The sequence below is a fragment of the Catharus ustulatus genome, chromosome 15 (assembly GCF_009819885.2).
Source record: "Catharus ustulatus isolate bCatUst1 chromosome 15, bCatUst1.pri.v2, whole genome shotgun sequence".
Taxonomy (NCBI): domain Eukaryota; kingdom Metazoa; phylum Chordata; class Aves; order Passeriformes; family Turdidae; genus Catharus; species Catharus ustulatus.
The window spans coordinates 9,522,553-9,663,393 of NC_046235.1; the positions used below are offsets into that span (position 1 = coordinate 9,522,553).

General features: G+C 46.0%; 4 protein-coding genes across 9 annotated transcripts in view; 3 read left to right on the forward strand and 1 right to left on the reverse strand.

The window, feature by feature from the left end:
* The first annotated feature begins 3,510 nt into the window (after window positions 1–3,510).
* Window positions 3,511–75,722, forward strand: JADE2 (jade family PHD finger 2). 2 transcript variants are annotated; one of them, XM_033072895.1, is made up of 12 exons: window positions 3,511–3,886; window positions 10,217–10,274; window positions 12,667–12,752; window positions 23,643–23,800; window positions 39,474–39,643; window positions 49,117–49,328; window positions 53,716–53,883; window positions 54,428–54,544; window positions 60,058–60,519; window positions 64,925–65,042; window positions 68,947–69,075; window positions 71,265–75,722. In XM_033072895.1, exons 2-12 carry the CDS (start codon window positions 10,217–10,219, stop codon window positions 72,116–72,118), a joined length of 2,532 nt encoding a protein of 843 aa, XP_032928786.1. In that variant the 5' UTR covers window positions 3,511–3,886; the 3' UTR covers window positions 72,119–75,722. The 2 variants fall into 2 exon arrangements, with proteins under 2 accessions (XP_032928786.1, XP_032928788.1); XM_033072897.2 differs by lacking the exon at window positions 68,947–69,075.
* A 19,044-nt stretch (window positions 75,723–94,766) lies between these two features.
* SAR1B (secretion associated Ras related GTPase 1B) lies at window positions 94,767–109,219 on the reverse strand. 2 transcript variants are annotated; one of them, XM_033073217.1, is made up of 7 exons: window positions 108,967–109,219; window positions 104,563–104,633; window positions 101,610–101,729; window positions 100,760–100,825; window positions 100,117–100,220; window positions 99,835–99,966; window positions 94,767–98,485 (listed from the first exon to the last, which is right to left on the reverse strand). In XM_033073217.1, the coding sequence occupies exons 2-7, from the start codon at window positions 104,615–104,617 to the stop codon at window positions 98,369–98,371; spliced, it is 594 nt and encodes a 197-aa protein (XP_032929108.1). In that variant the 5' UTR covers window positions 104,618–104,633; window positions 108,967–109,219; the 3' UTR covers window positions 94,767–98,368. The 2 variants fall into 2 exon arrangements, with proteins under 2 accessions (XP_032929108.1, XP_032929107.1); XM_033073216.1 differs by having other exon boundaries at window positions 108,905–109,219.
* A 137-nt stretch (window positions 109,220–109,356) lies between these two features.
* SEC24A (SEC24 homolog A, COPII coat complex component) lies at window positions 109,357–132,632 on the forward strand. Of its 3 annotated transcripts, none has more exons than XM_033073159.2 (23): window positions 109,357–109,444; window positions 114,130–114,648; window positions 116,050–116,208; window positions 117,880–117,957; window positions 118,276–118,442; window positions 119,558–119,730; window positions 120,666–120,768; window positions 121,478–121,604; window positions 122,633–122,742; window positions 123,125–123,237; window positions 123,894–124,012; window positions 125,370–125,425; window positions 125,697–125,903; window positions 126,195–126,315; window positions 127,490–127,648; window positions 128,153–128,326; window positions 128,415–128,525; window positions 128,912–129,087; window positions 130,028–130,165; window positions 130,828–130,932; window positions 131,069–131,161; window positions 131,671–131,774; window positions 132,170–132,632. In XM_033073159.2, exons 1-23 carry the CDS (start codon window positions 109,396–109,398, stop codon window positions 132,282–132,284), a joined length of 3,276 nt encoding a protein of 1,091 aa, XP_032929050.1. In that variant the 5' UTR covers window positions 109,357–109,395; the 3' UTR covers window positions 132,285–132,632. The 3 variants fall into 3 exon arrangements, with proteins under 3 accessions (XP_032929050.1, XP_032929051.1, XP_032929052.1); XM_033073160.2 differs by having other exon boundaries at window positions 118,279–118,442; XM_033073161.2 differs by having other exon boundaries at window positions 118,300–118,442.
* Window positions 132,633–136,387: 3,755 nt separating this feature from the next.
* Window positions 136,388–140,841, forward strand: part of CAMLG (calcium modulating ligand) — a 6,502-nt gene continuing 2,048 nt past the window's right edge. The window contains exons 1-3 of one of the 2 annotated variants that reach the window (XM_033073447.1): window positions 136,388–136,580; window positions 137,679–138,133; window positions 139,046–139,111. In XM_033073447.1, coding sequence (XP_032929338.1) covers window positions 136,418–136,580; window positions 137,679–138,133; window positions 139,046–139,111 — 684 coding nt within the window. In that variant the 5' untranslated portion in view covers window positions 136,388–136,417. Of the gene's footprint in view, window positions 136,581–136,710; window positions 136,797–137,678; window positions 138,134–139,045; window positions 139,112–140,841 lie in introns of those variants that run through there. The other variant, XM_033073448.1, reaches the window with a different exon arrangement.

Consider the following 140,841-nt stretch of genomic DNA (forward strand, 5'->3'; position numbering starts at 1 on the left):
TGAGCCAATTCACCCCTCTAAAATCCAGATATTCACACCTAATCACTCCAGCAGGATGCTCCTCCAAGGTGGGAAAGCAGCCCTGAGGTGATAGCTCTGCATTTTGAGGGACTCAGCGTAAATGATGGGATTTAACTCTGCAGAGCTCATACAAAACTCACAGAAGACTGTCCTTCACGTCAAAACATCTGTTAATTCTAGCTGCATGCCCATCATGGAAAGGCTGTCTATATTTTTCCTTTCAGGTTTGCAATAATAAGCACCAGTGAATGAAGATAAAAGAGAAATGTTGCTGGTTTCTTCCCTGGAGATCGTATTTCTTACTTGTTGCATAACTGCTTATTTTAGCATCAATCAGCCAAGCCTTTGTTGTGCAGACAATTCTGTCCTTTTAAAGGATTTGTGCAGTATTGTTTCTTCCAAAATGCTTTTTTTTGGTTTTTATTATTAGATTTATTTCCTCTCTTAGTAAATGCCAACTGACAACACCCTGCAACACCCTGTCAGAGCTCTTCATAAGTGTTACATAAATATCATACTATGTAAACTGAGTGTTGTATATAACATATAGATGACCTTTCTGGAGAACCATCCATCAGGTGCTGTCTCTGTGTGTCATGCTTATGCATTTGAACACAAGATGTTTTTAAGTGTGCATATATGGTAGCAAAAATCTATTAAGGGGAGTACTTAAAAAGCAGAAATGTCCGAACTCTTGTCAGTGCAACTTCATCAACACCCTTTTTTTTGAAGCAGAGCAAGACTTCAGTTGCATGTTCAGATACTCTTTTTCCTTCTGCATCGCTGTGTGTGCAGTGAGATGGTCAGCAAGGGGCTCAGCAATGCCTATTGTTCAGCACATGAGCCTAGGCAGAGCACATTATTCAGCGCATTATTCACACGTCTGACCACTTTTGGATTTCACAGCAATAGAAAATACAGCTCCAATATTTCTCTGTGCAGTTTTCAAAGCAGAGCAAGGTGCTCACGTTCTGGATAGTAAAAACGTACTGAGGTTGGATCTAGGCGCAATGTGGACCTGCCATGCTGTGTTGTGACCTTCTTTAGAGTGTACACCAGAAATCCTGGAGAAACAGCCCAGAGAGGGGTAAGGCTGTAGCAAGTTGTACAGGACCAGAGAGAGACCTGCAGGTTCCTCAAAAGACAGAATTATTAATTTCCTCACAGCTTTTTCTATAGCACTTTCCACTACACTGCCTCAGTGCTTCAGCACCTTCATTAATCCTCTCCAAACACTCATTCTGAAGATGGGTCAGAGTGACACATGGATGGATTAAGGTCAGTTTTGACTAATTCAGGGTACTCCATCTGAAAAGCTTAACGTCTGCGTTTTCAGAGCATTTAACATGATACAGCACTTCATACATGCAAGCACAGCACCCACTGCTTCCAGCTGCACAAAGATGGAAGTCAGCAATTTAGGCTAAAGGTTTACAGCCATGCACTCGCAGTGTGGGCAATACAGCCATCAGCAGCAAAAGTTTGGGTTAATGACTTGTAGTGTTACACACCCTGTGGCAAGGGCATGGAAAGAATCTGCTTCTTTCGGAGAGTTTTATCCTTTTGTCACAATCTGTGCCTTGCAGCCCTTGCACTGCTCCTTGGGCAGACTTTGGTTACACAGATAAGATGAGGATCTGGCAAAATTTGTTTCTTTTTTGGCTTACAGAGCAGATCCGTGCTGTGCAGGTGTCACAGAGAAATCAGATTGTGACAGTGTTAACTAAGAACTGCATTAGGGTATGTGCACAAGAAAATCTCCAGAATTTGGTACGGAATGCCTCGTTTTGGATACTTCCGACATCCAGACCAGGTAACACACTGACCTTCACAGCATCCCTTAAGGCAGACTGTGCTGTGGATGAGGTGGGATCTGTAGGTGAAGTCCTGTCAGGGACTTAAAGACAGGGGATGTGCTCATGAATCCCATTGCTCTGGTAATCCTAGGAAACGCTTTTTAGCCTGTTCGCTGGGGGCTGCTCAGAGGACGCTGAGCGCCTGAAGCAGCAGGTGCCCCAAGAGCAGCATTTTGAGAGATTTCAGCTGCTAGAACTAGGCATGTTTATTGCTGTGTAGTGAACTGCTCTTCAAAACCCAGTAATGTGACAAATTTGGGTGGATTTATCTAAAAGACCAAAAAAGGCTGCTTCATGCCAAATTTCAAGACCCTGTTTCCAGTGTTAGTCCTAAGAACCACAGCAAGCCCAAGAAAGACCAAAGTGATGCTTTTCTCCTACTCTGCTTTCATCCTTGGAAGTGCCAAAGGACTCGGAACATTCGGAAAACATCCAGCACAGGCTGCCAAGGCAGAAAGTTACAGCCTAATTCACTAAAGTTTGGTAATTTATAAGGAGCCACAACAGGGATCCATCCTAACTGTTTACTACTGGTAATTCACAGTTTTAGGGCTGACCAGCTTAACGAATTCTAAGAGATGAAGGCAGATTGTCACTAAAAGAGATTCTTTAACTTGAATTTTAATCTTCTGCAGCAATGATTTAAAACAGTGCAAGCCAACTTCTGTAGGGCCCTTGGGAGTTGGGAAATATGTATGCTATACATCCAGTTGTTGTTGTTGTTATTATTATTTTAAGAAGCCGTTTCTATCCCTAAACCACTGCTGTCGTTCTTTTTAATCCTCCGCAAAACAGCTGGCAACAGGCAGCCCTGAACCACCCAGAGTGCAGAACACTCGTTTGGGGAGTGCACAGCAGGGTCATCCCGCGCGGAGCTGGGCGGCAGCCGCGCCGCTCCGCGCCTCTCCGCGCAAACTCTGCCAAGTTTTTTGGGGGGAACACACACATACACACACACGCACGGGTCGGGGGGGCTCTTCTGTTACAGTCGCATCCCCAGCCCCACCGTTCTTCGCCCCTCCAGAGCGGCCACGGTGCCGGCGAGGAGGCTCCGCGTTGTCCCCGCACCGCGGCTGTTCCCACAGCCCCGCGGAACTTTGCTACGCGGGTGCGGAAGGGAGGGAGCAGCTCCGCACCGCGGCCCCCGCCCGCCCCGCGATGGGCAAGAGCCGTCTTTTTGACGCAGGAGAAATGGCAAATTTTAAGTACGTCATTAATATGGCGCCAAAAGCTGCTTTTTTTTTTTTTTTTTTTTTTAAGTGTAACCTTATTATTTTTTTTTTAAGGTTGGCGAAGCCGCCCCGTATACGCGTGTGCACAGCGCGAAGAGGGGGAGCGGAGGGGGGGCGGGGAGCGTGAGTGTGTGTGAGTGTGAGTGCGTGTGCAGGGCCGGGCTGCGGGGCGCCGGGGCTGCGGGCGAGCGGCGCTGGGGCTCCGGGCAGCGCCATGGGGCCCCGGCGGCCGGCGGGGGGGTGACGCGGGGCGGGCGGCGGCGGCGGCGGCGCGGCCCGCGATGGGACCCGCGCTGCCCGCACCTGGCCCTGCCGCGGCGCCCGGGGAGGGGAGAAGGCGAAGAAATTGAAGATTTGGGGCGGCCGAGGCGGGGGGGGGGTGGGGGGGTGGGGGGGGGGTGGAAGCACCGCCACCATTATCCGTCCCCGCTCCGAAAGTCGCTTCCCCGCCTCCCTGCCGGAGCCGGAGCCCGGGCGGCGGCGGGGCGCGGAGCGCCGGAGGAAGTGCGGGGTGAAAAAGAAACAGAAACAGGCGGGCAGGGCTCGCCCGGCCGCGGCGGAGCGGCCATCTCGGCTGGGAGCGGGGCCGCATCCATGGAGTTACCGGGCGGGCGCTCCTAAGGAGGGCCCGGGCGGCGCGGCCCCGGCAATGACACCGGATTGAGCCGCCGAGGGGGCTCTCCCGGCCGGGGACTGCGGGAGCATCCCCCGCCCCCGCCTCCTCCCGCCTGTCACCCCAGAGACCGGCGCAACTCCGTGCGGACACTCCTGGCCAAGGTAAAGGCTTGGCGGGGTGGCGGCGGGAGCGGGCTGGGTTTGCAGCGGATGGTTATTTTGCAGCTCCCCCTGCTTTTGCTGTATTTGTGTCTCTTTTATTTATTTTTTTTTTCCCTCTCCCTCCCCTGGCTGCCGGGCGGGGGATGTGCAGCATTCCCGGGGCGGATGGCGCACGGTGGTCACTCTCCTTTGGAAGTGCGGGAGGGAGGCGGCGGGGACGTAAACAAGAACTTTTCAAGGCTCGGTTCGCGCTTCACCCCTTTATTCTCCGAATTAATGACTGCGGCAGCGGCTCCGCGCCCTGCCCGCCGGGAGAGGAGGGGACGCCCGGGCGCCCCGCGGGGCTCCGGCGGGCACGGGGCTCGGCTCGGCGGCGCGCTCGGGAGCGGCGGGGCCGCGGGCGCGGAGCGCTGCGCGGGGCCGGGATGGCGGTGCCCGGGGGCGTGGCGGCTGCCGGCTCCCGCCTGCCCTCCCCTTCCTCCCCCTTTCCTCTCCCTCCTCACCGCGGGGCTTTCCCCGCCGCCTTCCCCCGCAGCACCGCGCCGCTGGGTCCCGGGGCTGCCGGGTGCCAGCGCTGCCGGGCCCGGAGGCAGCGCCGCTCCCCCCACGGCATCACCCGAGCTCGGAAATATCCCGCGTCCCGCCGCGCCGTTGTTCCCCCGGGCCACCCCCGCCTTCTCTTCCCGGCCACCTGCCCCCTCCGCAGGCTCCCTCCTGCATCCTCCGGGGAAGCCGGCGGCGCCCGCGCCGCCCCCGCCGCCGCTGCCCCTTCCCCACCTGCCGAGCCGCTGCCCGGCCGGGATGCTGCGCTGGGAGCGCCCCCCGCGCTGCTCCGCGGCCGGGGTGGGAGCCGCGAGCTGCAACTTGGGAAGCGCTGCAAAGGCGGGAGGCTGCTGAATTGTCAACCTCGATCGCAATTAGGGAGAAAAAAAAATGTGTTTCTCTATACCTATACGTTTTGAGCGCTTTTTGAGTGGGAAGAGAAGGATGGTATGGCATTCACAGGGGAAATTCTGGGTGCCGTCTCAGACCCCACAGTGAAAACTGTTTTGAAGGGCTTGAGCCAAGACCCTCCTACCGCTTGGACATTTCTAAGAGGAGATTTTGCTGGGGGCGGGGGGGGAAGAAAAATCCGCTCAAAGCCTTCTCCCCAGGGTTAAGGAGCCCAGCTTTTAGGAATGGTGTTTGACCTTTAAAGCATTTATTGGCTACTGGGGTTAAAATAAGCTTGAGATAGGAGTAAAAATAGCTTGCAGAAAGGTTAAATAGAAGGTTAAATTTGTTTTTCTTAAGAAAATTGAGGCTGATGTTCAAAAATGTAGGCTTAGAGCAAAGGATGGAGGGTAAACGGTGAGGGGTCTGTAGGCAAGGAGATGCAATTCCTTTAAAGTATTGATGGCTGCTGATAGTGTTTGACAGCCAAGTTCTGAAAGTTGGTGGGTGGGTGGTCCTTCAGATCAGATCTGGTCTTTACCTTTCTGTGGGTTTTCACCATTCACAAAAGATTGGAGTGTTTGTAGCTCCTGTTGATTTCCTCTGAGTTTTTTATGCTCGAGAAACGTGCAGAATGGGGCGTGGAGCTGTGCCCGGTGTCCCTTCTCATGCCCTGTGTCCCTGCCTGCCCCTTCCCCCACGAGGGCAGGGGTGGCCCCAGCACCCCCAGCAACCTTTCTGTTTACCTGTGCTCTGTCTGGGCTTGCTAAAGCAAAAAATAGGTAATTAGAAGGTAACAAGTCAGAAGAGGCAAGTAAAGTTATAAATGGGAGTAGTAAAGAAAAAAAAATCCGCTTGTAGATGTGGAAAAAGGCAAAGCACAGGAAGTAAACGAGGGCTTGTTTTGTTTTAAATTGAAATGAGATTAAATTTTGCCCTGGGGAGCCAAGACAGAGTTGGTATGGGTGAGAGGAGGGATGGCTTGCTCCTCACCTGGGCACCTGAGCTTTTGCTGGAAAGCTGGGGCTGGCAGCAGCCTGTAGAGGAGGCGAGGGACGGACGAGCCCCGGCAGGCAGGGGCAGGCTCCTGCTGCCCAGAAAATGGTTGTTCTAGGTACCAGGATCCTGCCCTTTAGCTTTTACACTTTGCCGGGCTGCCAGGGAGGTTAGGAAAAGCTTCCTCCCAGATCTAGGGGCTGAGCACCATGATTTGCTGCAGGTCTTGTTGGCCCCGCTGCTCTGCATCCTTTGGTCCAGAAGTTTGTTCTTCTGTTACTATGAGATTGGGGCTCTGCCAGTTTGGGGGATGCTGCTGGTCTCTCAGAGCCTCGTGGAGCAGCACTTGGCTCCAGAATTTGTTCATGGGAACAGGCAATGGGACAAGGACAACCCTCCCACAGTGTACAGACTGGGATGTTCCAGCCCTCCACCCTTTTTATTAGACTTTCTAACAACTGGCTGGTGTTCCTAGAGAGAGGAAAAGCAGATTTAAGGCAGAGGGGAGCGCTGAGGGGGTGCGTGAGCAGCAGCCCCGTGCTGGGTGTCAGGTGCGGGGATGGATGCGGGACGGGGCTGGTGGCCGGAGCGGTGTGCGTGCCGCTGGGGGCACTATGTTCTGTTTGTGTTCCTTTTCTGGGCTGGAAGAACAAACAGGGAAGTGGTTTTTCTGCAGTCTCATTGCAGCTCACAAACAGAGCACATCATTCACCGGTGTTGCTCACAGTGTCAGAGGTGACGGCGCGCATCCCTCAGCCCGCGGGGACGCTGGGAAGAGCTGATGACCAAATACTTCTCTTTTTTATTTCCCCTGCAACTTACGCAGGTTTCTATGCCTGTTCCCTGTGGAAGTGTGGAGCACAGGCGTGTATGAGTTTCTCTATTTGCTTGCCACAATTCAGAATGGCTCTTTCTTGGAAACTGTGGAAACAGCCTCGCACAGAGTGCTAGAATGCCACAAAAAAAAAAATCTCAAAGTCACACGTGGACTTGATGTGCCAAAGAGTTTGCAGGGAGCTGGGAAACATCAAGGGGTTCCCCAGAGCACAGGGTTGGTGGAGGGGTCTGCAGGGAAAGATTTCTGTGCTAGCTGAAGGCTAGATGAGGCATTTGGGTTTAGTCAGGATGGGAGCGGGTACCTGTCCCTTGCAGTGTGCCCAGCTGAGCTCAGAATCTGGGCACAGGCATCTCTGTGCCAGGAGTAGTTGCGTTCACCTCTCGCAGGGTGCATGAACTGGACAAAATTGCATTCCCAAAAGCTCCTCTCCAATCTTCCCCTGCTGTGAGGCAGGACTAGACAGCCTCAGGCCATCATCTCCATTTTAACACAAATCGTGGTGCTAATTTGTCCAAGGACATAGTGATTTACATTTGTTTAGGCTGATGAAGGGCCATCATCTTCCTTGGTGTTTAGCATTTATCTGCATTTCTGAGCTTGAACAAAGGCAATGCTAAACATGTGTTGGTTTGCAAGCAGTTCAGTTTTTGGTTTCCAGGCATTAGCCGGGGCTGTGCCTGTGGATTTAAGTTGCAGACACTTCAGGGGGATGTTCATTTGTTTATAAAAGAAACCCACATCTGTTTCTGTTTGAATTTTTTAAGCAAGCCTGCACAGAAACCTTTCACTTGGTTTCTGGCTCTGTAAAAACTAGATTTTGGGCCAAGTTTGACCTAACTGTGACCTTTTCAAAGTATTACAAATTTTTTTGGTATTTGTTTAGGACTATATTAATGATGCCATGTGGGGAATGGGTCACTTAAAGGTGAAATTAACTTCTAATGTAAACAAAAGATTAATTTTGGAGCAGAGACCATATTTTGTGGTGGCTTAAGTTGCTCAGTAGTTCACCAACTGAATTGCTTCTGAGAGCTTTTGGGAGCTGGAGCTCCAGCCCTGGGAGGGATGTAGGGCACTAGGTCCTGTCTTCCTCCTGCCCCCTTGCCCTGCACCCCACGGGTGCCAAAAGGGTGCTCAGCCACCATCACACTTTGTAACCCTGGGCTACAGATGGGGAAATGGCCCAATTACCCTTCTACAGTAAATTCCTCTCTTAAATGCTGGGGGTTTACTACTGTTTGGCTGCTCAAGATGAGTCCCTCAGAAAAGAGCATCTTTTCAGCACAGTCTGGAGTGTAACCATTTCCTGGAATGTCCTGGTTTTGGCCAAAACTTTTGCTCCCTTCAGGCACACAGTGCCTTGTGTGCCATCCCCTGCCCAGCCTTTCAATGCTGCTGTTCAGATGTCCGTGCTTTTCTCAAGACAGAATTTCATTCAGAAATTTAATGCAGTTTTGTATGGAGAATGCTGTCTTGTGTCCTGCCAAACAATGGCAAAATGATTTACTGAAGTACAGACACTGTTTTTACCTGCAATGTGAACCACTTCTGTGTGTGAATATCAATTAATCTTGCTACGTAGAGAGTGTGTTAATTCTGTAGGCAGCTGTAGGACAGAAGCAGGATGCAGGGACCAAGTTCACTTAGAGGGAAGATCAGTGCATCTCATATGTGTCAGCCAAAACCAGTTCCAGCCTCCTGCTACCTGTGCTGAGCATTGACTGCAAACCTTTTTCCCTGCCTTGGAAGGAGAGTGATGTCAGTGATGCTGTCTTGCTGTAAAAGCAGAGATGGGAAACCTGGGAAATCTCACTGGCTGTCAGTAGCATTCCTTTGCTCGAGCTCAGGTGTTTTCTCCCTCCTCTTGGTTTTGGCTTATTTAATCTATGTGATTAGTAGCTCAAGAATCAATAAAAGCATTGCTCTGTTTTTGTGCTCCAAATGTCTGTTTGCCACTTCAGAGCAGTAGGAGCCAGTTTAAAAGGTTGAGGTAGGATTTTCACTAAAAGTAAGTAAGCTGCAGTTAGAACTATCTTCAATTTCATTTCCCCCAAGCAAAATCTAATGGATACTTGGAACAAGGCTGGTTTAATAACATCTGTTTCCCCTTGAATCACTGGGGGAAAAGTATTGATATTGCCATATTCTTAAGGAGTGTTTTAAGGCACATTTTGACAGGGCGATGCCTTACCACAACACTGATAGTTAAATGTTTAAGTTATTTTGTAGTATGTTCCCTTATAATGCTGTGATAGCACATACATTGTAAAGCACAGCTATTACAAGGTTTTTATATGCTTATGTGGGACATTTCCTGGTGTTTGGGGGGAAATGTCATGTTCTAGCTTGCTATCCCAGTCTGTGTGCTGCCTGTGTACCTGCTGCAACCAAAGCACCCAAACCCAGTGTTTCATTATTATTCCCACTTTACTGTTTGGGGAAGCAATAGTGGGTATGACATATGAACACATTCTGATTCTTTGAAAATATCTCAGAAAGCGCCAGGAAGATTTCCATGAGGTTAAGATTGTTTTCTGTGGATGTGTTTTGGCTTACTGCCTGTTGTATAGTTGTCTTGTCCACAGGTAGCCCTTTCCATCCAGAGCTGCCCAAGCCCTGTATTGGGGGCCACATTGATCAGCCACCAGCCATCTTGGTAAAATTTGGATCTTCAAAAGTTAAAATGCCTTTCTTCATTTTTATTTTCCCTGAAGCACTTACTTTGAGTTCTGACTGCTTGGTTCCCAAGGGGTGAGTTCAGGAGAGCCTGCTGATTTCGTACGCTCCTGTGGCTTGTTCAATGTCTCAAAGCAAATCAGCTGAGCTTGAAACGGGTCTCCTCATCAGTGGTACCCACTGCTGTGATTTCAGCTCTGAGAGGATGGAGAAGTCCTGGCAGCTGTGCAGAAGCCACTTGCTCACCCTCAGGAGCTCTGGTGCCAGCAGTGCAGTGCTGCTGGGGCAGCTCCTGGCAGGGCAGTGGCAGTGGTGGGAAGTGCTTCAGGCTGGCCGCTGTGACAGAACTCCCGAAGTCTTACAAGAAGCAGATACCGGCTGAATGGGAAGATGAGTCAGAGGGTAAAACCCCAGGCTTGTGGTACACAGGGGTGCTCTTCAGCTCTGGGATGCTCTTACTTCCCCCTACAGACATACCGAGAGTGTGCAGTTTCCGTTCTTCTGTCTCCACACTGCTTAACTTTGCAGCTCGCACAGGTAGTTCAAAGGACATCTGCTGGGGCATCCTCTGGTCCCTGTTGGAGCTTCCTCCCTTGGCAGTGCTGTTGAAGAGGAAGAGACATTTGGATGCAAATCCTGCATAGACAGATTTCCATGCAAAGCTGAGTGATCCACATGCACCCAGTGTAACTAGTGGGAGCGGGAAAACTGGTAGAAAGACAATTAAAGTTTTTTTTTTAAATCCAAGATAATTGTTTTCTTCTGGTTTTTTTCAAAGACTGACTGGTGATGGGGTAAGAGGGTGTGCAGATATTCAGATAGCAGTGCTTTGGTGCTGAGATGAGTTTTCTGGACACAAGTGTAATGTTCAATTTCTTTTGTTACAGATGGAAGAAAAACGACGCAAGTACTCCATCAGCAGTGATAACTCAGACACCACTGACAGTAAGACCTTTAATTCAAAGCTTTCAAAAGATTCACCTCCAGCAGTTAAAATGTTTGAATAATTACTTTGCAAAGAGTGAAGGAAACTGCATTTACTAGGAAGTCTCTGTACAATGAATAATGTGCAGGACTGGGTTTATCAGAAATGCAGCAACAAGCTGGTATCAATTTATTTGAACACTTGTCTATGGCTCCTCTTAACTGATGAGAGTGTCTCCCTTGTGTCAGGAGTCTGAGCTGCGGATTGGATTGCAGATCTGCTAATGAAGCAGTGAACACCCTTCCTAGATTAGTTGTCCTGTCCTGTGAACTGCAGCCTGAGACTAGTTTGCTCTTGATTTGGGTTGTACCAGAGGAAAGGGAAGTTTTTACTGGAGTCAGAGTAAAACGGGAGCCACATTGTTCCCTTTTTGCAAACTGAAGAATGATGTGGGAAAAGGGTAAGGCTCAAGCCAGCAAATCTTGCAAGCCCACGCTTGCTTTTCAGCATCTACATCACTTCATCCTCATTCAGGAAGGCACAGAAGCATGTGTTCAACAATAAACATGTGCAAATGTGCTGAATATTGGCTATAAATAGAGCACTCTCCTCTTCCACTTATCCCAGGGTTTCACCCGCTGCAGACATACCGCAGTGCTTTCAAGGCACCAGCCTAATCCCTTGTCTGGACTCTGGAGTTTCTTGCTAGTTGCTCTTGGTTTCCTACAAATGTCACAGTAATTTCATCTGGGCTGTGCTGGCAATTTGCTCTCCACACTTTACAGGATCTGACTGCTGGATATCCAAGAACAAAAGGGACTTTACTAAAGACACTAAACTTCTGGGCTTTTTCCTAACAGGATGATGGAGATATTACAGGGGGTTATGGAAAGGCTGATCTTGCTGGGTTTGGCTACTGCTCCCACAGCTTTAGCCAAAAAAATTGTCAGTGTGAGTGAAGTTTGCACCACAACTGCCAACAGGAACCTGCTGTTGAGCTGCCAGTGGGGACCCCCATCCTGCTGGAGCCCTGGGGGACCTGGGGGCTGAGCTGTGCCTACAGAAAGTGTTTCAGGCTCTGTCAACACTACTCGTTTCTCCTAAAATGAAATGTATCTATCTCAGAAAGGGGTTTGTTTTGGAAACCATGCTCCAAACTTCCCATTTCCTAATCCCCAGATGCTCAAAAGCTTATGGAGCTGAGCTGTACTCACTGGCTTCACTGCCTTTCGGGGGTAAGGCATCTTTAATCATGGTATTAAACAACATGGCCTTATCTCTGTGGGGCTTGGATATTTATGCTGCAGGTGATATCTAAGCTGTTGACAAATGCTCTCCTGCTGGATAGTTGTAAACAGAGTGGTGACCTCCTTTTTCATGCTTCTGCCAGGAAAGGGTGGTTGTGTTATCCAAGCCTGTATAGGTGTAGCATCACACTGTAGCTTGAGAAGAGGGAGCTAGGTGGAAATCGTGGCTAATCTCTCCATGAAAGCTGTGGAGCTGCTCTGCTGCACTCCTTGGAGCAGCTTGCTGAGTAAAGCAGCATGTCCATGGGGCTGCAGCACAGGGATGTTTGCCCTGGGCTTTGTCTGTACAGTCCTGTTATGCTCTGAAGTGTTATGAAGAATTTCATTTTTATGGAACCCTCTTTAATAACATCTGGCCTGACACTTCAAAAAACAAGCTGCCTTTTGGGAGCAGGTGATGCCCCCATATTTGGTCTTCATTTTGTGAAGTACAAGAAAGAATACAGGTTGAGCTGGTGCCTCTTCCCCTGCCAGGAAAAATGTGAAATTTACCTGGGCTCAGCTGCCTGAGCTGGTGAAAGAACAGATGTTTCTCACTGCAGTGGTACCTCAACCTGATCCCTGAGTCAGCTCAGCTCCTGGCCAGAGCTCTTCCCAAGGTCTGCATGGCTCCATCGTGTTGGGATGTTGCTTATGTGCATAATGTTGTTTTCTCCTATTTAGCCCTCCAAGCATAAAATAAGTGTTAAATAGGCCTATTGATAGTTATTTTGTTGCAACCTCACAGAAACATACTGGAATATGGAGGGGGGGGTCCTTCTGTACAGAAGACTGAACTGTTGTCATTATTATACAGAAATTCCAATAATCAGTTTGTTATTTATTATTAACAAATACAGTCTTACATTTAAGTGATAATGACACAAATGGGTTGGAAATAAAGATCAGTAATGTAGTGGTTCCAGCACATTTTAGGCTTTAGCTACCCTTCCCTTTTGGAGATGACAGCAGTGGTGATGATACTGCACAAAAAAAATGCTCTGTCAAGGTATAATTCCATCTTAGTGCTGACCCAAAGTGTTGATTGAGGCTGGAGCAGTGAGGAAAAGGTAAGGAGAAGCTTTGACTCTTTCACAGGTAACCTGTCTCTGTTACCTTGTTGTAGGTCACACCACATCCACGTCCAGATGCTCCAAAATTCCGAATACTAAGTCCCCCTGGTCACGGCAGAAGGAGAAAAAGCCCTCTGAGGTACGTGGACTTTTAGAGTTTTCCCAAAGGAGAGTTTTCCCGTGGGGTTGTACTTGCCCAGATGTGGCAGCCAGTGTACCTGTGGCTGTTGAGGGCAATGGGTGCCAGGATAAGGTACCCCGAGAAGCCAGAGCCCGTGTAGCAGAGCCAGAACTCCCAACAGCAGTGTCAGTTCCATCCCTCCTGGGCAGGGAGCTGATGGGCATACAGTAAATATCTCTGTGAAGGGTGGGGGTCCTTGTGCCTGCCCTCTCCATCCCTGTTGAGGCAAGTAAAGAGAAGTAAAGTTTGGTGGGGTTACTGGGAGGTCCTGCAGTACTGGGGTGTCTGGTTTGGGTGTCCTGGGTGTCCTTTTAATAAAGGCACAGGTCATAGCACTGATGACAGGGGAGGGTGATGTGGAGACTCCTCCCCATGAACGAGTGGGAGGCATGGAGAGCTGTGAAATGAGAGAAAGCACAGCTGAGTTGCAGATTGTGTTGTGTTGGTTTCCCCCTGTCACGAGGCTCAAGGACATTAAGCTGAGGCCATCAGTGTCTGACCTTGCTGCAGGGTTTCCCCTCCCTGGTGTGGGCAGTGCTGCCCATTCTGGGGACACTGCTCAGGTTCACCTGCTGGCTCTGTGATGCAGGGCCTGGGCCTTGGGTGGGAGGAGCTCTTTGTCTGCAGGACTGTGCTGGGAGGGGTGGTGCTGTGTCCTGTTTTCTTTTTGTGCCTCCAATACATTTCCACTAGTCATGGAAACTATACCAGGCATGAGCTGCTGTTGTAGCAACCACAGTGTTTGGCAGTGGTCATCTTCATTTCAGCAGCAGCATGAGCAAAGCCAGAGGGACATTGTTCTCACATTCCCTTCCCTCTGGACTGGGGTCTGGAGTCAAACAGTGCTAAGTTTAGAAGCAGATGAAGCTGGCATGGCTCATATGAACTCCCCAAGTCCTCCCTGTTTCACCTCTTCTGACACTGTGGCCTGGTGAACACAAACCTCTATAACATCCTCATTTTGCATCAAGCAGAGTAGAGATTTTGAGGTTTTCCTGTGGTCACTGCCTGAATTACAGCTGCACTTGGTTCTTAGTGCTCTGACAGGTTTACATTGATATATCTATGTTGGCAAAGGACACAGACTGAAAAAGCTGAAGTTATTTGTGTGTTGGGCAAAGAGAGGGACTGGAAAGCTGTTACTACCATCTGAGTTACTTGGAAATACTCCAGAGAGCAAGAACCCAGGGTGCAGATGTCACTGACTGCTAACAAGGCTGTTGGAAAATTGAGTATTAGCACTGGTAATGCTGGATTTTGGTTATAGATGTGTCTCTCAGTGTGGTTGCAGGGGAGATTTCTGTGAGCTGAATCCTCCTTTGGAAAGTGAAACATTTTGGGCATCTCCTCCTCCTGTAGCACTGTTACCCCTCTCTGAAATAACTGCCCATCCCTGTGCCTGATGTGTCCATAAAGGCCTTGGGTGAGCCCTTTAGGTGCTGTCAGGAGTCCCTGACACAGAGATGCTTCATGTTAGATGTGAGAGGATGTGACTTGTACCACAACAGTGTCATGGGTGCCACTCTGCTGCTGGCCAGTAAAATTCTTCTCATATAAAGACATATTTTTGTCTTTGAGTTAGTTTAATCAGCCATCTATGATTTTACCTGGCTGTTACTGAATATAAGTCCGAGATTCCAAGTGAAAATGCTTCTGAACCTGATGAAGGATAGTAAGACCTGCATTCAGGTTGCTGCTCTGCAGCAGCTGGAGTGAAAATTAGATCTTAGTCCATGGCACCTGGGTGACATCAGATGCCTACAGAGGGCTCACCTCTCTGCTTACTACTCTACTATCCCCTTAGGAAGGTTCTCAGTGAAATGTAGCTGTGGAGCAAAAGCTGAACGGTGCCCAGCTTAGCAACAGTTGGGACAGAAAGTGAACCTCTGTGGCTTATGTGAACTGAAACTCCAGGGGAATTTGGGGAGGCGATGTGTGATTACTCAAGCTGCAGTTTGGCCAGGATGCTCAAGCTGACAAACCATCTTTCACAAAGCATGGTGGACACCCAAGCAGATGGAGCAATCCAGATCTCAGCTGTGCTCCCCTCACTGTGAATTGCCCCCCTGCCATTGCTGGTGTCTGGGTCTCTGGAAATCAGCACCAGCTGAAACTCTGTCAGGAGATGGTCAAAGGTTGGATACAGTATCACCCCAGGACCTGCAGCAGTGTAGGGAGGTGCTTTGGAGGCCTCTCCTGTATGACTTTCCTCTCCAACAGCATCTTCTAAACTTTTCCACGAGTGACCCAACTTCTCTTCCTGTGAGCACCCATGAATGCATCTGGTCTGTGTGTGGGATCTGCGGTTTGTCATCTGTGAAACACTGTGGGGTTTGGCACATGCTTACAGGAGCACTGGGGGATTTCAGGCATGGACTGTGACAGGCATCGTGTCCTGTTGGAGCAAGTACTGAGAAATGTAAAACACAAACTATACCACTATCAAACTACTTCACATAAAATATTGAATCACCTTTTCTTTTGTCCATCCTACTGAGGATGGAAACCACAGGACAATAATAGGGAGAGCAGGATTAATGTATTAGCAGATATTGAGCCCCCAGCCATTTTTGGTCTGGACACTTCATTTCAAGCAATAACTCAAACTCCAGGTTTGCTCATGGCTTGTAGCTTTATCAAGAGCTGCAGTGGGTATAGGCATGTCCTGAGGGATGCCATGCTGGAGGATGGGCTGGGGAAATGGGGTTCATGTGTGTGTGGACCCACCAACCTGTGCTGCCCTTCTCCAATGCTGTCTCCATGGGACAACAGCTCCCAGACAAACTTGCATTCCTCCTGACAACCCGGGCAGGAGATAAAAAAAATGGAAAGCATTAGTGTTACATAGTTATTAGTCAGGTCAGGGGGTGATGTTTATTATGAAAGACTCTGTGAGAAGGGATTAACTATACACATTAAAAACCATCCAATACAAGGCATCTGGAAAAACAAGCTTCTTAACGTGGAAAAGTACTGAGCTGTTTGTAAACATCCGCAAAGGGGCCATTGCCAGGGAGGGTGATTATATTTATCTGTGCCTGTCACGGGGCTCTGCCCGGGCTCTTTCCTGACTGTCCCAGGCACCAGGCCTCTGTCTTGGCTCTCTCCCTCACAGAGGTGACAGTTGTCCTCCCCTGCCCCTTGCCTGGGCAGCAGAGCCTTCGGGGCTAAAACCTGATGCTGATGGTGCCCTGGGCACGGCTCTGCTGCGCTGCTTTGCCTGAAGGCAGAGGATGAACAGTGGGCAGCTGCCAACAGCTTCTTGCATCTGCAGTGATAGCAGTACCAATCTGGTGATTTTAATTAATCTCATTAGTGCTCGTTTGTCTCTTAACTTGTTTGCAAATGGAACACGGTAGCTGGTACCCGTCTCCCTGGGTTCCTGCAAGGAGCTGCTGGTCATGCTCTCCACCCTGGGAGCTGGAAGGAGGGAATGCTCACTCAGGTTATCCCTGCTGTGGATCTGAATCTGCAGCAGGGAGTGAGACATGCCTGAAGGACAGATTTCTGCTTCTGTTAGTGGCACATTAGTGCAATCCTGCCCCTGGCTGTAGAGCTGCTGGGGATGCGAGCACGAGCCTCACTGGTTTGACTGCAGTCATCAAGCCTCTCTCCTGCTCCTGACAGGGAACATTGTCAGTGTCTAAGGAGAGAATCTAAGAACAAGGCAAGTGTGTAATGATAGTCGCTGGTTCTGTCTGCCATCTCCCAGCCATCAGTGGCCTGGGGACTCCCTGGGATGCTGCCTGAGTCACTGCCTTAGCTGCTGTGTTAGTTATTACCTGCAGAGCTATTTCAGATCCACAGTGCTCACCTGCACTGCTGGAATATATTTTGGAGGGGCAAAAACCTGGGTTTTTTTTTGTGCAGAACACCTGCCTGCCAGCACTCCAGCCTCTCTTTCTCAGCTGAGGAGCCCTGTGCAGTCTTGGCCGTGGTGTGCAGGTGCTGCTCATCACACTGGACATCCTTACTGCCCTTCTCCCTCACTCCAGACCTTCGGGAGGGGAGGGAACTGCAGCTGCAGGCAGGGTTTAGGATGTAGGGGAAACCACAAGTTTATACAATTTACATTATTTTCTGTTTGCCTTGTTTAGATATTACTTCCCTGTTTTGAAAAGCACCTTTTTATATCGCTGTACAGGGATTTAACTCTTTTCCCTTCTAAAAAGTAATTCTTACTGCATTGGATCATGTTTTTTCCTTCCTGCATTAGGTATATAATGACCTAGTGCAATGTGAATTTAGTTCCTGTGCTCTTCTATGCTTGGAGAAGAGTTTTAATGGATGTGGCCAAGCGAGACTGGACATGTTTTTATGGGGCTGGATGGAGAGAAAGTCCCTCTCTGTTGGAAGGTTTGACTGCAGTTTGGCTTTGACTGCAGTTTGGCTTTGTCAGTTTTCCCTTGCCAGCATGAGGGTAACAGATTAAAACCATTGTCTTCTGAATCCTGAGAAGGGCCGGACAAAAAATGCTTCATGTTCCTATTTTGAGTTCTGTTGTTCATTGAATCTTTAACATCCAGCATTTCAAGAGGAAACAAGACTAGATGAAGTAGGAGGCTGGCTCCCCAAATGAACATGGGAGTTCAGGATTTCTTCCCCCACAGGCAGATAGTATCTGGCTGCACACACACTCCTGGCATCACCACATTTCAAAACCTTGCTACCGAGTATCCACGCTCCTCTCATTTTGGAAAGGGCTGGAAAAATGTGACAGAACAGCAGGGATATAGGACTGGGAGGTCCAGAGTGGAGCAGGGTGGGGCACCACCAGAGGTGCCATCTCGAGCCGATATCAAGACAACCAAAACCTATTCTCAGGGCTCCCATTGTTCCCGTTGTTTTCTCTTCCTCTAAAAATCCTTGTGACTCATGAGCTAAAACAAACAATTTTATGCTTGAGAGAGTGAAGGGCTAAGAGAGCTGGCTGGAAATGAGGAGAGAGTCCTGTGAATGAGGCAGCTGGAGACTTCCCTGGTCCCAGTGTGGATGGAGGAAGGTGATGGCTGGAGGTATTCAGGAGTCAGCTGCAGTCAGGGAGGGGAAAAAAGAGCATTGAGCCAAAACCTGAAGAAAACCCATTTTCTCAATGTCAGGGAGCTGTCCCACACCCTGCCTGCAGTGACCTGCTGCTGGCCCTGCTTGGGAGGTGCTCGGAGCACCAGCTGCCCCTGCTTGCTGTGGAGGGGTCAGCACTGTGAGATCCCGTGTGGTGCTGTGGGTGTGAAGGGCATCACTGAGATACCATGTGGCTGCTGTGGGTGTGAGGGCATCAGGGAGGATTACAGGTCTGTTGGGTGGTGGAGGGAGTGAATTCAAAGGTGAGATCTCGGATGCAGGCTGTGACCATCCCTTCTCATCTCTCCTACCTGCCCTCACCCTAGTGAGTGCTGTGTTTTCTGCATGCACTTCCTTATGAGCCTTCTTCTCTTACATTTTGTACTACTGCTTTGCAGTGTGGAGTACTTTGGAAAGAGTTCTTTTTGCTAAAACTTCTTAGGGACAGAGATGTTATCGTGTGTTAAAAAAATGGCATCCCATCCTGGGACTTGAAGGAGGAGGGGCTGAGCTTCTTCCTCTGCCCCAAGGGCAAGGTCTGAAAGCTCCAAAGTCAGCTGGGTGCAGATGCAGGGGAAAATGTGTAACGGAATTCCCACCAGCTCAGGGAGCCTGGTGTGCATGGACCCAGCCTGGTGGAGCTCATCTGTGTAGGGCTGAGCTGCCTGGTCCCTCTGCAGTTGTTTTCTCCTGGGCTGGTTTGCAGCAGGCGTCTGGAGCCCAGTGCCCGTGCCGGGGGTACCGGGGCCGTGCCGCCGTGCCGGGCGCGATCAGCCGCGCCGGATCTGGCACAACAGCCCCGGCGCTGGCTGCTGCTTTAAAAGCTAATTAAACCCAGTGCTGCACCAGTGTTTCTTTTCATTTCAGTTTAAAGCCCAAAACAGATCCGGCTCTTTGACTCTTGCCCAGGAACTGGTTTCATACCAGTGGAAGTCGTTACCTGGAATCCGTGTTCGGTGTTTTCGGCTGGGTTATTTGGGGCAAAGGGGATGTTTGGCAGGCTCAGAACTACAGTACAGTCACTGGAAAAACCAAGTCCTTGACAGAGCACATGGAGTGGGAGCTGAATGGCAGGGAGATTGCAGGCCAGTTCATTAAAAGGCTTTTGTGAGTGAATCACAGAGCCTTGAAATTGATGTGAGAATTGCATGAAAAGGTGGTGGAGAGGCTCTCAGAGGGGCTGGATGGTGATGGGGCAGAGGTGGAGCAGGAGAATGCTGGAAAGCAGCACAGCCTGGGAGTCCTTAGCTAACAGAGGGATGAGGAGCAGCATTTCTGATGCCTCATGGCATGTCAGTTGTCCTTCCTGTTGTGGTGAGGCGCTGTGTGCTGTGGCATCTCCCAGGGGTACGTGTTTTTCTCTGAGGTTGTCCCACTGTTGGACAAATTGATGCTGGTCCATGGAGAGCTCCCAGAGATGCCACGCAGCTGTCACAGGGCACAGGGAGAGGCTGCAGGGCTGTGTCTGGTGGGAGAAGGAGCAGATCCTCACCAAGGTGGAGCAGCTGATGTACAAGGTGCCAGGGGCTCAAGGAGGAACCAAATCAACCCCTGCCTTGCAGGTTTCTGTCATACCCACAGGAGCATCCTTCCAATTCCAGGCTGCATCCAAGTGATATATTGGGATGTGAGCATCAGAGGATGATACACTGTTGGGGAGCACCATGGCTGTGGTGTCCCAGTGACTTCTCATGTTGCTGGACTGGCTCTACTGGTGAGTCAGTCCAACACCACAAACTGGTGGGCTGCAAGGATGGGGAGGTGGTAGGGGTGGGTAGTCCAGGCTTGCCTGGCCTGTGAAATACAAAGGAGATGAAGGTTTCTCCACATTCCTTTCTTTGCCTGGAGTCTCAGGCTGCACAGCCATGTGACTTGGTGTGGACTCCATGTCCATTTCTTTTGGAAATATGAAGGAAAAAATACCTTGGTATTTTGAAATTTCATGTTACTTTTACCTGTCTTTAAAGCTGACAGTAACGAAGGGAAAGACTGACCCTGGGCACTGGTCTGATGCATCTCTGAGCATCACAAAACCTCTGTGAGGTTCCTAAGCAGAGGTAATAAAGGAACATCTTGATTTGGTCATTCCCATTGCTGGCAGATTGATAGACAATAACTCAGATCCCATTCAGGCTGAAAGTGGAGGACAGAGCCTGGCCTGGGCTGTGGTGGTGGCAGGGGAAGCGGGCGCAGGGCAGCAGACAATCTGTCAGCTCCCACAGCCGGGGAGAAACAGTAAACACTCCTATTGAGGGAAAATTGCTTGTTTTCTAATTCCCAACTTTTTCTTCATTGCCAGGTCCTTGGTTCATCAGTGCCCAATTTATCCTTTATTTGGTTTTCATAAATAATTCAGAAGAGTTTGAGTAGAATAATTGAGTCTTTTCCCAACCCTAATCCCAGACAATTCAAAACAAAAAGACATTTAGATTACAATTTGAGCGTATTAGCTGTTGGGAGATTTCTAGACAACTGATCTGCTTTCCTTTACAATTTCTGTGCTGTTCTAACATTTCTAAAGTGTTCTGCTTTGATAGTTAATAATTTGAGCATATCCAGTTCTTCATGAAAAGACAGAGGCGTCACTGTGATAAAGTGCGGGCGTGCGTGCTGCCATCGGATGGGTGAGCTTATCTGTTTTCCAAGAAGGACTAAATAAATGAAGTAGTGAGATTGCAAATCCAGCCTGTGATGCGCCTTATCTTCAGGGAAATAGATACAATCATGCTTATTTGGCTTAAAATTAAAACTAAGCTTCTATGCTGATGTGAGCTGAAAAGCCAAAAGGGATGAATTTGGGGAAGACTTAATGCTGTAAAACACAAGTCTGGGATCTGCACCATGCAGAGGGGAGAAATTATACTGAGGAGTGGTCCCGTTGCTGTGCAGGCTCCTCCATCTCCCTCTTCATCGGTAGGAGGGGGGTGATGGGCCAGGATTTTGAGGCTGTTTCATGGGTGCCCAGCCCTGCTGTTACCCCGAAGAGAAAGGGCATATCACCTCACTGCTGTCACCTAGTGCTGACCTCTCAAAAGAAAATGAGGATCCTTGCTGGGGTAAGGCTCTGGGAAGGCTGTGGCTGCTGTGGTGCCTCAGAGCAGGGTAGTGCTGTGGCTGGATCCTCCCAATGGTTGGTGGTCCTGGAAAGGACAGCCCCACGTTCTCCGCTGCTCTGGAGCTGGCTGCTGGGTCTGTGCACTGAGGTGGAAGCAGGAGCATGCTGCTGTCCTGCAGCACTGCCAGCACTGCCCTGAGCAGCTTCCTGGTGGAGTTGGGTGTGATTGCCTGCGTGAAGGAAGGATGCAATGCTCCTGCACCCCACAGCATCAAAGGAGGTGTCCTCAGGAGGCAACTGAGCTGGCATTGAGGGAGGAGGATACTCACATGTCAGCAGGATCCAGTGCAGGTTCTTAAGAAAACTTGTGGGTTGTGGGTGCCCTGCACCTTTGAAAACCATTCCTGCTTGGCTGTGCCCACAAATCCCAATGGCATGTATCTTCAAAACCGTATTTTCTGTAACAGTACTGTGCTGTTACCAGGGAAGGGTTAGATTGAACATTAGGAAAAAGTTTTTCACTGAAGTGGTGGTTAAGCACTGCCACAGGCTGCCCAGGGCAGTGGTGGAATCACCATCCCTGAAGGGAATTAAAAAGACATGTGGCTGTGGCTCTTGGGGACGTGCTTTAATGCTGAGCTTGGCAGTTCTGGGTTGACAGCTGGACTTGATGATCTTGCAGGGCTTTTCCAGCTTTAATGATTCTGTGGTTCAATGATTGTGTGGTGCTGGTAGCGAGAGCAGGGAGCTGGCACTGACCCCCATGGTGGCCTCAGCCCTGTGTGGTTCAGGCACAGGGGAGCATCTCATCCACCCAAGCTGAGAGCTCCGAGGAGTGAGCAAATACTCAGGTTCATGTTGTCCTCATTGGAGCTGGTCACTGAAACTGGGTTAAGGAGATGTTGTTGACCCAGGCTGTGACCTGTCAGCGCAGGGCTGTCAAGAGCAGGGTGCATTTCTACCCTTTATTTTAGAAAACACACTGCAGTGGGATTCCTGTGCTTGTTTGGATACACAGACCCACACTGCTGGAGGGACTGTGATCCCTTCTCATGTTTAAATAATGCCTGTCTTAATTTTTTTTTTTTTTTTTAATTTCCCACACTGGCAGTGTGTTAAAAGGTTACTGTGGTGTCTGTAACCGTGTGTTTGTAGCATGCAGAGACTTAAAGGACCCTGATCTTTCCCAGACTGAGCTGACTGTAATATATAGGCTGTTAATTATGTTTGTTGAAGGGTATGCCAAGACTGTGTCTAACCAACTCAAATCAGGTTTATATAGACATAGCCAAAAATGTCTCCAAACAGCTGCATCAGGAGGAAAGTACCAGTAAAATCCAGAGGTCCCAACATAGCAAAGGTTGTTTATATATTGTATTTAACTCTAATTGGGTTAGCAGCTGAGACTCTGAGGATTAAACAAACTGACCTAAATACTGGTCTCAGTGGTCTTAGTTAATGTCTAGTTTCCTGCATTTCAGTCGATTTAGGTTCCCAAATACTCTCCAAAGTGTGTTATCTTTGTATCAAAAAATTTAAAACTATACTGTATTATTTCTTGTGATTCTGACAAAGCAATTCTCATTTGGAGAACAGTGTGTGAAGAGATTAAGTAATACTGAAGAAAACACCTGATCCATCTCAGACTTGTGGAAGGAATGCAGAAGTAGCAGGGATGGATCGAGATGGTGTCCAGGCAGGATTGCTGGTATTGACAGTTATTATTCCAGCTAATAGCAGATGGTAGAGAAGAGAAATCATCCATTTTCATTTACAATTTATTTTTATGCTGCAAGAGGCAGGATTGCTCAAGTCATTGCTGTCAGGCAACCCTCTGGAAGGAAAACCTGACTTACCATGAGGGATATTTTTAGAATGAGTTTTCATCCTTGTATATTGGGAGAAGATGCTGCACGGCCAGGAGTGAGATGGAGAATGAGCCCATTCCCTGAAGGAAGGACTGGAGGATTTTCCTACAGGAGGGGGCCAGTGTTGATCTCACAAGGGGTCAGGAAAAACCTGTGTTTGTGGTTGTGTAAGCAGCACCTGGATCACATTTTAGCTGGATAATTTCTGTCTTCAGCTTTTATCTGTCCCTGTTCAGGACAGTGAGGTGATGTGATGGAGACACAAAGCTGCTTGGGGCAGTGAGGTGACCTGAAGGGGACCCAAGGGTGCTCAGGATGGTGAGGTGATGTGAGGAGGATATGAAGGTGCTTAGGACAAACTGGCTGTATGTTTCCTGCATCTTCATTCATGTCAAGAACATAATTTTCTTGCAGCTGGTGAAAGCCAAATGTGGAGAAGCCCAGTTGCTGTATATCCCTTGGCATTTGGAGTAGATTTGTGTGGCTGTGCTGAAGCCATCAATCCCCTAAGATAAAGCAACCTGTTTCTTCAGTTTAAAACTAATTTTTGGTCTGTGTCTTGTCCAAGTCCAGGCTCACACCCTGTGGCTGGATTTCCTGACCGTCCTGTGTGGGGTACCTCAGAGGGGTTGTAGCTGCAGGGCTCGGTCTCTTGGCACTGCCTGGCTGGAGGGGGGTCCCTGCCTGTGGCTGTGTTCTCCTGCCCAAAACTTACCCTGCAGGGGCTTAATTTGACACCCTGAAGCCACTCCATTGGTGATGCAGGCACCTCCTGTGCTGTCCCTTGGGGGCAGTTTCCCAAGGGCACCCTCCCTGGGCCTCTGCTAGAGCTCTGCACTCAGGATGGGTTTTCTCCTGGCGCAGGTTTTCCGGACGGATCTGATAACAGCCATGAAGATCCCTGACTCCTTCCAGCTGAGTCCTGACGAGTACTACGTTCTGGCTGATCCTTGGAGGCAGGAGTGGGAGAAGGGTGTCCAGGTGCCAGCAAGTGCCGAGGCCATCCCTGAGCCTGTGGTCAGGTAAGTGAGCAGGGTCTCCTCCGTCTGGTTCTGTCCACTGGGCCTGCTCTGCCTGGTCCTCTCGTGTGGGGTTCCCTCTGCCTTGGTGGGGTGCACACCATATCAGAGAGCACATAAAGGTGATGCTCAGGATCCTGGGCTTGCATAGGGATGCACAGGGACCTCCCACTGCATCCTGAAAACTCCCTCTCATGTGCATGGCTATTTCTGGGCAGTGGCCAGCTGGGACAGCTCCTTGTTTGCTCTTGGTCAGGAAATTTTAAAAAAATATTTGATAAAATTGAAGGAACGATAAAAAATAACAACAGAAAACAGTGCATAATGCCAGCCTCTGCCTGACTGCTTGATGCTTCTCTGTCTATGAGCATGTGGTTGTACCACGGTATTTCACAGTAGTGGGGAGCTGGAGTTGGCCCTTGAATTAAAAACTTCCCTCTTTTACCGTGTTTGTGCAGATTGGAGACGTGCTGGGCATGCTGAGATTCAGATTTGGGAAAAGGAGCCCAGCAACCAGAGAAATATCTCCCAGACCTTGTAGAGATGACATCTGTCAGTGGAGACTGGGGGCTCATTAACTTATTTTAAAATAGGAAACTGATTTTTAAAATAGATGTTAAACAGCTGCTCAGGTGAGATGGAAACATGGGGGAGCTGCTACTCCCTTGATGTGTGTGGGGGATTATCCCAGGGCAGTGACCAAAGCTGTGGGGGAAAGGTTGGTGCTGCCAGTGGGGGCAAAAGGCTGGGAAGGGACACCAGAACTTGCAGGGTCAGATCTAAAAACTTGCAGGATCAGACCCAAAGCTCCCTACAGAGTTTACAGGAGCTTTGCATCTCCTGTGTGTTACCATTGTGACCTGTGACACTGTGTGTGCATCCTGCAGAAACACTTGTGAGGCATCATGCCAGGCTGATACTGGGGATGCTCATGGGGTCGGGGTGGCTGCAGGGGGATGTGTTTTGCCGAGGGATTTGGGCACAGAGCAGAGCTGTGGAGACGCTGCTTGTCCCACAGCAACAGCAGCTGCTGTTGCTGCAGCTGCCGACCCCGCTTCTGAAATAAACTTTTGTGTACGCTCCCCTTCCTCCCCCAGGGAAAACAGAGAAAGAAATGAAACTTTAATGAGTCTGAACACATCAAAAGGGAAGTTGTAAAGGGGGCTGTTGAGTTGATTTAATCCTTGGGAAAAAAAAAAAAAACGCAACCAAAAAAAAAGAGAAGGGAAAAAAAAGCCTGTGTGTGAAATATCTTTTTTTAGTTGTCTTTGATAGCTAACCGCAGTCTGGCCTCGCCAGTGCTCTGCTTCCCAACTGAGAGCTCGTGCTGGGGCTATTTCCAGCCGAAAAGTGATAGCTTGGCACTGCCTGGACTGGCGGTACCCATGTAGAACTGGGAGTGCTGCTTCCCAGCAGTGGGATTTGGCATCCCAGACTTCACAGTCAGGGGCTTCTGGGATGCAGGACAGGCTGGAAATGTGCCTGACTGCTTGTCTCCAACCCCTTTGATTTGGGAATCAGCTCTGCTGCATCTTTTCATATATGTCTATTCCTAGAGCAACACCTGCAATGGGTCATTCCCTCCCAGGTCCCCATCCCACTCTGTCCTACTCTGGCACCCTCACCATCACCACAGTGGTATGGGTGGTGTCTCCCCTTTGGCTTTTGGAGGGAGCATCCTGGTACTGCCCACTCACCTTGAGTGTGAAGTTTCACTTCCAGTGTCAGGTTATCCTCTGAAGAATTTCCTAATCCTTGGGGTTATTTTGCTTGTTTAATTATTCTCAAAATTGGCACTTTTCCATAATCCTTGATGAATTGCCTCCTGAAATATTTCCAGCTCTTTCTTCAGTACCTCAACATTGTTTTGGGTTCAAGCCTTGCTCTACAGAGAGATTATTTTATTTTTAAAGCATCAGATATTATAAAGAGCTTCTTCCCTGTGAGGGTGGTGAGATGCTGGCACAGGTTACCCAGAGAAGCTGTGGCTGCATCTCTGGAAGAATGACCAGGCTAGACAAGGCTTTGAGCAACCTGGAGTAGTGGAAGGTGTCCCTATCCATGGCAGGGATTGGAGCTAGATGACCCCTTTGAGGTCCTTTGCAATGCCAACCAGTCAGTAATTCTGAGATCTGACCTGTTCTCTATAACCTCTCAGGGATACTCATTGCTGACTCCATCACTCTCAGCTAATCCCAGGTGGATTCCTGCAGCCCCTCTAGTTTATCATGCCCTGTTCATCCCAGGCTGCTCCTGGGCTGCTTGGAGATTGTGCTGCTTGCCCACAGCTTCTGCTTCTGCTCCTTTTTTCCTCTGTTGCACTGTCTTGCACTCTGTCTCAATTGCCTGAACCATCTCTTTTTGCTGGCTGGACAGCAAGCATGGCCTGGAGGACTTTGTCCTTGGATAGATGCCTGTTTGGGATATTTTGCCTTCCCCAATGTGATGGGAGTGAAATGAAGAGCTCATTTTACAGCAGTGTTAATGGTTGCACCTGGTTTGCAGCCATGATGCACATTCCAGGGGGACAGGCAGTGACACTGCCAGATTTTTTTTTTAATCAGGACAACATGCAGGCCAGAAGGCATAGCAGAGGTGGTGTGCTTCTGCTGAGCAACTCTCCCTCCCAAAGGAGTGCCAGATCCCTGCCCTCAAGGTTTTTCCCCACTTGGGCCACTGATGTGAGAATGGGAGGTGGAAAGGGCAGTGTTGGACTGCCAGGGACAGTGCAGACTCAATCGTTTTGATATCTCTAGGGTTAGACAGCTCCTCTTGCATCTTACCCTGTTTTGGAGAAATATCAAATGTTTTTTCACAAGTGATGACTCTATTTCATGTGTCTTAAGAAAACAGGCTTAAAAGGCCTTACAACTCCATTTTCCTCCCCTGTTTAATTGCTTTAATTCAGCCCAGTCTCCATCTCAGGAGCAGGTCCTGCCTGAGCTGCTGCTTTTGCCCCCCACCCTGTGGCTGCTGCCCCGTGGCCTTGGCATTGCTTTCTTCCTTTGCTTCCAAACTTTCCTTTTTTCCTACTCAAAAAATTTCATCTAAACCAACCATCCTCTCTGTGTTGGATATGGACAATCCAAATTCTTTAATCTGCTGAAAAAGTCCCAGCAATGATGTGTTCTGTAGACTGGAAATGTGGAGCCCAGCAGCTGATGCTCTCCTCGCTGTCAGTGCTCTTTCCCCTATTTCAGAGGTGTAACAGAGCATCCTGCCCTTAGGGAGGGATTCCTGTGCTAATCCAGTCCTGATGTTGTCACTTCTGACAGCCACTTCCATGTGAAATTCCTGGGGAGAGGTGGGGGGGCTGGAGAGGAGACATTAGAGCCCTGGGAGCTGGCGAGCAGACAAGCACTGCCTGCAAATTAGTAGCCAGCCCATGGTGGTGATGCTCAGGAGCTGGTTCCTGGCTGTGCCATCAGCAACCAGTGGATTGTGCCATGGAGTGTGCAGGAACCACTTCGGCTGCAGAGATGGATCTCGTCCTCTGAAAGGTGCCATGCACGCAGCCACTGCTGCTCTTTTCATCTCACAGCCTGGCTGCTTGAAAACCAGCTCTCCCTGCCCGCACCCTGCCTCTAGGTTTTGTGCCTCTAAAGCTGAAAATTAGATTTTTAAAACATTTTGTCTTACTGGAGCTGTAAAATGTCAAAAGCTGGGGGTGAGGCAGAAGGCAAGAGCTGTGTTTTAAGGAATGCTTTCCCCAGAAAGCAGCTGTCTCAAAATGCCTCCGCTGAGAGCCACCTTAAACTCAAGGGTCCATTCTAGGTTAGCACAAATTGCAGTGCAGTTGTGAGGAAAGCAGGGAGGCAGGAGGTGCAGCATATCTTGGCTTATTGTCCCAGGAGGATGCTGCTGGCAGCAGCCAGGATCATCAGAAGCAGCACAGGAGATCAGCTGTTTCCTCTCCAGGATCACTTCTGGCTCACGGCTATTCAAAAGGGTTTTATTTTGTGTAGTGACACGCCCGAGAATTGTCCGGAGCTTGAAGGGCTCCTGTGTGGTGATAAAAACCACTTCCAGTCAGATGTGAGCTCTCAGAGGAGTGAGTAGTCAAGGCAGCTTTCCTTTCCAGCAGGCAGGCTGGCATCCCCTGTCCATGTATCTCCTGGTCATCCACCTGTGATGTGAGTGGTGGTGACCTCATTCCAGGAGTCCTGTGTATTCCACCTCTGCTAGAGCCCATAGGGGAGCTCTCCACTGAGTCAGAGCTGGGCCTTATAGCCCCTGTGGGAGCTCTGCAGTTATTTTACAGTTGTGTAAACAGAGGCACAGAGATTTCCAGCATGAGGAGAGCCACATCCAAGGTCCCTGTCTCATGTGGGGTGCAGTTGGTTGTTGGATGCAAAGTTGGCTCATCTCAGTACAGCTTCAGGATTAAACAAGGTAAAGTAAAAGTAAGAGTTACCAGCAGTTTGGGAGCATCAGGGCTTTGGGTACCTGTCCTGTTGTAAATGGCAAGATGTTTCAGATGAGATTTGTATTCCCAGAGTCACACCATCATAAACCCCAAAGGATATGGGCTTTGCTGGTGGATATGGGTACTTGTAGGAGGCTGTGAAGCCATTTTTGAGCAGTGGATGGGCCAGGACATGACCTGGACTTGTCTCTTCCGACTGGTGGTGACGCTGGCAGCATGTTGAGCTTTGCACAACGGGGCATCACTTTGTAAAGCAGTGGCACCTACATGGGATTTTATGCACCTGTGCGGGTTTTATTTCCTCCTTTATTTAATGATTTAATGTTCTTGGCATGTGGCTCCTTCCCCAGGCTGTCAGGGATCCAAGCAGGATCTCAAGGTGGCTCTTGGATCTCGCATTAAGCCACATTAGTATGTGCTGTAGATTCTGTTTCCTGTGAATTTGCACACAGCAGGAGGACGAGCAGGAAGGCTGCTTCTTGCTGGCAGGCTTCCCAGATATTCTTGGCATTGCAGATCTATACTTGCATCATTGCTGTGGCCCTGTTTTAACAGAAAACAGAAAGTGCTGTGGTAACAGGAAGGCACAACCTCGGCAGTACCAGCTCAGCAATGGCGGCGGCACCAGCGCAAACGCCGTCTGCCACGTCAGGACGGTGGCTGTGTCCCTGTCCTGTCCTCCTCCCTCTTCCCTTCCCTGACAGCCACAGGCACAGGTCAAGCAGCTTCCCACTGTGCTTGTGGGAAAACGTCCAGCTGGTGCAGGGCTGGCTGGATCGTGGTGGTGTGGCGCTGTCCAGTCAGTGTTCATCTCCTCTGAGCTGTGTTGTTCTTTACTGGACTCCCATAAGGAGTTGCCCCCACGTCTCCAGGAGTTCCAGCAGCTCTTTCCAAGGGTATGTAGTTGCTGGCAGATCGTGGTTTTGGTATCAGTGTCATTGGAAGAGGAGGCACACGGAGCTGCTGTCTGTTTGAGGCAGTGCTGGAGATGAGTGTGCTGAGGCAGGGAGAATGAACTGGTGCACCAGTGGTGGGTGTAGGACTGGGACACATCCCTGCCCCCGTCTTGCAGTGAAAAGACACTGCAGCTCCTCCTCACGGGGCTGGGTGCTGCATCCAGAACACCCAGTGCCATGAGGGAGTGATTCCAGCCGAGGGAGAAATCCCTCCAGGAGCAGTCTCTGCTGCAGTGTGGAGCACGGTAGCCTGAGGAAAGGTGGCCAGGCTGGCCTGGCAGCAGGGTGGCACGACGCAGATGTCCCAGCTATGCCTGGACGTCACCTGTCCTTGTCCCTCGGGAGTGCTGGCTGGCAGCCAGGCTGTATCCTTGTGGCTCCCAGCACAGGGATGGCTTCCTGAGGCTGTGTTCTCAGTGTGTACTCGATGAACTAGCACACTTTGTTCTTGAGTGGTGAGATTGGACTTCCTTTCCTCGGTTCAGCGATGCAGGCTGACTGTTGACTCATCAGCTGCTTCCCTTGGGCTTTGCTGCAGAAGGGGCAGGCAGGATTCTGCAGCAGTTTGAGTAGCTTTTGGAGCAGAGCTTTTTAACATAATCCTTTTTTTTTTTTTTCTCCCTGGGTTTTTTTTTTCCCTTCCCTCCAGCTAATCATGAAAAATGTGTGAGTTTGGAGCTTGCAGATGGCATGCTGGCGATTTTACAAAGGGCTATTTCTTGGATTGGTTATCCCCATTCTGTGGCTGCCTGCCCTTAAATATGCATGGTTCTGGTATGCTCCAGAAATACATGAACACTTCCCTCAGAGAGTGTGCCCTGATCAAAAGAAATTAAAATCCCAATTGCCCTAGGCCTAAATGTGATCACAAGCCGTGGGCCATGTGTGGGGAGACAAAAGCTCCCTGCCCTGCCCGTTCCTGGGAACCCCCACAGTGACAAGTGGCCGTGGTGAGGATGGACTGGCCCAGTGGCACTGATCCAGGAATGCAAAATAATCCTGGTGATGTAACATCAGTGAGTTTCATCTTCAACTCTGCCACTGGGAAAGGGAGGTTTCCAGTCAGATCTGCTCAGGCAGCCCTTGTCCCTGCAGGCAGTGGAGAGGGATGGGCTGTGCACGGGGTGGTCTGTCCTGCCAGTGCTTCAGGTACCTGGTTTAGGATGTGATGAATCACACCCGGGGCAGCAGAGGGTCTGGGCCGTGCAGGAGGTGGTACTGCTGCTGCAGAAGGTGGTACTGCTGCTGCAGAAGGTTGTTGGCTCATGCCCAGTGCCTGTGAGTGCTTTGCAAAGGAGTAAGTGTGATTTACTCTGCCTGTTACTTGTCATCATTTCTGGTTTACTCTCTGCTTGACAAGTTCTTGTGTGGGCTTTCAGCAAGTCCTCACCTTTATTAGTTTGCTATGGGAAACGTGTTAATCCAGTCTGTTCTTACCTCATTCTGAGCCACTTGGACTTTTATTTTGAATGTTTGCTAATCCTCCCAGTGGATGCCTGTGGTTTATACTGGATCAAGCACACAGAAAGTCAAGTGTACTTCAGCAGCAAATGTATAGAACGAGTGAGCTTGATTTCCTGCTGCTGTGTAACAAGGTTTACAGCTCTTGGGACCGACTCTGGTTTGGTACAGCCTTGGGAGCCTCCACATCTCACTCCATTGCCTCTGCTCACCACCCAGAACCGTGGATTTAGCATGTAGCCAGGCAAACCCCAGCAGCTCTGCTTGCTGGGCGTGCAACCACAGCACTAATGAAATCACCTCTGAGTGATTGAGAGCACCTTGGGTCCCCGTTGAACAATGCAAGGAACTATTACTTTTCAGTGCTCCCCAGAGTGATGGGAGGAGCGGGATAGCCAGCAGCAGGAATAGCTGCTCAGTTCTTCGTACTGCTGTGGGTAATCGTGGTGATTTTAGATGCAGTATTGCTGGTAAGTGAGCTTCGCTATGTTGCCAGGACTGGGGAGGTAAAGGAGAGCTGGTAGATGGTTTCTCTCGGTGCACTTGAAGAAGATCTGGAAAATCTGATCTAGTTGAAGGTGTCCCTGCTTATGGCATTGGGCTTGGATTAGGTGACCTTTAAAAATCCCTTCCAATTCAAACCATTCTGGGGTTTCACAGAGCACACCCAAACAAGCATTGCATGTGGATGGTGGAAGAGGCCAATGGATCCCTCCTTGTTTTCTGGGATGGGCTGTGTGCTGCTTCAAGTGACTCAGTGTCAGAACTGTTCTCAAGTGTTTCAGGGTTCAGCGTTAGTTCAATGATCCAGAACACATTAAAAGAGTTTGGATGCTGCCTTTTCAAATTTCTCAAAGCTTTGCTTTCACTGGGCTGGGTTTCTTTAAGACACCATACTGGTGGATGGGAGTTGTCATCTTGTGCCCAAATTTGTATTTTGAGCTTTCCCATACTCAGCTTTGTGAGTAACAATCTCAGGGGGATTTGTCCAGTTCTTGATCTGCCATGGCTCATACTCAGATCACGGCAGGTGCAGAACTGCCACCATTGATCAAGTTTTCTGTTTCTGGTCTCCATTAGTAGTTGGATATAAAGGCAAATAGAGCTGTTTGCATTACTGAAGTAATTATGGAAGCATTATCTGGCTGGGATAATTAATTCCAGATGCTTTAATGTTAGTAGCTTGGCTTAAGTTACATAAAGAAGCAACATTTAAAAAAATAATTTATATACAGAAAACATGCAATCAAGTGTCTCTGGCTTCTCTAGTACCAATTCCAAGATATATATTGCTTAAATGGAAATGATCAGACTACTGGCAGCCTGCAGGCTTGATTTGGAGAAGGTTGCTCTGTGACGTGGGTCCCTGAAGGGTCACCAGGTGGGTCAGTGATGGTCTGGGAGAAGAGGGAGAGCAGCACCTATGGGTGCTGGGGCTGTCTCTGCCCTGCTTGCCTGCAGGGAGAGGGTGCTGTGTGAGCATCCTCTGCAGCTGGAACTGGAGGTTGCTACGTTTTGCTGGGTTTCAGAGCCAGAAGAGCAGCATAGGCTGTGTCCCCTCCCAGCAGCAGGGCACAGTCCCCCAGCTGCCTTCAACACTGCTGTTAGAGCTGAATGGCACAGAGAGAAAAGGGAGAAAGGAATATGGAGAAGATCCTTGCACAGCATGAGAAATTATGTGTGTATTTTGCTCTCAACCCAGATGCTGTTTTTTGTCTAGTCAACCAGAAAAACATCTGCGTTTTGTTTTTCCAATCAACCCACCAACAAACCACTGCCCAGCCATTGCTGTGTCCCTGCAGTCCTCTCACAGAAGTTGTGGAGATGAACCCAGCTGTGCTGTGGTGCTCTTCTCTGCCTTGGGAAAGCAGACACTGCTCTGCACCTGAATTCTTCTGTACCAGGTCCCTACTCCCATCTAGATCAAAATGATTCTCTGGGCACTGAATCAGAATTAGAACTTAAATAATTCATTTGTTGAGCTAAATCTCAGTGAGATTAAGGCTGGAATATAAACGTTGGAAAGACAGGGACATGGGCACTGGTCTTCCTCTAGTCTGCTGGGTATCAGGCTTTTTATCTGGTGATAAACAGCTCAGAAATGGAATTGGAAAAGCTGTCTGGGTTTCACAAGATGGCTGTTTAGTGCCTCCTGTGCACTTCTTTTCCTCTTTTTATCACATCAAAGAAGAGTGAATCACTTTCTCCTTAGAGGATTATGTTACTCCAGGGGCTTGGAAGGACCCACTGTGGTTACAGGCTGTTACAGAAAGAGATTTCAGATGGGGAGGGAGCAAGTAAGCATTTTTCTTATTGTACCTGTTTATTGTAATTGGGAGCTTCAGATGCATTTTTGTAAAACTTCCAGAACCTGCCTATGTAAATCCTAAACTGCCAGCAGCTCGGGAGGGGTCACCCTGCCCCATCCTTAACATTCAGTGCAAGCAATGGGATTGTCACAGGGAAATTTCCAAGCCCAAAGAGAGACCCCTTGAATGGTCCCAGAGCCGAAAGGCATTCGATGTGCCAGCAGCTGCAGGTGGCAAGGCTGTGCTGAGTCTGTGCCCTGTAGATCTGTGCTGTGCTGCTCGTGGATCAGATGCTCCTGGTGGCCGGGGATGTTTTAAAGGCTGATAATGAAAATTTCTAATATTTACTGGATAGCGCCAAGTATCAGAATTCAGCTGGGAAAGACAGCAGCAGCAGCTAAAGGGACAGTGGGTGTAGCTGCACCACTCTGTCCTGGGCTGGTCCCTGCCTGGCAGAGGACAGCAGGGTCCCTGAGACATGCCGGGGTCCTTGGCGCATCCTGTGATCCCTGACAGTGATCCCTGACAGTGATCCCTGACTGTGATCCCTGACGCATCTCCAGGCAGCAGGGCTGGGGAGTGCAGCAGGGATGGGGAGTGCAGCAGGGATGGGGAGTGCAGCAGGAATGGGGAGTGCAGCAGGGCTGGGGAGTGCAGCAGGGATGGGGGTGCAGCAGGGATGGGGGGTGCAGCAGGGCTGGGGGGTGCAGCAGGGATGGGGGGTGCAGCAGGGATGGGGGGTGCAGCAGGGCTGGGGAGTGCAGCAGGGCTGGGGAGTGCAGCAGGGCTGGGGAGTGCAGCCTGCACAGCCACCCAGGCATTACGTCAGCTGGAGCTGCACTTACTGGCTGCTGGTACCGGGAGGGCAGGACGCTGCTGCAAGCAGCATTAACCCCTTCCTGAGCATCCTCAGTGCCACTTGGGTACACAAAAGAGCCTTACAGAGCTGAGCATTAGCCACCGATGTCTCTGCAGTCAGGGGTGTGTTTTGGGCACAGCTGCTCCTGTTACTGGAGTTTGGTTGATCCTCCTGCGGCCAAATTCAGCTGCTTTGTTCTCTCAGTACAGAAGCAAAAGCCAAATGGAGCTTCATGGCTGGACTATGTGTGTAACTGCTTGCATAGGTTTTTGGACAAGCACTTGAGGAAGTTTTAGGTTATAGCAGAGGGCAGTGCCAGCCCAGCCACCCCCTGTGCCCATCAACAGTGAGGACAAACTGCACGGTGCCACTGAGCTGCTTGCTCAGGCATGCATGTACACGGGAAGGGTTGATGTTAAGTTCCCTCTGTCGACCTCTTTTGCTAGGAATGTGCTTGTTACAGCCCCTGCCATGAAGATGGCCTACAAATGATGCAAAATAAGAGGCAGATCAGGCCATCAGCCATCACAGGTTCCCCTTCCCAGACCCATAGGTTCCCTTTCTCATGGCTGCTCTGTTGATGTATATATGATGAATTTTCATGGATTTTCAGAAGCTGTTGCCAAATCTTGAATGGGTTTTGTCTCCAGCAGCCAATAAGGAAATACTGCAAATAGTTTATTTTCTGCACAAATTGGTGCTGGCAGTGCCATGTCATTCTACTCAGGTTCTTGTTTGTTTTAGCATAAAAGGATTTGGTGACAGTGGCCTGTTGAGATACACTGTGTCACCTCTCTCCTCCCTCTCTGGAACCAGCTGTTTCCAGCCCTTTCTTCTCCATCCACAAGAGGATGTGTTAACAGAGTCTGGTTAGCACCAAGACCTGGATCCTAAGGACGCTTTTGAACCTCATCCAGCTGGTCAGGCCAGCTTGCTTGCAGGTCTGAACATCAGGCCAGTTAATTTAAAATCTAAACATTTATTCTCTTCTTGGCATTCCCTTTCATCTTTGAACCCAGCTTTGGGAGTATAGTTTCTGGCTCATGGTTTTATAGCCTTTACTAGAAGCCATAAAAATACGAGAAGTTGGAGTAACATGGTCAGTAAATCTGGGTGTGGGTATGCTGAGGGTTACAAACCCTTGTGTGTGGCTTGTGGCTCATTACTGTGACCATCCACTATCTCCAGCCCCATCCTTCGCCCTTATATTTGAGGCACTTTTTTCTAACTTAAATTCTACTCTGCTGTTGAGAGGCAATAACATCTATGAAATCTCTTAGCTTAAGTTCATAAGAAAATGGGGCATCCAGTCCAAATGGCCTACTAGATACTGTTTTAATAAACAGAAAGTGAAAATCATCCCTTTAAATTGCCCTTTTAAAGCTGTTGTGTGCCTCAAGAGAATACCCCCATGAGCAGAGCTGGCAGTAGTAGCAGTAACAGCATCCACTGAAGGTGTCCAGCAGAGATAGCTTTCCACTGGCTTTCCTAAGCTGACTTATTTATGGACATCGGACTAATTTAGACTGGAATGGAGGTAAAGAAAAGATGACTGACTAAAGCCTTTGTCGTAATGAAAGTAAGTATTTTTAGATGAGAAATACTATGCAGGTTTAATTATTTCTGTCTGATATATTAAAAGGTAGCATATAGAAAAAAATTTCTTCTGCCTTCAGCCAAGTGAAGCATTCAGTTTACAGAGATGATTAGCCATGGGAATTTGCTGAGTATGTTTTATTGCTGTGTAATCTTCTCGAGGGATAGATGTGATCCTCAAGAGTGTTGGGGTCCACTTACTCCTTTTCCTCAAGTGCCCTTGAGACCCACTTTCAGAGTAATGGCCTCAGGTTTGTTGTGATTTTCAGGCTGATCCCAATGTTCAGCCCTTTGTTAACAGGGCCTTTGATTGATACAGAATTGAAAAAAAAACCACTGTATCCCTGGCTGGCTGCATAAATTAAAGGAGTAAATGGTCCTCCTGTGTAATTGAGCTTCTGTGAATGGTCTGGAGGGTTTGCCTCTGTGATTCTTTGTCATGATGGTGCAGGGAGTTTGGGTGGGTTGGTGTTTCATGTGCAGACTCCTCATCACCCAGTATTCCTTTGTCCACCGAGCAGCTATTTGGAAATGTGGTTTCCCAGTGGATTAAGACTTGTCCCTGCACAAAAGGGGAACCTTGATGCCTGATGACATTCCCAGCTCTTGGAGCCCAGCAGGAGACGGATGGTGAGGGCAGCCTCTGTGCTTTGTTCCCTTTTTCTTGCTATGTCTCTGCTGCAGTGTTTGGACAGCACAAAGCTTGCAGCTTTTTGGGCTCCAGTTTCTTGAAGCTGTTGAAGGTGAGGAAGGGTGCCCAGCTTGGTCTGTTTCCTGTATTGCTTTGAGGCAGGGCATGGTCTTTCCCAAAGGATTGCTCTCTTGTCTTAAACTGTAGGATCTCTTCCTTCCAGAGTTCCTCTGAGCCTAAGGCACTGTCACTGCAGTCACTGATCTGTCTTTATATCTCAGCACCAAGAAGCCCTTTGCAGGTGTGTTAGCATGTGTTGGGAAGGACTGGGCTGCTTTTCAGGAACGTGATTTTATTCACCAAAGCAATCCAGGAATCAGTGGGAGGCTGTGCACCTCTGGGCATTGCATCCTGCTTGGTCTTCTGAGAGGCTTGGGAGCCTCAGCATCTGGCAGGCTCCAGCTCCCCTCAGGGTGGGAGGAGTGTTCCTGGGAACAGGCACAGGTTCTCTTAGTGTTTGCTGAATTGTTTGCAAGCCATAAAACCTTTGTGTTTAGCTGAAATACGTAACTGCTGCAGATGAGTCAGGGAGTTGATCTGGACCAAGCTTCCAGCAGGTCTTCATAGGGTTATACAAACTTCTCACTGTATAAAAAATAATTTAGCAGCTATTTCAGTTTCTTAATTTTTGACCTTCTTTGTTTACTGATATTTGAAATTGGATACTTGAAATGGTGAAAAAATGGCACAAACATGTCCCAGCATCCCCGAGCCTGAATTAACTCCAAGGGATCCCAGGCCATGCTGTCAGATCAGCATGGGGTTATGGGGAGGAAACTTCAAAAGTAAAGTTTAGTGATCCTTTTAAGATGATTGATACTTTTCATATTAATACTTATTCCTTGTAGAAAAGTGACTGCTGAATGCTGCAGCACCTGATCATCCCTCCTTGATCCCTGTGTTCCCAGATGGGGAGAGGCACCTGCCATTACTGCACTGGCACTTTTCAAACCTTTTAACAGAGTGCTGGTGAGCTTGTTAGATGTTTGTGTCTTCATTAACTTGATCTTCATCATCAGTGATGTGGTGAGAAGCAAAATGTCACTCTTTAAGTGCCAGTTCCCATTAAACCAAAGCAAGCTGTATTTAATTACAGTGTCAGAAAAAGCTGGACATTGAGTGCTGGTGGAGCTGTTATCATCAGTGAGCCCCCGGGCTCCCTGTGATCTCTGCATCACCAGGGATTGTACAAAGCCAGGACCTGAGAGTCTAAGCATGAATCCAGGTTGTGGTGAGGGCGATGCACTGGGGAGGTGGGTACATGACTCAAGGGTACAGTCACTTTTCTCCTGTCTCTGAGCATCAGGTTCAGCAAAACTTCTCCGTAAGATTTCTGCAGAAAGGAGGTGGAGGCTGTGTGCCCAGGTGGGAGTGGATGGGCCCGGGCTCAGGCAGGTGCTGTGTCCCACACACACTGCTCTTGGCGGGCAGTGTTGTATGCACTGAGATAACCCCATGGGATTGCTCCAGTCACGTCAGCATCCTTATCACACCGAGTGCATTTCAGTGCTGTCAATACAGTAAATGACCTGTTCAGGATGTTCTTTTGATATGTACACAGAGCATAAATCTTTGCAGTTTTATGCCAGGGTAAAAATAGCAGCTCTTTCCTCCTGCCATCCTGAGCATCCATGGCTGGCTCAGTGTCAGAGCATCACCTGTTGCAGGGGCTGTTGAGTGAGCAGCTTGTGTAACTCAGCTTATTGAAAGCTTATGGCCCTGACCTCATGCCTGCTCAGGCAGCTCTTCCCAACCCAAGTGTTCATTGCAGGACTGTTTTTTTCTCCCTGTAACAAGGCTGTGCCCAGCCTGTCTGATCCCGCGCCAAGGTTCTGTTTCTGTGCAGGGATGACCTTGGACTTGGGTTCTTGAGAAGGAGAAGTTTGATCTGACATGAACCAATGCATGTTATACCAGCAGCTCCTGCTTTATCTTTTTGTTAATAGCATCTTCCAGTGGCTAAAGGGGCTACAAGAATGGCTGAACAGGGACTTTTTAGATGGCTGTGTAGTGACTAGAGGGGGGGGAATAGCTTTGAACTAGCAGAGGGCAGATTTAGATTAGCTGTTAGGAAGAAAGTCTTCCCTGTGAGAGTGGTGAGGCCCTGGCACAGGTTGCCCAGAGAAGCTGTTGACTGCTCCATCCCTGGACGTGTCCAAGCTGGATGGAGCTTGAAGCAACCTGGAATAGTGGAAGTTGTCCCTGCCCATGGTGGGGAGAGTGGGAACTGGATGATCTTTAAGGCTCCCTCCAAACCCATCTATTCTGTGCTTCTCTGATTTTAGGGATTTGGGAGCTCTTTAGATGTCAGTCCTGCCCTGCCACAGATTTCCTTCCAGAGCTTGTGCAAGGCAGGTAGGGTCTCATTCCCAAGGACAGCTGGGCTCAAGTGTCTCTCCTTGGCACGTACAGATCTTGGAGCATCTGGTACCACAATTCATCTGGTTATGTGATGGACACCATGGCTTTGCCCCAGACACATCACAGAGCACAAGGCACTTGGTGCTCTGACATATCAGGACAGAAGGCAGATAAAAGTCTTCTGGGGATCAGCGGCCTTCCTGTCTACCACTGGTGCAAGAGCGGGGCTCAGTCCTCCAGCTTTGCATGGGGAGAAGCTGTTTGGAAGGGGCTGAGGTGCTGCAAGTTGATGTTTGGTTGCTGTTTCTGTGCAGCATCTTTCTGACTTGACATCTGTGCCAGGTGGAATTCAGGGGAGGAATATCTGTGCAAATACTTCAGCAAGCTCCTGTTCCCAACTTCACCGAGACCTGTCAGCTGGCACCACAGCCTGCTTCTCGTTTCCAGCTTGTCCTCTGCTTGCATGTCATTAGGCATGACACTGTTGACATGTGCATGGCAAGTATCATGCATATTGCTGCAGAGCTGCCAAGTAATAGCAGAAGAGCTGACAGCCAGTGCCTGGTCGCTCTCTGTCAGCAGATGAGGCAGCTCCTCTCCCCATCCCTGTGGTTGTGGTTAGAGAGCACTCAGAACAAATCTCACAGGCTGCCATGGGATGTTCTCCAATACCAGATGTGCCAAAGTGCTGCCCAGCATGGTGTGGCTGTGGCACTGCAGTGTATGGCACACTGGAGGTGTTGGTGGAGGAGTTAATGGCTGGGGGACTTGCTGTCAGTACTTGGATCATCTCCTTTGCACCTCATTTTTCTCGTGTAAAGAGTTAATTTCTGTAGATGAATGGGAACACTCTTCCTGTAGTTGCTCTGCTGGGGCTGTCAGTACTGGCCCAAGGGCTGACTTCAGGTGCAGTGGCTTTGCTTTCCTTCACAGAGTTGGGTACCCAGTGTGGTCTGACAAGAAACAGTATTTTTCTAGGTTGTAGCTCTTTCTCAGCCTCCCCTTCTTTTCTTCCAGGATCATCCCCCAGCTGGAGAGCTCGCTTTCACAGGTCTCACCAAGCAACCTGCCTGGCTCTGAAATTTCAGAAGCTACAAGGACTTACTTGCAAGGAATGAGCCGCTATGACCTGGACGAGCTCGATGCCTGCTGGTTGGAGCTGGTTAACATGGAGCTTAAGGAGATGGGTGAGTATTGCTCTTTGTTTTTTTTTTTTTTGTCTTTCTGGCCTGGGTGTCCCACAGTGGACCTTCAGTATGTGGAACTAAAGACCTTGAAGAAGAAAAGTCAGAAATGCTGGTCCTGATTGTTTCCTGTTCCAGGCATCTCTAGATACCACAGCATAACATTGCCTTCATTACTGCTGTTACATCACATTCTTCAAAACCTTTAGTGCATTTTGGTTGAGTGCAAGTACCTGAACTTGGAATTTGACCATTGGCACTAGTGCATGGTCTGCTGGGCTACCTATGGGTATGTAGTCCTGCCAGACAGTGGAGGGATTTTCCAGTCCTTGTTAAGGAAGAGTTGCTGTGGTCTGGCTACTGCTTTGCAGGTAAGTGTAAGCCCTCAATAAGGCATTCACCTTGTGAGGTCAGTGAAGGCTTAAGTGTGCCTCCATGAAGGGTTAGTCCCTGGGGGCAAAAGGCCTTTCAAGAGTGGGGAAAAGGATTTTACCAGGTGCTTGAGCAGATCGGATAGTGCACTGCAGAATAGGAGGGTTGTGCTGGCTCTCACAGGCAGCTGGTTGAGGGGTACAGCAAGATTCAGAATGAGGTCAAGAGGATGCAGTTCAATAAGCTTGTATGGAGCACAGGCGAGTTCAGAAGTTGGCCATGACGTTGTCTGATCTTGGTTTTGGAAGATCTGTCCTTCTAGTGTACTCATGATTTACAATGAAATTTTGTTACCATGACCTTGAGAAGGTTGTAGAAGCTGCTTTCACATTTGTCTGATTATCTGGTATAGGTATCCTCCTGTATGTTGGATTTCCCATAATCTCAATGTTTTGGAACCTGTGGCATCACAGAGAAATCACAAGTCAGTTTTGCCCTCATTAGCTGGTCCTGTATTAGCAGCATCAGCTCTGTCATTAGTACATGCACGTTTTGAGGCACTGGCAGCTCCAGTGAGGTCCTTGGGCAGAGCAGAGGGTGCTACTGGATAAAACCAAGTGCCTCAGTCCTGCTCAGGTACTTTACAGAGGATCCACCCTTCCTAACCCTGCGCCAGCTGCTGTTGCTGCATCAAGAAACCACCTTCTACCATACTCAGCATCATTCTGACCTCACTGTGCCTTCACTGTATCCCCTGCTGCATTTCCCTTGCCATCTCCACAGCTGCATGGCCATCAGAAGTGTCTCTGAGCACCAAAGAAGGGTTGTCTCTATTTCCACTACCCCTTGTGTGTATTTCATAAGCCTCTAGAAATAAAGTGGCAGAGATCTGTCTTCTCCAGCTCAGCTGGATTAAATTTGCCTTGCTTTATTATTTCTTCAAAGTATTAGGTTTCAACTGCAATGTCCAGATGTGTGATGGAAGGTTGAGGGAACTGAAAGGTCCCTGCCCCAGGCCAGACAGGAGCTGGCTGTCCCCATGTCACCTTTGGGCTGGTGTGTGCCAAACCCGCAAGTGCTGAGGTAGAGTGGTGGCTTCTCCAGCAGCGCTGCCTTGGGAGTGAGTTGAGTTTAGGAGGGGCACTTGAGCTTCATCTCAGCCATACCCCTGCTCTTTGCAGGCATGTGAGTGGACTGGCACCTGAGCATGCCAGGGAGTCCCAAGTGAGGAGACAGACAGTGCTTTGCTGCTGACCCTCGGCCATTCTGAGCAAGCTGCGTTTTTATCCCTCCATCTCATCATTTATCAGCCAGTCACCTTTTCCAAGGGGTGTCCTTAGGAGATGTTTGTCCAGGACTCAGCTGGATGAAACCATAGAATTTGAGGAAGCCCTTGAGCCTTCCTGCCATAACCAACTCTAGAGGGTGATAAGGACCGAGGTGATCTCAGCAGTGGTAGTGCCGAGAGCACCACTGCCCATCACCTGCTTCTCCAGCCCATTCCTGTCGCTGAGGGAGCACTGTCATTACTGGCTGAGCCTTAAATTTGCTGGGGAGACACTAGCTTTGAAAACCAGTGCTTGGCATGTGAAATCCACCACGGATACAGCTTCAGCTCAATAGATTCTGGTATCTTGCCCCCTCCCCTAGTCCTCCCAACTTCTCTAGCAGTGCAAGGCCTAGTACATCTTTTCCAGTGACTTGGAAAGGAAAAGATGTGGCTTTGATTAATACCCCATCCCTGATACTTCAGGGAGCTGGGGGTTTGGCAAGTGAGAAGTGGGATGGGAGCTGATGCTCCTGGCTGCAGGACCATGGTCACATTATCTAGGGCTGCCATGCCTACTGTGGAGGCTGGAGGTTATCAGGTTGCTTTGAGGGGATGCATCTTCCTGCCTGTGGAAGTGATGGGATTTGGGTGCTCATAGAGGAAAGCTGTTGTAGCTAATCTGTTGCTGCTTAGCTCCTGGGCTTGGCCAGAGCAGGGGCTTAGCTCCCTCTGCTTCCCAGATGGGAAAAGCCAGGGTGGGATTTGGGTGCCCTTCACCACCCAAGGCTGGATTGCTGCTGCCTGGGTTGGTCCAAAGGCAGTCCATAAATAGCACTTTCTCCCGGAAGCCCTTGACATTAATGACACCGTTAATGACTCGCTGAGATTTCCAAACCTGCTTTGCTAATCTCCCAAGATCATTAACATGACTTAATGAGAGAATGGCAGCCTCTCCTCCCATTCAGAGGAGTCAGGAGTTATCTCCCAGCATTAATTTAGGAGGCAGGCAGGAGTTTAAATTCCTCATGGGTGTTTGGCTGAACTGTTGTTACTGGGCTGTGCAGGGGCACAATATGTCATTCCCAAAATATTTAATGACAGAGAAGGATCCTGATCTCTGACTGGCTCCTGAGGATGTACAGGGAGGAGAACTGGAAAACACCTATGAGATCATCCAGCTCGCCTTTCGTGGGTCCGCGTAGCACACAGCACATGCCTTTTCCAGTCCTTTTTAGGTCACCCCAGGGATGGAATTTTATCACCAAGATCAGATAAACCTCCAGATAGTTGCATCTCTCTGCATTCTGCCTGCTGACTCCTCTCCCAATTAAGTGGAATTACTCTAGAAAGCAAAGGTTTTACATGAAAAGCAAAAGTTTCAAACGTAAAACAGCTTTAAATAGTTTTAAACCCCCCAGTAAGATGCCTCAGTAGTTGTTGCTGTTTAAAGCACCTTTGTGTGCTAGAGATGAAGTCAGTATTTAGGCATGCCTAAGCGTTTTATTTGTTGCTGCTGCAATATGAGATAGTAAAAAAAGTGGCTCTGAAGAAGACTGAATGGAGTCAGATTAATGTCCATGCCACTCCAGGCAGCACATGCCTGTCCTTTTAGACAGGAGCCATGCCATAAGTCTTCATTTTTATATTAACATTTTATGCTGTATTTTGTGATCACTGGTAAATTCAAAGCTATTGTAAGAGTGGAGCTAGAGAGACTTCAAAGACCAAGGCTTAAAGATCCTTTTGCAGTGATTGGCACTTCATAAACACACAGAAAATCCTCAAGAAATTGCTAAAATTGTTGTCGGAATCAGTTGTGCTGAAGGCAGAGTCAAAGTTTCTGAGTATTCCCTTGACTTAATCCATATGGTGTATTCTGCTCACATATGCCCACCACAGCTTCTATCTTGGGAGCTGGAGGTGTTCCTGGTATTTTGTGGCAGGAACATGCAAAGGTCACATGGATTGTTTTTGAAGCTCTGGGGGGAATTCATCGCTGCATACTTGAGATATGTCTGTGTACTAATGAGATGATACCTCCCTTGGTGGAGGTGATATCGATCAAGTGGATGTGAAATAAGCTGGAGTCAGTGGAGTACCCCGGGCAAGATGTGCTCAGTGGAGCAGAGACTGCTGTCAGTTCTGGTCCTCACAGAGCGGCTGCTTCCCTCTCTGGCAGTCCTGGGTGTCACACTCTGAGGCTGCTCCCATCTCACTGTGTATCCTTTTGGGATTCTGGGAGCCCCTTTTCACCCTGAGGCAGCAAGCTGGCACTCCCCAGGCAGAGCCTGTTTCCAAACAGCTGCCACTGACCAATGTGTGTCTATGTCCCACTGTCCCACTGGACTGCCCCAGGATAGAATCCCAGAATGGTTTGGTTTGGAAGGGACCTTAAAGCTCATCCCATTCCAAGCCCCTTGCTGTGGGCAGGGACAACTTCCACTAGATCAGGTTGCTCCAAGCCCCATCCAACCTGGCCTTGAACACTTCCAGGGATGGGGCAGCCAGAGCTTCTCTGGGCAACCTGTGCCAGGGCCTCTCCACCTTCCCAGGGAAGAATTTCTTCCGAATATGCAATCTCACCCTACCCTCTGTCAGTTTGAAGCTATTCCCTCTGTAAAACACCACAAGCCACAGAGCTGAGCTTATTTAGCTCCTTAGAGATACAGATAATCAATACAATGTGTAAATGAATGTGTTAATTGTTTGTATGTGCTGTATTAATAGATTGGCAGGGTTGGAGATGAGTGGGAGACTCTTAAGACATTTTCCCTCCACATTTTCAGCACGATCAGTTTTTACACCAAGTCACTGTTATGCTGCCATAAATTCCTGTCGGTAATTGTGGAAGTTTCCAGCAATGCTCCAGTGCTGCTGCTGATGCAGTGAGGAGGCTTTCATCAGGAGTGCTCTAGGACAGCCCTGTCAGAGCCAAGCATTGCTGCAGAGAGGCAGCAGCTTCTGAAGTGACTTCTGAAACATTTTGTCATCATCTTAAATTTGAGCAATAATTGATGTCAGTGGGTGGCAGAAAGGGTGATAATTGGTTCATGTAAATCTTTTAAGTGCATTAGCAGGCTGTGTTTGTAACAAAATGTCTGGAGGTTTCCCTGTGGATGCTCAGTTCACTATTTTTGCGTTGGTCACACTTTACATGCAGGGTCTGTTTATAAACAGCATTGATAAAAGATTAATGTACGATTGCTGCATCTTCCAAGGGCTGGGTGTCTGCAGGTGGTGGGCTGAAAGTGGCTGTGAGAGTCCCAGGTAGTCTGGTGTGGTGTTCAGGTGGTTGGCTGTCATCCTCTGATGTCTCTGAAGGATGCCCAGGGGGACAGTCAGCCTGGGGCAGAGTGGCTGGTGTCCCCACGAGTGCCAAAGCAGGCAGGTTTGAAGTGGCTTGCCCTGGGCAAGCTGGAGGGCCAGTAAGCTGGAAGGAGATCTCTGGAGTCTGTGGTCCCTGTACCATGTGTTAACACCCCATCCCATCAGGGACCTGTCATTCTTTTACCTCAGGTTTTCAAAGACAGTCAGAGACAAACCTACATCATCTCACAATTGCTTTCCCTTTTTTATTATAATTTCTTATTTTTATATATATGTATTTCCCGAAAAGTAGGTTTATAATCTGTGAATCAGCGAATGGCACAGCCTGCAGTCCTGATAGCTGTTTGTTCATGAGCTGTTTCCATCTCCAGGTATTCTTCACAGGGGGAAAGGATTTATTGTTTCAGTAAATTGATATTAGTGGAGCACAGTTCAGTCAGAAATAGGTCTCTATTTTGTGAAAGGTGGCTCTCCAGCTATTTTGTTCCTCCTCTCACAGTGAGTTGGCTCATACCACAACAAGGAGTAGCTGAGAATTCATTTAGCAGAAGAATATTGCTCCTTCATGCCACATAAATTATGATATTACAGGAATAATGATGACGGAGGGCAGCGTTGTGTAAAGGAATGTGCCCGTTACTTCTCCCAGGCACGGGGCTGTGGCTGCAGCCCAGTGATCCCAGTTCCTTTGGGATAGCATTAAAGTGCTGTGTTTCAGGTGCTGTATGGGCAGTTGTAAGGGCTGAGTTGTGTTGAGTTGGGCTGGGTCCCTTGGGAGCCCCGTGAGATGATGGGCATGCAGGGATCATGGCAGACCCTGATGCAGATACACAGGGAAGGCTCTTTTGCTTGGACCAAAGTTCCTTCATGTTTTCTTTTCATGAGTCAGATCTGGAGACCTCCTGTAGTGCATCATCATCTGTCACTTCTCCATTTCTGAATCAAGTTGCATTTTCTGGTGCTTCCTGTAGCTGGGAAGGTGCTACCCCACAGCATCCTGCCCTGTGCCAGGAGGGGACAGTTTTTCTCATGTGAGATGCCATGGGAGGCAGCATTCCCTGGATTGCAGCCCTTCCCATTGTGGGGCGATACCGGGGTGTTCCAAGGAGGATAGGTGGCCACATCAAAACCCATCATCAGTGTTAATGGCGAAAGGAAGGATGTGAGTGGCCTTCTGGAAGGAGTGATGGGACATATTCCTCCTGTGTCAGTGTTTGAATGTGGCTCCAGATAGCTGGGATTATACTGGCATTGCATTGAAGCCTCACCTCTGCTGTGTCCCTCCAGACTGAAACTGAAGAAGTTTATGGCTATCACTGCTGCCTTCTGTGGGGGCTCAGAAAAACTTGGTTTTTTGCCTAAGACCTTGGCACACCTTAACCAGGTTAAAATACTGTTCTCTTGGTCAGCAGGTAGAGTCTGCTGACCTGGTGATGGTCCCGAATGTGGACATCAATGGATTAGTTCATTGTAGTCAAGATCAGTTGTCTACGTCTTTACTTTCCTTCTCTGGGGACAGCAATAGTGTCAGTTGTGCACATACACAGGGGAGTGTTTTGGTGGAGAATTTTTTTGTTTACTGTTTAGCTGGCCATGATCAATAAAGAGAGTGTTTTTGTGGCCTAAAAGAGGACAATTTTATGAATGGAGTTTAGTAGCACAAACTTCATGTGATACAGAGGAAGATAAATGGAGCACAAACGGAAAAAGCACTTCACCCCCAGGCCCCATTGTTAAGTGTTTCATAAACGATTAATCGCTTCATCCCCATCAAGTGCAATTGTCAATTCAATAAGCTCCGAGGTATTCGGGATGATGCTTGGCAAACGCATTCCTAATGTAATTACACCTAAATGGAGAGTGAGAGCGCCTGCGTGTGTGTGCGGGAGGGACGGATCCATACTCCCCATGGAATGCTGGAGCAGCTGCATGGCACAGAGGCTGATCAGGGAACCCCGCCGAGGTGCTGCTCTCCCTCTGGCTCAGGAGTTTTGGGATCAGCATGAACTTTGTTCCCAGGGTTAAGCGGGTGATCGTGGAAAATTCAGGAGGTGGGATGGGTGCTGCTTCTTTCCACTCCTTCCCGGAGGTGAAGTGGGACAGTGGCAATGCCAGCATGATCCTGACCCTGGGCAAGGTCCAGTTCCTGTGAAAAACCCCCTCCCTTTCCTTCCTCATGCTGCCTGCAGCTGCAAACTCTCTGCCTGCCCTCTCCCATGAGCACTGGGCAGCTCTGGAAAGTGTGTTGGGGAAAGCGCTGGGAACACTTTGATGATCGTTTTGCTTTCCAGAAGAGCAGAGCCTGAACAGTTGGGAGGAGTGGAGTAACTCCAGACTGGCACTCCAGAGCCCAGGCTCATAGTCTCAGATTGGGAGTTGAAACCCTGACCAAGAGAGAATATTTTTGCTGGACTGGTTTGATACTCACATAAAGTCACATTGAGCAAGTGCAGCTCAGGTTGTGTGTTTGTAAGGCAAAAATAATGCCCTGGCTTTCTTTGTAACATGTGGGCAGTGATAGGACAAGGGGGGATGTCTTTGAGTTGAAAGACAACTGATTCAGATTACATATTGGGAAGAAATTTTTCCCTATGGGGGTGGTGAGGCCCTCAGGTTACCCAGAGAAGCTGTGGCTGCCCTGTCTGTGGAAGTATCCAAGGGAGCACTTGGACAAGGCTTGGAGCCACCTGATGTAGTGGAAGCTGTCCCTGCCCACGGAGGGGAGTTGGAACGAGAAAATCTTTAAGGTCCCTTCCAATCCAAACCATTCCATATTTCCATGACATCCAACTGGAACTATGCCAAGAGCAAGGTGGTGGCTCCATCCCAGCCCTGGTGCTCAGAACTCACTGTGCTAATGCAGGATGTTTTACATTGCTGAGCTCCAGAGGCCACAGCTGCCTGTGCCAGCCTGGGACTGAGATCCCGCGCCCATCGCTGGAGCTTCTCCGGAATCAAACAGGTATCAGCAGGTTCCTTGGCATGTTGCAGCACAGCAGCTCCAGCTCTTGAAAGGGCTGTGGTAGGCAACAGTGTTGTCTGTTTTAGATGGTATCTCAGACTCCACATAGACATGTAAAATGCCAGGCTGGATGTTTGCAGGGACTTGTCAAGCCAAGGGAAACTGTGCCAGTGAAACATTGGGGAAGAGCTTAAAAAGGCAGACAATGGTGTGTTTGCATGCTGAGCTCGCCTACATGATGCTTTCCCCCTTGACAGAGTTTTTTCTGTTGATCAGTGGCTATGGGGGGAAAGATGCAGCCTCTGCCAGCCCCATCCAGCAGAGGTGCTGGGACCCCTGCAGTGCCATCCCTGGGGTTCAGCCCAGAGCAGGAACATCACACTGTAGCTTGAGAGATGACTAGGATGCCAAATTTTTCACTGAACATTTAATTAGAAGTGCTCCTAATGGTTTCTTCCTCAAGCCTTTTTTCTCCGTCTCTGCTCATAAATAAGGTATTTTCTTCCAGTGCTTTGCATCAAGGAGGGTGGACAGCACTTTGGGTCAGGCTCCTCCACTGTCTGGCCAATTGTGGATATTTCACACTAATGATCTACAAAGACTAATGTTTTTATATTGCATCCTGCTGGTAATTCTGTTGTCCCTGTGCCTTCTTCTCTGATGAAATAGTGCTCATTGGTAGACACGGTGTGATGGGGGCTTAACTGTGCCTCTAACCCTTCATGGAGAACCTCACTCCTGCTCCTGACAGACTTTTTCCTTGCCTGGAGTGACCTCACTTTGCATTTGTCACACCAGGATCTTTGTGTGCAGGTGGGAGGAAGCACTTCTGGGACCAGCCTTCAGCGTGGCACCATTTTGGGACTGCAGAGCTGCTGGCAGCAGCATGTCCCATCTAAAGGCAACTGGGTATCCCACTCCTAGAGGTTGCTGCTCTAAATAATGTCTCCTGGTTATTGACTTTATATTCCTGGTTGTCTCTGTGGAGAAACTTCTGGTAAAGCATCTCTGCCACCTCTCTCCATTAAAGATCCTGGTATGGGGAGAATGACAGACCTACCTGGGTCTGACCTCCTGATTTCACTAAACCCAAACAAAAAAACCCCTCATTTATCCTCAGGTTCTACCTTTTGCTTCAGTTTTATATTTGTTTAGTTTGCCTTAAAATGGTCAGTTTTCAGTTTTAACAGTTAAAGCACAGACTTTGTGTTACCAAAGCTTGTCTGAGCCCTCACTGCAGAAAGCATCTTTGCAAAACTTGTCTCCTTGAACATTGAAACTGTCAGCCCCAATTATCCGCATTGCTTCAGCTGAATGGGCTTCCTTCCTCTCAGCCAGCAGCAATATTTTGTTACTGTCTATGAAATATAAACTGCATCCCGAGTTATTTCCAAATCGCCGCTTTTACCGTCGCTGTGGATTTGCCTCTTGAGTTGCCATCTGAAATGCTCAGCCCTTGGCAAAACGCTCCCCGAAGGTGAGTGGGCGCCTGTGCCAGAGCTGCATCAGTGGCTTTGCCTTCATGCTCTGCCTTCTGCCTTTCAGAAAAGCCTGAGCTGGACGAGATCACCCTGGAGCGAGTGCTGGAGGAGCTGGAGACCATGTGCTACGAGAACATGAACATCGCCATTGAGACCGAGGAGGGCTTGGGCATTGAGTACGATGAGGACGTGGTGTGTGACGTGTGCCGCTCACCAGAGGGGGAGGACGGCAACGAGATGGTGTTTTGTGACAAGTGCAACGTCTGCGTGCACCAGGTGAGGCCCAGCTGCAGGGTGGGGTGGCAGTGCTTGGCTCCGCTCATCACACTCTGGTACCCTCCTCCTCTGGATTCTTCCCTTCCCCACCCATCCCTTCCCCTGGGCTGCTGTAGACACATCTGAAGCTGTTAAGCTTTTCTCGTGGATCTCAAGTGAAGCTCCAGAGGAGTGGGGATAGCAGTGGGGACTTGAATAGCTGGCAGACAGCAGACTTAATTTGCTTACTCTCTTACCCCCAACCATTTATAAATGCCCACAGAAACACTCAACTAGGAGGCCCCTCCCTCCTTATTCTCTGGTCTCTGTGTTATTTTATTTTATGTCTCCTCATCCTTTCATACACTTGTTCTTCTTTGCCCCGTTTATTGAACCCTGGTGGGATCTTTAGCACCCTCAAGTGACCAGCACTGTGTGCAAGACTTGTCTGGTGGCTGGGTGGAATGTGGGTCTGCAGTCCTGTGCTCACCAGATGGGTAGGCTTGCACAGACCCCCCAGCTTCCTTCTCCTCTGCTTTATCTGGGGAGTGGTTGAACCTTCCAGCTCTACCAGTGCAGTCTCCTGTCTTAGGATTTCTGTCCCAACTTCCCCACTGTGTGAGCGTGGGATTTCATTTTATTTTGCTGCCTGGAGGAAAATAATTTTATTTTTAGAATTGAATGCAAATGCTTGAAGCTCTTGCTGGGGGGAGTCTGTCAGCCTCCTGCTTTTGGGGAAACCTTGACAAGGGGAAGGCAGCCACATGAGGGTCTCCTGAGTCCCTTGTGGATCCAGGGAGGTTTTACTGGTCATGCTTCAAGAGGAAGCGCTCTGTGGTGCTGGGATGGCAGCAGCAGCACCTGGGCTTTACCCTCTGTGTGAACGGTTTTGGGTTTCTTTAGTTCTAAAGAGAGCCATTTGCTCATCTTTTGGGCAGCTTTTCCATCAGTGCTTCCTGGAGGTGGGAGAGCACTGTAGATATCTATAGTTGTGGGAGGTGGGTGTTTTGAATGGTTTCCATCAGTGAATCAGATTCCACAAAATACCAGAATGATTCAGGGTTGTGTTGGGGGTATTTTTTTTGTCTTGGGTTCTTTTTTAACAAGCCCAAGTGGCAATGTCAGGCTGTGAGCCTACATGACCTGCAGCAGGGACTCAGGGGAAGCCATGGGCTCCACTTTAAGCAGCAGCTCCAGTGCTGCAGAAGGGGTTGTAGCAGCCTGGATTTCAAGGCTGTTGAAAGAAAAGAGGGATTTTCAGTTGTTTTCAGGGAGCAAAGTCCAGCCCTAAGCCCTGTGCCAGCCCATAAGCTGCCTGTGATTTAATCTCTGCCCCAATTTACACCCTGAGCCACAAGGTCCAGAGACACAGTATGGGGTGTTACATGGCATCATGGTTATCCAACCTGCACCATGCTTTTGCCAGCACCACATCCAAAACCTGCTGGGAATGACACTTTCCTGGGGCCGTATGGGTGCTGGTGCCATGGGCTTCACGAGAGCTGTGCCTTGTCCTCCTGCATCCCATTGGGAATGGGCTCAGGACACAGGGTGGTGGGTTCTGGTGCCAGGTGGTATCCTTGTACTCACTTCATCTGCATAACACAAGACATGAGGCTTGCTGTTGTTTAATTCTTATGAAGTGAAGCTTTTTTATGAAGTGAAGCTTTTAGAAGCACATGCATTTGTCCTTTTAAAATTGTCAGTAAGGTGGAACCGTGCCCCCCGCTGCTAAATCACAGTTCATTGCTCTCTCTGTGACGACATCACACTTTTTTTTAGCATGGGAATGATCCCACCTAGTTTCTGGCCACCATGCCATGGGCCTATCATCTCTGAATTCCCTCTCCCTGGTGTGGGCACAGGGCTGAACCCGCCCTCTGTTCCATGGACCACACCAAGCTTGTTTATGACTTGGCAGCCTCCCTGATTTTTTGGCATCTTGTTCTCAGTGATGTTGCACCCCAAATAGATGTAGCAATAAAAATAGCTGTGCTGCTCCTATGCAGCATTCCTCTGGCTTCATATTTCTGGAGCACCTTCTGCCTGTTACTGGACTGGGAAGAGTGTGTTTAGCTGATAATGCACTTTGTTTCTAGAGCTGCTCCTTGTCTGGGATGAAAGCTCTGTATTTGCTTCTCAGGAGCAGAACTGTACCTTCAGCTGCTCTAAAATTGCTATAAATAAATAACCAAGATCCAAGAGTCTACTAGGGATGGGCACCTGGTCATAATTCCTGCTTTCCCCTGGATTTTGAGATGAGTCTGACAGTTCATTCTGCTGCTAGGACGTATCAGGCTGATTCTTGACTGGTACTAATCACACGTTTTATAAAACTGTGTTCCAGGAATTATTTATCTATGAGATTTGGAGGCACTGTGAAACACACAGTTAAGTCTCTTTGAACTATGCAGACTCGAAGCAATAATATTTCTTCTCTTAATTCCTTGTTACCTCTATAACCTGTTTACAAAGTGGCTTTTTCCATTTGGAAACCACTGTCAGAGTCAATTTGTAATTTGGGGCAACCTAAAGTCACATTGTAGTCTTTCTGGGCCGCTAAAGACTGATGGTGTACTTTTGCTACACTCACACATCTCCATGGGCCCCCTTCAGATCCTGTCCCCACCTGCAGCACTGTCACTTGTGGTGACAATGACCTCCAGCAGCAGGAGAAAACGCTATTCTTTTTGGGGGTAAACTTCAAGAAGTGGAGTTGGCGAATGCCTGAGCTCAATTTGCAGTCATGAGTGCTGGGAGTTCTTGTCAGCACTGGCTATTTGCCTTCTGCAGGGATGTCAGAGCAGTTAGATGTAGAATTAATTACATCTCCTCACTTTAAATAGGGACACAGCCCTGTGTTAGTGCCCAAGGCAGTGTGTCACCCTCTGAAAACCCTTTAAATGTGAGTTATCAGGACCTGCCAGCTAAAAACTGTCTGGTTTTAGTAGTAGCTGTTTAATACAGTCATAAATTATGGTCAAAGTGGAAAGTATTTATCATTATATGATATGGCTTATCATTTGGCTCTTCTCCAAGTACGGAAAAGAAATATTTATGAAACACTTTGGCTTCTCGGTGTCCTGCATTACTACAGCAGGTCAGGGAGCTCCATGGGCAGCCTGAGTCCTTCAGTTCTCACTCTCTTGGCTGGGGCTTGTCTGTGCCCCCTTTAGATGTGTTATCCTTAAGATTTATTTTCCTTTTTGGTTCCTCTCATCTCATTTGCATTTTTGACTATTGGCTTCCCCTTTTTACCTTTCCATAGTTATTTTTACTTCCCCTTTGGGTTGTGCTGGGTCTGTAACCAGTGTGGTTACAGACGGAGAACTTTCTCAATCATGGGCTTGTGGCTTTTTAGACCTCAGTAACCTCAGAAGACTTCTCTGCACAGCATTTCTTACTTTTCCGAGTCATTGTGGGTCAGGAATGGGCAGGGCATGAGCAGGCAGATGTCAGCACTGCAGAGCTGCTGGTGGTGGGGGCTCTGCTCACCCCCAGCCAGGAGCCAGGCGGGTGCTTGGCATGATGCACAGCACGTTTTTATACTTAGCTTTTAATTAAAACCCAGGACACGCTGATCTGCCATGAGCATCCGTGTGAAAATAGGGAAGGTAGGAAAGAAGAACTTAAGCTCCCTGTCTGTGGCTTTGGCATTGAGTCTGTTGGTTATTGGAATGCAGTGACAGTGATAAAGGTGGGAGTGCTGGAGGCGGTCTGCAAGGATGTTCATCCTGGGCTGCTGGATTAACCTTCTGTCTTGGTTTGAAAGATAGATGTTCGTTAAGAAAGGCGGGAGCCTCTCTTGAAATGGACAGTGTAAACCCCCTCCCTCCAAATTATTATAATTTTGAAATTAAAGAGCTCTTGGGCAAAAATATGGGAATAGGAATAACAGTTCTTTACTAGAAAAAAGAATTAAAAGACAGTAATACAAAAAAAAACCAAACCCAAAACTCTGATAGTCAGAATACAACCTGATACCCTGTCAGTCAGGGTGTTGGTAGCAGTGATTAAATGGTGGCTACATCCTCCTGCGGTGACAGATGTGGTTCAGTTGAAGCAGTGGTCTTGTAGAAGGGTGCAGTTTTCTTCCAAAGGTCCAGCAATAGTGTAGAAGGGTCTGGTTTTCCTCTGGAATCCAAATCTGAGATTTTGTCTAGATAGGAAATGCTTGGCTCCTCATCCTGGGTGGAGCATCTCCCAATGCAATGATGTAATTTTATCAGTCACACGGTGGGACTCAATGGGCCACTAACAGAAGATATCTCCCTGGAGGAAGGATGGGTTGTGCAAAAGATAAAAAACATGGCTCCACCTGGTTTTTAACAGATGGTGATAGAATACATAATTTTTGTTACATTCTGCTTTGCAAGCCAAGACACCCTTGTCTCTCATGTCTCCACAGGCGTGCTATGGCATCCTGAAGGTCCCCATTGGGAGCTGGCTGTGCCGGACTTGCGCCCTCGGTGTTCAGCCCAAGTGTCTGCTGTGCCCCAAGAGGGGGGGAGCGCTGAAGCCCACCCGGAGCGGGACAAAGTGGGTCCACGTTAGCTGTGCCTTATGGATACCTGAAGTAAGACATTTTCCAGCCTTCTCCTGACATTTGGGTGGACACAGTCCTGGTTTCAGGTCTGGGCACAGTCCTGGTTTCAGGTCTTGGCCCAGAGTGTTCGTTAGTGGTTTAAATAACAAATGCAGTTTGGCTCGTCAAGCTGTGCCAGAGCTGCAATGCCAGCATTATCATGCCAGCAATATCACATTATTATATGTGTGTTTAATTAGCAGCCAAGGGGCACCCTGTTAAGGGAGAGCAGGGAATTGGGGTGCAAGGTCATAGAGGTAGGGGACATACCTTTGAGCAGAATAAAGCCAATTTCATATGCCCATCTGAGATACACCTCAGATGAGGAATTAACGCAGAGGAAAAACCAACATACATTTTTCCTTCTGTGTCTTCCAGATTTGTTTCTGGTTTTGGGGGTTTGGGTTTTCTTCCAAATGACAGCTGACCCAGAAGAATAAGAAATATTCCTCATTCAGACTGCCATAGACACCTCCTTACAAGAGATTTGGGACCATAGCCAATATTTACAGCTTGTCTTCTATCTTGTGTCCAGGTTAGCATTGGATGTCCTGAAAAAATGGAACCCATTACAAAGATCTCCCATATCCCAGCGAGCAGATGGGCTTTGTCCTGCAGCCTCTGCAAGGAGTGCACTGGGACATGCATTCAGGTAGGTAACTTGGCACTGAAGAAACTCAGACCTCTAGGGTTGTGCCTGTATTAGCCACTGGCGAGTCTTGAGATGCTGAAGGACATGGTCTGAATGACACTTACTTCTGTTCTGAGTAAACCTAATAACAAGAGCCTGTCAGGCATCATCAGATGTTGTTTGCAATCATTTAATACACTGAGTGCTAGAAATCTAGATTAACTTTCTTTGTATAACACAGTGGTGTTGCTGTAGTGACGCTAATTGCTGGGACTGCAAATGACCTTGGTTTAGATCAGAAACCTCCAAGAGAAGGGCTTTGTGAGGCTGCCAGGAAAGTGAGATGCTCACGGGATAGATAACGCAAGTATTTCATAAACCTTAGGGGGTCAGCCTTTCAGTTGTGGGGATATCAGGGTGCACCAGGGTTGGATAGTCCTCACTGACCTGCTGGCTCAGAAGATAAAGTACTTATCATGTATTACATTTCCACATTTTCTGTTTTAAACAAACCACTGCAGATGCTTGATTGCCTGCCCTCCCCACAGCAGGAGAGACAGACATTCCCTTTTCAGACAGAAAACAGGATTCTCCAGGCTTTTCCATTGCAAAAGTGGGACTTAGCTTCCCATGTCATGATTTCTGTTCTTGGGGAGCAGAGCAGAAGCTCTCATCCAAAATGTAGCACTCTTGGTGTGAGGACATTTGGGGTGCCCTGCTGAACCCCTCCTTCCACCTGCTTAGCCAGTGTGATGTCCTGGTGGTCTCAGAGGATAGCCAGTAAGCTTTGAAAAATTGAGAGAAATTTAGGGATGTGGCCTGATCCTAAGTGATCAGCTCCTAACCTCAGCAGGAGCTGCACGGTGGAGGTCAGTGTTTGTAGCAGTGACCATGGACCAGGAGCTGCTGGCTGGTGGCAGAAGGACAGCAGGGATAAGAGCTCTGCAGGCTCTCCTGTGTTCGTGCTGTCGTCTTGGGTTTAATACCTTAAAGGCAGCTATTTAAAAGTAATCCCCATAGTTTGAAATGAAATCGCACAATACTTCTTTAAATCTGTCATATTGACTCATTTTTTTGATGGCTCTGGGTGCTTATTCACCCTGCCAGATGGAGATACTGTGTCAGAATGGCAACTGCTTTCAAAGAACAAAGGGGCAGGGAAGGAAGCAAACAGGCTTGGCAGCATCAAAAAGAATTCAGTGTGTCTCAGGCTTCATCCTCTTAGTGCCATCATGACATGGGAGCTCTGAGATCCTGGGGACTGAATGGATTTGCATTAAAGGTCACTTGAGATGGAACAGGAGCCTTGCTGCCTCATGTGCTGGCAGCTCATGGTTTATAAGTCTTCATGAGATTGCCACTGGAGCATTTGCTGAGGCCACCCTGCCGTGAGCAGGATGGTTTTGCTTCAAGGAAAAGGGGGAGATGTCATAAAAAGCAGGCAGTGCCTTTTTTAAAGATTTATGGTGTAAATTGACACCCATAGGTAAATAAATACTCTCTGTACTCATCCATGGTACAGAGCTCTGTTTCAAAAGCTTATGTTTATGGAGCATATTTTGTGGAGCATATTTTATGGACCATATTTTATGGAGCATATTTTTGCTAGTGCCTGTTTATACAGGTGGGATCTACCCTTGTCAGCATTTTGGGTTTGTGGCCCAGCTCTGAAAGGAGGATGTTGTTTTCTGCAAAAGCACTGGGTGTTTGTTCCTGGCAGCAGCAATCAGGTGCTGCAGGTGGGCAGATCTGTGGAAGGAAGGAAGTTGCTTCCAGGAGGGGGTTTTCCAAGTGGTCACGAAGGTTTTATGAAGGCAAAATCTGGGAAGAAGGCTGGAGGAGTAGAAGATTGTCATCCCAGCAGAGCATCTCAGAGGCAGCAATGGAGTTTGAGAAAACACCCACCTCAGCCACATTTGCAGAGACAAACACAAGATGTCTTTGTAGGGACCTCTGTGTGTGGAAGTGTTTTTCCTTATCCAAATTTGACCATCAAAAGGGAGAAACTTAGAGGAGCCTGAGGAAGGGCTCCCCACTGCTGTCCATGCCTTTGCCCTTGCCTGCTGCATGTAACTCAACCCCTGCTTTCTGTACAGAGCTGTGAGCCCAGTGTAACTTGGTGTGACCAGAACCGAGCCTAAACTACTGGGTGCTGTGTAGGGATGCAGCTCCAGAGACACCCTTTGCCTGACTCCTGTTAGGGGGGAGTCATTACTTCATGGTGGTTCTTGTGATCAGACATCAGGAGATGCCAGAGAGCTCAGAATGCAGGAGGAATTTTCTTGTTTGCATTTCTGAGATGGAAAAGAGAGTGCCAGGAGCCAAGCTGTGGTGCAGCCTGAGTCCTGACCATGTGTTTTGGGAACTGCTCCCTCCTCCTTGCTTGTCAGAGCGACTGGAAGAGCTCACTGAGACAGCTCAGTATGCCAGGGCTCTCTTGGTTGCTGGCAAGCTTCTCCAAAGGGCACAATCTTTGCTGTCATCATCTTCCAGCTTTCTTTTTGTTGTCGCTTTTTTGGAGAAAAAGTCCTTGGAAATGTCCTTCATCACTCCCCCGTTCATCACTACTTCTCTGCCAACTGCTACCCGCTCACATTAAGCAAGCAGTGCCACTGGTCCTCATCACTGGGATAAACTAGTGGTTCCCAAAGCTGTCTTCTGCCTGTAGTCCTGAAAATGCAGCCTGTGGCATCAGGGATAAGACAGAGTGTGTTGCCCAGTCCCATCCATCCTCTGCCCCGCATTCTCCAAGGACTCTGTGAGGCTGAAATTGCCTTTTTTAGCTGAGAAACTTTACCAGGCTCCAGACCATCTGTGGTCATGAAAAATCACATGGTAGTTTTTTAAGGATTCAGAAGTGTTGTGTCTGATGGCTTGGCCAGTGTTCAGCACCAGTAATTAATTTTTCCTTCCTGAGCTCCCTTTGCAGGTCTATTGGAGGAGCTGCTTCCTTCCGCTCAGCCCCAAACTGCAGCAGAGCACCACTGCAAGCTGCTAAACTTTTGTTTGAATGCCCTTGGTAACTAAAATCTGTTTCTTCCCAGTAAGAATGATTTTAGGACTAAAAGCCCACATTAAATCTCTGGGGCAGTTTTTACCCTCTCTTTCTCAGAATTTTGTTTGGAAATGGGTTTGCCTGGATAAGCAAAGTGTGCTGAAATTCTTGAATGAAAGGTGCTGTAAGTTAATGAAGCACAATCAATAACAAAGCAGGGACTGCTCCAATCTTTTGAGCCTGGTTTATTCCGTGTGGCAGATCCCTTCCTTCCGCCACAGGTGGCTTCTTTCCAGCGCCATTCTGGGATGGATCAATATGTTTTTATTGTCAGTTTATCCAGGGTTCCTCAGTGGCTGTGGCCAACCAGGTATCTTTCTTTGTTGCCCTGTCAGCTGAGCTGCCTAATTATTTTCTGTTTGTGTTTTGGGTGCAGTTTCTGACAAGTGCTGCTTGCCATCTGTTGGAGTAGAGCGATCCAGGATGAGTGTCACTGGATTTGCTCTATTCCTAAGGTGGAGTGATGGTCATTCCTGTTAACAGGATACTGTCCTGGCAGAAGACATGGGTGTGTTGTTAATGCTGTTTTTAGCACTGATGGCAGAAACAGAAGGGAAGGGACAGCACTGTGTGCTTTAGAAGCCAGCATGTGATATACTGACTGCCCTGAGTAAATCTGGAAGCTGCAAGTCAGGCTGGGCTCCCTCTGTCCCTCCTTCGTTTCCAAAAATAAACACTTGAGAACGGAGATGGTGCTTCAGCTGCATATGTGGCTGTGACAGGGCTTGTCCCAGAGGATGGCCAGGGTGGCAGAGCATGCACCCTCTGCCCGCTGCAGCGGTGAGTGCCCTGGGCTGGCACAGTGAGTGGGTCCCTCACAATGCCAGGCTCCAAGCAAGTGCCAGCAGCATAGCAGGAGTTGAGTTTTACAAGTTACCAGATATTTTTGTGAACAATTTCAGACTGAAATTAGGACCAGATGAGCATTTTTAAACAGGGTAAGTGCGATGTCGAAGTTCAAAATTCACTTGCTTGTGGTGCCTGCCAGAGTTAATGCCCAGCATTGCTGCCCAGAGCCATGCAGGTACAGCCAGAGCTGCAAACAGCTCTTCCCACTGCTTTCTGAGGCTTTGGAGCAGGACCTGGAGAGCTTTAGAAGTAAAGGATTTGGACAATGCTTGCTTACTCCTTGCTTGGTCCTGGCAGCTTCTTGAGCACCAGCAGACTCATAAAAAAAAGTGAAAGAAAAATATCTAAAAGCAACAACGTCAAAAGCTTGCCCCTGGGTGTTTGAGCAGGATTCAGGGCTGATGAATCCTGGCATCCATCAGCCCTGGGATGGGATGGTGATAAAAAGCTGTAAAACTTCTGTTCCTCAACTACTACCGGAGTATATTTTTCTTTTTGTGAATTAAGGTGCAGCAGAGCTCCAGTTAAACTAAATGATTTGTTGTCAGCATTCAGGAAATTTCACATGCCTCCACCTGGTCCTTTAGGCCATAAGTGCATCTTCATCCCCCACAAGAACTATTCTTCTGTTAATGCCAAAGTAGTGCCTACAGTAATAGCCCACTTAAAATGTCTCATGATTGCAGTTTAACTGGTCACTAGCAGCTGGAATAGACTGATTTCTAATGGGCTATGGTTGAAATAATTACCTGACACTCCAAGCCATTAAGAACAGTTAAAGAGTAGAGGGAGAGAAGGTGCTGACATGGACACGGGCACAGTGCTGGCTGGTGGGAATTCCTCTGTGGGACACCAGGCTGAGATTTGTTGCCTGTAGGATCCAAAGTAATTTAAGCCTGAGGTGAGTTAGGAAAATAATTTAAAAAATTTATCTGATGCAAGTTTGACAACATCCTAGCCACTGTATAAGTTCTAAAGCATTCATTTTGTGATGTTTTGCTTCAGTTGCATTTTTCTTACTTTTTTAAATGGAGCAAGTTAGAGGCTGTGTAATTTCCCGAGGAGGAAGGCATTTAGGAACATTGGCTGCTTTTTAGATCCCATGTTCATTCCTAAACCTTGCCACATTCTGTATGCTTCCAGTAAAAATGGCATACTGGCTTTAGATGTGGTAACAGAGGGGGAGTAGCTTGAGGGTGAAATACAGGTGAGCATTTCTCCATCTGGAGAAATCCACTGACAGTCGGGGAGCATCCCATTGACCTGTGCTGTTCTTTGGCTTTTGACATGTCTTGTTGGAAGAACCGTTGGGAGCTTCTGGTTATGGTAGGTGAGAGATGAGCAGGGTGCATTACAGAGATGGATTAAAGAAGGTCAGGTGGGAAAATGCCACCTATTGAACCCTGGGGTTCTTCTCATTGTGTTTGGGGTGTTGGGCCATTGGGTCTCTGCAGCTGGGGCAATATAGGTGCTCCTCCATCAGGGATTCCTGTTGTGGAGCACCCATGGCAGGTGTCACCCTGATGGTCTCTCTGGGTTTGTGGCGTGCCCTTGTTGCCTGTGGTGTTGGTGAGTGTCCCCTCAGCGATGGTGCTTTGGCCTGGCGCTGAGCCCTGTCCTTCTCCTGCAGTGCTCCATGCCTGCCTGCGTCACCGCGTTCCACGTCACCTGCGCCTTTGACCACAACCTCGACATGCGGACTATCCTTGCAGACAATGATGAAGTGAAGTTCAAGTCCTTCTGCCTTGAGCACAGCACCGGGGCCACTAAGTTGCCTGAGGAGGCACGGACAGAGCCCGACCAAGCCCAGCTGGACTTGGAGAAGGTCACACTGCGGAAGCAAAAGCTCCAGCAGCTGGAGGAGGATTTCTATGAGCTCGTGAAGCCTTCAGAGGTGGCAGAGAACCTTGACTTAAGTGAATCGCTGGTGGATTTTGTCTACCAGTACTGGAAGCTGAAGAGGAAAGCAAACTCCAACAAACCGCTGCTGACACCAAAAACAGATGAAGTGGACAACTTGGCTCAGCAAGAGCAGGATGTTCTCTACCGACGCTTAAAGCTCTTCATGCACCTCAGGCAAGACCTGGAGAGGGTGAGTACAGCTTCTCCTTCAGTGGTGTACCCCTATGCTCCACCAGGGCTGCTGGCACCCACAGACAGCACAAGCCCTGTTCCCCCTGACTCAGTTTGACTCCCCTGACAGTTTTGTTCTTTTATCTTCATTCAGAAACATAGCAGTGCTCGGTGTGTGTGTACATCATCACTGCCAAAACACTGACATTGATGGAATAAGTTAGTGTTCATCTCAGCCAGGGGTTCAGAAGAACAAGTGTCTGCAGTGAGAGCCTTGTCAGAGCTGGATGGGAGGCAGATGATGCTGCAGCTTATGTCTGCTATAGCTAAATAGTTTCAAACCACAAAATCCTCTGTTGCCCCTCAGATGCTTTGCGGCAGCAAGGCTTGGAAACGCATCATTATTTACTTACATTAAACATCAAAGATGAGTGAAAGGCAGAGTGAGAGCAGGGCCAGTGAGACTGAGCATCCCCTGCCCTGCTGGAGCTAGAAGTGGGTCAGCTCCTCAGGGAGCAGGATGCAGACAGAGCATTCAGCCACCTGATGCTCCCAGTGGTGCAGGACATCCATGAATCCTCCCAACCACAGCAGAGGAAGCAGCAGCCTCCACAGCAGCTTTTTGGGTGAGAGAGGGAGCATTGGTGGAGCAGCAGTGCCCAAATGGTGCCAGAGCTCCCTGGGCTGGGCTTGCTGCCACACCATGCAGCTGCCTGTGGATTCGGCTCTCGTGGCTGCACAGAGGGGATGAGCAGGGACGGAGCAGAGGTTGGAGAGGAGGAGCAGCAGTGAAGGTGAGAAACAGGGAAAGGAAGAAGCACAGGGGAAGAAGAAGCACACACAGAACCTGGGGGGAGATGGCAGAGAGGGGAGAGGTGCAGTAGTGCTGCTGCTGGGGAGGCACATGGGCATGGCAGCAGTGGGACAGGGACAGGCAGGGCAGGGATGCCGAGCTTGGCATGCACAGCCCAAGCTCCTGCTCCTCCTTTGCTTAAGACCCAAGCCCTGCCTGGTCCCCTCTCTTCTGCTCCTGCCAGAGGGGTGAATCCATTGCCCTTGTCCATGTCCCTGTTAGACCACCCACCCACAGTGCAAAAACCATGGAAGGGCTTAGAGAGTCTCTAGGAACAAGGAGGAAGGAAAGCAGGAAAATAGCATTGCTCTGACCTGATGGATGTGGTGCTGTAGTTCCCTGAGCAGGGTGCTGTAGGTGACATGCTGTACCCTGGGAGGTGAAGGTGGTAGGGATGCTGCCCCTGCATGTCCCTGAACCCCCTCTTCAAGCTGCTGTGGATCTGTGGCATAACTGAACCTATGGGGAGAAAGGCAGTGTGGGTGAGTACCATGTTCATGTCAGGTGGGGGTTCAGCTTTGGACCAGCCTGCCCTGGTCCCTTGCTCCACCCATCTCCCATGTGGATCCTGGAGCTGAGGGCCTTCTGCTGTGTAAGAGTAGTTGGGTTTGAACCTATTGGTCTCTTTCCTGTGGTCCTCTGGGCCTTCATCTTGCCATCCCTCTGCTGGTCTGTCCCCACTTTTTTCCTGCCTTTACTTAGCACATTTTCATCTCTCTGTTGGGCTGGGCTGGTGTCACCATTAGTGGGACCATTAGTGCACGTAGCAGCAGGCTGCATCTGCCTGATCCGAGGGTGACAAGTTCAACTCACTTTTTTCCCTCATTTGCTGTATATTGTAAATCTAAACCAGCCTGCTTTGCCCCCTGCTGCTCCCTCTTGTTCCCAGCTTGGCTTTTCCAGCTGCACTGAACCAGTGTGCATCCCTGGATACCATGCTTTGCCCACGGCAGCTTCTCTTTGATTTCTTTGTGTTGAAACTACTTGTTTTACCAGATTTCTCATTTACCAGAGTTGCCTCCAGGCTTTGTGGGGTGTGCCCATCAGCATTTAGCCTCTGCTTAGCAACTCCCTGCCAGGAGAGTTCACTGCCTGGCCCTGGAAGAGCTGTTTGTTTGTTCTGCTTCCAGTAGTGGAACAATAAACACCAGCTGGATCAAAGTCCAGTGCTCAGATGGGTGATGGGGGTTTAAATCCAATTGTGGGCAGAGCATCCCAAGTATCTGATCCTATACCAGGGGCAGGTCACAGCCACCCTGTTTTCACTTGCAAATAGTGAGGAATCACATCAAATTGGGAACAGAGATGAGCAGCCTGAAAGGCTCTGAAGGCTTTCAGAGGGTGTCCACATGTTGGATTTTAGCAGTTTTAGCGATTAATCTGGCAGAAGTGATTGTGGTGCTGATAATGGTATAGGAATCCAGGAGTTGGGCATACAGAAATAGAGAGCAGGTGACATGGGGACAGGCAGAGTAATGGTGGTTCCCTCTGTCATTTCTTAATCCCTGACATTTCTGCACTTCACAGTGTCAGCAAATTAAAGCTATTACCTGGTATTACCTGGGAATCCTAAATACAGTCTCCCCATTTTATTTTTGGCCTTTTTAAACCATCTTTACCTTTTAAAAAAAAGCTTTTTCCAAGGACTGGGTGTTTAAATTAGCTTTAACAAAAAGCTGTGGTTTCCAGACTTTCACACCAGCATCTAAACTTGGCTTGGGGAAGCAGCGCTGGGTAGTGTTGAGCTGTGTAAGTGTGGGTAAATACCAGCAGTCTCTAAGCAAAGCTAAAGTAATGTTTTCTTCCAGGAATATCAAATCATAGAGAAGTGATACAGCCAAACTCTTGGAGATTCAGGTTGCCAGAAGCAGTTGTTCTCTTCATGAAGAAAGAGTAGTTTGATGTTTTCTCCAATCCAGAAAGAAAAAAAGAGAGCATAGTAAAATACACTATATAACTCCCTGCCTTGTATTTACAGCTAGGGATTCAACAGCAACAACACAAAAAAGAGCAGCTTTTTCTCCTTTTTTTTCTAAACACTCCCAAATTGTCCTTAAGTGAGACAATATTAGGGATTGGCTGCAGTTGTCCTGCTGCCCTCACAGCCTTTGGTGGCAGATAGGTAAGTGTGGGACGATGTCCTGGCTTGCTCTGTCATTGTGAGAGGCACAGAGGCTCCTGGTCACATTGGGACAGTCCTCCAAGCCTGGAAATACTCTCTGCAGAGAAGGGTTTGAGCATAAGGAGGGGGAGAAATCGAAGACGTCAGGGTCACACATGAGTGTGGACATACCCATGTGCATGTTCCTCTGTTCAGGCCACCTCCTCCTTACCTCATTGCAGGCAGCTTTGCTCTTTCAGAGCATCAGAAAGCTGAGTGAATGCTGTCAAATCATGTTAGCTGCTATTAGCATTTCTGCTCTGCAGCTGAAAGCCTCTGCTTGCTCCAAAAGCCTTGATTGTGGCAGCAGTGCCAGAGCCTGACTCTCCAGCCACCCTTACATGGGGCTGGCAAAAGCATGACACTGAAACTCATCAAGTGTTTGGTGCTAGGAGTTACCAGCAACAGCTCTGTCATCTTGTGCTACTGGGGGTGTTTATCACCAGCAGGGTATAGCTGCTGCTGCTGCACTGGCTCACGTGAGCAGTTATATTTTGTGCTTTGCTGTTTGTGTTTAGAGCTTCAGATAATCATAGAATGGGTTGGGTTGGAAGGAACTTTAAAAGAACATTTTCCAACCCCATTGCCACAGTTAATGAAAGTTCTTGAACTAGGACAAAATGCACCAGTGATTTGCAGGTAGATGTGGAGCAAATGTGAATAACCATATGGAGGGGCCAGATTTGAGGTAGGGAACTGCTCCAGATGCTGGCCTGGGTCAGCATCATCAGGGTATTTTGCTGTATTTTCTATGATTTTTCCTGGTATCTGCTTTAGGGCAGTTCTGTGAGGCTCTGACATCCCCATCCCAGCTCAGCCCCTTCCCTGCACTGGCTGTGGGAAGAGGGTTTATCCCTCCTTGCAAAAGGTGCGATTTGTGGTTGCGAACCAGTGCATTGCCTCAGGGCACCAAGCTGCTTCATAGAATTTGGCATTTTTTGTGCAAGGGGCTGTGTCAGGGTGTGAACAGGACATGCATGATGCAGCTGCTGGGCCAAGGTCTCAGCACAATGGTTGGTGCTGTATCCTTTGCATGACTGTTGTAATGCTCCTTCTGCAGCATCTTCTCCTTCCCAGACTTCCAGTGCCTGTGCTGGAGAAGTCAGCCAGCCTTCCTTGCCCACCATGGGGTCCTAGCTGTTTGGAGCCAGGACAGAGATGTTTAGGCTTGGAATTACTCACTGCATGGTTTTTCCCATATGCATCACACAGTTTGGATCAAGAGTCCTCAGTGCTAGCCCAGGCTCACCCGAGGGGCCATGGTGGGAGTGCAGCACAGATGACAGTGAGGTGGAAAGGATCAAATCCCAGGGAGTGGGGATTTCCCTGGGCAGCAGGAGCGGCAACACAAGTTGAGGGGACCTGCTTTGACCCTGCCTAAACCAGACACTGTTCGTTGTGTTTCTGTAGGTTAGAAATCTCTGTTACATGGTGACGAGACGGGAGAAAATGAAACACACCATTTGTAAACTGCAGGAGCAGATCTTCCATCTCCAGATGAAGCTTATTGAGAAAGATCTTTACCCAGGTCAGTACCACAGAGCTTGTTCTCACAGACACTGTCCCCACTGAAGCCAAGTTTTTGTGTTCCCCAGCTCCCCTCACCATGGAAGGCAGAGCTGGCCCCTCCCCTTACATGTTATTTTGGCACAGTTCATATATTGACTCAGAAACATTCAGTAAAGCCAGACTGTGGGAGACTGGAGTGCTGGAGCTATTGGTTTTCACAGATCCCTCTTGATCCTTCCCTTCCAGGGAATCAGTCAGAAGGACCAAGCATTTGCCTCAGGTGGGGATGCTAAGACAGTATTTGGTGATGTGTGAGCTGGAGATTGCTTGGAAGGAGATGGCACATCCTGGGCATGGGGCTGCTCTGCAGCTGTCTCCTTGGCACAGGGTGGAAACCCTGCTACAGGTTCTTTGCAGATGCCTTTGAGCATTCTGTCAAGAATCAAGGGTTAAGCTGGTGGTGGAGGTCTGTTGCTCCAAGAGACCAGCTCCTTTAGCTCTGGTCAGCTGTAGCTCCCCGCTTCACACACCCATTACCCATTAGTGGAGATCATGTTCCACAGCCTCTGCCAACTTCTGTTAAGGAGCTGAAATAAAGGTGGTTTCCTTTTGTCCTACTTTTTTGTTTTTAACTTTTGCACAAGCAGTGCCGGAGCACACAGCTCCTGCTCCCTCCTCCTTCTCCTCCTTTACCGCCAGTGGCAGTGCAGACCAGACCCTGTGGCTACAGAACAGTTTCCAGCAGCAGCATCTGGTGCTTTGGCAGCTGCTTCTGATGGTTGTTGTGTTTGTGGCTTTGGAGTTGTGTTTGAAGCCATCACATGGTTGGGGTTTCTTCAGGAACTGTCTGGGCTGAGCTTTCCTTGACAAAAGTCTCCTTTGACTAAAGTTTTGGAGGCTGAGGAATGTGTGTGCTGAGATGTCTGACTCAGGGCCCATGCAAATTCCTCTTGATAGCCAAAGCCAGGCAGTGCAATGGGGCACAGCAGTGACTGGGACCCCAGTGTGTGCTCTGGGGTGATGTGGGTTCTGTAAATCCCAGTCCCCTGTCATACTCTGTGTTGTCCTTACTGGACCAGAGGTACAACTCACCAGCCTGAGAACACACAAACAGTGTTCCCACCAACTGGAGACCTGAACACTGCACATCCATTCCCTGGCACCCAGGGTATTATGCACGTTATTCCTGAGCTGGATTCCCCACCTCACCACCCCCACCAGCAGCATCCCTGCCAGGAGCACCACCTGCCATGTGCTGTCACTGCCAGGGTCTGTGGGTTTTGGAGGCTTCACAGGGGCCTTCAGGATGCTCTTTAGTTCAGCTGGGCAAACCCAGCCCAACATTTGCAGCTCTCAGAAGGAGATAGGCACAGGGCAGTTTGCCAGGACAGGTTTTTAAGCTCACCTCTCTTGTTAGATAGCTAGAAATGCCCTTGGGGACCTGTATCCCCAAAATGCTTTGGGGGTACATGCCCAACCCTCTCTCTGATGCAGCAGTGGGATGGGAGCTGTCAGTTCCTCCCAGGGAGAGCTGGAGTAGGTGAGCTGGGAGCCTCACCAGTGGGGTGCAGATGCCAGCCAGTGATGGGGAGCTGTGTTGGAGCTCTGCAGATGATGTTTTGGGGTTGTCTGCACTGCCCAGTGCCGGTGCTGTGCAATTGCCCATCCCAAAAATGTTATGGGTGTACTTGAGAAAAAGCATGGCTGCCTGTTTCCATATTTGTTCTGCCTAAAGGTGAGTGATCAGAGACAAACTCCCAGTTGGAGGGTGGCTTGGGTGGGGATTGCTGTGCAGGGATCACTTCATATCTTGTGATGCAGATGCTCTTCTCTCCTGCCCTTCCTGGCTCGTGTTTGCACTTCCTTTTTCCAAACTGAGCTACCTGTCTCTCCTGGGATGGACTTTCTGGTTGAGCCTGAGCAGGGACTGACTGCTTCCTTGAAACCCAGCTCTAGTGAGTCCCTGCTGCAAGGCAAACAGCACAGCTCCAGGAATTTGGTCCTGGAATCTCAGGTGGTTTGGGCATCCTGGGTCCTTCCCATGCCAGGAGGACATGAGGGACCCTGTGTGCATTTTGGCATCAGTCTGTAGAGTGTCCTGAGCTCAGGAGGAGTTCCTTTGCCAAGTGACCACACCAGGAGCTGCAGATACTCAGCATCCAGTGGAACCAAAGCTTTGCATAACTCACTGCTGCCTTTTCCAGCTCTTACTGGTTTGGAAGTGGGGAATGGTTCCGTTGGCATCCTCCCCCAAAGGTCCTGACCAGGATGCTCTCCATACCTGGAGACTCGTAAGAGAAAGGAAGAAGTCTCCATTATTTCACCAGGATGAGGCCAGTTTTTAACTGCTGCTGATGGTAGCCATCAGCTGAGATCTGTTGGGGTTGTTCCAAAGATGGTTTTGGCACAAAGGTTTTTTTGGACTGTCTCCCACACAAAACTCCAGAATAGGAGGAGTTTATTTTTCCCACTGTCAAATGATCATTTAAGCAGGAGATTCTTATTAAAATTGGTTAGAACTGCCTGTGTAAAATGAACCCTCCTCTCCTCCCTGTGTTTTTCTTGCACAGAGTGGAAAGTAAACACTGTCTGGCTTTGAAACACGGCTACTATTTTGACAGGTTCCTCTTCAAAAAGTGCTGCTGGGGTTTCTCTTTAGCCCCATTGTGCTGTCTAAACAAAGTTAGATTTTGATTTTGTAAGCGAAGTGAAAAATGCTTTCCCCTTTACTTGGCAGGAACGTAGCAAATACCAAATTTGCTTTTGCATTTCTTTCTTTCTGTAAGTCCTTTGGTCAGAAGGGGTTTCTGACTGGCAACTCCAGGACTGTAAATCCTCTGTTAATGCAGACTCAGGCAGGTGCAATGCAAATTCCCTCCCCTGCTCGCCCAGTACATTTCCACTGCTGCTGGTAGAGGTTATTCCCTCTGAGCTGTCCAGCCCATGGCCTCTGCTGAGGATTTGCTGCTGGCTGACAAAATAAACTGATTTCTTCTTTAAGATAATTTTTTAGCCTATGGTCCAAACTCTGAAAAACTGCCTGTCTGACCTCCCATTTCCATGAGCCACCCACATTTTGGTTTAAGGGCAATATCCTTCCCCCTCTGAAAATTAATAGAAGTTTTAGCATGGACTTACTCGGGGAAAATGGCCTAACAGAGTAAGTAAAAAACTGTTGGAAAGTATTTTACTTGGCAATATGAGTTGTACTTTTATAGGGTATTTGTCCTGTTTACCCAAGAGGAATAAATCCAGTAGAAGTTCAAAACCATGTAGGAAATGCTAATTTTTAGCTGAATGTCTGTATAGCTAAGAGTTGCATCCCTAACTTTCCATAGGCAATCCTGGTCAGCTTTCCTACTTCATGTACCTGTATCACTTTGGGGATTCTTTTCGTTCCTGCACAGTTTTGCCAAAAGGTCAAATCAAGGTTGTCTTTAAAACTGCTGGTACCTTTGCTGTGTCAGTCTGGCTGTGCCACTGAATCTCTTTCTGGACGTGCTCTTGTTGCTGATGGGTGACACAGCACCAGGTTTGTAGGTTGCCATTGCTCCTGCAAGGTTTTGGGCAGGATTTGGTTACTCCCTAGTGGGTCCTCACCCCAAAGTCCTGGTCCAGGTCTGTGGCTGTAGAGTCTCCAGCAAGTCACCTGCCTTCAGTGGGGCTACTCCTTTGGCCACTCCTTTCTAAGGGTAAAATCTCATTTTTTTTTATAACCTACAGGATTCAGATTTTCTTAACATGTAGAGACCTTTGCCTACACCTGACCAAAGAATGGCCTTGGTCTCCTTTTGGCTTTGAGTTGTTTGCAGATCTGCTCCAGGTGTCCACTGCAGGGCTGTGCCCCAGGGGAACTTGCTCAACGCAGCATCCCTGATGCCTCGTCTCACATAGCATTTTGCTTTTTTTCTAAAAAATGCCAGAACAAACTGGGAAGAAGACAAAGGGTAAGAAAAGTGACCCAAGAAGGAAAGGAAGAGATGGTAGAAAAAATAGTCCTGAGAAGACAGAGAAAAGGAAATCGGTCAACGAAACTGTTTTGGGACAACTGGGTAAGTCTGATTTTATGGCTCAGAGTTGACCTGTGATGCCAGAGGCTCCCTGTTTTGGGGAACAGAGTTGAGAGTCCCAGCTCCTGATCCCTCCTGCCTGTAACACAGTGGAGTTACACCTTCCATCTCTCCTTTGTGGGAATCAGCCTGAATTATCCAGGTCCTGCTAGAGAGACTGGGTCAGAAACATGCTCACTGGTAGGGCAGAGGATTTAAAATTTCCCTCTGTAGCTCCAGGATTGGGAAAATGTGTTACAAAACCTGTGATGTGCTGCTGAAGCGAAATTTCGCTTTCAGGTGATAAAATCAGACTTACCCACCCCATGGTAGAGCTGCTCCCCCATGCCTTCTATGCTGTGCAGCAATGGTGAGCACAGCATGTGGGCTGTGAGGTTTCATGTACTGTCCATGGCACATATGGCCATGCTGATAGTGCCAGTGGTGCAGGAACATCCAGGAGTCAGGCACATCCATCTCCTGGGATGAGGAGCCTGGCCCCACAGATGTTTCAACCACCTCCAGCTCATCCATGTCGGCTACAGCAGCAGGCCGGGCTGGGGAGAAAAAGAAACAAAACTAAAATATTGTTTTGGACAAGGTCCTTGACAACTGCATATGGTTTTTACGTGGAATTGGGTTGTTGCTTGACTTCCTCTGGTGTTGGCACCTCCACCAGCAGAGGCAGAAGGTGATGAGTTCATGTGTGCCTAGCTGCCACACAGGGGCACAGGGGAGCGCTGTGCTCCCTGGGAGCTCCACCCTGGAAGTGGTCCTGTGAGGCTCTCAGGCAGTCTGGAGATGCTGTAAAAATCCCTCCAGGGGGTACAGAGCATTTCTGTGGGAGGTCTGGTGGTCTGGACCGCCTTGCCTTGCTCTGCTTTGCATATTACTCATCTGACTATGCTGCTTTCTGGTCATCTCAGAGTGTTGGGTTTAGGACCTTTGGAAATAGGGCTTTTGAGCTTATTCGTCTCTGCTGTGTTCTTTGCTAAAGAAGTTTTGGATTTACTGGGGCAAATTCCAGCAAACAATGGAGGCTGGAGAATCTCAGAGGAAAGCTGCGTAGCTGTGAGCTTGGGAAACCAGGCAGCTTGACCCAAAGCTTCAGCAAGGTCTTGTAACATGCTGAAATTTTCTGAAGGGTTTGAAGCATTCCTTAGGGGCTGCTGTCATTAGAGAAGCGCTGGGGAAGGTGAGCTGGGCAGTGCCCTTGCCCACAAAACTAGGGCTTTTTGGTCTTTGCGTACCATGCAGTGCCCAGAGTCCATCCTTGCTCCTGCCTTGAGCTGGTGTCATGATGGGCTGGTGTCCTCTCCAAAAAGGCTATGGTGAGTTGCAGGAGGTGCAGGGTCATAGCCTTTGTTGCTACTCACATATGAGGGTGATGTAAAGCTGTCACTGCTAGCAGCAAACATTGTAGGTGTGAGTCACCCTTCAAAGGAAAGCTCTTCCTGAAATTCAAAATTAAACCTCCTTTTCCCTCCATCCATAAAACCAAATCAGTTGTTGAACCTGTGGGTTTCTGTTTGAGATTAAAATTGCCTGTGCCTGTGTAGGTGTGCACCTTTCTCATTGCTAATTGGACCCAATTAGCCCAGCCCAGCTCTTGATCTTCATTATCAGGAAGTTTTTTGGCTTTTTCCATTCCAGCTTTCATCTCTGCTCCTCTTCTTCAGTTTGCATGCCTTTAGAGATGTTCTCAGACCTGCAGATGTAGCAGTGGTCCCATCACCATGCTGGCTGCTTGACTCTGGTGGTGGCCTGGCAGCAGCTGGTCTTGGGGAGCCTGTCATCCCTTGTCTGGGCACAAGTCCTGCTCTGTCACCATATTTTTAAACTTACACTTGAATTGTTTGTCTTCTGCCTTTGCACAAGAATGTTTCCTCCTGTGCTGGGATGTGTCATTGCTTGTCATCTTTGCTGAAGGAAGAAGCTTGTTTTGGATTCCAGGAGATTTGTGGAGAGTTGGATGTGCGAGACTGCTCGGATTGTGCTGTGACCTCAGTGAACCCCAAGTTCAGCACTAGTGCTGGAGTCAAACCTGCTCTGTGACCGGTGTGGTGCTTTACAGTTGATCTTCTGACTGTTTCTCCAGTGCCAGGCAGTTTTGGTGGAGTTGGTGATGGTGATAGAGGGCAATATGGCTGTTCCTGGTGTCTGAGGCAATCTTCCGCTTTTGTTTTTCCCAGGCTTGTCAACCTCCTTCCCCATTGATGGGACATTCTTCAACAGCTGGTTGGCACAGTCGGTGCAGATCACCGCGGAGAACATGGCAATGAGCGAGTGGTCACTCAACAATGCCCACCATGAGGACAGCACCCCTGGCCTCTCTGAGGAGCTCCTCCAGGATGAGGAGACCTTGCTAAGCTTCATGATGGACCATTCCCTCAGGTCCCCATTCAGGCAGAGTGAGACCACAAAGAAAGTGAAAAGCAGAACGAGAACGAACACTAAGAAAAAGCTGCCAAGGAGCAGCCCCTCTGCAGTGGGTGGGGGCCACCCAGAGAGCTCAGAGCCCTGGACTAACAATGCCAGACACTTTTCAGATGATCCCACCAAGCCCTTCGCTCTGGATTCCAGACCAAGCAAGTCGGAAAAAGGGGCAAAGAATCCCACTGACCGCAAAGGGACGGGCGAGGCCAAAAAGGTGGCCAAGAAGGGCTCTCTCCAGAAAGCCAGCGAGCCTCATCCCCCTGCTGGGACACGGGGCTGCATCAGCAAGGAGGAGGAGGAGGAGACACCGCACTGCGCTCAGACGGAGCCCAGCCCCGCAGCCAAAGTGCCTGACTCCATAGGTAGCCCCAAAACCATCGTGCGGTTCAAATTACCAAAGGAGAGCCGGGGGACGCGGAGGTCGCAGCCCCCCAAGGCTGACAGCACCGGTGGAGCTCCCTTGCGTCGCTTCGACGCCGACACGGACGGATACTTCTCCGATGCCGAGATGAGCGACTCGGATGGGGAGTCCCGTGGCGGCCGGGCGCAGCGGGGCCAGCTGGACACAGCTGGTGAGGACATTGTCAGGATGAGCATCCTGGCATCCTAACTCCTCTGACCATGCCGGCTTGATGAGGCCTCAACCCAGTTCCAACTGCCATGTCCAATTTCTGCCTGGTAGCACGGCGAGGGGGGTTTTTAATATGTGTATATAGTTGGAAATTCGGCACTGTTGTCTTTCTCTTCTCGAAACGCCTGAGATACAGCTTCAGCTTCACCAACATCGATGACTGTGACAGCAGTGGTCCCTCCCCAGCTCCCTGCCAGACCCCACTTCCTGGAAACGTGAGCCGGCACCCACCAGGACTGATGTCAAGGATGCTGAGAGGGTGGAGGGTGCCGGTACCCATGCTTTCTGCAGGGATGACAGTTCAGTTAATGGGCATTATTTAATGAGGGGCAGATTTCTGCCTGGGATGGTTGCCCTCAGAGCAGGGAGCGAGTAGAGGGTCCAGCAGTGGCCAGCTGTGGGAGGGGAAACTCCCACCTGTGTGTGCAGAGAGAAGGAAGCAAAATAAGCGATTCTAAAATAAATAATGACTAAAGCACAAAAAGCTTGTTGGAGGAAAACGCTTGGGGTGGAAGAGAGCAATGTTACATTTCTATTTTAGGGAAAAATAAACCCTTGGTCATTATTTTTCCCCTCACCTTTCCATCTGGTTGGGATCCGTCCAGGGGCCAGGATGCAAAAGCCCTTCCTGCCCATGTCCCCACTGAGGTTCTTAGAAACTCTGAAGTGATTTACTCAGTTGAATGGATCAGCAAGTGGAAAATGGAAATGTGGGGCAGGATGGAGGAAGAAAGCATCCTTTAAAACCACCGTGGGGAGTCAGGGTTGGTATAACCCAGGAGGTTGAGCAAATTTTTTTGCCCTTACTTCTCTCCAATGCTGCCGTGGTTCCACCATGCCAGGGCAGCACATTTGAAATCCCCCTTGCAAACCAAAACCATGGCCCCAAGGCCAAATGTGCCATCACTGAGGGGAAATGGCAACCCTTGCTGCCACCATTGTGTTTTCCTTCTAAATGCTACAATGGAAATAGTGAATTTATTCCTCTCCATCCTTTGTTTTGGTTTGGTTTCTTTTTTAACCTTAAATCCTGATTATAAGCTGTTGACTCATTGTGGAGGGGTGATTCACAGAAGCTGACATTATAAGTATTACAGTAATTTAATGCATAAAATGTCCCCAGTAAGCCTTAAATGTTGTTTAAAAGCCCATGTTACCTATAAGTCAGGCGAATTTCCATGTTTGCACTTAATTGCACCATTACTTCGGTTTTGGCTTCAAAGGTCACAGTTAAGTCATGCTACATGTTTTATTGGAGTGACCCCAGTGTGAGCTCAGGGAACAAAAAAAAAAAGGAATTCACTGAAACTTTTGTTGTTGTTGTTTTTTAAAAACGTTTAAAAAAAAACCTAAAAAAAATAAACAAAAAAAACAAAACATAACCAACCCAAACCTGGGACACTTCTGCAACCGGTTAAATCCATCACTAAACAAAAAAACCCTTGCAATTCTCAAACCAATCAGTCAAAGAATTTTGTGGATGCCAAAGAAATATATTGACAGTCAAGCAGCACAGCCAGAAACCGGAAACTTGTCATTATGAAAAAAAATCGGAAGTTATTTAGCAACCAAGGACTAAAGACACACTCATACCACACTGCTGCGGCGTTAGGTTCCAAGCTTGCTCCGAGGGATGCTGCTGCTCCGAGACCGCATCCTGCCATTTTGGTTTCTGATGCTTTTTGCTCATTTCACTGTGAGCTTTCTTTTTGAAACTCTGAGACTATTTCGATTGATGTTTTAGAGTAGGTCATCATCTTTATCAGCCTTCCAAAGTCCTTATTATTGATAAAATTGCAGCAAAGATCAGCGATGACAGCCCAGCTGATCCCAGACACAGCGACTGGTGGGGGCTTCGGGTGGGATGCCCAGCCCTGGCTGAGACTGACCGTGCCTGGGGAGGAATCATCCTCACATAGGAAAAATGTGACACAAGTTATTAGTGGGAAAAAAAAAACAAGAAAAAAATCAGCAAAATACCAACAAAACAGGAACCACCTTTGTCATAAATTAGCATAATCCATTAAGGTTGGAAATGTCATTAAGGCTCAGTATGTTCAGATAATGTTAAATACCGTAAATAGGACTTAGTTTATCTTATCAGGCTTGCTAGCTTTAGCTCCAGTATCCTAGTATACGAGTCATAACAATAATCAATATGCTGCCTTTTAATGAATCTTGCTTCCTTGTGCTTCACTCAATTATGGTAAAAAAAAGCAATCCACAAATTTCACTGTACACAGTTCCCATTCATCAGCTTCTGCACTACTTGTCTTCTCAGTACAGGAAAGCAAAAAGGGGGAAACTTTAAAGAACAACCAACATCCAGCATTGGGCAATAACAGTTTGAAACACTCCCAAAATACCAGGCATCATGTTTTGCCATCAGGAGATGGGGGGAAAGCTAAGGGGTGCAGGGAGAAGAAGGGGATGGCAGGAATAGAGAGGAGGAAAAGGGCTCTGGTGAGCTGTGGGGCTGAGCAAGGGCTGGACCATGGCAAGATAGCTGCAGCCACCCCAGAGCATTCCCTGCCTGGAGTGTCCTCGGAGCAGGGGAGTCTGGTGTTCTGGAGAGAAAATGCACAAGGAAAATATTTTTGATGTTAATGTAAATGTATTTTGAAATGAATAGAAAGAGAAGAAAAAAAGTTTATTTTAGTACAGAAATGTTATCTTTTAAGATGTATAAACTGCAGGAATCGACATTTGCACTGTAAGAGCACCTGTTTCCTTGGAGAAGCAGCCACTGTTGAGATGAGGATGCAGAAAGCAGCGTTCCCATATCAGCCCCAAACCTGATGGTTAAGGGAGTTTCCCTAGGACAGCTTGCATTCCACACCCATTTTCCCCACACCCAACTTTTGATTTGTTCCTTTTTCTTTTTCTTTTTTTTTTTTTTCCCTTGTACCTGTTTTATGGGGTTAGGATGCCTCTGCTGTCCCATGGAGCTCGCCCCAAGGTTGGATGCAGAATGGAGCTAGGATGGATGCAGGCTGCAGGAAGATGCTGCTACAGGGCGGGGCATGAGGTTTGGTTGTTCTTTAAGGAAATCCCCTGCAGTTTGCACCATTCCACATTCAAAACAACACACTTCACATCAGTTACAGGAAACGATATGAATGTCACAGGAGGAGAAACCCTTCTGTTTTCTTTGTTTCAAAGAACGTGATGTGCCATTTGTTAATACAAAAGAGAAATATTGAAAATATATTGAAAAGAGCAATTTTAAATTATTTTTGGCTTATGTTGCAATATTTATTTTCTTGTATTAGAAATTCCTTTGTAGAGAAAAAATGTATTTTTCATTAATGCAAAAACCTATTTCTCCTTTTTGTACATTTCCCATGTTAGTTAATCCTTAAAGCAATATAATGTTACCAAATTCGTTCTGTGTGAGACTGTATTATGCATGCTATTTGTGTTGCCTTGGAATAGCTCTGTCTGCCATTACTTTCATCCTGTTTAGATACAGTGTATGCTGTAATACACATTGGGACCATGGCCCATCGCTTACAAAAAAAAAACCCTCTGCATTCCTCAATGTGTTGGCAAATGCAGTCAATAAAGCAGTGTTTTCTGTGTACCTGCTGTCGGTGTAGTGAGCGTGGTCACACAGAGCAGACTTACCCCAGGGATGCAGCTCTGTGGGGATGCAGGGCTCATCCAGCCCTGCTGATGCAGCCACTCTGCCTGTGAGTAGCAAATTTTTGAACTTCATTGCATTTCCATTGCCAGATCTTAGCCAGCTCTTGGGAAACACAGCTGGAGGTGTTTGTCACAGCTGGAAAGGCAAGCCCAAGCAAGAGAATGTTCACAAAGTTCCCCCATGCCTGGAAGTTTCTGTAATTCAAGGTAGCCACCTTTCTCGTAGAGATTTAAGTCTTGTTTTGCAGACTTGGAGCAAAGCCCGCAGAGGAAGTCCTGCTGTGAGACAGGATGCTCAGGGTAACAGCTTCTTGCACCAGGAGCTGGTTTAACAGGCAGGGAAACACACTGCTAGATTTGCTATTGATGGGAGCAAAAATAAGCTGTGAAATCAAAAATATTCCAGCAGTGTGTTCCTGTTTGTAAGACACTCCTTGTATCCTGCTGATATCAACCAGCAACCTATCTAGTGAATGGCATCCCTGCATGTGGAAGGGGATTGGAACTAAATGATCTCTAATGTCCTTCCAGCTCAAACCATTCTGTGACTGCTGATACAGAGTGTCTGACCTTCCACCTGTAGAGTGTGATGGGAGCACAGGGCTCATCACACAGCTTTAAAAACTTGAATGGGATCCAAATCTTGTGCATGCTTGGCTGGTTTGGAGGCCACAGGCAAGGGTGCTGCCTTCAGCCAATATTCGAGTCATCAAGGAATGGCTCTTCTACTTTTTTGGCCTTTACTGGCACATTTTTCTTGTGTAAAATTGTCCAAGTGCCCAAACTGCTGAAGGAAAATGAGCTATTTAGTAAACATACTTTGTTCAATTTGTTGGTGAAGTGATTATTGGGCAGATCATAGTGCAGAGTGACGACAGAGAAAACAATTCATCTGAGATGGGTCTTCTGGGAGGTGGAGGCCACTACCATGGCCTTACATTTAGCTCTTCAATGAAAAGGCAAAGGACTGGTTTATTGTAAGCTAAGGATTTTTTTATTGGGCTGTGTTCTTGCTCCCAGCTCTCCAGGCACCGCAGTGATGAACTCAAACTCCAGTCTAGTCCCCAGAGCCCCTCAGTGCAGGTGTGATGCCTGCAGCAATGTGCATGAACCTGTCAAAAAGCCAGTTCAAGAGTTGCCTTCTGTAGCAAGGTTTGCACCTGTTCTAGGCAGGGAGATACTCAGGAATTCAGTTCCATAGCAGAGAGCAAGGCCAGTCTGACTGTTACTGTTTAACCTGAAACAGCAACCCCCTTTCCCAGCCCCAAAATGTCCAAGGAGATGATGCCAAGCCCAGATGGATCTCAGAGACTTGATGCTGAGGGACATGAGGCATCATCTTTACAAACTAGTAAGGATTTTGTCTCCAAAATATTTAAGGCTCATGGAAGAGAGCTAGCCACATTCCTGGGAAGATGCATCCCTGGCATTAGACCAGAGATGGCTGGGATGGTCTAGCTGGATGTATTGTGGAAATGGGCATGGGGAATGGAACAGAAATGCTTGCAAGCAAAGGAAGAGAAAATTTGGGGCTGCTAAAAAGACTAGATCTCCTCTGTATGTTGCCTCCTCTCCCAGAGACCCCATTTCACAGCAGATAAAATAACCAAGCTGAGAACAAAACCAACTCACCAAGAACAGCCCAGCAGCTCACATCTGACATCTTTCTGTTCAGACAGACACCTAAACCCCTTTTGAAGGAGTGACATGCAGGAGAGAGTTCCACAAGGCCAGGACCCAAACCCTGAGTACCAAACCCAGGCAGCAACCCTGCTGCCCATCACCATCACCAGAGGAGAGCCACCAGCCACAGGGGGCACTGCTGACAGAGCAGGGTCAGGCAGACCTGGGGCACAGGGCTCCACCAGCAGCACCACACCGTCCTGCAGCCCAAGCTGAGAAATGATTCCTCAATAAAGTTACCAAAAAACTATTCCTAAACATAAATTTGTAGGCAGCTAAAGCACATAGGTCTTTGCTATGGTTCTCACTCAGAGCTTGCCTATAGTATCCTCATCACAGATGGTGCTGAATACCTTGGTTTGGAGCAAGTAGCCAAAGAATCATTTCAATTTAATTGCAAAATAAATGTTAGGCTAGTCCCTGTGTATTTTGCATACTGATTACAAGTGCCACCATAAATACTAATGGGTCAAATACACCCCAGTGTCAGTAAATCATCAGCAACAGATGTGAAAAGGAATTAATTTTCTTTCAGCTTATCCTGAAAGAATTGCTGTAAGACCTTGTTTTATTATGTTTGATTAAGTGCTGGTGGTATAACATAATTTCCTGTAACCATTAAAACCGCTGGTGCTGTACTCTGTATAAATGTCTCTGATGTGATGAGACCATATTTAATATTTACTCTTCCAAAGTTAATAGATTTAGAGGAGACATTTTGTGCACTAAAAATAGTTTCTGGGTCTTGGATTTCCATGTAGGGTTGTGAAATGATGTGTCTGCTGTGATTGCAACAGATGAATAAGAAAAAAATCTCTAAAAAAATAAACAAACCTATGACTAACCCACAAAACAAGGGAAAAATCCACTGCAGCCAGTGTTTACCCTGGTTGATCCAGAGGGTTTCACAAGCACTTCCTCTGCCATCTTGCCCATCCCAAACTCTATTTGACAAACTCATTCCCTGTCGTTTAATGCACAAGTGCAAACTAGACTTGTGGAGGGTCTAATCAGGCATTTTTTTGGTGGAGGGTTTAACCAGGTACATTTTTCCCATAGCAACTTAGCTTGGGGATGAGTTGTGATTGGTATTGGTTGCAGGAGCTCTTCCATCTCCTGAGATGGCCAAATATGCCAGAGATCCACCATGAAGTCATGGTGGGGAGATGCCCAGCCCCCAGCCAAGTTTTGGAGGCACAGGGTGGGCCCACAGCTCTGCCCATATCCATCCCTCACCCATGAGAGAGTGCTATGGGCACAGATCCTGGACCTTGTCAGCCATCAGGTGTAAATCATCCAAACAGCAGAGTTTACAGGGAAATTAAGTGGTAAGAGGAATGCAACTCGCTTCTAAAATCAGAAGTCAGGTGCTGGTGGTACTATTTGAGCTGTGGGTGCCCTGAGGAATGAGCCCTAGGGGAGTCTGAGTTCTGCTGGTGTGTGCAGTGCTGGGATGAATTTTCCTAAAGTGGCGGGATTTTGGTATTTCCTGAAGTGCTGGGATGGTGTTTCCCAGCTAAACCCACTCTGCTGAGTATCAGATGCAGTATTTTTCCTCAGGAATAGCTGCTGTACGTCCAGATGTAATAAAGATTAAAGTAATTGCCTGTGTGTATATTTTAAGTGGTACTTTATAATGCTGACACTGAGCACGTGTTAGATCAATGAAACGGAGTTTTTCCAGGAAAAAAACCAAACCAACAAACAGCTGGTCAAGAAAGCAAAATAACACATCTGCAGCCATAATTCCTAGGAAAATTATTCTCAGGAGAGAGATGCTGAGGATGCCAGCCATCCATGTGGGGATGAATGCCACGTGCTCTGCCTCCATCCAAACATCTTCCTGTGCAGGCTGGAGTGCAGTACCCTGCAAGAGAGAAAATTTCCTGCAGAAAACAAGGTACCAAAGCCCCTTCCAAGGATGCTCAGCTATAAATAGGTTTTTGTTGTATGGGATACCACAATAACACTGATACTCCACAGAGCAACCAGCAGGCGGGGGATGAATTCCTGTCCTTAATAAGAAAGCAGGATAAATAAAGCACTTCTAAAACAGGTAAATCAGCAACTTTTGCAGCTCCAGCTTTAAAATGAGTAAGTTTGGTGAATAAAGCACAGCAGCAGGGATGCCAGCCCTTGTGCCCTCCAGTCCTAAAGCCATATTGAGCCAGGGGCCAAGCTGGGGACACAGGAGTCCTCGACACACAGAGACCAGCACACAGACCTGGCATGGTCCAGCCCCCCTGGGCTGCTCTGGAGAGCCATGGGGAATGAGCTGATTCCTATCAGGTTTTTTAATCCACCACACAGGGAGCAGCTCCGGAGCAGCACAGGGCCAAGTAGCATCACTGCATCACTGCACCACAGAGGCAGGTTGCGGACACTTATCCCTGTGCCACAAACATCGCCTGCTCAGCACCAGTTCTCCCTTAGCAGCAAAAGGACCCTACCTGCTATTTTATGCTGATTCAAAAGCATGCCAAGGCACATTTACTGGCACAGCAAGAGCCAGGTGTCTGCTGAGCCAGGAGGACTTAGGTCACTGCTCTGATCTGAAGCCTGCGAGCATCTGCCCAGTGCTGTGTGTGGTGCACTACAGCTCCAAAACAGGCTCATAGGAACACACCAGGAAGGAGCACAAATAAAGGAGTATAAATAGCTGAGCTCCAGGAGCACAGGCTGGGAGCGGCAAGGGCATGCCATGGCACTGGCACAACCAGAGCCAAGAGTGACCACGCCTCCCCCGCTCCATCAACAACTACAGCTGCCACCCAGCATCCCACCAGCCCCCCTGACAGGCATCTGCAGTGTTTTCCATCCCTGCATTACAGGATATTCAGTGATGATGAAGTAACAGCTGACCTGACACCAAGGGAGATGTCACTGCTGCCCCTGGCTCACAGCTGCCTGTTGGAAAACATGATCTGAGACCTGAAACTTAGTGTAACTCTCTGCTTCCTAACTGGGGAACATAGGATGCCATTACTGGCTTCTGAGACTGCTCACTGGTGCTTTTTTATAGTTTCATAAAGTCTTTGGCTTAGCTAAGGGTTTTCATCTCTTGATTAACTGCTTCAGCAAGGAGCCACACTGGGGCCCTCACAGAAGTCACATTTCAGCTGATTTTCCAGTCTGAGGGTGGTGTTTGCTGGCTGTTGGAGAGCTGTGATGCTGGGGACTCGCAGAAGTGAAATTGTCATGCATATACAAACTCATTTTGCCTTTTGGTTTCTGTAATGTATCAATGAAAGCAGTTTGTTGGAAATAAGGGAATCAGGACAAAGGTTTGTGGACCTGGAGGGCTGTACTGGTGGGGTGAATAAGCAAGAAATTGGCTCTTTGCTGAATGACTGGAAAAAAACAAGAGTCTGCTTGCAGCAGCAACTGAAGCATCTTCCAGACACAGCCACAGGCTAAACCCAGCTGGAATGAGCATCTGCAGCTCTCAGAAGGGAAGCAGTAGGAGCAGGAGCTTTGCTGACAAAATATCCCCATCCCCTTCTCTTCATTTTGTGCTTCTTTGTCTTTCCCAGGGAGACTGTGTGGGGCCCTGTAGAATATGACACTCAGAGCAGGGCTGTCCTCCCGAGGTTCCTCCTGCCATCTGGTACAAGTGGAAAGCCAGCTATAGGCAGCATTTTCATTTACATTTTGCTCTTAGAGTTTGACTCACACTAGACTGAAAGTCAGAACCCTGAACTCTTGAGGTGGGAGAATGAATGACATCTGAAACACCAAAAGCTGGGGGAGGCTTGTACCCGCAGCAGGAGCCAGAGGCAGTGGGCAGGCTCTGACACTGGTTACTGCTGCACATCTGACCGTCACACCACTGCTCACAAGCCTGGCCGCCCATGGATGCTGCAAGCCCCTTTTAGGATGTACATAGCCCCCATCTGAGCAAGGACTGACAGGCTCAGATCCTTCACAGACGAATTCATTTCATGATCAAACATAAACTGAAAGAAAAGACTGCCTCCCCACCTATCTCCAGCTTTGTTCCTCTCATCACTAAACCCCAGCCCACATGCTGGATTTGATCCCACTCCCCGAGTGCCTCACACAGCTGAGCTCTGGTGCAGCTCAGCAGCACTGGGGGATGCCCAGTTCCCACTCCAGCGTGAGTAACTGTGTCCCCAAATCATCAAAGCAGGGAACATAACTTCCTCCTAATGAACAGGAGCTGTGGTGCTGCTGCTCCCATGCAGGGCTTGACCCCGGCTTTGCTATCCCCCAGAGCCATCCTCTGCCTAGAAGGAACCTTAAAGCTCACTTACAACCCCCTGCCATGGGCAGGGACACCTTCCACTATCCCAGGTTGCGCCAAGCCCCATCCAGCCTGGCCTTGAACACTTCCAGGGATGGGAAAGATACAACTTCTCTGGGAAACCTGTGACAATGCCCCACCACCCTCACAGGGAAGCATTTCCTTTTAATATCAAATATAAATCTACCCTCCTTCAGCTTAAAGCCATTCCCATTTCTCCTGTCACTCCACGGCCTTGTAAAAAGTCCCTCTCCAGCATTATTGCAGGTCCTTTAGGTACTGGAAGGCTTTTGGCACCTTCACCTGGGGAGGGGAGGAAAGCAAAGGCATTACTTGGCGACATCGGGAGCATCATATTGGCTGCGAAGCACGAGTCATGTCGGCAGCAGCAGCCGGGGCCAGCCCGAGCCGCAGATCCCACACGCTGCCGGGCAGAGCCGGCCGAGCCGGCCGAGCCGAGCCGAGCCGAGCCGAGCCCGCCTGGCTTCCCAGCTTCCCTCACGGCACCGCCTCAGAGCCCAGCACCGCCTCACGGCACAGCACCGCCTCACAGCACAGCACCGCCTCGCGGCACCGCCTCACAGCCCAGCACCGCCTCACGGCACAGCACCGCCTCACGGCACAGCACCGCCTCACGGCACGGCACCGCCTCACAGCCCGGCACCGCCTCACAGCCCAGCACCGCTTCACAGCACAGCACCGCCTCACAGCCCAGCACCGCCTCACAGCACAGCACCGCCTCACAGCACAGCACCGCCTCACGGCCCAGCACCGCCTCACGGCACCACCTCCCTCACAGCCGGGCCTGCTTCCTGCCTGCCCTCACGGCGCCGCCTCTGCTGCACGCTGCGCTGCTTTGCGGAAGGCTGGCGGCTTTTTACGGTCCATCTGGGCCAGCTGGCTTCGGAAGACAAACCAGGGCTCATGTCCCCTCCCTGACACAGCTCTCGCAGCAGTTTGTGTTGGGACTGCTGCGGTGGAAAGGGGCTTTGCTCCCCTCACTGCTGCTGCACTGGCAGCACAGCCCTGCTGAGCACCTTCCCACGCCAGCAGCAGGGATGGGGACAGGGGAGGGAGCCGGGACAGGGATAAGGACATGGACAAGGACATGGAGCCCGAGGTATGCCAGGATGCTCAGCACTGCTGCAGCCTGAGGACCACCAGCTTCCTCATGCTCTGTGCATCGAGAGTTTTTGCTTAGTGACATGAACAGAGTGAAGATGTTACCACAATAATTTTACGACTTTTCAAATCTACTTTGATGGCAAATTTGCACTTCAAACCCATGGGGGGCGATTATGCTGCAGAAGACACCAGAGCCATCCCTGCTCCTTCAAATGACACTACATTTTCCCCATGTGCTTGTCCTGGTGGCTCACCACCCAACAAGTTGGTGGGTGGGAGCTAGGCTGGACCTGGCAAAATAAATAAGTAAAATAAATAAATAAAACCTTCATAGAGGAATAACACTCAGCATGCTGCAGACAGGGTTTTCCCTGGCCCACTCCAACTCTCCCAGATCAGTCTCCAGAGCAGGGAGCAGAGGTGACCCCGAGTGACACTGGGCTGTGCATGAAGGAACAGCTTTTGTGGTAGCAGCACATTGCTCTTTTTTGCAGGAAAATGAGGCCCCAGCAAGGCCATTTCCATTCATTGATGATGAACATCCCACTTCTGCATGCTCCAGTCCGGACACTGCTGACTCCGGGCAGGCATCCCAGTGCTGGGGAAAGCATTTTTGGGAGTGCAGTTCCACTGGGCTGGTTTGAATTGTCATGTGGACCCCACTGACTGCCTGCAGAGCAATTTCACCCCCTGGATAGCCCAGGAGCAGCAGAAGAAACTGTCCTGCCAGCTGCTGTGGCACTTGCTGTGCCCATGGAGGAACAACTCTACTATGGCTCCCAGCTTTGGCACTTATAGTGAGCTCTACATGAACCACTAGAGCAGCAAACAATGCAGCAAAGCCACAGGGGAAGGGTGGAGAGTCTGAAATCGTGGGCTCTTGTCAGATACAAACACAGATTGGCTGTACAGTAGCTACTTCCCATGTGGTTAATGCAAACAAATGATAAAAATAAATAAAAGCAGCATTTGCTGTAGTGATGCAGCATCAGCTGCCCAGGAGCTGTTGCATCCCCAGCTCAGAGTCAAAAAGCACTTGGAGATCTTTTTGGATAAAGTCATGGACTGCTTGAGCCAGGGGGGAATGGCTGAATTACTTCTGGAAGTAGTTGCAGGCCCTTGGTGTGTTGGAGCAGCAGGGCAGATGGAGGCTGGGAACAATAGATCAGAGCCCAGCCTGAGCAGGATGGGCCTCTACTGGGTGCGATGCTTAAACTGTAAAGGTCCCCCACTCACCTGCAATTCCTCTCTAGGTTTTCCCAAGGCAGATGCAAATCCCAATATGAAATGCCTTTAAAACACAAACATGGCCTAACACCTGTCCTAATGTTTCCTACCCTGCTCTTGCTGAGAGAAGAACAACCAAACCAGGCTGGATGGCACCAGCAACCACCAAGGAACAAGCAGAAGCTGTGGTGTTAAAGAGCTTCTCCTTAGCCAGCTCCCACCCATGGGCACAGAAGCTACTCAGGCATTAAAGGTGAGCAACCCACCAATGCCAGCATCCACACCTTCCTGAAATTATAAAGGTTTTTAGTCTTATAGAAGTATATTACAGGTATATCTATAATGAATACCTTGAGGTATCTATATATGAAAATTCATATGGATAGATACCTATAGATACATAGCTCTATAAATATAGTTTTTCATCTTCAGATGGTCAAGATATCTTGCATATCTATAAATGAAAAACTATATTCCTAGAATTTAAGGCTGAAAAGTCCAATTCCACGTGGGAAGAGAGAGAAGTGTTTACTTGTGAGCTGAACCGTACTCAATGATACTTGTGGGTCTCTTTTAACTCAGAATAATCTCTGATCCTGTGTGATTCTGTGCAGCACCAGCCACCCCCAAGGCTCAGTTTTGGGGTGCTCACAGCCCAGGGGGTTCCCTGCAGCCTCATGGCAGGTGCTCATCCTGGATAGGATCCATCCTCTGAACTTTGCCTCCAAGGAAATAGGACATTGGCAGCTACCAAGAAGATGGGGTATGCATCAGTGGTTTGAATAGTCGTTTTCTTGAAAATACTTTTCTTTTTTTTGGTGCTCCTGGGTATTGGGAGCATGGCAGATGGGTGCTCAGGACCACCAAGGGTGATCCAGGCTGAGGGCTTCCCCCTTCCCCAGCCCAGCCCAGGCAGCAGCACTGGACGGCCACTGCATGTCATGCACAAGTCTGCATTTTATGCTACTGCTGTTCTCACAGCTGACTGACACAGAAATCATTCTCTGGCAAGTTCCTGGAGGAGGGAAAGTAAAAAGCCACCCAAATACAGGCAGAACACTGCAGAAGCCCAGTTTCCTGAGCAGCCTTCACTGCCCAAGGCAGGACCCCTCTCCCTGATCCCCTTTCCTCCCAGGATTTCAGCACCCACTCCCACCCCCATGCTACTGTTTCTAACCAAAGGCCATTGCAAACTAGACTGAGATCACCAGATCATTTTATGTTAGACACTAAACAGACATGAGATGATCACTTCAACTTAATTATATCATAATTAAGCCTTCATATTCCTGTCATCTGGAACTGTCAATGGCAGCCTGAGTGGAGCTGCTGCTCCTCTCCAAGAGCTGTCATTCAGCGCTTCTGAGAGGTGTCAAAATAGGGGTAATTTTGCCTGCAGAGGCAGCTCGTGGCTGTAAACAAGCAGTTGTGCTTCACTTCAGAGCTCTGCAGTGGAGCAGGGGCTGGGGACATCCCTTTGCCAGTGGTGTGGGGTAATGATCACCTAGGGAATGTGGCAGCCTTGGTCCCCACATCCCAGCACTGCTACCAGCATTGCATCCCCACATGAAATCACCTCCTTGCCTTATGTGAGCCAGCTGTGTAAAACATGTATTCAATCGTGTTATTAGGAAAAGTTAACTTTAAGTCAGCATGTGCTTTCCTGTACAGGATCAGAAAATGAGGCTGATATAAAGGATATAAATGTGGGGAAGATGCCTTTCCCTGTGGTTCAGCTGAGCACGGCCCCCACTCCAGCACATGAAGAAAGCTGGATGAACTCTGTCTCTGCTGAAGGAGGCAGCAAGGGAACCATATCCCCTCCCAGCCTCTCTGCTCACAAGGCCTGATCCTGCTTCCTCACAGCCTCAAGACATCCATCCACAAACCCAGGCTTTCTTCTTCCCCTTTGGATGCCTCCCCTCCAGGCCAAATCACAGAACTCCCTATGCATATAGGCACTACTGTAACTACCATTTTATCATTATTTAATCTTACAAGCACCATGTAAAGCTTGCAAAGTTTTACTCAGGATTGCCTAAGTTTTTAAGATTTACTTAGGATTGTCAAAATTCCTGTCACCTTTGTGGTTTCCAAGTGAGTAATTACCACTGTTCCAGCAACACCCCATCAGCTGCTGGGAAGGTGGAAAAGAATACCTCCTCCAATTGAAGCAGTGGCTAATTTTTGCGCAAGTATAATGACTTCTATGGAGGGTTTCCCAGTGCACCTGCTGCTGAGCTTTTCTTTCTCCACGCTTTAACAATTCCCAGTTAATCACCCTGGGAGATGGCTGTGACTCATTGCCTCCTCCAAGCAAGCCCTGCCTCTTTCTGGGGAGCCCTCACTCTGGGAACCTCTCAGCCCTGCCTCCAGCCCACGTGGCTTTTGGCTGGTCCTTGTCAACACGATCTGATTTATTTGTGTGAGCCTGGCATGACACACATGGGAATAAAAGGCAAACTACAGTCAGCCACTGGAGTATGCTTGGCACGTGGCACCACGGTTCCTCAGATGTGCTGAGCAGTTTGAGCAGGGACCCACAACCTAAAATTAATGTGAGTAGAGACAGTGATGCTGACCTTCTTCCTCTACCTGCTTCATCCTCAGAAGGAGTTGGTGGGGAGAGGCTGGAGGAGGGCTGGCTCACAGCACAGCCCAGGGAGATGCTGCGGCAGGGGGAGGCATCAGGGTGGAGACCCCAGACCCCGGCGATCCCAAGCAGCCTTTGGAGCTGTAGTTAATAGCACCGTGGAGCAGCCAGTCTGCCCCTTGCTGTCCCCGTGTCTCCAGTGTGCAGAGCTGGCCCTGCCACCTGTAGCTGACCAGGACAGCAGCCAGGCAGCACCACGGCAGAGAGAGGAGAGATCCCCAGCTGCAGGCAGAGGCACACTGAAGCAAATTAGAGCAGAGCTGCTAAAATCCGCATCACAGCTTTTTTCATCCACATACTTTTGCAGGGGAAATCTGTTAACCACGTTAGTCTTCCTGAGCTGCTTATCTGATGAAATTGCTGCCCTTTGCAAAGGTATGTTGGCCCCAAATAGGTGTCTGTTTGCCCTTGCTTGCTCTCGACATTGACTTTCTGCTGTTTGCCTTTGCAATTCAGTAAACAGCTGCAAAGGATGTTTCACTCCTTGAAAAGAGTCCGCTCCTCTTCCACAGCTTTGTGCACAGTAGTTCCGGAGATCGTTGCACGACTCCCTGAGCACTTGAAAAACATCAGTGTTGAGAGGTTAAAGATTTTAAAGCCTGCTGCCACCTATGGATGGAAGGAAAGCAGTGAGAGCAGGAACCCTTCCGGGAGCACGTCTGACTGGAAGGAGACATGGACTGTGCATGAAGTCCTTGGCAGTGGGAGATGCCAGCAGCCCAGAAAGACAGGAGCTTTCTCCTTCTTCAGGCAAACCCCACAACGTGCAGGTCACAACGGGCTGAGGAAAGGCATTGGGAAATTTGCTACCCATCATGTGACACGTGTAGTACAGAGAGGAAATAAGCCTGGTTTTTGGCTTGCTGGGTTAATCTGACTATGGTGTTTTCATTGGCAGACTGTAGCTTGCCTTCCCCCTTACCTGTTTGTTCTGTCGTAATCAAATCCTCAAAAATTGTACATATTTGCATTCATATTCTAAGGTGAAAATTTCTGCAATGATACTCTACAAAACACCTGGAATGGATATTTGTGGGGCCATGAAAACTACAGAGCAGCATATTCCACCCTCACTGGAGGACACAGGGATATCTCTAATATAGATAATATTACAGATAACAACACATCTGTAATATAGATGTTATTTTTATAGCACTGTCCCTAGCAGAGCCCTTGGTTCATGAAGAGGCTCTTTGGTCCATGGCAGGGGACATCTCCCATCCCAAGAGAATCCTCAGACCTCATAGGGAGCCCTGTTGCCCTCTGCCCAGCAGGACCAATCTTTACCTCACACTGGACAAAGAGGAGAGGGCAGACAAACCACCACACTTCAGTGTTAAATGAGACGTTGTTAGATGCATGGTGTTCATACACATGGTATTCATTGGTTTTTGCTCTGGTTATCCCCATGCATGCTCTGGAAGTAGAAAATGAGTTGCAGTCAGGTACAACCTGATCCCCTGATCTCAGGCACCCACCACCTTACCCTTTAGAAAGAGATATACTTTAGCTCAGGGTTAAAGATGTCCTGGTTGTTTGTTTTGTTTTGTTTTTTGTTTGTTTTTTTGGGGGGGAGGGTTGTTGGTTTTTGGTGGTTTTTTTTGTAATTTCATCAGCTTCTTGAAAAACCTGTTTTCCTTTCATCCTGAGTCATTTCACATGAAGAAACTATTGTTCTAAATGGTGACTCATCAATTTGCATCACCACTTTCCAAACCTCTTGGGGGCACGTGGGCTTAGAAACAGGGAATGGCAGCCAGCCTTTATTTACCAATAAAGAGGCACTTCATTTCTGCATTGACTCATTGCTGGTTAAGCCTTGGTTTGCTCATACTCCTCAGTGAACCTGGAGTTCTGTTAGCTTTTGTAATCGTTTTTTATGAGGAGCATTCACATGAACCACATCTCACTGAAAATCAGTCTGTAGTTTAAATACAAATGCTTGCAAGGAGAGTCAAGTATCTAAATGATAGAGCTGAAATACATGTATCAAATTTCTATAAACTGCTAGGAGGCAGAAAACACACCTGTTGGTTAATGAGACACTTCTAATTGCAAGAATTCATGGGAGAAAGGAGGCCACCATCCAAATTATCCACTTCACTGAAGATCTTACACAGATCCTAACTATGTCTTTTTGAAATTTCAATCAAAGGAGCTCTTTTGGAGCTAGAATCCCCTCTGTCACTCAGAGGTATATCACCCCTGTCCAGCAAATGCAGCACCAGCAGCAAGTGAGGAATGAACAAATTTTGCATGAGCAAAACCAAACCTTGAGAGTTTAAAGGTGCAAAATGAAAGGCTTGATCCTGCTTTTTCTATCCACCAAGACCTGAATAATTCTCCTCCTGTCCTCCTGCAATTGAATAAGTGCCAATAAAGAAAATAAACGAAGATTGTTGGCAGCATTTGTCCTTATATCCCCATAACTGTCAAGATGGAACCATACTCAGCACCTTACCCTAAATACCTGATGCTGAACTTCCCTGTGGGATGTAAACCAAATCGTGGCTCACATCTGCAGCTGAGATGAGTGCACCAGCAAACCCTGCCATGGTCCATCTGGGCTGAGATTCATCTCAAGGGCAGGAGGAATGCAAAGGGCCTTAACACTAACAATTGTGTGAATGGTTGTACTTGATCGTAGAGGGCTTTTCCAGCCTAAATAGTTCTATGGTTCTGTGTGTCCAAGGCAAAGAAAAGTACAAGAACAAAACTTGAAAGCCAGTGGGAATAAAATGAATGTTCCAACTATGACTGGGATGATTTCTGCTAAGTACCCCAAAAGTGGATGGCACATCATGATAAGCTTAAACAGGGTATAAATTTCTGGTTTTCCCTAAAAGAAGTAGCCAATTGATGTGAAATTTTAACACTTTTTTTCTTGCTGTCCTACTCTTCTATGCTGTTCTTTGTACACATTTAGGAAGCTCATAGGAAAACCATTTAAAAGTAATTTCTAGTCAAAATTTCCACAGTAGTCACCAACACTTCACTGTTTGCAGAGCTGCCCAGACTGACAATATAGAGTATGGGTGCATTTGCAGGGGGGGATGAGCTGAATTTGAGGCTTTAGGGTTTTATTTGGCTCTTGTACAACAGTAACATGACAACTTAGGCTCCTCATTTAATCCTTCCCATCGGGCACAGCTTTCCACTGAGAACCTTTCCAGTACTGTGGAAAGCTTGTGGGCTAGAAGGCTTGCTCTTTCCACTTCACCTGATTTTTTACTCAGCTCAAAAACCCACAAACTTTCTAAAGGTCAGGACTGGGAGCAGGCTGCTCCCCAGGGAGGTACAGCAACACAGGCTACAGGGGTCAGATGCAGTGTTGCAATGCATGCCCTTTAGGCTGCATTAGACAGGAGGGAGATGAGGGCATATGTTGCTCCAGGAATTTGGGGGATGTGTGTGAATGGAGGGGCACCAGCTGTTTTTGAACAGACTGCGCTTAAGCATTTGCTGAAAAAGATGTGGGTGTTCGATTGCTTCTTCTGCAAAATGAGAAAATGAAAAATTGAATAAATAGAAAGGACACAGATTTGTTGGAGCAACTCCAGAGAAGGCCACAAAGATGCTCTGAGAGCTGGAGCATCTCTGCTCTGGAGACAGGCTGACAGAGCTGGAGTTATTACTTCTGGAGCCAAAAAGGCTCCAGAGAGACCTTACAGGCCCTTCCAGTGCATAAAGGGACTCCAAGAGATCTGGAGAGGGACTTTGGACAAGGGCATGGAGTGACAGGATAAAGGGGAATGGCTTCAGACTAACAGAGGGCAGGGTTAGTATTGATATTAGGGAGAAATTCTTCCCTGTGAAGATGGTAAGGCCCCCTGGCACAGGTTGCCCAGAGAAGCTGTGGCTGCCCCATCCCTGTTCAGGGCCGGTTGGATGGAGTTTTGCTCTCCCTCTTTGCATGACTTTTTCACCCAGTTCCCAGGGCAGGCTTTGGGTCTCCTCCCACCTGCCAGGACTCCTGTGCCTGCACAGACAGGCTGCTCCTTGTCCCAGCAAGCACCTGCCCAGTGCCACCCTCCTACTCACTCCCTCTGGCAAGAGAAGGCTCCAGCCAAGGACTCAGGGAAGGATCAGCTCCTTCCCCACCACAGCCTTGTACTGTGCAGGTCACCACTGGTACCATCTGAGTGCAGAAGCAGTCTCCATGATCCATTTCTCTCACATATTTTTTTCCTTCTTTTGCAATCTTGAGATTTGCACTTTTTTTTTTTTTTTTATTTTGCAGAAAGGATCCAAGTCTCAGCCACACATCTGTTTATTTCAGATCTGGAACATAGAAAGAAAAATTATTTTTGTGATTTTTTCCTAGATGCTGTTTTTGTGAAGTGCTCTTATGCCCACAAGGTGTCTAAGATATTATTACAGAAACTCACAGCATTTTCCTTCTGATCTGGTAACACACAGAATGGTTTCTTTGCTTTATTGCATGAACCTGCTTCCTTTTCACTAAACATCTTTCAGCAGCACAATGTTCTGCAGCAAGTTGAAATTCATTTTGTTCTCCCAGGGAGGTGCAAGCCAAATGACCAGGTCAGCCAAGGACTTCACCAGCTCCATCTCCATGGTATGCATTTCATAATTTCATGTTTACAGAGACATAAATAGACTCATCCCACAGTCACATGTATGAGGATCTGTTACACATTCTTTGCTGCAGTCAGACTCATAGCAGCTCAGTTAACTTCAGCTACCCACAGAGACTAACTTTTTGGGTTTTCCTTGTTTCTCACAAAATAATAATGGCAAACAACACGTGTAAGCTTCTTACTGCTTCTTTCTTGCATTGTGCCTGATAATGGCTCTGGAAACACAAGCAGAATTTCTTCTTTGGTAGAGGATTTTTAAGCATCTAAGTGCTGGAAAAAAGCTCCCCCCAAAAGAGCCTGGGACAAAAAGAATCCAACTTTTTTTTTTTTTTTTTTTTTTAATTGGGAGGTAATTTAAATTACAGATTAGGAAACAATAGGCTATTACAGAAGTGGTGATAGCAGATAGGAGGGCTAGAGGGGAACTGAAAAAACAAAAAATACTATAAGTCAAAAAGAAGTTCTCTTTATAAACAAATCTACAGGCCCAAGTGTCAAATCATAACCTTCTTTTGGGGATGTTCATCAGAGCTCCCCAGAGACAGCTCTCGACAGGGCTGTGAGTTAGAGCAGTGGATAGGACACACTTGCAAAAAACATGCTTGAGTAAACCTCTTATTTTGAAGGAACTCCCATCCTTCTTTACACCCATGCTAAAAGCTTCTCTAATGCCAGCAACAAAACATAAGTTCTAAAAAAGGGAAAGCTACATTACTAGCTCTGCCTAACCACCGTTTCTTCAGGCAGCATCCAGAGCTCCAACTGCTGTCCCTACTGTGGCTGTACATCTCAATTTCTTGCACACTATCAACTGTAATTATTTATTTGCCAGTAAAGCAAAAGCTCTTAATTTTATTTCCTACAGACTCCTGAAATTTTTTATCCTTTAAAACCTACTATGAGTGCAGACTTGTAGTATATGTCCTCTGCAACCTCATGCTAATGCATCTCAGTAACAGTATTTTGCACAAGCTTATATTAAACCTCGTGTGTATATATATGCATACATATATATGAACATATTATAGAAATATTACATAGAAAGCAAGGAATAGAAGAATTAAATGGCATGTACAGGAGTTTTCCTTTTATAGTTTCAATTTACTTGAACCTAAACCCAAGTCCTGCTCTAAGAGAGCAGAGAGGACACAGCATTCAGGTACTGGGGCTGGAACCCAGAGCCTGGGTTGAACTCAAAATTCATACCTGAGCACCAATGGGCCATGAGAGGGCTTAAAGCTTTGGGGCTCATGCTTTTATCTGGTCACAAGTTAAGTGCACTAAACAAGTGACCTCAGCTTTATTTTTGGGGAAGAGTGGCCCAAGAAGCAGCAGTTTTCAGCTACTTAGCAAACCCCAGCTTAATTCTAGGATACTGGACAGATTTTGAAATAACCTGGCAAATGCTGGCATCACTACAGTGTGCACAAACTCATTAAAATACAGCTCCTATCACTCCCTAAGTTCTCTCTCCCTTTTGCTTTCACAAGTGCCAGCGTTCCCAAACACTCACCCTGGGTCAGCCCACACACAAGGTGTGGCAGAGCAGCATTAAGAGCCCTGTCTATAACTGCTCTCTCTTACCTCACCGGCAAAAGGACATTTTTCAACCCAACTAATTACTCCCTTCCTCCATTACATGGGGGAACTTGGTCAAGTATTTCCTAGAGATGCTCACAAGGCCCTGCAGGGCAGCCCTGCCCCACGCCCCCAACAGTGACCCCTGTGCCAGCCTGCTCAATGCCTGCTAGCAAAGCTTTCAGCTTTCACCAAAATTTGAACAAACTTGAATTTAAGTTCTAACTTTCCTCTCGAGCCACATTCACACTGAAAACCAAATGCCTTTGCTCAGAACGCCCATGTGCTACAAAAGCTGAGCTACTCCAGACCTCTCAGCTCAGCTTCTCCAGTGGCTGCTGCAAACACCAATCCTAGCCCAGCCTAGCTGCTCTTCACACCTCAGCCCTTGTCCTCAAAGCTGCTGCACCTCCCCTGGGTTGGGTACTCAAATATCACCAAGTGGCCAAGATCAGGTCTCCAACAGCTCATCCCTGCCCCAAGCTACTGCCAAGGGTGTGCTCCAGCGAGTGCTGCTCCTGGGAGTTCATCGAGCCACTCTGATGGTAACGTACCACTTTGGGGGTGGGGAACCTAACCAAACAATATAAATTCTTACTTGCTGTGCCAAAACCAGGCATTTGGACCCAACAGTGAAAGTGTACCTTTATATTCTCCTTCTATGAAAATGTTTATTTAGATTGAGGAAGGAGAATCAGAAATTTTAAGTAGATCCAAGCTTTGTAGTGTACACATTGCAAGTTCTTCTGCTGTTCTTCTACCTTGTATTCTACTGAATCTTGTCATGGTTGGGTGCAACACAGGAAATGGTACACACTTAGAGTGATTGATGTCCTGTGAATGCTAAGGACAGGACCTAACGTGCCACTAATTTACACAAGGTCTGTGAAGTATCTCCAGCAGCTTCTATGTGAGGGAGGCTTCTGTCATCCTGTTACAGACATGAGCAAACAGTGCCCATGTTGAGGCACCACTTCCTTCGAGGCTGCTGTGAGAGCTCTTCTTCAGGCAGAGACCAAGCATAACCCAATCCCTTCAGCCATCACTGTCACCAGAGGTAAAACAAGGACAAGAGCCCTTCCACTCACAAGGATGAGGCAGCATTAGCAGATTGAAAGCTGAGGCCCTGAAATGAAAGGCAACAAAGGCGCCAAAATATCGCTGTAAGATTTCTTACTATGATGCAACATGTAAGAAAGAAACAGGGTCATAAGAAAAACAAGGGATATATTTTAAAAATTATTATTATTTTACCATACTTGCTTATCAAATTTTAAATTTTAATTCAAAAGTGGACAACAAATAATTTTAAAAATATATGCAAAGGAGAATGTATGCTTAGGGCTGGAAAATAGTTCTCTAACAGCAGGTTAACACACTCCCTGTAGGCTACACTAAGTCTGGTAAGTTTGAAACCAGTGGCAATCCCCAGTCCATTTTGGTGGCAATCCCACCAACAGGGCCAATCCTAGAGTGCAGCTGGATTCTAAGGAATCATCAGTCACCTCTAAGATCGTATCTTTTGTCTTATTTTAGAACTGCAGCAAAGGAAATGTGATTTTTTTCCATGTTCAAAGAGTTTCCAGATAGAGAATTTTTTTCCATACACCTGTGAACAGAAGTTGAGCAAAAATGAGACAGAACTATTACTATATACCCACCCAAGAAAACCCAAACTCACTCCTCAACCATGTACTGAGCACACCTTTTTCCTGATTTTGATAAGATTTGACATGAACTACCTATTTAAAACTCCTTCAAATTTCAAGTAAAATTTTATTTTCTATTCCAAATACTTGTATTTCAACAGCATAGGATGGGATAACACAATAAAAATGCACAGACAACATGTTAAAGAACACTTTCATCTTTAGCTTTTCTTCTGCAGTTTATTATATAAATTACACTTTTCAACATTTAGAGCACTCACACTTCAGAATAGAAACACCAGTGCAAAGAGTGGTTTGTCCATGTGCAAGGAAGTTACTGTCCCCACTGACACCAGTGGATGAGGCTCAAATGTAACTCCTTAGTCCACAACTAACAATAGTGTGACCTAACTGTGTGCACGTTGTAGTCAACAGAAACACTGGACTTTGGTTGGTAACAACCAAATATTTTGACAGGACAAACAAGAGAAGAAAAATTTGACCTCCAGCAGACCTGTGAATTCACTGGGATTGGAGACCACCTCCATCATTTTTCTGAACTGACTTTATTTATAGTAAGTGAATTCCAAACATTCTATTTGATGCTCAAATCCAATTATCAAAACATAAAGCTCCCATGTATGCAGGTATTGTACTCCAATGAATGCCACAGGTCACCTTTGGCACATGATAATCAGGACCTGAACACAGAAATAATCCTGATCTGGTAGAGAATAAATGAGAAAGCTTGGAGAGTTTTCCCATCTCCAATGCCAATAATTGTTGCCGAAAAATGTATTAAACCAAGACTGAAATACAGCAATCATATCTCAGTTATACAATACATATTAGACTGCAATTTTAATTACATCCAAACAAAAGAAATCTTATTCAACCCAGAGATGCTAGCAGCTGGGGTCACTGCTGTGAAATACAGGCCACTGTCAGAACTAGTTATTAAGATCTTAGAAATCTGCATTCATTTCTCTTAAGGAACTGTTGCAATGTAAAAACAAAATGAGACAATTAATAAATAACATATTTATTAATGAGTTTTCTTTTTCACATTGTTTTAAAGTGATGTTCAATTGAAATCTGCATAGTCAAGAGTGCAAAAAAAAAATTTCACGTAAGTCAGACCCAAATGTGAACACTACTTTTTTTGAAGCAAGACTGGTCACAGTCATAGGAATAAAACAAAAATAATTGGCCAGGGAGATACAGAGGGGGTGGGGATGAGAACCACCAGGAAATTCCTCATCAGTATATTTGTCTATTAATGAAGTCTTCACACAAAGACACACAACACTCATTCACATTCATGTGCGCAACAGAATGCAAACTACAGAAGAAAGGTCCTTCCTCTGCTGAATGAAATGAAGCAGAGCAAGATTAGTTATGTATTTCACTGAGCACTGATCACCTATTCCAACAACATACCCAGGTGGATAACACAATTTCCAGGTTTCTTCATGCCCTTATTACAATCACATTTCAGCCACCATCCCACAGCAGAAACCAGGAAATCAAGAGCGTTTCCACAACACTGGGAATTATTCTTAACACACACTTTTAAGCACCATCACCTCCCTTCCTTATTAGTTTTTTAATAGGATTACCCCTTTCTTTAGTGCTGTTGTTCACAGTTGGTTGGAAGAGCAGGTGAAGAGGACCCCTCCACGTCCATGCAATGGATCAGCCTGTGGAAGTGCAGCAGAACATCTCCACCTCCAGCTTCATTTCCATAAGCACAGGCAACACAGTCCCCAATCCCTCACATCAACACCACAATATGACTCTGCAAGTAGTACTTTTAATATTTACACCATCTAGTGATTTATCTGTAGTTCTCTGCATTATAACCATCATCAGAAAAAGCCAGAGGAAAAAACACAAAAGGCATGTAGTGGTGAGAGGCCACTTCTTGCCTCCAGTTTGGATTTATGCAGAGACACCATTCTACAGCTGAGCACGAGTTTAAATGCAGAATTCTCTATGCTGGGCATTTGGAAATTCATCCAATGCCCTCGCACTGTACTGCACCACACAGAAACTGGGCTCAGTGCTTTGCATGTGATTCTACAGTAATAAACTTCATTTACAATTTATATTAATTAGGTTCTGAATTATTCAGATGCACAATCTAGGACTGTGGGGAACTGATCATCAATATTCAATCATACCAGCTCAGGTTTGAGCAAGGAATAAGTCTCATTTATTTGCTTTGTACCTACAGCCTTTAAATCTGAGATTCAAGCCCAGAGGTCAAGAGAAAGTTATTTGTGAAATGAAGCAAGTCGGAAATATATTTGCTGCCATGGATATTGGAAACGTAAGGCCTAAAATATTTTGAAGAAGATGTACAACAGGAAGTAAAAGGGATTCAGTACAACTTGCAGTGGTTTGTATTTGTACAAGGACAATACAAACTACATAGTGAAACTCAAACCCATCATAGTGAAATGGTGACTCCAGGGCTGAATCCCCACCTTCATTCAGCAAATCAGGAGTAAAACATGCCCAGCACAAGAAAGCACCAACTACAGCTCCCAGTCAGGATCAGTAAAATGTGCTGCAACACCCTTTCTTCAAAGATTATCTGCTTTCTCCTTGGGGAATTAACACTCTGAAGCAGGGAAAAGCAGTCAGAAACTGGAAAGAGGGATTGAATTTTACCCCAGAAGTGCGTGCCCTGGGCAGCCAGCAGCTGCCACACTGGCCAGGTTTCAGGGCAAAACCACGTAAAAGAATCCATCTTGTCCCAGTTCAAAATACCAAAAATAAAACTGGCCCATGGGTGTGAGCTGCTACATTTTCAAAAGTAGCAATGGAAACACATTTTTTTCCCGGAAATTTCATGGGCAAGTCTTCTGGCAGGCCCAAAAATGAATGAAATTGGAAACAGTGCAGTGGTATTGTTATTTTCTTCAAAAAGAAACTGTATTTCTTGTGTCACATCAGGGGTTTAATTCAAGAGACCAGTAGGTTAAGACCACTTTTGTCATTAGTTTGAGATTTACTTTGGCACAGCTAATTTTCACTATTTGTCTTTGTGGTAATTATAAGGGCATCACAGTAGATTTTTCCTTTACTATGGAAAATCCTAAAATAAATACAATTTAGTAGTCTGAAAAAAACCACCTTACTCTAACCTACAGTGAAACTACTTTGTGGCCTGCTTGTGTTTCATGAAAATATCCCACCTATTCAGATCAGCCTCACTAGTTAAGACACATTAAAATGAAACATTTCCCATTAAAGATGCCAAAAACTGGATTTAAATTTATTGCATGACGTTGCATAAGAAAGTGTATTATTGAAAACTGTAAGGCATCATGCAATTATCCATTAGGTAATTATTTATTATTCCTTGAAAGATGGTTATATACTCTAAAGTTATAAAACCAGTTTCAAAAAAGTACATAAAAAATTTAACATAAGCATTAAATATTTTTCACATGTTCATCGCTTTCAGCTGTTAAAAAGTGCATTCAAACATACTGCAATGGAAAGTTGCTCTGACCAAAAATGGTGCTAGAGACTCATTAAATTAAAAGCTGCAAAAGGATGTTGCATGGGATTAGAAAGCTCACAGGTTGTGGTATTTAAATTTACAAACTTGCTTGAAATAATTTTGCAATCTTCACACTTACAATTTAGCATCAATGATATAATTAGCTAAAAATGTGTATTTTTAAAATTGAATAGTCAAATGAATTCAAGTTACATACAGTGAGGGATCAAATAAGGAGCAGACAACACTGAGACCTGGGCCAGGATGTGCTGCTGTGATTTTGGCAGGGATCAGTTGATGTACTGGGCCATCCAGCGGAACCCTTCCCCGTAGCCTTGTCTCTTTAGCACACTGCACATGAACACCTCCAGGGGCCTGGCATTCAGGTCCTTCAGTGGTGTGCTGCCCTGCAGGGAGACACAAACATTCCCTTAATAAACATCTATTCCACATAGACATTTGCTTCTACAGAATGCCCTTATTTAACTCGTGTTTGACACTGGAATTTTGGAAAATAAATTAATCTAAAATCATAGAATGGGTTGGGTTGGAAGGGACCTTAAAGCTAATCTCATTCCAAACCCCTGCCACCAGACCAGGTTGCTCCAAGCCCTGTCCAAACTGGCATGAAAACACTTCCAGGAATGGGGCATCCCCAGCTCCTCTGGGCTTGACACCTCCACAGAGAGACCAGAACATGTGACCTTAATCTCAGTAACTTGTATACAAGAAATACACTATGCACGTTGTCATGTGCATCCACACTGGAGAGGGGGAAGTACGTGAAACCAGAATGGAACAGCTAACATGCAAAGAGAATTTTAGAGCTTATATCTGATGTTCAGTCACAGTTCCCTCTCTATTTGCAACAGTTTTCCAACGAGATAAAAAAACCCATTTGCTACAAGTTTTAGGACTGACCAAAGCAAGGGTGCAAGGTGCTTGCTTGCCAAGATCAGCACAATGCAATAAAGCTGCTGTTCAACTGGAGATTCACAGTTGTGTCCATGCCTCATCAAATACATGCAGTGTAAAGACCAGAAAACAAGAGGGCAAAATGCAGCAAACAAGGAAGTAAAGATTTGTTCCTGGCTGACCTAAACTCTGGCACTGAACTTTTAAGGGAAGCACCTAAGAGTGAATTGCAAGGCAGGTCCCTCAGCATAGTCAGCTAATGGGAGCTGTGATTGGAAGCCACAGTGGAACAACTCCGTCAGCTGCAGGGAGGTTACTTTCCAAGGGCCAAGGACACTGAGCATGTTTCTAATGCTATCAGAAGTTGAAGTATGAAAAAAATCGCCTTGTTGCTACGCATGCCAGTAGGAACTTTTTCCTTCTCACAACCTACAAACTTCGACTTCTACAATGGTGTAAATCTATTTCTAAGCTTTAGGCAAATACGTTAGGTGGAAAATTATTAAAGCTTGCACTTGAAATGAGAAAAGTCCCTAAAAGATTCTATTCAGTTTTCTCTTATAATTTGCTCTATAACTATAGTCTCTGAAAACTTTAAAAATAATGCATAAGAAAGTTGAAATACTAAAAATTATTCTAGATACAAATACATTTTCTCTGAAAAAACGTGACATTAAAACAATATAACAAGTTGTAGTAGATATACATCTAACACACACACACAGACTCTGGGATTCCTTCTATATACTGTCATTATGTACTAAGTACTTTATAAACTGGAAAAACATTTATTTTGTATAGCTGGAGCAAACCAGAGTCAACGAAGGAAAAGGAGCAATACCTTTCCTGTTGTCTGGCCATACAGACCAAATGTCTCTCGTAACCTCTCTTCACTGATGGCTTCAGGTCTGTCAATCTTGTTACCAAGAATTAGGATAGGCACATTAGCAATAGTTTCATCTGTCATTAGTGACTGCAAAGGAACGGAGAAAGGAGGACTGATTAATTTAGAATACAGAAGGTCAAATCACTACTGCTCACTTGCAGGTGGCAGCAGAGGTCTGTTGGGCATTTGAGCTTAGTTCTTAGAAGTTCAAACTTTCAAAAGCTCAGTTAAACTTACATCAAGTTCTTCTTTTGATTCAAGCAATCTTTCATGATCTGCACAGTCCACCAAGAACACAACACCATTAATTGCAGGCAGGTAGTTTTTCCACACTCTGCGAGCTACATGGAAAATAAGAAATAAAAATAAAAGGAAATTATCTCCAAATACAGAGTGATGCACATTGGTAATTAAGAAGCAACAGGTGTGTGTGGGTTTATTAATCTTTTTTTTTTTAATTCTTAACGTATGTTGCCAGTCTTTGGGATGCAATTTCATGTTTTACAAAGCTTGAAATAACAGAGCAAAATTATAATTCTCTCTAATGTTACCACTGTTCTATCCCACATGAATGCTGATGTATGGAAACGTTTTTTGTTTCCCCAAGAACTATGTCAACATAGGTAAGTTTGAAGGTAAATATAAGGAATTCAAAGTACAGAACTTCTCCTCACAGTATTAGTCAAAAGTTTCTCCTCTACTACAGCTCTTGCCAATCTTGTGATTTGTGATAAATGGTGTAGATGGGCAAAAGAGCAGCCAACGTCTTTTATGCTATCACAGAAGAGTGTGGGAAGTCAGACTCTGCAGCAGGGCCTTTTTCTGATTGGTCTTTCTGATTGGAAGCAAACTCCAGCCCCGTTCAGAGACACGCTCTTACCTTGAGCATGTCCACCCAGATCGAAGGTAGTGAAAGTCATGCCAGCAATTGTCAGCTCTTCTGAAGCTGGAAATAACAGAATTATGTTCTAGGTGAAAATTATGCAGTGCTTTGGAAAAGTCTGGCCTTCTAGCACGTAGATTTTACTTTCTTTTGGTTCTTTCCAGTATTTTGTAATCCAAAAAGAAAATGGGAGCAATACATTCTCTCAAAATCAATGCTACATATGTGTATCACCAAAATGTCACTAACCATTACGGCATGTGTGAAATATCTACAATGCTAAGAACAGCAGAGTATTCCTACACTATTTATCCCTACATATTACACAAACAACAGTTGGCTCTGGCATCTGGTTTGCAAAAAAGATTTTGCATTTGGCATTTTGTTTTCAATACTGTTCAAGGCTTCTCCTCTTCACATCCTTTTCCAATTTCTCACTTCCTTACTGGACTTCCCCAATCCACATTTTCAACCTGTCTTGAAGTTTTTCTCCTGCAAGGTTACCAGGATAACAATTACACAAGCAACCTCTGAGACACAAACACTGATTTTCCAATTATACAGAGAAGCTGTTCCCAAAAATTGCTAGCTCCTATTTCTTGCAGCTTCTATAGTACAAACTCTCTGTTCTGCTTGTTATTCACCTTTTAATTTTAAATATAGCACACTGAACAATCCTACACACAGAGTATTTTTAAGATTATTTGAACTATCCATGGATTGTAATCCCAAAAATCCCTTTGTATCTCCCCAGTTGCACTGGTGGTTCTATGATATATAATAAGATCCTGCTTTTCTTGCAATTCTTCAAATGCTTTCTAGCTAAGGAACAGCACTATTAACTTACTGGGGTGTAACGTGGGGACATGTTGTCCCAGTCTGTCATCTTTGAGCATGTGCAGCAATGTAGTTTTTCCAGCATTGTCCAGTCCAAGAAACACTAGTTTACCTGATTTCTTGTACAGTCCTAAAACAAAAAAGGACCTAGTGATTAATCAGTTCAACCAGCAGGAGTTCATTTTCAGCACTAGAGATGATTTTGCTCCTCGGTACAATGTGTTACAGTCACGGTACAAAATACAGACCAGGCAAACTCCACCACACTTTTATCAGTGCCCTTTACCCATGTCATACAAATGACATTCCCACTTACCATGAGCCTGCTCCACCAGGTAACATGCAGCTTACAGGATGCTTGGCAGGAGCAGGAGAGACACACAGTTGGTGCGAATGTGTCACGGAAATGCATTGCATTATCTTAGGAATAGCATGGCAGAACAGGACTAAATGCCAGAGTAGTTTACTCTGCCCCAGCAAAAGGACAGTTCTGCTCACAGGTGGGCACAGGTGGGCAGAGACCCAGCATTAACAGCAGGCTGTGGACCATGCACCATCCTGAACCTGAACTCTGTTCAGCTACTGCCAGTTACAGTAAAACACTCGTCCGAGACAAAAGGAAAACTCAGACCTCAATCAGAGTAACACAGAGAAACTGGATTCAACATTAATAACCATAATTTGTGTATGAATTCTTCAATATTGATTAAAAGTAACTTTTACCTATACCCCCAGGAAAACTTGTCTTACATTTTGAATGCCATCATTAGGGCATTCTGACACACTTTGTCCCATGTGACAATGCTATCCTAACAGGAATAAGAAATTTTATTTTTCATTGGCTGTCATCTTTATAAAAATGCCTTCTGCCTTTCTTCTCCCCCTCCACTAATAACCCCAGAAATGCAACAGTTGCTATGAAGTAGAGGAAAGATGTTTAAAACACGAAGACCATATTTTCTTAAATTGGGGATTATCAAAGGGCAATTCTCTTACAACTTGTCAACACTGTATCCTCTGCCAGAATTAGCTTTCATTGCTTCAAACTCATTAATATTCAAAGTAAAACATTAAGATAAATTAAATTTAAAACCAAAAAATCAATCCTGTTTTGTACTGAAAAAAACCATATCTTCTGTAATGTCCTATCCTGACATGTTGGATGTTCAGCCAGCCTCGCTGATGCCGCGGCATTGCAGGGGCAGAGGCACCTTTGCCCAGCAGACCTTTACACCACTGCTGTTTGCTCACCTCTCTCTCGCCCTTTAAGCTAATCTCAGGGACCACATTCCAGCTGGACATGTTTTGTAACTTGCAGGAATGAATAATCTCTCCTATTCTTCATCTTATTTCATTCATGATCTTTATAACTCCAGGTCCTGTAGAGTGTCTTCACAGTTCTTTCAAATACAACAACTCTAAATTCCCAAACTCACCTTCTCACACACCCATATATATTAACTACTAAACTACAGAGTGGAAGACAAAGTGTTAATGTTTACAGAGAAAGAAGAGGACAAACATTTTCATATAGTAACTTACAGGAGAAACTCCAGTTCACACTGACCTTATGAGTTAAATGGAACTCTAGTAACCTATAGGAAAACAATAATATTTTTGCCACTCTCAGCCTGCACATGCAGGAGTCTTTGATTCCCAGTCAGACATTGCTGGTTTCATCAAAACATTTCAAGTTTCCCAAATGTCTTTCAGAGAAACACAAGACTAACCAGACTAAGTAGCCATACTTCAGCTATTGGCTACATCAAGACCTGAGTTTTTATATATATGTACAAATTAAAAAATGTTTTTGTGCATTCCAAAAGTATACTTGTGCAGAGATGCTCTTCCTAAAGTGATCCTATTAGCCTTCTGACAGGACAGCACAGGGAACTGTGGGAGTTTCCCAAATGTTACAATCTGCCTTCTTCAACTCCAAGTAGAACGAAGAATGCAAAGACAAAGTGTTTCTTTTAGAAAAAGAGGGACATACAAAAGGGAGTTACTTCAAGCACCTCTGTCTTTCAGCAGAATTAGCCTTTGCATAGACAGGAATGGAAGAGCAAGCCAGTGTACAGTAATCACTGTGCAGTTAAGGAAGAGGAGATAAGAAAGATTAGTCAACTTGGTTAAAAGTTCACTGGCTAACATTTTGATAGCAGGCCAGTGGTCTGACACTCAGTACAAAACTTTCAACTTTCAACTGATAAAAGGCAGGTGGCACAGCTTGCTATGACTTCTTAGCCTCAAATGCTTTTTGACCACTTCAATAAAGTCTTTCAAACTTGGAAATTATGCCTTTTACCTATAGGATCTGCAACTTCTGATCCTTTATTCAGTATCCTAACATTAATTCTCCTCGTGGTTGTGGGTTTTTTCACCCTGAACTGATATGGATTGCAGACCTTTTGGCCACAGAATAATTTTCTGAGGTCTTAAGTAGATGCCAGTAAAGCTTCACACTGATTTCTGTGGCACAGAACAAAAAAAATCATAGAATGATGCACTGCTGAACATGAGAAAAGGCCTCAATATCTGGCACTAACTTTTTGTAGACAGTCCCTCCTATCTGGATTCTGAAATTATATCCTCATGCGCAAAAAGACTGAATTAAAATAATTGAGTTTAGCTCCTTCTCCTTACAGCAGAGAAAAATCAGAAGACCCATAAAAGCCAACTGAATTACACCAGTTTAAATGCAGTATGATTAGAAAAGTCCAACCTATTATGATAATGAAACAAAATGCAATTTTTGTCAAGAAGGATTAATGTAAGATGGAGTGGAGAGCACACTCTGGAAATGCTCAGTATTGATAAGTGAAACTTTTGTTTGAGTGTTACTGAATGTATACCAAACCAAATATTATTATTTGCCCAGCAGTCTTATTTGAAGATAACAGAGGTGAACAAATATTTTACACAAGAATAGCAGAAAGGAAAAGCCCCAAACAATAATGACTTACCTAAAAACTGCAATACACTACTGAAACCACTGTAAATCCAATCAAATAGGAACATATCTGAATCTTATAGTCTGAAATAAAGAGAAAACATGCATTTAAGTTCTGTCAGAACAGCACATTAAGCATTGTAAAATATTTATAGGTAACAGAAGTAATTAAATATCCTGTGTTAAAAATTAAAAGAAAATAAATTTAGTTTTGGTAAATTGTATCATAGACCAGCTAAGTGACAACAGCAAAGACTTTCTCCTCCCTTGGGAAAACACTACACGGACTGAAGTCTTTGCAGGAAGTAAAAATAATTTTATTCAAAGTACAATTTGTTGAAGGTATGATCAACTGAAGATTTTAAAGAGGATTTTCACTTTCCAACTGGGAAAAGGTGGCACTTCAGAGAGGGCACTAGAGGGATATCAGGGCAGATTCAGTGCTCCAGCCATGCCTGGGAGCTGCTGGGGTTCAAAGCAGAGGCAGTAAGAGCTGAAGAAGTTTAGTGGAGAATGAATCTAGAGAAGATTGATACCAAATAAATCCTTGTCCACACAGAACCTGCCTGTTTGGCTTGTTATGGAAAACAACTACCAAGCACTGGCACAAAGCACTGGCATTACCCTTCAAAGACAGTGACCTCCTGTATTGTCCTGCACAGGTTGCCACAATTCAAACCTCAAATGGAAAGGTTTTGTTTAAAAAAAAAACACCAGACCCCTGTATTTTCCCATTGAATTCTTTCATCTTAGATTAAAGAACAGAAGGCTGAGCAGAGAGCCAGTACTAGGTTCATTGCGTAGCCATAAGCGATTGATTTCCTAACTTTCATCTTAATTTCCTCCTTATCTAAAGTGAGGATAATCATAGAATCATTAAGGTTGAAAAAGACCTCTAAGATCATTGAGTCCAACTGTTAGCCCAGCACCACCCTGTTCAACACTTAAACCAAGCCCCCAGGGGCCACATCCACGGGACTTTTAAGCACTTCCAGAGATGATGAATCCTCCACTGCCTTGGGCAGCCTGTGCCTGGGCTTGGCCACCCTTTTAGTGAAGAAATTTTTCCTAATATCTAATCTGAATCTTCACTGGCAAACAACTTGAAGCTGTTTCCTCTTGTCTTGTCACTTGTCACCTGAGAGAAAACATCAACCCTGACCTGGTTACAACCTGTCAGGGAGTTTTAGAGTGTGATGAGGTTTCCCCCTGAGCCTCCCCAGCTCCCTCCTCATCAAACTTGTACTCTAAATCACACTGAAAGCACCAGTTTGACATAGTGAACTGAGAGTATTTTAGTTCTCTGGGAGACTAAAGGGCAACACCCTTAGAAGCCTTTAGCCAGCTAATTCCTACTGGAATGCATGACCCCTGCAGACACTGAGTCTCACTGCCCTAGAAAAACTGGACTGCACTGCTAAACACAGCTGGCAGGGGCATCCACACTGCTACAGGCTCTCACCACACTTGGTTAGAAGCTGCAGGGCTACCTAGGGGCATCACAAGAGGACTTCAGGGCAGCTCTGAGCCTGGAACACAGCACACAGGAGTCAAAACACAGGTCTGAACTGGCCCAAAATCCAGGCATCTGTCATAGCGACTACACTCATGACAAAGAGTTTCTTTGCTACGCAACAACAGGCACATCAAACAGAGATAATGTGGAAAGAGGACTGAATATTTAATGACCTTCGCTTGCACTGTAACAAAATCTGTTCAGATGATGAAGCACCAGGTGTCTTGGTTTCGTCACAACTAACCCTTAAACCTTTAACCACATCTACATTACTCTGAACAACACAGCAGCTGCAACAGGCACAATTTTTAAGAATACAAATCAAATATGACTGTCAATGCATAAACACCCAGTTACACAACGTCATGACTGAAACTGTCCCTTGCATGGCTAAAAATCAAAGGTCAAGAATAAGCAAACATGGCAGAACACACACGTCAGCAGATTTATTTATTGCTTGAGCAAAATACCAATCAAGAAAAGCCTCTGTGGTGCTTAGGGAAATGATCGACTCAAATAACCTGCAAATCAGGGCAAACAGCATGATGTAAGAGAAGTGCTCAGATTACTGAGGTGAGAATAACTTCAGTGTTCAGTTGTATTAACCTGTTTCATCTATTACACTCAGGTTTACAAAAAACATCAACCAAAACAATCTTCATGTTTTACAGAAAAAACTTTAAGGGGTGAGATTCAAATGATTAACCTGAGAACAGGATTACTCTACAAACAGCTGAAGTGGCATTAACACCGGTTCAATTTCCACCACCATAGGAAAAGTGGTGCTGGAAACAGAGCTATCCAAATCCTCCCAAAACACCCTCCATATCAGCTGGCAGCAATTAAAGGGAAACACTTTCAAAATGGGAAAAAAATGGACAGCTAATTGTAAAGCACACAGGTAATATTTGAATAGAGATATTAAATCTACTCTTATCACACAGGAAAAGTAACTATACAATTCAGAGCTGTGTCAAATCAAAGCATTACAAAACCGTAGTGGCTCTGCTCTGGTTTTGAAAGTTGTTATGCTGAGAGCAAATTCAGGGAAGAGCTGAGGCTGTTGGATATACACAGACTCAAACTCTCAGGCTCACATTAAAAACACCATGAAAGCCAGAACAACAAAGACTCAGCAAACACTGTTCACAAGCCCTAATGGAGACGAGGATACTATTTTAATGGTTGATTTGAAAATAATCCACTGGAAGCGGACAAAAGCTTTGAATGAAAAGCTGTGCTGGACCAAGACAGTCTTTTGATATCAACTACTTTTACAACTCACTGTGTCTCCACTACAAACATACCAAAGTTAACTTTCTAGCATCACTTCAGTGACAAATGTCCACCACTGAAAAATGTCCCCATAACCCCAGTGTTATTTCATCAGCAAAGCATCACCCAGTTGCTCCTGTGGAGCCAGGTCCACCACTGCACAGACCAAGGATGTAGGTGTGAAGCATGAGGAATTCCCATACCGTGGCCTCCTGAAGGGAAAGCTGCTGACAGTGTGGACTAGCAAGCAAACTCACTCACATATCTTTTATCTTCTGAAAACTAGGAATTCTTTTCCTCCTACACTCAACTTGCGCTTTTTCTAGCTAAAAATTCATCATTTCATTTCCAAACCTTAGGACAGCACTGACTTCTAAAGCCTCTCGAAGGTGCAGTAAAAGACAGTATCAGGCTTTTAGAGAGAGTTTTAAATGCCTTTATGGAACAACTAGGAAACAGAAACCAGTGACACCCAAGTGAACAAGTCTTACATGAACCGGGAACACACTGTGCTACACCTGTGTGGGGACTGTCACAAGAGCCAGGGAAGAAATCTCAGTCCAGCTGGACAGCACCTAACCTGTGCCTCAGCCACAGTTCAGTCTGAAACCACAATCTGCAAGCAACAGCTTAGAGCCTACTGCTAAGGGTATATTTTTAGTATTTCAAGTAGGATGTAAACATGATCACTTAAAAGTTATAATTTCACGCATGATCACTGTAACATTATGAAGTATTACAGGAAACAAAAGTCAAAATCCCTAGGAAACTCAGGGGATAAACTGAGATTCTACAACACAGTTTACTCTTTGATTTGAAACTGCACTTGGATATTGTATTTTAGAAGCTGAGGAAAGGCACAGTTAGAAAATGAGGTAACAGCATAGACCTTCTTTAAGTATTTTAATAATTTTTGACAGCAACTCGTTTTTGAGACAGCAGAGTTGATCTGTGAAGATACCACTACCACACACGAGTTCCTAAGGGCACCTCATGCAGAGGTTTAGCCAGCCCTGGCTCACCAAACCCAGCTGTCAGAGCACATCCTCACTGCAGGGCTGCTGCACCATTCACTGACTTATGAACAAAACCCTTAAAAGCACTGACTTCTGAAGATAGAACAATACTTCAAACAAGTATTGCCACGTCGATACAAGGTGGAAGACGGCTGCCCAGGGAGCTGCAGGGCATCTGTGGGTTATGGGGTTACTTAACGCACCTCACCATCGCAGACCCACTGAGGCAGCGCTGCTCGGGACCTGCGAGCACCGTGACAGCCTCACGGACCGGCCCGAGCAGTCCCAGGGCTGTGCCGAGGCGAAAAGAAGAGGGAGGCCATGGAAGGGATAGGAGAGAAGGCAGGGCCCGCCCCAAGCCCCTCGCGGCGCGCTGCCCGCGGCCCCGCGCAGGCCGCAGTTCCTGGGGGCGTGCAGGGACCCCCGGCCAGGCCCCGCCGCAGGCCGGTGGCCGCTCCCAGCAGGACACGGGAACGGCCCAGCACCCTGCAGGGTTCCCCCTCCGGCCAGGGAGAACAGACATCGCACCGCCCAGCCCGCTCACCCACCGCCGAGCCTGAGGTGCTCCGGGACTCGAGCAGCACCAATGCCGACCGACACCGACACTCACCCGCGGCTGCGCCCGCTCCGCCCCCCGCGGCTTCTTCCGGCACCGGCGCCCGCGGCGTACACACTCGGGTGGACTCGGCTGTGTTCGGATGTACTCGGTTATGTTCGAATGTACTCGGCTGTGTTCGGATGGGCGGGCGTCGTCTCGGCCGGGCTGCCTTCGGCTTAGTTCGGCTGGGCTCGGCTCGGTTCGGTGTGACTCGTCAGCGTTCGGTTCGGCTTGGCTCGGCTCCGTCCCTCCGCGTGCCCGCCCAGCCCCGCCCCTGGCCCCGCCTTTGGCCCCGCCCCTTTAAGCCGCAGCGCCGCTCCCGGAAGTGCCACGTGTCCGCAGTGCGGCTGCGCGCGCCTCCCGGCAGTTCCGGTGGGTCCGTCCCCCCCCGCCCGGGCCGGCGCCGCCACACGGGCGGCTCCGAGCGCGCCCGGCCGAGCCATGGCCCAGCCTGCTGGGGCTCCCACCGGCCAGCAGCCCTACAGCAACGGTGAGTGTGGGGCAGGTTCGTGGGGCTCGGTGTGGGATAGGGCCTGGCGGGGACGGCTCACGCCCCGCGGCGCTTTCCTCGGGCCCAGGCCGCCCTTCGGCCCGGGGCAGCTGGGGCAGGGGCCAGCGCCCGCGGGCAGAGCGCGGGGAGGGGGTTCCGGGGACGGCCAGTTCGCTGCCCGGGGCTCTGGATTACACCCGGCTGACCTCGGCGGTGCCCACCGTGCAGCCCGGCCACCCGCGGCCCGTGGCGGAACGCAGCTGAACTGGGGAGGAAAGGAGCGGAGCGGCGCCGGGCTCCTGGTGTGGCTCCGGGAGCGGCGTGGGGCCGTGGGAGTGCGGGTGAGGGGCTGTCGAACCCGGAACTGCCCCAAGTGTCACTGAGGAAAACACAGAGAGGCTCATTAGGCAAATCTTCATTATGATTTTTTTTCATGGTAAAAGTATCCTTGTGTACATTGGTCTGTCGGTATGAAGAACAGCGTCTTTCAGAGGCCGTGTCTGTGCTGCCGGGGTAACACGCACGTCTCGAGCTGCCCCGGACCGTCCCTCAGCCCGGGTGGGTCCCTGTCGGTGGCACGGGTGACACCGCCGAGGTTTGACCCTTTGGAACGAGGCTGTACATGTGGCACTGTGGTTATCGCTGAGCTCAGCCTGCGGCGCTGCGGGGCTTTCTTGTCATTCTCATAAAGCCGACATTATCTGGTTCTGTGTGCTGAGAACTGGGAAAGTCTTGATCCATTTCTTCCCCTCAAATTTTTGTTTGTTTGTTTTTGTTTTTTTTAACGAGATATTGAAGGTGAAACTGTACTTACTAGCCACTATTTTAACATAAGAATAAGAAATTCAAGGCTATCCTTGTCTCTGTCATTTTTCATTGCATGTGTGCAAATCTGTGCTGCTGAAAGTGCCTCCTGATTTCACATACACATCCTCTGCACTTGCTTCCTTAATTATACACTTGTGTGTTTCAGTAGCTGTGCTGCATCATAAGCAGTTCAATTATAAAGAGATCTTTTGATTTTTCTTCCCCCTCATCATGCAATGTGTTCATTGCTTTTCTTCAAAGTTACCAGCAAAACGACAATTTGCAATTAACTGTGTAGCTGCTTCTAGGGTGAAGAGAGAGAATGAATGTAGTGTGGAGAGAGAGGCTCTGTCCTGGAGAGCTTATGGTGTGAGCAGAGACTGTGTAAAGAGAATGTTAGCTAATGGAGTAACTGAGTGGGATGATTTACAGACTGGCATTGCTTTATATTTGCTCATTTCCCTAGTGTTAGATTAAGCACATAATGGAATTTATGGAGAGGCAGTCAAGAAAGAGGAATTTCAGGCCACTCAGCTGTCAGGTGTATGAAAAATAAAGAACTGAAATGTAGAGTTATGCAAATACTAGGTAAAAAAATTAAACAGTTGTTATGGTATGTTAGAGACAAGGTTTGAGTTTGAAATAAATTGTTCAAGCATAAACTGTTCATAGCATTGTTTAAAATATATGTTGAGAGGATACTGTGATCCTTGTCCTTTGTACTAATACCAAAGCCTTCTAAAACAGTTTTGAGGATACTGAGTGCTGTAGAGGTGCTTACAGTGGTCTGTGAGGAAAGAAAACTGTCAACAGGACGATAAATTATTCTACAGCTTCCTTGCAACTTGTTGCTTGTTGAAGTGTTTGCAGGTAACTCCCTGGGCTTGCATGTCCACTAAGGCAGTAAATTGTCACAGCAGCACCATGTGCTGCCCGGGAAATTGTTTGGCACAGAGCTTTGGGTTGCTTAGAAACAGCCTTCCTCTCCTTCATTTCTGTTTGTCTTTTAATAGGACCAGTATTCTGTACTCATTTTATTGCGGGTGTCTAATTTGTTTTCCAGCTGATAGATCTGAAGTGCAAACAAGAAGGAGAAACATTTCTCTTAGAAAACGTTTCAGTCTTCTCATGTGATACCTCAGCATGGTATATTGATGTCATGAGGTGCTTTAGGAGCTGTTGAGCTTGGAATCCAGCAGGTCAGAGTCAGGTGAAGTGGACACTGGTGCTGTCAGATTCCATGGTATCTGTTGGGATGTAACTTTTCAGAGTGTTTATCTTTTCATCTCCCTGAAACTTGGAGAGCTTGGGGCTGGCAAAAATTATGTACTCGGTAAATGGTTTGGAGTTTCACATAACAGTGAATTTTCTGTGGTGGAAAATATTACTTGAATCCTGGCCATCCACATTAGTACTTTGATCATTTCATATAACCATCAAGCAGCCTTCATATACATATTCTGGTGCTATTCCTGATCTTTTAGAAACATTAAATGGCCTTGTGTTGTTGTAGCGGAGACTAGCTGTTAAATAGGTGGCTTTTCTTCTATTACTGATTCATTTCTGTGGTCTCCAAGTGTTGACTGTCTAGCTGCTGTGCAGGTGAAGTAGCACTTCAGTCCACACAGAATTCCTTGTTTGTTTCTGGCTTCACAGAAAACCAGCAGCATTTGGGGAACGGTGGACAGCTTGGATACTCTTTGATGGGTCTCATTAAAGAGGTCAGGTCAAGATGGGTATCTGGCTGCATCCAGACAGCAAGTCCTGAAAAGTTTTTGCACACTATGAAACTCTGTGTGAAGAGATTTTATCCCTTAGTGCTATTTCTATAGCTTTTTTTGCCAGCTTTGTGCAGACTTGTCTTGGAAACATGAACTATTACATGGGGGTGTCAAGGCTTTTCATTGTGCTTCTTACTTTTAAAATAAAAATTGAAATTGGAACATTTTGTGGTGAATTAAGTACCATAGAAAATATCAAGTAGGTCAGTTTTTTATATCACCTCACTTCCACTGTTTTATCTTCAAGCAGGGAAAACAGTGCATAAGAGAGCAATCCAAATACTCTGATTTTTACTGGGATAGAGAGTAATGCCCTGAGGTGAAAAATCAAGTTATTAAATCAGTTTGTATTTGTTCTGTATTTTTCCTGTAGTTTATAGTGATGATGTTATCAATGTTTGTGTGGATGCAGTCAGAAGGTTTGATAAGAATTCATAATTTTTAAAGTTAACAAGTTTAATTGCCAATGGGGTTTGTAAATCAATTGTTGGAAACCCATCTGATACACTGCAAGGTATGTTACTCATAACTGTAAGCGTTTTTGTCTTTGTGAGCTTTTTCTTTAAACACTGTTGATTTTAGAGAATTATTAATTGCAGATACCTATGAGCAGCACTGTAAGGACAGTAGGGTATAACTGGATTTTGTAACTGAAGGATAAATTACATGTTGAAATTAATAGTTGGAGAGTAATATGGTATGTACCTTTAATGCACCAGTAAGAGGCAGTGAGGATGAGATCACTGGCACTGTAGTAGTTAGGTGGACCTGTGCAGTATTCAGTAGATTAACAGCTGTATGTGACCCAGAGCCTAAGGTTTTCTAGGAAATGAGGAACTGAATGATCAGTGCAGTGTTTGTCCTAACTAAGAATTTCAATGTATTCTGCATTTAGTTTAATTCATTGTCAGAAATGTGTGAGTTACTTTAACTTGGAAATGTGAACTTGCTCACCTTGCAGAATTTAGCCAAAACATTTCAATAGGAAACCAGCCATCTTTTTTTATTTTTAATGTGTAACTGTGTGTGTGAAATGTCTCCAGTATCAAAGCTGTGTTTTTAGGGGATTAGAAGAGCCACAATGTGACTGGCCAAACTGAATGATACAACACTGGAATGTGTTTTGGTAGTTGTGAAGGAGTCATAGCTGGCTGTGGCCTGCAGTATCTGGTGTGTTCTGCTCAGAAGGATTTCACTCAGAAACTGATAGTCTCTCTTCAACATGTCTGTTTTGTGGCCATGCTATGAACAATCTATAGTAGTATCTTTCTCGACAGAGCTCTTGTTGCACTGGAAATGCCATGGGATTCTGTTAACCTGTTCCTCTGTAAAGCAGGAATCTGATAATGTTCTTGCCTGTGTTGTTTACTCTTAGGAGGGTTATTAACCTTTTTTTCAATTTTTTTCTTCAAATGAGTAAAACTTAGTTTATATGTACCAACCAACAAATGCTGTCAAGTCTTTTTTCCCCTGACTTTTGAATTATTTTATGATAAACTTACCCTTCATTCTGTGTTGGTGACCAGTTGGCCACTTGGCCACTCATATGAGCAGTATGTGTATGAATAGTTCTCTTACTAAAATTAACTGCAGAAACTTTCATAGATTAACTCAGTCACTTGAGAAGTAGCATAGTGACCTGTGCTGGCACTTGGCTGGCGGTGCTGTTGTGATAAGCTGACACGTAGGTTGGTGTCAGCCATCATGTGCAATGGTGCTCTTATGCAATGGATCTTCTGCTTTCAGTCTGCTCATGTGTGCCACTGCCAGTGACGTGCAACAGTGCTCATCTGTGGGCAGCCTGCTTTTGGGGGTTTCTGAAAACTGGATGGGATCCTGTGTGAGTTTCAATCCAGGAGCATTGATGGTACTAGAATGTTTAGTGATTTCAAGGTTACTGTAAAACAAGCTAAAGATGTAAGTGTTGATAGCAAAATACTGCTGAATTCGGTCCCTTGCCGTTGTACTTCACACCTAATGGTTAAAATTAAAAATGGCTTGGAGATCAATAAAATCCTAAGAAAAACATTCACAGAAACATCTTTTATTTTCAGAAGCGATACACAGCCCTGATTTCCATGGTTTTTTTCATTCCAGGCCCTGTTCAGAATCAGCTGATGCATTCCACAGATGGCCAGGGATACAGCCCTGCAGTACCAGGATCGTACTCCCATCAGATGCCAGCAAAGGCTCCTCCACATCAGTCTTCTGGACAGTATAGCTATAGTGGCTCTCAGAATGTTTCTCAATTAAACAATTACCAAGGATCTGGCCAGACTCTCAATAGACCACCAGTGGCAGCTTTCTCCGGGTCACCAGTACAACAGCCAGGTCCTGTTCCACAAGTGCTGCCTGTATTACAGAACTCAGCTGCTGTATCATCTGCTGGGAGCTTTCCTCCTGGAGCCAGCCCACCGGTGCTTTCAAACTGGCAGTACAGCCAGACTCCTGTGAGTCAGCCACTTGGGGCTCAAACAAGCCATTTGGCTTGTGTGCCTGGGACAGGGTCAGCTCAGCCACCATCATCAGTATCAGGAAGTACAAATCCTGCAGGGAGTTATCAATATGCTGCTTCTCCAGGGGCTCCTCCGCTGCAGAATAGCTACATGAAACCAGGTAACCAGAACTGTTCGATATTTTACCAATGTCCATTTTTCAACAACCTTTTAAAATAATGAGTATAGAACTCCAAGTATGTTACTCTACAGTGACATTTTGCTTGTGGAAGATTGTTAAAGCAGATACACCCATCAGAAATACCTGGATGCTTTGTTTGAGTTAGAAATGAAAGTGCCCAGGTTGTGTGTTTCAGCTGGCTGGAGCAGGTGACTCCTGAATGATGTCCCATTGTTTTGGGATGCTGTGTGTGAGTGATGCTGTTTCTGTGGCCTTCACCATTTCCAGGGGTAACTGTTGGAGCCTTAGCATGTTTTAGTCGAGGGCTTCATAATTGAAAACTAGTTCTATTTAGTGAGCATGCTCAGTAACCACTTGATTCAGGTAATTTTCTGAATAGCCTGTCAGGTTGATGCAAATAACTGGATCACAGCCTGGAAAGAAAAGCATTCTGTGCTTTTGAAATAGAGGTCAGTTTAATGGAAAGCTTCCTTCCCCCAGACTTGTAATTTTAATGATATAATTATAAAATATAAAATAATTATCATTATTTTAATGATAATTTTTAAGTTTTCAGAAAGTACTCTAAAAGAGATTTTGCTCCTGCTGCTTTACTGCTGCTATATGCAGTGGTAAAAGCTTTTCTAACACAAAATAGCTCTATTGTGCAACTTGTGATTATTATGGGAACACAGTTAATACACAAGTTTCTCTTTGCCAAACTGCTCTATGTTAGTTTTTTTCTGACTAAGCATGCAAACAGGACTTAGGTACGGCAGTATTTTCCGTGTAAAAACAAATAATTTTTCTTGAGTGCTTTTAGCCTCATTAGAAATTTTTGTTATATACCTGCCTAATTTTCTTATTCTGTTCAAAATGTCTTAAGCTCACAGAATTTATGAAACTGGGACTTAATTGGAATAAACAGTTAGTACTTTGTAATTGGTGAGGAAAATACAGAGAAATTTTGGAAAGTGGCATATGAAATGAGAGCAAGTGTTAGGAATAAGAAATTTTTATATCCATTCAGTCCTCCTGAGCCATTTCCCTGGTATTTTTTTTGTATAACAATGATCACTTTTAAAATTATTAAACTTGTTTGGTGATCACTCCAAATTTGGTTATAGAGTTATATTTTCTGTACATCTTGAAATTCTTGCCAACAATAGCAACAAAAAACTGAAGGAGATCAGTACCTATAGGAACCCAGAATGAGAAATGTGTGACATAAGCAACCTGAAGTTGAGACCCTCTACCCACATGTTAGGATTTATGTATCTCATGCTACTCATCCTTTAATAACAGGAACAGTTAGAATTCAATCTGTGTGTTTTTGTAACAAAACTTTTGTGACTTTTTTCACGTGGTTTAAACTCCTCCTAAAAGTTAATCTCTTTATAGGATCTGCGCCTCCACCAGTGACTCAGCCCTTAACTCCACTCCACCCTCCAAGGCCACCTTTAGGACTTCCACCAGTTGGTGGTCCACCCAGACCATCAACAGCGGTAGCAGGACCACCTAGTGCACAGTTTCAGCTAAAATCAGCTGCAAACCAAGAAGGTGAGAAACAATTTGCTCTTTATGTTGAATTCAAACATTGCAGCTTGCTGTAATATGCAACCTTTAAAGTCAAGCACATTGTTCTATTACAGACTCAAATTGTAAAATTGATACTAATAGAACTAATAATTTAATATGAAAAGAGCAGGTGAGGACCTGGAAAGAAGAAAAATTCCTGCAAACAGATGTTAATAAAATTTAAGAAATTAACAGTTGAAAATAGATTTCCAAGTGCTGTTTTACATGACCGTGTCTCCTGTAGTTGGCATCACTTTATTTCTTTGTTGTGTTACATAGTGATAGAGAAATTCTCCTTTCTCTGCATCCCTGACTGCTGTGAGGACAGAAATCCATGTCTGATTCCCTGTATTGTTCATTCTGCAGGGGAGAGATAAAATGTGGATCTTGCAGTTCCTTGCTGTTCATGTAGCTGTACCTTATTCTTCTGTGTAAAATCACTGAAACACGTATCTTGCATTTGGTAGTTTTCTGAAGGAAGTTACTAGAGGCTGTGAAGTGTCAGCTGTTGAAGACAGATACCTGACTTTGTGTCTCTTGTGGGCCCTTTGTTGCCCACATTGTTTAGGAACTCCTCAGTGTGCCATTGTTTAGGAACTCCTCAGGGCTCTGTATCAGACAGACTCCACTTGTTTGGCATTTAGTGCCCATGCTAGATGGGGCCGTGTGCCAGTTGGCAGCTTTATTTTTACATACATAGTTCTGTCAAAGCTGTTGGTTCCTTGCATGTTCAGATTGACAGTTTCTGTGTGGTAGCTCTGTGAGCACAAGAGTAGTATATTCAGATTTAGATTGGTTTGGAATGTATTAAATGCATTAGAAACAGCTTTTCCTTAGAAAATATTTTCTTCATCATAAAGAGAAACATTTTTAGAGCCCTGGAGAGATAAAATTGTTCAGTCTATGAAGCAGGTTGACTGCTGCTAGCAAGATTCAGTGTGTAATATAAGTTCCTTTTATTGGGTCATCTTTGAAGATTTTAATAAAAAATGGTAATAAAAATAGAGTACCTATTTTTCCTTAGCAATATATAGTTGTGTTAGTATATTTAGACATAGTTGGCTTACCATCTCCTTTGGGAACACTCTCTGAGTTTCAAGGTTTTTCCTGTCTTCTATCTTGACTGGTATGGGACTGTGTCAGAGCTGTTGCTGTTTGGTGAGCAGTAGTGGACTAAATGTGTGAGTTTAGAGAATCTGGTGTTTCTGCGAGTTATCAGTGGAAAAAGTTCTCCAGGGAACTGTAAGCTACAGGTTACTTGGAAAACTGCAGCTAGCCTAAAGAGACTGCTGAGGAGAGAACATCCCCTGACCCTTTCCTCATGTTAGCTTGGAAGCTATGGCAAATCCCTAATCTGAAGGACTCATAAAAGTTTATTCAACCAAGGGTATAGGGACTTTTGTTTTCCTTAAAGAAAAAAGTTTGTTTTATGAATGTCCTTTGTTGAGGTCACATTTGCACAGGACGTGTGTTTCAGAAAGAGGATGAAGTGTATATTTAATTCAGTTTCATCCTAGGTCAAAACCAAAGTAAATTCAACCTATGCGTGTCTTAATATTTATTCATCCAGCAAGTAGGATTTTTTAAAAATTATTTCATTAAAACTTCTTTGTAACTTTTGCAAACTTTTGCTGTGGCTGTTTTTCTTTGAAGGTGATGCCGTGTCTGCCGCCAGTGATGGGTCTGTAGTGCAAAACAGCTACGATGCAATAGAAGGTGGTGGCCTCATGGGTAAGGCTTTGAGAGTCAAAATGGTTATTATTAGTATGGAACTTTTAAGAATCTGGGAAGGACAGAAGTTTAAGCATTTGTGTACAAACATATGTACTTGGTTCAATGCCTGTCTTGAAGCTAAATGTGAAATTTGAAACATTGGCAATTAGCATGTCTTGGTCTGTGATATGTGAAGCAGGTGACAGCCCTTTGCAAAGTTGACAGCAGCTGTATTTTTTACACTTAGAAACTAAACAGGCAGCTCTCCTGCTGTGCTAATGCCTCAAGTAAGATACAGTTCTTCAGCAGTTAAATATCTGTCTACTCTGCTTCCAGCAGCTTCACATTATTCTCCTACAGCCCCAAATCTTAAGATGAATAGAAGTGTTGGGTATTCGTACCCTGCCTTACCTCCAGGCTACCAACATGCTTCTCCACCTGGAGCACCAGGAATGAATGCATCTGCTTTGCAGTATCCAGATGGATCAAAACATTTCCACCAGGTAAAGATTGTCTGGTTTCTATCTCGGTAGTATCTCTGGTTTGGGGCATGTGGGTAAATAGAAATGATGATTGGTAGGTGTTGTGCATCCCTAGGATGCTGCTTATTTTGCTCCCTGTTAGAGCAACATTTGTTCAAGAGGATAGACATTAATTACAGTAATTTCACGATTATAAGCTTCACCTGATTGTAAGCCGCACGTCCAGGTGTCGGCAACGTTCAGGTCTTTGTACATATATAAGCCACACTTTCGTCCGCAGTGAGGATCCACTTGCAACTTTCACAAAGTTGCCAATTAGTAACAGAATCGTGGGGTTTACTGGCTCAGCTCGGGGCTGTGCCAGCATGGCCTGCTCGGCGCTACTGACGGGACCGAGTGAGCCAGCTCAGCGCTGCCACTTGGGGCCAGCACTGCTGCAGCTGCCGGGCTCGCTTGCTGCCACCACCGCGTTCGCTCCCCCCAACCTGGCACTGCCCCGCCAGGGCCAGGTGGGCTCAGCTCAGGGCTGCTGCGGGCTCGTACTTCCAGGTTGGCAAATTTCAGAACTTTTTTCATATATTGGCCACTCTGGATTACAAGCCGCACTTCCGGGTTCGGACCAAAACTTTAGTCAAAATGGCGTGGCTTATAATCGTGAAATTACTGTAATTAGTTCTGAATTCATGCTTTTGCCTGTGCCATGGTAGAAGTTTAGAAAAGCTGTGTGCTGGCTCTTTGTGAAGTGTTCCATTCTCAAACCTGTTCAAGATGTTTCTTTTGAAACTTTCAGCTGCTTTTGGCATGTTTCTCTTCTGCAGCACTGTTATTGTTAATGGGAGTATTTGGTTATTCTTCCCCTGAACTATCAAAGTGAACTGACCAACACTTTCACCAACTGAGCCTCTGTATTTCAAGAGCTTTATAGACAATTTATGCTACTTTTTTCCTTTGTTATTTTACGTGCATAAGTCAAGTTACTGTGACAGCCAGTATTTCTAAATATATTGATACAATGGTAGTTAGTACATGAGCAAAACAAACTGAAAGGGATATATAAATGTATGTGTGGTTTTAAATGGACTGTATGTTTCATCCAAGTAATTGGTGCTAATTTGTGCAATTTTATTTGACTCTAGCCTGCCCTGGGCACTAATCATTTAACTGCATCAATGGGTGGCCTGAGTCTACAGCAGGAAGGATTAAGACCTGTGAATCTTCTTCAAGAAAGAAATATTCTTCCTGCCACCCTTTTGAAGGCTCCTGTCCCCAACTTGCATGAAGACATCCAGAAGCTCAACTGCAATCCTGAGTATGATTATGCATTTTCTATAATACATCAAAATAGATAAAAATATAAATTCCTACTTATAAATACGACTTGACAAAATATTTTCTTAATTTTATGAGTAGAAAATATTGAAAACGGGCTTCACTTTGTTACAATAAAGGCAGTAAGTGGGTTTAACTTTGAAGAGGGGAAAATCATCTTTGTAGAAAGTTAGAGGGAAAATTCAACAAGGCATCTATAGATAGGTATGGTACAAAAATGTTATGCCTGGCAGTGAGTATGGATGAGAAGATATAAAATTGGAGTTAATTCAGTCAGGTCAGGTACACTGAAAAGATTGTGCATTAAGAAACATGGGTAACCTCTGTAATGAAAATAACAATTTAAAACAGTGGAGTAAATGAAATTTCAAACAAGAGACTGGCAGTTGGTTAATCAATTATTCTCTGAGGAGACGAACCAAACTGTGTATAGCCAGGGACTCCTACTTTGCAAATATTTTTATGGTAGATAAAGGAAATAACAGCACCTTTGTGATGACATTCATGCAAACAAGCTTTCACTTTCTGAAAGCTGCTGAGTGCTTAAGACTCAGAAAATGATTGTGGGATTGTTTATAGTTAATAAGTTTTTTAAACCACCTTTTAAACATGACTGGTTCTGATTTATTCCAAAATAACATTTAGTGTATAAAGATTTGGTGCAACTTTGAATATTGTTAAGCTTAACTTCGACTTGAATCAAAATTTGACTAAAATGACACTCAGTTTTGTGTGAAAAGCATTTGTATAAAATAAGAACTCAAAGTATGTACTGTGTGTCAAGCTCAGACAAAACAAAATTATTTAACAGAGAAACGGAAATTCACCATTAACAGCTCTAGAAAAATACACTGTACTACTGAAATCATGATCTATTTGAAAGCCTCTGAAAATAACCCTTTGTCCTTCATGTAGGTTGTTCCGCTGTACCCTGACTAACATTCCTCAAACTCAGGCCTTATTGAATAAAGCCAAACTTCCTTTGGGGCTCCTGCTTCATCCTTTCAAAGACTTATCGGTATGAGAAATATTCAAAACTTTACACACTGAAATATCAACTATGCCTTTTAAGAGTCCAGTCAATGGACAATGACTTACAAAACAAAAACAGGGGCAAGTATCTTGGCCCAGAAGAACTGACATTTCATTATTCCATACAGATGGCTGTAATTTTTCTCAATTATTTCTCTCAACCATTTTTAAACCTTCAGGTCTCACTTCTTAATAAAAAAGAAAGCCTACCAAACCTCAAAAACCCAAAAGCTTAAAGGCATACAGAATTTGGACTGTGATAGCAAGCAACACATAAATTCCAGGTTGTCACCTATCAGTTGTAGTTATTAATTTCAAACCTAGTATTAGTTCTAAACTCAACACTTGACAAAGTTGAAGGGATTTGAACATCATGAGACAGCCAGAAGACTTTGAATTTAGCAGTATCTCTCTTAAACATTGGGGTTTTTTCTCAGTTTAATTGATTTTTCAAAGATGTGGGCTTTTTTTTCTCCCCCTTGGTTTTTGATCTGTATTGGGTGCGGGACTTGTTCTTAAACCATCAGTGTAAAATTACGGGATTTAGAGGCTTAGAGAGGGAATCCACACAGTCAAATATGTAAGAGCTCAGTTCCTACCTGTCGTATTAAGAAATTGCAGGGATGCTGTGAGGATGCAGAAGTACTCCTTCTTTCAATAAGAATGCTTTAAAACAGGAAGCTTTTCTTTTCCAGCAACTGCCAGTGGTCACTTCCAGTATTATTGTGAGATGCCGTTCCTGCCGGACGTACATCAACCCTTTTGTCAGCTTCCTAGACCAAAGGAGATGGAAATGCAATTTGTGCTATAGAGTCAATGATGGTAAGTTTTAAATGTGCTTTAAAGTGTTCCAATTAACCTTTCCTACCTTGGTCTTTGAGACTGGAGTGTTGTGGGCCACATCAGTAGGAGGATTGTTCTCGGTCACTCTGGGAGTCATGGGAAATGTTTCCCAGTACCAATGGGGTCCCTAAAGAAACACAGTAAGCCCAAGTAGTCCCTCAGGGTACCCTTGTGTTCTAGTTTGGAGGACAGGTGTCTGCTAAGAAAGGCAGGAGCCTCTATTTGAAATGGAGAATGTAAACCCCCTCCCTCCAAATTATTATAATTTTGAAATCAAGGGACTCTCAGGCAAAGATATGGGAAATAGGAATAACAGTTCTTTACTAGGGAAATTAAAATAGAAATACAGCACTACAAAGAAACAAACCCCAAGCCCTGACAAAGTCAGAGTACAACCTGACACTCTGTCAGGCAGGGTGTTGGTAGCAGTCCCATCCCATGGTGGCTGCATCCTCCTGCAGTGACAGATGTGGCTCAGTTGGAGCAGTGCTCCTGTACAAGGTGCAGTTTCCCTCTAACGGTCCAGTGGTGATGTGGAGCAGTCCCGTTTCCCTCTGGAGTCCAGTGGAGAAAGGGCTACTGTAGTGTCCCAAAACCTCTGTTTTTATCTTGGTAAGAAATGTTAGGCTCTTCCCCCTGGCTGGAGCAACTCCCAATGGGATGCAGTAATTTTATCAGTCCCACAGTGGGACTCAATGGCCATGAGCAGAAAATGGCTGGAGGAAGGATGGGTTGTGAAAAGATAAAGAACAATGCCCTGCCTGGTTTCCATGGATGGCCCATTAGCAGAATATCTGCCGTTGAGATAAGGATCACTGCCCCACCCTCAACAGATGGTGATAGAATAGATACCTTTTATCACACTCTGTATTGTAACCCCAGACACCTTGCACAAGTATAAGTGAACTCCACTGCCTGGTGTATGTTTTCCAACACCCACCAAAGAGTTGACCTGCAGCACAGCCAATACTAGTGTGAAATACTAATATATAAACTTATCTGCCAAGTTCCTGAAGAATTCCTGTATAATCCTGTGACAAGAGTTTATGGAGAACCTCATAAAAGACCTGAAGTCCAGAATGCTACTATTGAGTTTATGGCTCCATCTGAATACATGGTAAGTCTTCATTTACTTTTGCTTATTCTTTCCCTTTGTTTTATTTTCAGAGGGAAGTCAGAGAAAACTTTGTTTCAGAGGATGCTTTCCAGTTCAGTAGAACAGCTGTTGCCTTAAGGAGTGTATCTGAGAACTCATGGGGAGAACTTCAAAGAGTTCACTTCTAAACATTTATGATGTCAAAGTTGTTCTGTATTTAGAATATGTCAAAATCTTTGGAAGAAAACTAGAATTCTAGTATTACCAAATAAGAGGCAAATGCATTCAGAAATTTTTGATATCATCTGCATGCTCTTTTAACAGTTTAGACTTGCAATGGAATGAATAAACCCAGTCTAACAAATGCAATTTGAAAATTAAAGATAATCTTTTCTTTGCTTAGCTGCGTCCACCTCAGCCACCCGTGTACCTCTTTGTGTTTGATGTCTCTCACAATGCAATAGAGACAGGATACTTGAATACAGTCTGCCAGACCTTGTTAGACAATCTTGATTCGTAAGTACTTTTTTCTTAAAATCTCCAATTTTCATTCCTCGTAAACTTACGATAGACTCCAACATGCCAGTCCTTTCTGTCTGGAGGACAAGTTTCCTAGCGTGGACAAACAAGGGCCAGTGTTGTGTTAAAATGTACCCTAAAGCTGTAGCCTTTTTCCCATCACAGCTGCTCCAGTATAAAAGGTAATTTTGAAGCTTGATTTTCAGTCTTTTTCCTATATACTTCATCAATCCCCAAAAGAATATAAGCATTGTGTTTGATATATTTTTGAACTGTTTTTTTTAAAAAGCTGAAATTTAGATAAATATTTGCTGAAAAGAGTCATACATCTAATAAACCTCTCTTAAAATGCATACTGTTTGAACTTAATATAAACACTACTTGGTATTTTGCAGTTTATTTCTTCCTTTTTTTCCACTTCTAATTACCCTTTGAAGAGGTTTTCATCTGCCTGCTTGGAGACTACCATCAATTCCTTTTTTGTTGTGGTTTTTGTTCTTTCCAAAATGATTTTGTGAAGCTCTTGCAGTCTAGCTGTTAAACTAACTGCTTGGTAACAACCATAGAGAGATGCAGTGGATGTTAAAAAAAAAAAAAAAAAAAAGCCTACAGAAATGAAATTTCATCTTGTTGACCATATGTCTCATTTGCAGGCTTCCTGGGAACACTAGAACAAAAATAGGCTTCATAACATTTGACAGCACAATCCATTTCTACAGTCTTCAGGAAGGTCTCTCTCAGCCTCAGATGCTTATAGTTTCAGATATTGAAGGTATGCAAAAATAATGTTTGTGATCACTACCTATTAATGACTTCTGGTTATGACAACTTTAAAAATATATATCTGGTGGGAGTCTCTAGATCACTCATTAGTCTCTCCAGTAATGACTTTAGACGTACCATATGTGTGAGTTTGTGTATGAAGACATCTCCCTGATGTCTGAGCAATGCTGTGGCTGCTCATGACTTCACACATAAAGACAGCCTTCCTAACTTCTAGTTTCATTTGTACAGTTCTCTAGATTCCCCTTGAAATTCTAAATACTGATGCTGGATCTTTTTGTAGATTTTCTTGTGGCTGGTGCTAAGTGCTTGTTCTTCTGCCTTTTGTTTCAAATCACCTTTCACTGGATGTTATCAGGCAGGGTAGAATGAACACTGGAAATATTTGCTATGTGATTTTGTTTAATAGTCTTGATTATCCTTCAGCCCTGTTGATTGCTATTCTATCATGGGATTCTAACCACAGGAATGCTTATGAGAAAAAAAAGAAGTCCACATAATTATGTTTGCATGAGTGTCCTGGTTTGAGGACAGGTACTGCCAAGAAAAAAGCCAGGAGCTCCTCCTGAAATGGAGAGTGAAAATCCCCTCCCTCCAATTTATTATAATTTGGAAAGTAAGGGGCTCTCAGGCAAAGATACGGGTTCTTTACTGATACATCTACAAGACAAAAAAAAAAAATCAGCTGTGAAAATCGGTGACAAAACAGAACAAAAACTCAGTCCCAGTCCCTTTTCCAATCACAGACACTCTTCTCCTCCGCACGGTCCCATGAGGACCAGGGCAGGGCCCTCACCAGGGCAGGGCCCTCACCAGGGCAGGGCCCTCGCAGCCGCGGCAGCAGGAGCAGGAGGCGGAGGTGGAGGCGGCAGGGCCGTGTCCCGGGTGGGAGAAGGGGGAAGGAAAGCTCCGCTCACCGTTTGGGTCCCAGTGCTCAACGCTGCTCTCAGAGCAGGAGGCTGCAGCAGAGCAGGGTGCAGGGCAAATCCAACCACAGAGAAACCTCTCTCCTTGGCGTTCGGACAGCGAGTGTCCCAAGGAAAAAACAACCAGCCTCTGAGCCCCAGACCCTGCCAGAGATTGAGGGAGGGAGACAGGCCCCACCAACCCCTTTGTCTTCAGCAATCAAAAGCTTGGAGAGCCTCCAGCAGACTTCCTTAGTATGATAATGGGAAAAGTTCTCCAGAGGAGGGAAGAGTAAGAGAACAAATCCCCAACCCCCAACAGTGCGTTGATACACTGATACTGTGTATTTTTTTTCAATAAGTATGATGGTCAGCAAATAAAGTCAGGGAAAGCTTGATGTGTTTTTAAAAGATAACTCAAATATTTTTTTTCCCTTTCAGATGTATTTATACCAATGCCAGAAAACTTACTAGTAAATTTAAATGAAAATAAAGAGGTAAGAAGCAAGGACTTTCTTACGTAACTAGTGACATTTACATAATTGAGGATATGTTTGGTAAGTTTGAGGCAAAAAAAGAGGTCTTTTATCGATGTCATTGTAAATTCTTGCCAACCTGAAACAAGACAGTACTTCAATTTTTCTAGGACTTTCTCTTTACTACCTTAATATTAGAAGTGCTAATACTTGATTATGTTCAGCTATTAGTTCTGTATAAAGTAGGAAACCATGATGGCTCATAGGCCTAATACTGTTTTCTCACTTGTAGCTAATTCAAGATCTGCTGAAGACATTGCCACAAATGTTTACCAAGTCCCTGGAAACTCAGAGTGCTCTGGGGCCTGCATTACAGGCTGCCTTTAAACTGATGTCCCCCACTGGAGGTAGAATCACTGTCTTCCAGACACAGCTCCCATCTGTGGGAATGGGAGCACTAAAGTCACGAGAAGAGCCAAACCAAAGAGCAGCAGCAAAGGTTAGCAAAGCAAAAAGGTTGAGAGAACTAGCAACCCTGTTCTGTGCATAAAGGTGGTTCTGGGATTTCCTCTTTTGGGTTAGTTTTGTGCTTGTCTTGCTCCTTTGTTAAAATAACAGAAAAAACAGAAGAAAAAACAAGCAATATAAACACAAATTAATTACCTGATTTTTTTAAAAGCAAATATTTTTTAATCAATAATGGAGAATTTATTATAAGTGTCTCTGAAAACAGGTAATAAATGTATGGAACAATTTGAATTTCCTTTGTAATAATCCACTGTATTAACAGGATATACATTTGACACCGTCGACTGATTTTTACAAGAAGCTGGCTTTGGACTGCTCTGGGCAACAGGTTGCAGTGGATTTATTTCTTCTTAGTGGGCAATATTCTGACTTGGCTTCTCTAGGTATGTCATACAAAGCTGTTTTGGGGCATGTAACTCCTGTATTTTGAGCAAATGCTTAGAATTGACGTTAATATTTAGTAGATGAACCTGATTTGAATTAATCTAGTATGTCAAGATACAAAATTGGCCTTGCTGAGCAATGACAGTGAATAGAATGCAATTAAGTCCTAATTTAAGCTAGTTATTTTCATGTCCTCGCTTAGTGACTCAGGATTCTTGTGCTACTGATATAAGTAGTGGAAATGCAGTAATTTCACGACTATAAAGTGCACTGGATTATAAGGCGCACCTCCGGGAGTCAGCAAAATTCCGAACTTTGTCCATATATAAGGCGCACCGGACTATAAGGCGCACTTTGTTTTTTTGCAGCAAGGATCTGCGCACAGCAAAGTAACGAATTAGTAACGGAATCGCGGGGTTTACTGGCAGGTGCTCAGTTTGCAAACATTTTCCACAGATTGGCGTAGCCTTTAAATGCAGCCCCAGGCGCCCTCCCCGTGTGCGGACCGCGGCGCTCCCGCCTGCCCCTGGCGCTGGCTGGTGAGGCGCGGCTTGGGGCTGTGCAGCTGCCCGCTCCCTCCCTCCCTGCGCCGCCCCAGTGCTTCAGGAGCCCCCAGCCGCGGGAGCCCCGTGCCGCGGGAGCTGCAGCCACCCTGAGCCAACTTGGAAGTGGGAGCCGCGGCCACCCCAAGCCATGGCACAGGGCTCCCATGGCACCAGGGCTCCTGCGGCTTGGGGTGGTTGCGGCTCCCACTTCAGAGTTGGCAAATTTCTGAACTTTGTCCATATATGAGGCGCACTTCTGGGTTTGGGCCAAAATTTCAGTCAAAAAGGATGCACCTTATAGTCGTGAAATTACTGTACTTTCTTCCTTTTCACCATCAGTGTCCATTGCCTTTAGAGCAAGTTTTATCAGCATTTTAAGGGTTTTTTTTCTATTTAACCAAACTTTCAAGTGACAGCAATTCCAGGTCAATGGAAAATTTTCACACCTGAAATTTATCACATAGTAGAATATACAGCTGTGCCACAGACAGAGTTGTGCCATATGTGTTTCTGTTAGGAGGTGTGTAACTGTGTATCTGAGTTATTTGTAGGTGTGAACAATTTAATAATTTAAAGACTGCAACAGCAATTGTCTGCACTCTTCCAATGTATACCGGTTTTGTTACAGGTTGTATATCAAGGTATTCTGCAGGTAGTGTCTACTACTACCAATCTTACCATCATAAACACAACCCTGTCCAGGTGGAGAAATTGCAAAAGGAACTGAAGCGATATTTAACTAGAAAAATTGGGTTTGAGGCTGTCATGAGGATAAGATGCACCAAAGGTATGAATCCACCTTCTTATATTTTTGGGGGGTAGAGAAGAGGGAAGTGGGTGTTTGCTGCTCTTTGGGAATGTTTTCATTGGTATTCTAGCTGTTTTGTAACTTCAAATTATTAAAAGGCAAAGATTAGAAAAGTAAAACTCAGTACCAGGGATAAAACAATTTAAGACTATATTTGCAGTGTTTTCTGGCATCCAAGTTCCAGTTTATAATGGTCAAAACTGGAAATTTTCCTGGACCACTATTTCAACAAGGGATTGTTCTTAGATCTAGGTACTTTCTACTACTACTCTGCATTGATTTGCCTTGCTAGTTCCCACTTTCTGCTAGGCTTGTGGATTCTTTGGATCAGTTGGCAGTGTGCAGTATTTACCTTTTCTGAAGATAATATATTTCATTGAGGGGGAACATTCCAGTACAGCCATATACATTCATGGCAGATCTGTATATGGTGCCTGTACTTCACAGCTATAAACCCCAAACTGATTCATTATTATCTTGTAGGTCTTTCCATTCATACTTTCCACGGGAACTTCTTCGTACGATCTACAGACTTGTTGTCATTACCCAACGTAAACCCAGATGCGGGATACGCTGTGCAAATGTCAGTGGAAGAGAGTCTTACTGATATGCAAGTTGTTTCTTTTCAGTCAGCTCTTCTGTACACCTCCAGCAAAGGTAAGGTTAGATTGAGCCAACAGTGGCATTTGTAGTGTTACTTCATAGAACAAGTATGGAGGTTACAGTTTTCTTTTTTTTTTTGCAGGTGAAAGACGAATTCGTGTCCACACTATGTGCTTACCTGTTGTCACAACACTGAGTGATGTGTACCTAGGGGCAGATGTGCAGGCCATCACTGGGCTCTTAGCCAATATGGGTGAGTGTGCTGAGAGCTTGTTTGGATATGCCTGGATTGTCTCCTTTAAGGTCTGAGCAATAATCCTCTGGGAAGCGGCATTAGAGGAAAAGATTAGCCCTCATCCTAAGAGTGCTTTCAAAGTTGCAAATCTAAGAGAGTTTTGGTTTTAATGCTTGGCTTAGGTGAAGAATTAGTAGAGTTGTGTGTAATCACCTGGGCTTAGGCTTAGTCTAGTGCATCATTGTGGGCTTTTTTCTGAAATACTTGACCTTCCTCTAGAATGTAGTAAAAGCTTAAGCTGCATCGACATAAGTGATAAAGTGAGAGAGGTTGATGTATGTGACTGTGTTCCTGCCAAGGGAGGAAACCCTTCTTTATTTGAACTTCGTTACTCTTGTTCTCAGCTGTGGACCGCTCTGTTTCTGCTACACTGAGTGATGCTCGGGATGCCTTGGTCAATGCAGTGATAGATTCTTTAGCTGCTTATCGCACATCCGTGCTGAGCATCCAACAGCCTGGGCTCACAGCTCCCTACTCACTGCGGCTCTTCCCGCTTTATATATTGGCACTCTTAAAACAGGTAAGAGGGGAAAGGAAGCCAGCTAAGATGATGACTGTTTGGCAGGCCAACCTGAAGTAAAAGGACAGTTCTTTGATGGAGAATGATTTAGTTCAGAAGCAGGAATTTAGAAGTTTAGTGTGCAAAAGCAAAAGTATAAATGTTTTAAGCAATGGAAGGGCAAAGTAATAAAGACACTGACTAGTGAAGAGAATGTGTCAGGGTACTTGGTAGTTCAGTGTGGATTAAAATAGAGCTGAGTGCGTGGCAGAGAGGGAGTTGGCTGGCTGTTCTTGCAACAGGTTTAAAGTATTTAACACTATTTGCTCAGTTTAAGTATTTTTGAATTGAATTTCCTGAACTGATAGTAGAAGTCATTTAAGTGTTGGATGAACTGGTTTCTTGATTCAAAAAGAAGTTTTGGATTCATACATCTTGATTAGGAATTGACCAGCATGTTCATACTGAACTTTTTCATGTGAAAGGCTTTATAAGCACTTGATCCAGTCAGGTGGGAGGAATGAGTCTTACTTTGATTTATAAGGTTTTTTTTTTTGTCCCAACAAGCCAGGACTTTCTTTCTTGTAAATACAGACCTAAGATTCTGTACATTGAAGCCAACTGTAAACTGCTCCATATTTATTCTTTTAAATTTCATCAAGTAACATTTTTGAAGTATATGTTAGAGAGTATTTCAGGGTGCTTTCATCTCAGCTTCAGTGCTCACTAGAAAGGATTGGTGGTGCCAGGTTGAGGTTAATTCTAAAATCCAAAAATGGGAATGAGACTTGTATGATTTATATGAAACACTGAAGAGAACAATGGAGAAGTAAAATACAATGAGAAAACACTTAGGGTACCTCTCAAAAACTTAAGTTAGAAATAAGTAGTAGGCAATATGTGAAATTCAGCTTATCTTGCTTTGCTTTGATGGTTAAACTAAATGCCTGATTGTTTGCAGAAAGCATTTCAAACTGGGACAAACACACGTTTGGATGAACGCATCTTTACCATGTGTCAGGTGAAAAACCAGCCCCTTGTTTACCTCATGCTCATGACACATCCCAGTCTGTACAAAGTCGATAATCTCACAGATGAGGTGAGTCTTTGCCTTGCTACATAACCTGTTTGATCCCAAAGATTTGTGTGATGTGAAAGTAAATGTGTTAAAAATCTGTAAGGTTTTCCATATTAAAGCTGCACAGCTAGAATGTAATGTTTCATATTCTCCCACTTGCTGCATTTATGCATTTATTTGGAGCTGAACTGATGAATTCTAGAGAGAAGCTGTGCTTTGCTATGGATGGATGGGCAAGGTTTTTTCCTAACTTATTTCACTTTTGCCATGTGTCATTATCTTGTGCTACAAATCACTTATACATAAAGACATCATAATGTGGTTTTTGTCCCTTTGTAGTTTCCTTTAGTTTAAAATATCAAGTAATTTTGAGAGCAGGGAATGTTTATGTAAAACCCTGAACAATTTCAGGAGTTACATATTTGGTACATAACAAATTGAATATTCCAGTTCTAACTAATTGAAAACTAAGATACATTTGATGAAATTCACCCTCTCTAAATAAAACAGGATTTATTAGTAAATTGCTAATTAATAAATTATCACTTTAAGTATGGCTTAAGCTAAACTGAGAAAAACAGTCCAGCTGCAGTATTCAGTCAAATAGATCCTACTCTTATTTAAAGTTCTGTTCTGGCTTTTTGCATCAAGATTTGAACCACTGTTTTTCATCCTTCTTTTAGGGGGCTCTTAACATAAATGACAGAACTATACCTCAGCCACCCCTTCTCCAGCTGTCAGTGGAGAAGCTGAGTAGGGATGGTGCTTATCTTATGGATGCTGGCTCTGTAAGTTGTGTGGTGGGGTGGATTTTAAAAAGTATCTATATTTTCTTGTGTTCTTTCTGAGAACCCAAAATACGTATGAGACTGCTGAGGTGTGTATTGGGTTGGATTAATGTTGTTATTGATGGGTGTCTTTCAGGTGATGTTTCTGTGGATCGGGAAGAACTGTGGGCAGGGCTTTATCAGCCAAGTCCTTGGAGTTCCAAATTATGGCTCAATACCACAGAATATGGTATGTGCTTGCTCTGCACATCAAGCATACATACAGTGCTGCCAGAATATAATTTGCATGAAAATTAAAATACACTAGTCAGATATTAGCCCTCTAGTGGTACAGATCCAGATCTAAGGAAAGAAATAATTTCTGTTGCCTCTTGAAGTTTTGTCTCGTGAAGACACAGAGGTTGACAATGATTGATTTTCTCAGACCTGTGGGAGCAGAGTAACAATGCTTGCAAATAGTGAGCACAGTAGGTTAGTGGGAAATCCTTTAGTTTCTACAACAGAATGGAAATCAATCACAGCTCAGTCATCACCATTCTCACAACTAACTGCTGATAGCAGTTTCTTGCTCTTGACTATTTCAAGTCCCTTCAAAGAAGACAAGACTGAAACTATACATCACAAAACATATCTGTCTGGGTTTTCTTTATACCTATGAGCTGGGCTAGTTTAAGTGTTCCTTTTACTGTTTTTCTGTGAAATACCCTGCTTGTATTAATGAAACCTTTTGGCTTTTAGACACATCTCCCAGAACTTGAAACTGCAGAATCAATCAGAATACGAGCTTTCATTTCTTGGCTGAGAGAACAGAGACCTTTCTTTCCTATACTATATATAATAAAGTAAGTGGTTTTTAACAGTCTTTTTGCTTCTTTAGCAACCTGTTAACAGTACATACTTGGATATTATATAGTGAACTTTTTAAATGGAATTCTTAACAATAGTGTGTGCTGTGCCTGACAGATTTGACTACAGATATGACATGAATTGTCTCTAATTAGAATTTAAAAAGATTAAAGACTTCTTCACAGAAGAATCTTTAGGTAATGTCAGATAAATGAAGTAAATGCTGGTAAGAGTACTTATTAGGATTAGTCACTACTAAGGGCTATTTGAGATTTTCTTTATATCCTTAAGCTCTTGAAATGTCTTGCCACTTGACTTGTGATTTTATTAAAGTATGGTAGCCCATGGCAAATGTTTATTCCATTCAAACACTTATATTTCTGTTTTTAAGGGATGAGAGTCCACTGAAATCAAGTTTTCTGCAAAATATGATTGAAGACAGAACAGAATCAGCCTTATCATACTATGAATTCCTCCTTCATATACAGCAGCAAGTGAATAAATGAAATGCAAGCCTTTGGGCTTACTTCTTTAAGGAAAGATTTTGCAGTAAAGAATGATTGTGCTTATAATATCTTCATTAATTCTGTGGCCTGAGGCAGTTGATGAGAAGTTCTCACTGTGATTTCAACGAACTAAAGCAAATAAAGGACCACATTTGAGAATCAAATGTGCAACTACATATTGTACCTTAAAACAAATTCAAACTGTTGGAACTGGTTGAGCACCTTTAATTTGCTGCAAATCGTGTTTTTACTGTAAGTAGTTGCAGCATGAAGTACATTTACAAAGGCAATACTGAAAAGATGAAATACATTTTGTAAAATAAAGAGTTCTTTGTTGTTCAAAATGTATATTTCTGTAACTTTTTTCTTTTTTTCTTTATTTTTTTCTTTATTTTTTTTGCTGCTAGATATAAAACCTCACAATACTGATCATGATTTGCAGGGAAATTCTTTCTAAGTGCATCCAGTGATTGCAGACAGAGCATCTCAATGTTCAACTTAATGCTTAAAGTAGCAATGAAAGAAGTGTTCATTGTGAAATGAACAAATCCTTGTGAAATGTAGAATCCAGTGCTTGGATTGGATTATGGCTAATAGGACTAAAGGTAAGCTTAACCTGGATAAGGTGGCAGAATTTGTTGAAGCTTTTAATAAGTCAGTATTCTAATTTTAAGAACAGTGGGGAAGAGTGGGCTCCACATGAGACATTTTAAAAAGTCATTGGCTGAGTTGGCAGCAAAAGTAGACTTAGATGGTAAGCTTTGCTTTTCTTCAGTAAAAGGAATAGTTATAATTTCAATTTATGAATGCTGTCGGAGGGGAAGAGCAAGGAAGGTTTTCTCAGATTTTGTTTAGTTTATGTTCAGTAGACTTTTGGTTCTTGTTTACATTAAGTGAATGTTGGGCCCCTCAGATCTGTTGTGTTTCTGAAGTAAGTTTGTTGGCAGCACTTCAGACTAACAAATGTCTGGAACACTGAATATTCTGACATTAAAATCTGAAATTATTTTTCCAGTAACAAAATTATTATATTGCATTTGAAGATTTGTATATGGTTGCAGACATGCACAAAGTTTTCAAATAGGTTTTTTTGTTGCAGCTGTGTAATGAGTCCAGGTCCAAGGCCAGTGTGCACCAAGTAAAAGCTTTAAATATACTCTCAGATCCTGCCAGAGCTACAGATCAAAGCTGGCATTGGACTTGAAGTAAAAATTTATATTTAAATAATTTTATAGAAGTGTATTGATAATTCTTCTGTTTTCAAGATTAAGCTATCATTGATGGCTACCAATGTACAGAGTATTTAAGTTACTGTATTCCAATGCCTATGGAAGTGTTGCATATGGAAAAATCTTGGTTTGCTTTTTTATTTAATAGTGGTAAACTCAAAGGTTTTGCAAAACCTACTTTCTGGGGCAAGTAACTTGAAGAGGTAAAACACTTAAGTGCTTAGGACATTTGGAGATAAAAAGGTCAGTAGGGTCAACATTGGGGTAAACAAATGCTCCCATTTCAGGCTGTAGCTGCTTGTGATTGTCAGGAGTTGCCTTACTTTAGGGGAGGAGTTCCTTGGGAGAAATTGTTGAGCACAAGAAGCTAAAGTTGAGAACAATGGCTAAAACAGCATGAAAATACTATTACAGAACAAATTTAGGCTTCCCTGTCTGCTGCCTCTGTAGCAAACAGGAATATATTTACTTGAACTGCTTTTCAGAGAATTGCACAGTTTCTAGTCATAGTGAAGAGGTATCTTAAGTTTTGACAGTCTTGCTGGGTTTTTTTTGTTGGTTTTTTTTTTTTTTCTCCCCATGGAGAGGTAAAAGTGTCTCTTCATTTAAATCATAAATGGAACCTCTGCATTTGCATAGGTTCTGCCCTAAACCTTGTGTTTTGGGTATATTATCACTCAGATATTGAATTGAAAACCATCCTTGCATCAAATAGCCCACCCAAAGTCTGTTTCTTACTATGACTGTATTTTGCTATCCCCTTTTTTAAGAAAAAAAAAACTGGAGATGGCCTTGTTGCTTTATGTACACCAGACTAATGGCTGAGGATGTCAGTCTTTGTGGCAGTTAACAAGTTTGAATTTTAGTCCCTAAGTTTTACAGAGCAAAATATGATAAATGAGTCAGATGAACCCTCTCGGAGTTCTCCTAACTTTGGAACAAATTCAGTATTGAACTTTGTTAGTTGATTCCCTCACAGTGGAGAAGGCCTGCTCTGGTTCACTGGTACTGCTGTAATGGCAATACAGGGAACATGAACGCACACACTACTTGGGATTGCTTTTTTACATACAACTGAAACATGAGGACACTGAAGATGGACTGCAAAAGTAGGCAAGAGTGATTTGGTACTTAGATCTCAGCATGACAACTCTGCCACTGTATGTGGTGGAGGTGTCTCTTTGTAGTCAAACACTTTTTAAAAAGCTATTTCTGTATTTGGCACATTAGTGTTCAGCCAACATTGTTACCATCCATTTTACTTTGCTTTCATTATTATTTTTAAATTAATATATTTCAGTCTAAGTCCACATAGGCTGTGTTGCAATAATTAGAATGATTCACTTTTATTTAGAGTTAATTTCGTAACAGAATTTAATCAAAGATGCAGAATGGCTGTTAAGTTAAGGGACCATTAAATGTGATTTTAAGGTTCTGTTTACTATTCTGGATGTAATCCTTATAGTAAATTTAATTTTGTAAAGTAGTGTATAATATTGTAATATTAAATCTTTGTTCTCTGAACTCAAAGATTTTATCTTCAGTATGAAGTTATAAATCTTTCCCCTTCTGAATTTGAGACAGGATTTACTTGTCCTCCTTTTTATAGTTTGTAATTTTCACTGTTTTATTCCTGTAAAAAGTCATTTATAACACTTGCAAATGCTTATTTTATCTGTGCTAATTTATCAGATTTGGCTACTCAATAAAATTAATTGAAAGAACTCATGCCAGTCCATCACTCCTTTCTTATAAGTAAAAGAAGAACAATGTATTTAATCAGTTGAGATAAATACCACATTGGTCACAGGAGCCCAGCTGGTGGGCTGGTGATGGTTGGAATTTAGCTTTCAGCAGCATTCCAAGATGGTGATCAATTTTATTTTAGGTAATCCTGTATCTTCATTTAACATCCCATTATTTCAGCAGCTTTTTTTGTAAGTTCCATCTTAATGCTTGCAAATTTTTTTGAACTGTTGTCACTGCTGCCTCTGGCCCATCATAGATGAGTTAATACATGAGCTTGGTAGTATGACTTCTGTATTTAACTGGTTTTAAATACAGAATTCTCCCACTCAGTATTGTAGAAATATTACTTGGACTTGTCAACTGTTTTTTTTTCCCCAATACACATAACACTGTCCTGCTGCTGCTGAACTCCACCACTCCTGTTGTGGCTCGGGGCTCAGCCAGCAGCTGTCCTGGCGCTGGATTTTGGAATTGTAGGCTGTCCCAGGAGGCGAGTCCTGTTCCTGTGGCAGTGCCTCGGGCTGGGGGGTGAAGCTGTCGATGCAGTGATGCTGACGGGAGCCCTGTGTGTCACTTGGTTTGGCTGTGCTTTACCAGCGGGCTCTTCAGGTAAGGGAAGAGTAATGTGGCAGTTTCACCACCTAGCACACAGAGAGAGGCGTAACGGACTTTTAGTGTACATAAAGGTGAATATTATGCCAACTCTATCTTACTGGAAAGAAGTCAATACGCTCCCTGTTCTATAATGCCAGTATATCTATAATGCGTCCGCGAGCGGTGCTAGGCTGTTGATGTTTCCTCAGCGTGCACCGTGCAGTGCCAGGGTCGGAGGCTGTCCTGTGTGTGCAGCGGGGACGGCCCCGGCCTGGCTCCGCGTGTCACCGTTCCCGGTCCCCTGAGCGCCGCCACCGCTCGTTCCTGCCCTCACGCCGCTGCCCTTCGCCCCGTGACGCCACTTCTGAGGCCGGGGCAGCCATCTTGAGTGCGGGCGCCGCGCCGTCAGAGGAGCGCGGGGAGCGCTCTCGCAGCGCGCCCCGCCCCTTCTCCTGCCCCTACGCAAAATGGCGGCGCTCGCTTCGGCGGCTGGAGGTGGGCGGTGCCGGCGCCTGCGCGCTGGGCGGGGCGGGCCGTGGTGCCGGGCCTGCGGTGCCGGGGATGGCGGACGGCGGCGCGGGAGCGGCGCCCACAGCGCCGGGGGCCCCCGCGGGGCTCTCGGCGTCCCAGCGCCGCGCAGAGCTGCGCCGCAGAAAGCTGCTCATGAACTCGGAGGAGCGGATCAACCGCATCATGGGCTTCCACCGGCCCGCGGCGGGCAAGGGTGAGCCCCGTAGCGGGTGCGGCGGGGCTGCGTGAGGGCTCCGGGGCTGCGGTGACGCCTCGACCTCTCCGGCGGCTGCCCGCGGTCCCCTGGTGAGCAGGAGCGGCTGGCTCTCCGCTCTCTCAGTGCCGCCTTCGTTCGTAGGGATGCTTCAAGCAGCGCGACCTGCCCTGCTCCGCGAGGGACCCGCCCATGAAATCCCAGTGCCATTGGAAGGTCGGGAGTTGGGCCCGGCACGGTCCCTAGACAGCGAGCATAGAAGCTGTCATTTCACTGCAAGGAGTTTTATTTTGGTTGAAGAAACGATGAGCCTCCCCCACGTTTTTAGTCAGTAGCTGCTGGCTTTCATAGCTGGCTTTTTATAGCAAAGTTATCTCACATTTGGATAGTGACATAGATGTTTGTTGTTGGCATGTAGAATTTTCTTGAAGATCCATATCCTAGGTAGCTCGGTTATGTTTCTGGACATTCTTCAAGTGTGCTGTCTTATCAGAAAAGAGTTCTCAGATTTCAGTTTACAGGGATGCCCATCAGCAATGAATCAGTCTGATGTAACACTGAAAAGTACTGCTGAAGTGTTAGTTCTTGCTGTCTGGTAGGACTAGACACGTTCTTGATTTGGCTTTTGTTCTCTGCCATCACCACCTCCCTCTCTGTGAGATGGGTCTTCAGGTTTGATACAGAGCAGGTTAACACTGCCCTGCCTCTGACAGTAAACAGCAAGCTAAAGTGCACTGCTGTTGTCTGCTTATTTGTCAGGTATTAGTGCTCTTCTGTTGGATTCACTTTCTCCAAATCTTTGGGGTTTTTTTTAATGTCAGTCCATGTATTTGGATCTTTCTGCTTGTGCATGCAGTGCTGTTGCTTAAGGAAGTTCAGTGTTTTAATTTCTCCATTGCTGACTGACAGCTTCAACTTCTGACCTACATGGCACAGCTTTATGTCTTGTGTCTGTTCCATGAAGAGTGCCCTACTTTAATCATAAATCTGTCTTTTCTCTTGGGAAGCAGAGACCCAGGTTCCTGTTCCAGCGTAGCTGAAGTGTTGTTCCATGTTACTCAGTGTGTATAACTCTGTGTTTTTATTTTTCTTCCTTAGATGATGAAAGTCACACAGAATTAAAGCTTCAGCATGAGCAAGATAAATCCAACTCCCTTCCCATTCCTTCGGTTTCCAAGCGGATTGTGCTTGGTGATTCTGTGTGCAATGTGACAAGCTCAACTGACCACACAGGCAGCATGGCAGAGCTCAGAGGGGACAAGGACTTGTTTGGTAAAGCCCCAGAGCTGGTCACCGAGGGGACAGGCGAGCTCCGTCACCGTCACAGGGGAGAGCTGCCCTCTGAGGCTGCACCGCGGCCACCGAGACACGGCTTGGAGCAGTACCTGTCCAGGTTTGATGAAGCTCTGAAACTGAGGAACCAGCTGATGAGTGAGAAGCCAAGCCAGGAGAATGGGAATGCAGCAGAGGAGTTTGACTCTTTCCGCATTTTCAGATTGGTGGGATGTGCTCTGCTTGCCATTGCGGTCAGGGCTTTTGTGTGCAAGTACCTGGTGAGTCCAGGGACACAATCCTGCTGGGATTTGCTGGTTGGTGCAAATTACTGGGAAATACTTGGGGATGAAGTCTATCACTAATCACCAAGCTGGGAACGTCAGGCATTCTTTACATTTCCAAAAATTGTAAAAAACCTTAAATTTCCGAATTCTATGGGAGTTATCTGCTACCAACATAGCCACTGTGTAACCACTGAGAGCAGCACGTTTGTCTGTTGTGTTTCAGGAGCAGATGCACTGGAATAGTTGTTGCAGCTTAAGTCCCTTGCAAGTTTATTCCCATCTTGGTGAGCATATGAGTCAGCTGCTCCTCTAGTTTGGGGTCTATAAAAGAATAATGGAGTAAGAATAGAGTTCTCATCTGTGGAAGTGTCCAAGACCAGGTTGGATGAAGCTTGAAGCAACCTGGTCTCTTGGGGAGTATCCCTGCCCAGAGAAGGGGTTTGGAATGAGACAGCTTTTTAGGTAACTTTCAACCCAAACCATTCTGTGAGTCTAAGAATAACAGTTGTACCAAGATAAGTAAATAGTTGTACCAAGATAAGTAGATCCTCCTCATTTTCAGCCTGGGAAAAGTAGTTCCTCAGTATTCCCAGTGCCTGCCGGAACAACAGCACAGAGGTGTCAGACAGGTACAGCAGTTGAGCTTCTGGATCCCTGGGCTCAGTTTTACACTCTGCTTTTCTCATCTGCCATTTCAGTTCTACAGGCTCAAAGAATATAGGGAAGGACCTTATTTTGACATGTAATGTGTCTGCTTAGATTTGTAGTGTTCAAGACCAATGTTGCTGTTCACAAATTAATCTCTACCTACTGATTTTCTTTTATGACTTAGGAAGCATTAAATCTTTGTGTTTCTTAGCAATTCTGATCAAGTTAATTTTTATATATTCTTTTCTGTTCCTTCAGTCAATATTTGCACCATTTCTTACTCTACAACTTGCTTACATGGGACTGTCCAAGTACTTTCCAAAGGTAATTTTTTTTTTCGGAATTAGATTAATTTTAAGTGTTTTCAATTTAAACTAGATTGTATTGTTTTAGGACCAATGCATGTGAAGTATTCTTCCCTTGTTTTAAACTGCAGAGTTGAATGACCAATGCTGATAATTTTTACTAGTTTTTAATCTTTCCAGATTTAGTTGAGGATCTTTTTTAAAGTTGCAGTGAAAACATGGACTAGCAGCTTGTGTAGCTGTAGCCTAATTAAAAGCATCTGACCAGGAAATCCAGGTAGTTCTTTCATGTCTCCAGGAAACTTGCTTTTCTTCTAGACCATGCTCTTCTGTGGTTATTATTTGCTTTGCTAAGCAGCTGTTCTGCATGTAATATCTGGATGAAATTTGGGAGAATGTTTGCTAAAAAATGAGGCAGAACATTGAGTTTTAAGGGCTCTGCATTCCATTGCTGGTATTGGTTTGAGTGGCAGCTTGAAATGAAACACTTACTTTGTGTGTCAAACTTGCTGCTTATTTGTTATACTGCTTGCTTTATGTATTTACAACAGGTAATTGTGCTGAAGCATTTGGTAGGTTGATGATTTTGTCAGGTCTGTGGTGCAGAGTGGGATTGAATGATGTTCAAGCCATAGTTAAGAGGGAAAATTTGCATTTTAAAAGGAAAAATAGATTACTTGTAGAAAATCAGAATAAATCAGCAGTTGTTTTGTAGTTAAATATATCATAATAGTCATTCTAAGATGATGTGTCACAACACAAAACAGTAAAATAAGCCTTAGATGTGTACCAGCTCATCTGCTACATCATCTTGATCTTGTTTCTGGTGTGCTTAAAATCAGCTCTTCAGTTTCAGAATTCAAAGAGGTGGTTCCTTTCCACAACTTGATTTTACTGCAGTCAGACCTGGGTGAGGTCAATTCCTTTGCTAACCTTAATTTTTCTCCCATGAAACATGGAAATATTCTTGAAAGCTTAATTTAGATTGGATTAAGTTAAAATATCCAGCAAGTATCATCATTAGCATTTTCAGCCACTGTCACCTTTTCCTGCCTGTCAGACTTGCATCCTTGGGATTCCTCATCTTAAGGATGGAACAGCTTTTAAAAGGTTTTGGAGCAATTCTGAGTTCAGAGGATAAAACTGCCAAATTAAGTTGTTCTAAACCAGAAACAGGTGGTTTTCAGCTCTAAATATTTTTTCTGTTAGAAAACTTAACAGTATTTACGGGGTTTTGAGCAACCTAGTCTAGTGGGAGGTGTCTCTACCCATAGCAGGAGGTTGGAATGAGATGAGCATTAAGGTCCCTTCCAACTGAAACCATTCTGGGATTCTGTTAAAAAAAACAAAAGTGTGATGTTTCCAAAGTGTGTTGAGATTAATCCAGTTCTGACAGTGGAGATGCCCGGCTTGGCTTCTTACACCCAGACTTCCCTTGTCTGGGAATGGTTCTGCTCATCCAGGAGAAGCTCATTCTGCCTGCCTTACATCTCAGCCTGCTGGGAGCAGCAGTGTGAAGGAGGCAGAATATCCAGGATGAGTTTTACCTGCTGTTAACCAGCCTCTTACTCGGCTCTGGTGGATCCATCAGAACAGGAATCTCTGTCTAGGATGAGTGCTGGGACTCCTGGAGCACATCTGGACAGAATCAATCCAAACCTGCTACTCCTACCAACAAATTTGGAATGTGTGAAACTGGCATAACATTGGTGATGTGTAAAGCAGAATTGGATTAGAAGAACTAACATG

Excerpts from the sequence above, each read along its gene's own strand:
- JADE2 (XM_033072895.1), top strand. The coding sequence starts at position 10,217 with ATGGAAGAAAAACGACGCAAGTACTCCATCAGCAGTGATAACTCAGAC. Across the intron at positions 54,545-60,057 it reads GCACTGGGACATGCATTCAG|TGCTCCATGCCTGCCTGCGT; the intron begins GTAGGTAACTTG and ends CTTCTCCTGCAG. Across the intron at positions 65,043-68,946 it reads TGAGAAAGATCTTTACCCAG|AACAAACTGGGAAGAAGACA; the intron begins GTCAGTACCACA and ends AAAAAATGCCAG.
- SAR1B (XM_033073217.1), bottom strand. The coding sequence starts at position 104,617 with ATGTTCCTATTTGATTGGATTTACAGTGGTTTCAGTAGTGTATTGCAG. Across the intron at positions 101,730-104,562 it reads TAGTGTATTGCAGTTTTTAG|GACTGTACAAGAAATCAGGT; the intron begins GTAAGTCATTAT and ends TTTTTGTTTTAG. Across the intron at positions 99,967-100,116 it reads AATCAAAAGAAGAACTTGAT|TCACTAATGACAGATGAAAC; the intron begins GTAAGTTTAACT and ends GTTCCTTTGCAG.
- SEC24A (XM_033073159.2), top strand. The coding sequence starts at position 109,396 with ATGGCCCAGCCTGCTGGGGCTCCCACCGGCCAGCAGCCCTACAGCAAC. Across the intron at positions 109,445-114,129 it reads CCAGCAGCCCTACAGCAACG|GCCCTGTTCAGAATCAGCTG; the intron begins GTGAGTGTGGGG and ends TTTTCATTCCAG. Across the intron at positions 119,731-120,665 it reads AAGCTCAACTGCAATCCTGA|GTTGTTCCGCTGTACCCTGA; the intron begins GTATGATTATGC and ends TCCTTCATGTAG.